This window comes from Equus quagga, chromosome 1 (genome assembly GCF_021613505.1).
Source record: "Equus quagga isolate Etosha38 chromosome 1, UCLA_HA_Equagga_1.0, whole genome shotgun sequence".
In the NCBI taxonomy this organism is placed as follows: Eukaryota; Metazoa; Chordata; class Mammalia; order Perissodactyla; family Equidae; genus Equus; species Equus quagga.
In genome coordinates this window covers 43,366,607-43,494,357 of record NC_060267.1, presented here as the reverse complement: position 1 = coordinate 43,494,357, position 127,751 = coordinate 43,366,607, and the positions used below count along the sequence as shown (strand labels likewise).

The window sequence follows — 127,751 nt, the reverse complement described above, 5'->3', positions numbered from 1 at the left end:
GTGGTTACCATTAGGTTTGTATATAAGTCTCAAAGATGAGATAGTCCATTTTCTGATTGCCTCTTATTTCCTTAATACTGATTCTATCCCTTTCTTCTTCCCCTTCTAACTCATTTTTGTCATATCTTATTCCATCTTGTGTTGTGAGTTTGTTTTGATGTTTTCCTTTTCTTCATCCTTGATGTAAGAATTAAGTGTTTACCAACCTGATTTGATAGAAAGCTGCCAATTTCTGGTTGTTGCACACCTATTCATCTCCTTGCTCAGGGCTTTGTAGCCCTTTTCCTGTTTTCTTTTTTTTCCTTTCAGGTATGAGGGCCTTCTTGAGGATTTCTTGTAGTGGGGGTCTTGTGGCAATGAACTCCCTTAACGCCCCTCCCCAGCTGAGTTGCTTGTCCAACCGGCCCCTCTCTCACCATGCTGCTCTCCTGGTGAATGTGGGGCTGGCATGCCAGGTGGGAACAGAGTGCCCCTCCCCAGCTAAGCTGCTTGTCTAACTGGCCTCTCTCTCACCATGCCACTCTCCCAGTGAATGTAGGGCTAGAGCACAGGGCTGGAGCACCAGGCAGGAACTGAGTGCCTCTCCCCAGCTGTGCCCCTGTTCTAGCTGTGGGTCTTCTCTCTTTATGGAGCTCCTGTCGAGCAGCTTCACCTTCTTCCAGGGGATCCAGCCTCACTTCCACCTTCAAGTGTATGGCTGCGTGGGTCTCCAAGACGTCTCCTGTGTTGTGTGTTGAATGTCCTTCTAGTTGTATCTTAGAAGGGAGAGTCTGAGGGAGGAGCTCACTCTGCCGTGATGCTGATGTCATTCAATATTTTTCCTCATAAAGAATGCACACATTATTTTTCAAGTACACTAGAATCATTTATGAAAATCTAGCATGTTGTAGGCCATAAAGCAAGTAGCCACAACTTACAGAGTAATAGTATATAGATCACCATGAAATTAAGTCAGAATCAATAACAAAAAGATTACAAAATCCTCCCCCAAACATTTTAAAATTTAAGAAATATGCATTTAAATAATTCAGAATGACAGAAGAAATCATAAGCAAACTTGGAAAAGACTTAGAACTCAAAGATGCAGAAAATACTAATTCTCACAACTTGTGGGATGCAGCCATTCTTCACTGCTTGTGCGTATGTTTTCCTCAGGGAAGATGTGGATGGGGCTTCCAGTGTGCTCTAGGCATTTTTCTTAAGCCATCTCATTTTTATTTTCTGTGTTATTTATGTTTATATATGAAATGGAGCCTAGTATCTATTACTTTGTAAAATTAAAAATAAATTTTTAAGGGCTAATTACTGATGTTAGTTTTTGATTTCAGTTGGAAGTTGTAAGACAATTATGTGACTGTTGTAGTTTTCCACTGAGAGTCAGGGTGGGTGAGTGCTCTCTTAGGACTCACTTCTAAAGAGTTCAGAAGCCTGGCCAGGGTGAGTGGGTAGGATTGTATTCTGGACATCTCCTTTCTCAACAGGATTCCTTGAGAAAATTGAGCCCTAATGGCCAAAGACATCCTTTGTATGTAAAGTTAACCTCTCTTATGTGTCTAGAACAGAGTGAGCTATGCACCATCTTTTGGAGGATTAAGAAAATAGTCACTCAAATAATTTTCTGCATTTTGTGGTTCAGAGGAGGAATCCAAGTTGAAGGGGGATGTGAGACACTACCCTGACAGTGGAGTAAATCCTACAGTGGTCCTTCTGGGCTTTATACCTGGGCTCAGCCCAGGGGATCCTCACTCTGGTGAAGAAGTAGGTGACCTACGATCAAGTGGAGCTATGTGAAGGCCCAGACCCTAGGCTGATGGAATGCATGCTTGAGAGATGCATCCTTGAGCTTGTGGAGATCAGAATTTGTCATCCCAAAATATGTCTCTTTGGCCTGCTTATTTTTAAAAACAAAAGACTCAAAAAGAAATTTTGACCTTTCCTCTAACCACCTAAAAGAATTTGAGATAGAAGGCCTGTTGCAGGAAGGAGATATCATCAGAGATAACTCTAGGTGTGGTAAACTGGGAGGACCCTTGTGGAGCCCATTTTTATCAAAGTTCTCTCTTGAGTCGCATTGTTGGTAGATGGCCCAGCAAACATTTTGCTTATCAAACATTTGCTTTCCATCTCCATGTCAATTGCCTTCCTCCCCTTTGAAGCCCAAAACCATTACCCTGACATCTTCCTTTATCTTTAACTAAAGATGATATTTAAGGTCCTGTCTTCAGTCATTTTGGTGAATTACTCAGATATCCTGGATTTCTCCCATGCATACATATTATTAAACTTTGTTTGATTTTCTGCTCTTATTCTGTCTCATGTTAATTTGATTCTTAGATCAGCCAGAAGAACCTAGAGGGGAGAGGAATAGTTCTTCCTCCCGTACAAGCTCATAGTTAAGATTTTTCCCTTGGCTTCAGGGCTACCCTGTGTCCTCCCTCAAAATCCTCTCCTTGATTTTGGAGCCAAGTGAAAACAATTCAGTTCTCTTGTATAAAAGAGGACTCTACAGGACAGACATAGTAAAGAATTGTCAGTGGACTAAAATTGGAGCAAGAAAACAGAAACTTAGACACAATTCTGAGGGTATCATCTTAAAAATAATAAACATTAGCAACAAGTTCTGATTGTATCACAAATAGCAGTTCTAACAACCACTAGCATCAGAAACACCTGGAATCCTTATTTAAAAAGCAGAGTCCTCATCTCTATGTCCGAATCTCTACAACAGAGCTTGTGAATATAATTAAAGTTAAAGAACCATTTTGTTGGGCATGTAGCAAAACCCTTTACCCAACCCATGTTACATCTTAATTATGAGGATCCAGAGTGGTTTCTTTGACACATGGAAGACCTCTTTCATTTGTGGATCCAGTAATCATAGTTTAAATTGTCAAAGAGAGGTTCCAAATATCCATGACACGTAGCCTTTAGGGGCTTCCTCTTTCCAATCTTCTGCTGGAGCTCCCCACTGGCAAAACCCAACTGGTAAACAAAACTCAAAGAACCTTATTTGCTGAAGGTCAGATTCCTGGGGACACAGAGTAGAGAAGGGTGCAGAATGGATCCTGGGAGCAGAAAGAATATATCCAGCCCAGATAAATATAGGAAATGTAGAAGATATTTATCTCTATAAACTTCTGTGACTGACTGACAGAAGAGTGAAGGTGGTACAAGACAAATGTCCTGCCTGCAAGAAACTTTTAGAATAGTCAATGATGACTAAATATAGATAGATCTCCGATATGACTAAAGAATAAATGCAAATGCCAAATGAGCAGTATTGAGTAGAAAGAATAAATAATAACCCCCAAGTTTCAATCGCATCATTAGCTTTGGTGTCTGGACAACCTATGTCCCAATAAAGGCCCTGAATTTTGGTAGCTGTGTAATGTTAGGCAAATTGCTCATTTTTATTGCTACAGAATCTTTAAAGCAGGGATAATAGTTACTTTAGTAGTTGTTGTGGATTAAATTAAAGGATGTCCATAGCACCTAGTAGGTATTTAATAAACATAGGCGAACAGAGGAAAGCTGGGGACACAGACAGAAATGGATGAGTTGGGAAATGGTCTTTTTAGTTCTGCAGGATCTTCAGAAAAAGGGAGACGATTATCCCACAGTTTTAGAATTCTTGTGGTAGGAAGTTTTCCTTTACAACAGCATAGATGGCTACTTCTGCTGAGTATGGCCATTTTTCACAGAATGCTGTTCAATTTCCCTGCTGGGCTTGACAGAAAGAATAGAGAATTTGCAGACTGACAGATTTGGTTTCAAATCCTATCTCCACCAGTGAGTAGTGGCAAATTGTTTTAAGTCCTCTGTGCCACAGTTTTCTCAGTTACAAAATGCAGTAATGCTAATGAGGATTATGAGATAATGTTGTTCAACTGCCAGAGAGGTGCTCAACTTTCTATCTGATCTGTCACTCATTTGTGTGTGTGTGTGGAGGATGATTCACCCTGAGCTAACATCTGTGCCAGTCTTCCTCTATTTTGTATGTGGGTCACTGCCACAGCATGGCAACTGACAAGTGGTGTAGGTCCATGTCCCAGATCTGAACCCATAAATCCTGGGCTGCTGAAGTGGAGTGCGCTGAAATTAACCATTAGGCCGTGGGGCCGGCCCCTGATCTGCCACTCTTATTAGTTGAGCTGGATTTAGGAAGCTCAGTTTCTTCCAGCCTTCTCCCCTAAAGCCTAAGCAGTTCCTATCTCCAGCAGCCAGCACTGTGGTTCTTTTCTGTGAATTTTATCATTGTTCCCTGGGCCTTCCTGGTCACGGAATTCTGGAGCAAGAGAGTCAAGAAGAGGAAGAAAAGAAGAAGAATCTGCATTCACTTCTCCTGCAGACATGCTCTAGTTCCTCGCTGGCTTTCACCCAGACCTATGTCTAAACTCCCCTGCCTTGGAAATGTGTAATGTTAAAAGGGAAGCCTTGCACCTCCCTTATAAAGTAAAAGGGGGAGCCTTGGGCACTCCATTTTGAGATTATGTGAGTAGGGCAGAACGTGTCTGTAGCAAGTTGAATGATGGTCCCCCAAGATATATCCATGTCCCGTGAACGTGACCTTATTTGTCAAAAGAGTCTTTGCAGATGTAATTAAATTAAAGATCTTGAGATGAGATCATTCTGGATTGTCTGGGTGGGTCCTAAATCCAATGACAAATGTCCTGAAAGAGACACACAGAGGATAGACACAGAGGGAAGACAAGGCCATATAAAGATGGAGGCAGAGACTGGAGTCATGGAGTTCACCAGAAGCTGGAAGTGACAAGGAAGGATTCTACCTTAGAGACTTCAGAGGGAGCACAACTCTGCTAGTACCTTGATTTCAGACTTATGGCCTCCAGAACCGTGAGAGAATAAATTCCTGTTTGTTTTTAGCCACCAAATTTGTGGTTATTTGTTCCAAGCAGCCCTAGGAATCAGTACAGTGTCCAATCAACACTAATTGTAAACAGTGAGTATATGTACTACGGCTCCTAATAGCTGCCATCCATTGAGAGTTGTGCTCAAGACAGCAGTTTCTGGGAGCTGCAAGTTGGCTCCTAATTATTCCTAACCTGTCCACCATCAGCAACCCTGGCTATGGCATAATAAAACTATATTTGCTTTTGTCACCTGTTCCTGCCTGGCACAGAGCTCTAAAAAACCCTGAGAATTTCCTGAGTGATAAGAGTGTGTTTTGTATGTTAATGAGATGACTCAGGATGAGAGCTGGTTGCCAGAAAAACCAACGATGGGATTAGAGGGTCAGAACTTTCAACCCTGCCCCTCCATCTCTGGGCAGAGGAGGAAGGCTGAAGATTGAGTTCAATCACCGATGGCTAAGGATTTAATCAATCATGCCTATGTAATGAGACCTCCACGTAGTGAAAAACCCACAACAGAGTTCGAGAGCTACTGAACTGGTGAACACATCAAAATGCTGGGAGGATGGCACAACTGGAGAGGGCACGGAATCTCTGTGCATCCCCCACCCCCACCCCGTTCCTTACGCTATGCCTTGTGGAGATGCAAATAACCCATAATCAATCTAAAAATCAAAATTGGGCTGAGTTTATTAGATGATCCAGTTTGAGGACCTTATCCTGGGAGAACTTTCCCACCAAGCCAGGAAGCTCTCCGAAGAAGAGGGGTGTACAGAGCGGTTGTATACCATCTTGGAACAAAGAGCATACATCACATGTGACAGGAATATCTCTTTTACTACAGTCATGAGATGCTTTTGTTGGGGCCCAGGGGAGGCCACGCCAAAATATCCCACAATGGCATATTAATTATTTTGAATTAACATTACTTGAAAAGGACAAAGGGCATTCTGATCCTTCTGTCTCTGTTCCCCTGAAAGCAGGAAATAAATCTGCCATGTGATAGGGCCTCTCCCTACATCCTTATCACCAGAGCAGGGGAATTCAGAGCCAAGAAGTCTGCAGAAACAAACTTTGTTCATTTACTGCCTCAAGCCCAAACTCTGTTTAAATTTCTCACTATTTATGTACCCCAAACCTAAGTTTCTTTGCCTGTCAGTTCTTTACAAATTTAGTTTCTTTGTATAAAAGATACATATATTACCTGCTTTGTTCATTCTCTGAGCATCATTTCTTTATGATCTCCAATACATGTGTATTAAACTGAATTTTTCTCCTGTTAATCTGGTCTTGTGTCAATTTTATTACTAGTCCAGCCGTAGGAACACAAGAAGGGAACAAAGGGGATTTTCCCCCTCCCTGACAGTTTTGGCGAGCCAGCCAGGAGAATCATGGGCTAGAAAACTGCTTTCTCCCTGAGGCTGCTGCAGATAAGAGATCCTGGGACCTCTGACACAGAAACTGGCAAAAAGGTAAGCCTGCTTATCATGGCAGCCTCCCAGATCTCTTTCTGAAAAGTCTAGCGGGAATGGTGAGTCTCTCTTTCTCCCTCTAAATTTAGATTAGTGGGAGAAAATATTTGTGAAAGTAGTCTCTTGGACTTTAGTGACTTTGGCATCTGGTAATGAGTACTCTTGGTTTTGTTGATCTTTCCTTTCAGGGAAAGTCTTTGCTTTCCTTTGACTCTCTGCCTGTCGCCTTGTTTGTCATAAGGAAGAACTATAGGGCAGGACAGCAGGTACAGTTCCTTGACAAGCCTGCTGTTTGAGCCAGCCTCACGGACTGGTGAGTTTTATAGTTCTCACCAGACTGGTGTCTATTTAGACAAACTTTGCTTCAGGTTCCCTATTTAAAAACTGGATGAGGTTTTTGCTTCCATCTTGTTCTGTGTCCTGAAAGCTTGGCTTTGTGGCCAATGAAAATATTTTCTCTGGCCTCCACCATCCAGAAGGTGCATTTACCAGGGTACACCTGGCAGCCAGTCGAAAGACTAGGATTCCAAGACTTGCAGTCACAAACAGCACTCTTTGTCCAGCTGTACCAGCTCTCAGGGGAGTTTGTCATAAAGGGTCCAGTCCATAAGGGCCTTTGTCATCTCAGCCTTGGTTGCTTGTTAGTGCTGGAAAAATCCCATTCCAGTAGTGCCTGCTATGTGTCACAGACTAGTGGGTCTGTGACTGGAGGTGTCCCATGCTCCTGTGGGAGACCAGAGACATTGTTTTCACTACACCATCCTTATTGCCTGTGCAACAAAGGTCTTTGCTTTCTAGACTATTTTCGAAGTGAACTTTTACTAAAAAAAAAAAAAAAAATTGACCCCTCATTGCCAGACTTTTGCCATCCTGATGTCCTTGTAACGTGGCATGGCAACAGTCTGCCCTAACTCAGAGAAATTAAGATGGGTAAACAATGGCTGTAAATTAAATAAACAGTCTTGGCTATGGGGAACCCAAGATGGCTGCTTGGTTCTTCCTGGCTCCTTGGCAAACCCCATTTTTCAGTTTTTACATTCTTTCATCTACTAAAGAAAAAACTATTTCTGTCCCTAGAGGCTTCCGAATTCCTCTCTCTGGGTCCTTTGAACACCAGCACCTGAACTTCATCCAATTGCCACTCAGTATCTAGTTGTCTATATGTTCTTGCTGTTGTATGTATGTTTTCCAGATAGGCTGAAGCCTTCCTTTGCCACGAAGCTGATGCCCTCACAATGGCAAAGAAAACTGTTGGAAAATGTTTTTCCCACTTAGGGTATACCTTTCACAGTCTCCAGTGATCGAGGCTTCCACTTCACTGGGCAAATTATACAAACCTTCACAAAAACCTTGCAAACTTCTTGGAATTATTACTGTTCATATCACCCTCAATCATTAGACAAAGCCAAGAGAGCCAATGGAAAAACTGGTCTTGTATCAATTTTATTACTAGTCCAGCCATAGAAACACAAGAAGGGAACAAAGGGGATTTTCCCCCTCCCTGACAGTTTTGGCGAGCCAGCCAGGAGAATCATGGGCTAGAAAACTGCGTTCTCCCTGAGGCTGCTGCAGATAAGAGATCCTGGGACCTCTGACACAGAAAGTGGCAAAAAGGTAAGCTAAACGAGATTCAATCAAAACGAGAATTAAGTCCATGGGACTAAATGAACTAATGAGGATAATTATCATTTTTATGAATTTTTATCTAAAATATTAGTTTTTTTAATCTTTTGTTTTTCCAGATTTAAGGAAATCTTTTTTTCTCTTAAGCTATCTATGACTTACAGCAATTTGGTGAATTATACCTTGGTAAGCAGAATAGAAACAGTTACTTTTACTCCCTGTCTGATCCCTCCAGAGTTCGGAAACTCTCCATGAGTATTCTCATTTTCATGACAATATATTTATTTGCATATAGTCTATAAGAATCTGTTCTCGCTGTAACAGGACACAATTGGAAACATTGGTTATATTACCAAGGCTTTGACTGGAATGTCATGTTTGAGAGAGACATACAGAAACTCAGATATGACTAAACAACTTTAAGGAATTAACGATGACTCTGTGAAGCCAATAAAGCCCCTTGGAAAAATAGCAGGTTACCTTACCTAGGGGCTTCCTGACAGCCTAACCAGGTGAGTAAAGAAAGTCACTTCCTGGAAGGTGCAAAGACCTTAAAATATGTTGGGAGCCTCAAGACAAGTGGAATTCACCCAAATCTATAGGTATTGCAGGTTGAATATTTGGCTTGGCTTCTTAGCATTCAGAAGCTATTAAAAGTTCAATCTGGAGATTCCTTATAAAACGTTCCAGCAAAACAAATTTAAAAGAGCCTATATGATCAATGGCTATTCTTGACGTACTTATGTAAATAACTAAGCCAAGTTTATTGAAATTAGAATTATTTTGCAAACAAATTAGTCTTAATTGACTATCTTTGATAAAATGAGAGTGATTTTAGGGAGAAAAAATATGTTTCAGTAGAAACTATAATACATACTTATGAATTTTAGATTCTAATGCTGTTAATTTTCCTTGAAGTTTTGTCATTTACTAAAAACTGGACTAGATTCTAAATTCTTCTAATTTCCTCAAATATTTGGCTATAACTCTCTAAACTAATGTTTCCAATTTTCCTCCCACTTTTGACTTGGAATCATTAAGAACTAAAGCTGCTCTCTTTCCCTGAAGCCCTACAAACTGAAGCTGAACAACTTGATATAAACTTAAGAGAGATTGCCACAATAACCCATGTTTAAACAACTTTCATGCCTGTTGCTGAGTAAGCCACTCAGGTTTACCTGAGCACCCAATGACATCATCAGAGACATTTCGACCTGCAAAGGGTGCTTCAACCCTGACATCTAGAAATGATATTGACTGGCTTCCCTCTAGGCTCAAAGACTGGTTTATAATCTGCTCCAATCATTAACCATTATTTTTTCTTTGTTTCCGTAGAAATTCCTCTTATTAAATACCTGAATTCTTGCACCTCAGGCCTAACTTTGGGAGCCAACCTGTAGCATTGCCTTCTGAAATAAGACATAACTGTTTTACTAAACTGACCTCTTTTCAATACTAAAAGATTGATTCAATGAAATAACGGAACAATCTACCAACTCAACTTTTAATATATGAAACTTCCAGGGAAAGTTTCACAGGAGGGAACAGTTGGGGCCCAGGCTGCGCCACCCCAAAATGTCCCACAATAGCATATTGATTATTTTGAATGAAAGTTACTCGAGAAGCAAAAGTGTCCTGTCTCTGTTCCGTTGAAAGCAGGAAATAAATCTCCCATGTGAAAGGAGCTCTCCCTGCATCCTTCTCCCCAGAGCTGGGGATTCAGGGCTGAGGAGCCTGCACAGGCAAACCTTGCTAATTTACTACCTCAAGCCAAAACTCTGCTTGATGTCCTCACTATTTACATACCCCCAACCTAGGTTTCTTTGTCTTGTCAATTCTTCACAAATTTACAATTTCTTTGTATAAAAGATATATATACTGCCCCCTTTGTTCACTCTCTTAGCATCACTTTTTATGATCTCCAAAGTGCATGTATTAAACTGGGTTTTCTTTCTGTTAATCTGGTCTTGTGTCAATTTTATTAGTAGTTCAGCAATAAGAACACACAAGGTGAGTGGTCAAGCACGTCAGTGGTCATGAGATAAGTTAAAGCAGGTCAGTAATTAATCCTTAGACTCTAGTAAGAAATGCTTATCCTTAAAGGAATGCTGATATGGGGGAGGAAACATACCTATCTTTAAGGGTATCATTCTTGGCTCTGGGATATTGTAAATGTTTCAAACAGAGGTACAATGTATGCTCAATGGGCCGTGTCAGGTCTTTCTGGAAAAACAAGGTCAGGCTGAATTAGTTTTAAACCAAATGGCTTCCTCATATATGCCAATATATCCCATTGCTTGTCATTTATTCATCACTCACTTCCAGTTGCCTGTTCCTGAGTTGTATCCTTTATAATAAATTGGTAAACCTAAGTGTTTTCCCAAGATCTGTGAGTTGTTCCAGCAAATTATCAATCCTGAAGAGGGGGTCGTGGGAACCCCTTTGTTATAGCTATTCAGTCAGAAGTATGGGTGGCCCTCTGGGACTTGCGACTGGCACCTGAAGTGGAGGCAGTCTTGTGGGACTGAGCCCTTAACCTGTAGAGTCTGTGCTAACTCTTGGAAGCTGGTGTCAGAATTGGATTGAATTGTTGGTCACCCAGTTGGTGTCAGAGAATTGGTTGCTGGTGTTGGGAAGAAAAACCTCACACATTGACATTTGTGGGAGTGTTTTTGTTTTTCTTTTACTGCTTTTTACAGAAGAACTGCATCAACTTTTCCAACATATAGATAAATTCTAGGTCCTAGTTTGGCTGGCCTTTCCTAATTTACTACAGAAGTATGCATTCCTTCTTCACTTTAGTTCATCTGCAGGCTTGGATTCTTCTCTCAGGAATTTGTCACTGGAGGGAAATGCTGCTCTATGTCCCTCCCCTGGAAAACCTGAGAGGCGGCAGTGCAAGAGTATGTGCTTTCTAGTTGATTGTTTCTGTGTTTTGACTTTTAATATTGAGGAGGGCAACTCCTTGTTAAAAACCTATGTGTGATTTTTTTTCAGGTGACCAGAGGCAATTAGAAAGGCTCTACCTGGCAGCCCTCACAGGGGAAGCTGGCCCCCACAAAGCAGATTTAGTGCACAACCTGTGCAGTGCAGTCTCTGGAGGGAGGGGCAGTCAAGGCGCCAGGCCAGTCATGCTCTTTGCACATTTGCATTCCTAGCCCCTATGCCTTCATTCCTGGGTCTCTTTATCTGAAGCCTTGGCCAGAGGTCCTCTTCAGGTGCCTCTGCAGAGACCTCCTTATCTGGAGGAGGAGGAGGAGGAAACCTTGAAGACACTTTTCCCTCTCTGACTCAGGACCCAATCCTTTTCCACTTCTAGTCCTTCTCTCACCTTCTCTCAACTCCAGAACCCATAAGACTGCCAGAGCCCTTGGTTTGGGGCTCCCTCAACAGGGAGGCGACCTCTACATCTGTGCTTATCCATCTGACCCTCCACCAGGGGGAAACTGGGACAGGGGAAGGCAGCATTTTCTCTGGTTTCAGACTCTTGCTTAAACCATCACAATAGGTGATTAGAGGCTTAACTGTCATTTTTGGCTTTTTGCTTTAACCGACTGCTCTGACAACGGACAGCTCAGCTCTCTCTCCCAGCCCAGCTGAGCTCCTGACAAGTCTCAGGCCCAATTCACCTTAAGCCGAAGGATAGTTAAAAATAAAATCAAGTAACCATAGTTTCATTTCAGAAAACATAAGTGAAGTGCCTGCCGTATTCTGGGCACTGTACCAGGCTCTGTGACATAGATATGAACAAACCATGGTCCCTGCCTTTGAGGAGTTCATGGTCTGAAGGGGCCTAGAAGGTCAACAGTTCATTTCAACAGAATGGTAAGTGCTGTGATGGAGGTAAGCACAAGTGCTTTGTGGGCACTAAGCACAGATGGGAAGGGGGAGGTCATGGAAGTCCTGCCAGAGGAGGTGATATCTGAGATGAATCTCAAAGCATCAGTGAAGCATGTGGGAAAGATCCCTAGGTAGTGGAATCAGCATAAGGAAAGCATCATTAATAGCAGCAGCCAAATCCTCAACCTATGTTATTGTTTACCTCCTATACATATAGTGCCATGGGAGGAGTTTTCTGTTTGGGTTTAGTTTTTTGTTTTTAGAACTACATGGCTTCCTTCTCCCTGGGGCACTCACAGACTTGGTGGTGGTGGCATATGGCAGGTACTCATGAAAATGAAGCCGATCATCTTGGACAACTTGGAGCACTGTGAAGATGGCATGTCTGGGGAGATTGTGTTTTCGGTGTGCACATGGCAGAGGAGTCTGGTCCTTCGGGGTAACCGTAGTGGGGTTTCTGGCTTACCGTCCCTCATGGCATAGGTGCCGGGCAACACGGCGCTGTGGTGTTTTACTGAAACAGTTCTCTGCTGTGACAGTCCAGGTATCATTTTTGTAGTTTCCTGGTTTTGTGGTCTTTAAGCTCAGTTTTTGTGCTTTTCCAGACCCTGGGTAAGCAACCTGGTAAGCTCCTTACTTTTTAACTAGTTTAAACAGACTATTTTTCCCTGCAACGGAGAATGTGACTGGTGAAGAGCTTAGAAGCAAACTGAGGAAGAAGCTTACAAGCAACAAGGCAGAATCAAGACAGAAAACTTCCTCTGGAGGGAACTGGAAGGCCTCCCTGAGGGGACTGGGCTGGGGGATGTGGGACCTCTTGCTCCCATGGTAACTGTGAGCCATGTGCCCAACTTGCTGATCAGACCTCACTTTCTCTTCCGTGTGGGACCTGCAAGTGTCCAACAGCAGCCTTTGTTCTGACATGTTCTTATCGGTTACCACAGGCCTCAGCGAAAGGAACCAAAGATGAGGACACAGGCCAGCCCAGGCACAATTCCCTCTATGCCCAGTTCCTCAGAAACCTCTTGGCAGTGTAGGGACACACTGTCCACCCTCTTGCTTTATTTAAACCAATGCATCAATGTACAGAATTTTTAAAATTTAAAGTGCTATAAAGGACACCTCATTCAACTTTCTTTAAGTCAAATTGAAACTGAGATCTGGAGAGGTTAAGAATAATAACTAATATGAATATAGTTTTCACTGTTCACAAAGCTTTCATTTATAAAACCTCCTTGGGTCCTCACAGCAACCCTGTGAGGTTAAGCGACCGGCCCAAAGGCTCTTCGTTTAGCTTGTGGCAAAGCGGAGCCTGAAAGCTATGTTTCTGAACGTGTGGTCCTCCCACCCAGAGCTCAGGGCTCTGCAGACTGGTCCTGGTCTGCAAACTCTGTGCTACCAATAGATGGAAAGGGCCAAGTTCAGAGAAATCGTTTAGAAACGTGTGGCAGCTGGACATTGCCACAACATTCAAGCATGTGATTTTGTGTTTTATAGAAATATCATTCTGAGATTGATTTGAAATAAAAAAACCCAAAAGTTCCTTCATCACAGACTGAGAAACCCTGCTCTATACTGCTTTTGTTCTTGAGCTGAACGAGTGACTGGGTGATCTGGGATCTCTAAAGAAACTGCAAAAGGCTCTTGTGCAATTCCCACTCTTACAAAACATCTCTCTTTTCAAAACCCATAAAATTTGATTTTTTTTCCAAACAAATATAGAACTGAAAGTGATAACTCATGCTTTTCTTAACAAATGTGAATAGTGACATGAGTCTGTCCAAATATTAGGACACAGCTAGGAGCATGTCATTGGTTTCTCTCCGTGAGCTCTATCTGCCCTGGAGTTGGTTATTACATTAAACAATCTGATGTTGGAATAATCTACACAATGTCAACTTGCAATTATTTAAAGGTGTAAGATACGGTGCATTTTAACTGGGACTGCTGTGTATGGTGCACGTGTATGAGTAAGCACATGCATTAATTTTATATTCTATGAAAGTACAGAAAAGAGTGGATGGCATTTTTAGCAAGCGTGGAAACAATATGCTGTCACTGCAAATACAAACCCATTCTCCACGAGAGTTCTAGACTGGAAATTCTCATATTTCTAGAACGGTCAACTTATCGCCGCTTAATGGAACAAGGTCATTTTCAGAGCACATCATCCAACAGCTGGTCTACCATCTGCTGACTGAATAAACATTTATAGGACTCAGGCACAAAAGGAGCAATTTCCCACATCATTTTTGCTTTTGTTCTTTTTTCGGTTGTAAAAACAAAAGCTATACGATCATTAAAAAGATGCTCTCAGAAAGACAGAGTACTCCACTTAGTGCAATAGCTAAGTTTCTGAAAAAGCTTTGCATGAGTTATTTTTTCCTTCTATAAGCGAATCTCATTTTGTACACATGGGGAACATTTCATTTTAAAGAAATTTTGTTTGGAATCTTTTGAAAACATAGTAGTCCCCAATTTTTATGGAAAAACATTTTTCTTAAAAATAATCTAGGTAAGGGGCTGGCCCCGTGGCCGAGTGGTTAAGTACGCGCGCTCCGCTGCAGGCGGCCCAGTGTTTCGTTAGTTCGAATCCTGGGCGCGGACATGGCACTGCTCATCAGACCACGCTGAGGCAGCGTCCCACATGCCACAACTAGAAGAACCCACAACGAAGAATACACAACTATGTACCGGGGGGCTTTGGGGAGAAAAAGGAAAAAATAAAATCTTAAAAAAAAAAAAATAATAATAATCTAGGTAATTCATGCACATGGTTAAAAAAATACAATTAGTGTTCTAACAAGAAGCAGTCACCTGACCTACGCTCCTCTTCCCCAGTCCGTGTCTCTGGGGTTGTCCCTTTTTACTATTCCTGCCTTTAGGTCTTCTGAAGGTTGTTGCCATGAATCGAAATGACATGCCTATACTATTGCTTCTTGTTTTACCAACTCAGACAGTATCTGACTTTCTGCTAGGATGGATTAAGAGTCAGCCCACCTACAGCCCTCTCTGTCTCCTTCTCTCACCTCCTTCCAACGTCAATGGTATCAGTGTCTCTATCGGTCATCTCTGTAACTAAAAAAATAATTCATTTCTTAGTCCTTTAGCCTAAGATAGAGTTAGAAGCTAATTCTCTTAGGGTCTCACTAGTCCCTCCAACTTTTTTCTAAAACTAGTTAAGTATTTTTTGGAATGTCCCTCAATTTGAGCTTGTCTGATGTTTCCTCACGATTAGTTTGAGTTATGCATTTTAGGGAAGAATATCACAGAGGTGAGAAGACCCTCTCAGGACATCATATCAGGGAGTATATGATATTAGTATGTCTTATTACTGGTGAAGTTAGGCTTAATCATCCAGTTAAGATGGTCTCTGAGGCTTCACTTTAAATTACTATTTTTATTTTGTAGTAATAAATATTTGAGGGGGAAATATTTTGAAACTATGCAAATATCCTGATTCTCTGTAAACTTTCACCCACTAATTTTAGCATTAATTGGTGGATCTTGCCTGTAACAATTATCATTCTGGTGTTCTAATAGTCATTTTCATTTTCCTTTATTTCTTCTACATTTATTAGTTGGATTCTCCTGTAAGAAAGAGCTGTCTCTTTTCTATCATTAACTTATATATTTAATCACTTATTTATATCAGTATGGAATCATGGATAGTTACTTTATTCTTGAGTTATAAACTAGTACTCATTATTTCTTCTGTTGCTAAGTTTCTCCCAGCTTTGACCACTGGGAGTTCTTTCAGGTTGGTTTTTGGGTCATTTTGACATGCCCCCAACTTTTTTTTTTTTAAAGATTTTATTTTTTCCTTTTTCTCCCCAAAGTCCCCCCGGTACATAGTTGTATATTCTTTGTTGTGGGTCCTTTCTAGTTGTGGCATATGGGATGCAGCCTTGGCATGGTCTGACTAGCAGTGCCATGTCCGTGCCAGGATTCGAACCAACGAAACACTGGGCTGCCTGCAGCAGAACCCACGAACTTAACCACTAGGCCACCGGGTCAGTCCCCAACTTTTTTTTTTGAACACTTTATTACTTTATGGCAACACAAGATGCTCCAGGCTTATTTTGTATTTTCCCTGCCCTAGTCTTGAAATCAACCACTTCTTCACAGAACCCTGGTTCTTTTCAAGAATGGTATTTAGAAACCACTATGTGGACACTAGTTGCGTTCATTGCTATTGGGGGTGTCGTTACTTCTTGGTCCTCTCAGTGAGTTAGCATATAGACACATATACATTTACCTATCTAGCTATCATCTATCTGTGTATCTATCTGTTTTAAAAATCAACATGACGCATAGTGATCCCTCTGATCCAATCCAGCTCTTCAAGATTGATTCTAGCATTTTGTCTTTGCTTAAGTAGAACTTCTTTCTCTGAATGAGAAACCTGTTGTTCATATCCAAAATATATTTACTTATTTACTCAACCTTAGTATACATTTAAAGTAGTTTCAGAATATCTAATCCACACTCTTCTGAGGAACAAATTGACCAGACTTCAATGTTTTATATAATCTTCTGTTTTTAACCTTACAGTATCCACTCAAAATACTGTTCTCCAAAGTTACTTAGGTCAGCTCCTTTCTCCACCACCCACTTCAGTGAAGTTCTGTCATTCTGTATAACACAGTTAGATTTATTTGTCACACTCCATATTCCATCTTGTCTTCCATTTACAACTGGTTGCTTTTTAAAAAACTGCTTACAGCAAAAGTCTTCCTTTGTGGTACCCAGTTCTAAGGTTTTGACAAATGTGTAAAGTCATCTATTTACCACCATAGCACCATACAGGAGAGTTACATCATCCCCACAATTTATTTGTTTTGTCCCTTTGCAGTCAAATCCTCCCACTACACAACTCTTGGCAGCTACTGATCTGGTTTCCATCCCTATAATTTTTCCTTTGCCAGAATATCATATAAATGAAATCATATAATAGTCTTTTGGGTCTGGCTTCTTTCACTTAGAAAATTGCATTTAAGATTCACTCATGTTGTCAAGTGAAACAATAGGTCATTATTTTTTATTGCTGAGTAACATTCCACTGTATGGATGCTCCATAATTCTTTTATCAATCTGCCTGTTGAAAAAAATCTCAGTTGTTTCCAGTTTTGGTCCTTATGAATAAAGCTGATAAAAACATCCAGGAACATGTATTTGTGTGAACATAGTTTATGTCTCACTTGGATGATTATATGGGATGGGATTGTTGGATCCTCTGGTAAATGTATGTTTAACCTTATAAAAAACTGCCAAGCCACTTTCCAAAGTTTCTGTACCGTTTGACATTTCTGCCAACAATGTGTGAGGGTTTCATTTCTTCTTCTGTATCCTCATCAGCACTTGTTAGATTTCTAATTTTAGCCATTTTAATGTGCATAGTATTATTTCATTGCAGCTTTAATTACATTTTACTAATGACTAGCAATGTTGAATATCTTTTTATGTGCTTTTCTTGCATATATATATCTCCTTTGATAAAGGGTCAAAAAGAAAGCCAAAACAGAGTGGCAATTTTCTAAATCTGTGCTATCCCACAGGAAACTGCAAACAAGAAGGTAAACACATGAGTGGTTTTAGAGCAGTTAAAAATAGGAAAGCATTTCATTTTGCCTTTATATATTTTATTTGCAGTACTTCTCATTTCTTTGTGAAGATCCAAATTTCTATCTGGTATCATCTATCTTCTGCCGGGAGAACTTCATTTAACATTTATTGTAGAGTAGATCTGCTGGTAATAAGCTCTTACACTCTTTTTTGGAGAAAGTCTTTATTTTTTCTTCCTTTTTCAAACACATTTTTGCTGAGTATAGCATTCTATTTTTCCCCTTTCAGCTCTTTACAGATGTCATTCCATTGTCTTTTAGTTTGCACAGTTTCATAAGAGGAGTTGGCTGTAATTCTCCATCTTTGCTCCTCTGTGTGCAGTGTATCCTTTTTCCCTGCTCTGGTTGCCTTCATAATTTTTTTTTCAAGTTTGAATATAATACACCTAGATATGGTTTTGGGTATTTATCCTGATTGGTGTTCTCTCAGATTACTGGATCTGTGGTTTGATGTCTGTCATTACTTTTGGTAAATTCACAGCCATTATTTTTTCAAATATTTTTTTCTGTTTCACTGTCTCTAATTTCTGGGATTGTGATTACATACATATGAGACCATTTGATATTATCCTGTAGCTCTTAGTAGCTCTCTTTTGTTTTAATAACTTCTTTTTCTCTTTGATTAATTTGCATATTTTCTTTAATTTTTAGAATTTCTTTGCGTAATTAATTTGTTTACTTTGCATAATATTCCTGGAGATAGTGTTATCTTCAAGGACACTGATTCTTTCATTAGCAGTCTGGAGTCTAGTGATGAGCCATTGATGGCATTCTTAATTCTGTTACTATAATTCTTATCTGTAGTATTTTCATTTGATTTTTTTCCTATAGTTTCCAACTCTAGCTGAATTGCCCATCTCAACTTGCACGTTGTCCATGTTTTCCTTCAGAGCTTTTAACATATTACTTACAGTTGTCTAAAATTCCCAATTAGATAGTTTCAAAATGTATGTCATGTCTGTATCTGGTTGTCTTTGGGAGTGTGAAGACTCTCTTGCTCTCACACTATCTTTTCCTTTCTTTGTAAAAAAAAATGTCTCCCAGTTTCTGGCATTCTACAGTGGTGCTTAACGGTTAGTAGTAACTAGTGATACGTGACTATTGAGCACTTTTAATGTGACTAGTTTGGATTGAGGTGTTCTGTAACTGTAAAATATGCACTTCTTTTAAAGACATAAAAATGAAAAATATTTAATAATTTTATTGATTTCATGCTGAAATGATAATACTTTGAAAATACTGGTTTACTTAAATATATTATTAAAATAATTTGCCTGTTTCTTTTTACTTTTTAAAAATGTGACTACTAGAACACTTAAATTACATACAAGAAAAGAGACCTAAATAAATGACAAGACCTATTGTGTTCATGGATTGGAAAACTTAACACAGTGAAGATGTCAATTCTCCCCAAATTGATATGTTGGTTTGATATAAATGATATCAAAATCCCATCAAGTTTTATTGTAGCTATAGACAAGCGTGTGCTAAAATTTGTAAGGAAAGGCAAAAGAACTATAATAGCTGAATGAGTTTACAAAAGAAGAATAAAGTGGGATGAAGCATTCTGCCTGATTTTAAGATTTACTATATAGCTACAATAATCAAGACTATGTGGCACTGGAGGAGGGATGGACACATAGATCAATGGCATAAATAGAGAACCCAGAAACAGAGTCACTCAGGTATAGTCAACCGATTTTGACAAAGTTGCAAAAACAATTCTGGTGATCTGTTGGTGGTCAAAAAATGCTGGGCCTGGCTTATCTTCTTTTGTTGGGTGGAGGGATCTCTGCTACCATGTTGTTCTGCCCTAACAAGTCTGTCTTCCTCTTTCCATCTTTCTGATTTCTCCTTTAATTGTTTCTTGTGTTATAGCATGAATTTATAGTTATTCGTAGAGGGGAAGATCAGGGAGAAATGAGTCTATGTCATCTTGTCTGGACCAGAAGTCCTCTGTGTACTATTTCTACAACAGCATATGAATCTATTATTTTTCAAAATAAAAGTTAGGAAATGTACATATATGGCTGACATTATATTTCCATTTGACTGCATTGAGTGTGTTCATTGAATGGTTAACGAAACTCATAGCTGAGCCTTTTGAAATCACTAGGGTGATTACTGCCTTCCCCTGCCTCCTTCCTCTGCTTTGCTTCTCACATCTCCTTCCAGTAGGATATTATGTTGTAGACCTAGAAATATCATGTCAGCACACTTTCTATTTTCTCTGCCATGCTGAGGTTTTCAAAACATTTACAAGTTCATTTCCTGCTTCTTCATGGCCTAACCCATAGGTAACCCACCTAACCCAGAGGTAACCCACCTAACCCATAGGTAACAGACCAGCCTTTTAGGATAGTGATATGAACCTTGCAGGTAGTATCTTTCTGCTTGAGGTCTGAAGAAGGAAGCGCTGGCTCAAAGTTTCCCTCTTATTTTGTTCCACATGTCAGTTTTTGAACAAGTATGAATCATATTTTGCAGTTTAAAACTTTGAGCATTTCTTGTTTCTTCAGAAAGAGAGTTTTGTCCTCTATAGTTTATTTTCATTGTTTTCTAAAGGATTACAGGAAAAGAGAATAGGGCAAAACTCCTTTTCTCATTTTTTTTAAGTTCTGATTCACTTTTTTTATACTGTATATCTAGTACTAAACAGATAAAACACACAGCTAATTGATTTAGTTGTGTTATTGCTTTAATATTTTTTAAGCCAGACTTGTGTGTTTTAAAGAGGAGTATATATCCAAAGGAATAAAAAAGTTGATTCTAGGGCCAGCCCTGGTTGCCTAGTGGTTAAGTTTGGCACGCTCTGCTTCAGCGGCCTGTGATCTGTTCCTGGGTGCGGACTTATGCCACTTGTCTATCATTGGCCATGCTGTGATGGTGACTAACATACAAAACAGAGGAAGATTGGCAACAGACGTTAGCTCAGGGGGAATCTTCCTCAGCAGAAAAAAAAAAAAATTGACTCCAGGATTTCCTGTCTTCTTAAATTTATTTCTTGTTTTTACAGAGTACTTCCTTTGGAACTTCTTTTACATAGAACTCACTGTTGATAAACTTTCTGAGCTCTTGCATGTATGAAAATAATTCTTTCTTTATAGGCATATTTCTTCAGAGGTGTGAAGCTATTGATAAATGTTCTTTCTACATTTAGTGTTTTTGGTGAAAAATCTAATGCCAATCTAATTCTTGCCACTTTGTATTTTTTTCTTTGTCTGAAAATTTTTAGAATGTTTCACAGTTTCACTACCTGTGTCTATGTGTGGGTCTGTTTTATTTTTAAATTCACCTCTGGGTGACATTTTTTTTCCCAATTCTGAATATTTCTCCTCCTATTTTTTGTCTATTGCCGCTGTTTTCCCCTTCTGGAACACTTCATTTATACAATATTGGAACATCTTGATCTGTCCTACATCTCTTATAAGTTATATATATCTATTCTTCATCTCTGTCCTGGAAACACTCTCAACTTTAATTTTGTCTTCATAACTCTCTCCTCAGCTGGGTTTGCTTTTCTCTTCAATTTATTTACTGCATTTAAAAAATTTCAATGCTTAAAATTTAAATTACCAAAATCACTGCATATCTTTTATTTAATAGATGCAATATCCACTCATATTTATCTTGGAATATTAGATACACATAGTTTAAAGCTCTTTCTATTTGCCTTATTAACTTCTGTTAATTCTCTTTTGAGATTGGTATCTCTCTTTCATTTCCCCCCAAATTAGCTGTTCTTGGTTCTTTGTATTTGAGATTTCTAATTAGCGTGTCTGCGAGTTCTATGTATGTTTTTCTTCATAGCCGGGATTGTGAGGATGGGCAGATAAGTTGCTACATGGGGAATGTCAGTAAATTTCTGGACCTGGAGCTCCCTGATTCTTTCTGAACATGATTAGATATCCAAATGCCTACAGGCGTGATTCCCATCTGGGAAGAGACGCCTTTGACATCTTCTGCTGGGAAGGAGAAGGCAGGGGCCAAAACAACTGGCTGCTACAACTGGATCCCAACTAGTAACTTTGACAGTTACACTAAGATTCTCTCTTGCCCCTTTGTCTACTCTCTCTGGGCTTGGAGCACCTCCAAGAACCTTTTCCATTAGTCCTCTTCCATGATTGTTTTGGGCTACTATTGCGTCATTTAGTCTGATCCCATCTTCTTTCTGTCTTTTAGGTGTTCCTCATAGTTTCTGGCCCACTCAAGTCATTCTTTCCTGTTTCCCAATATTTTATATAATTAGTTTTTCTGTCATTCTGGGGGTTTAAGGTGAGAGAGAGAGATTAGAACTTGTGTCAAATGTGGCATCGTAATCTAGTCTCATCATTGATATAATCAGAGCTGGAATTTCAATGTATTATTCTCCACACCTAAATTCTCCTTCAGGAGACTGCCTTTATAAAGTATCTCCAGCAAATATTGAACCTTAATCTAATAATCCTCTAGCTCTTGCTACCAGATTCCAGGAAATATGGAAAATAGAAGAACAAATGAAACACAGCCATAAGTAATCAATCAGCTAAATTCCATGTGTGACCTACCATGTAGGGAAAATGACAGTTTCTTCAACAAATAAATGTCATAGAAGAAAAAGTGTGTATGGGTAAACTAGTATATGCTAAAAGAGACTAGAGTGATATTTCAACCACATGCAACTGATGGACCTTTTTTATTTGAACAAACTAAATGAGAAAAAAAAACAACCAGAGAAATTTTTAATAAATATGGACTTGTCACTAGTTGATTAAGGAATTATCATTAATTTCATTTGGTGTGATAATGGCATTTTGGTTATGTTTTTAAAAACCCTTATCTGCTAGAGCGAGGGTGAGCAAACTACATCCCACCATCTATTTTTGTAAATAAAGTTTTATTGGGACACAGCACACCCGTTTGCTTAATTATTGTCCATGCTGGTTCATTCACTACAACAGCAGAGGTGAATAGTTGCAACAGAGACAGCCTGGCTCAGAAAGCCTAAAATATTTACTATCCTGCCCTTACAGAAAAAGTTTGTCAATCCTGTGTTAAAAAGATGTGTTGAGGTTTCAAAGGTGAAAGATATGATATTTGGAATTTCCTTTAAAATAATCTGGCAAAACAAACAAGGTTGGTGGAAGATAGATGAAACAAGGTTGGGAAAATATTGATCATTCTTGAAACTGGTAATGACTTTATGGGGATTCATGAGCTAGTCCCTCTGCTTTTGTTTACATTTGAAGAATTCTATAATCAATTGTTAAAAATAAGCCATCTTATGTATCCTTCGTGCCCATGGAAGTCCTGGGTTTGCAATCTTTTAGTTCTGATTTAAAAAGCAGGTAGAGAGAGAAGGGAAAAGTTGAAGGTTAGAGGATATTTGTTGAGAACTTCTGAGTAACTGACACTCTGCTTGGTGCTTGACAAATTTCTTTTAAAAAAAAATCTTTGTAACAACTCTTTGATGTGGATATTGTGACTCATGATTTACTGATGAAACACCAGAGGCTTGGAGACATTAACTAATTTATAGCTAGGAAACAGCAGTGCCGGAATTTGACCCTCACCTGGGTCTCATTCTTAGTCACTGTTATCACTGGGATCACATGTCCACATTGCTAAGTGGGCAAGCTGAGGCCACACGTCTATTTAAAGGTCAATAAATGTTTCACAATCATGTTGATTCTGTAATTGAAGACAAATCCTGGAGCCTTCAATTGAGAAGTTGTTTCATCAATGCCCCATTAACATTAAAGATGATTTTGAGTTTTTCTAGTCAGTGTTGGAGTTGCTATGTTTGCATGTTGTCAAGAATGCTGCTGGTTCCCACTTGCCATTTTACATTTCTCTCCTATAAGATTCAAAACTTGACAGAGACCATATTTCTATACCTCAAACACCAAATCCAGTTCCTGGAATAAGAGGAGATGCTCAATGTATGTTTACTGAATGAACGACCAAGAACTTTCACGTCACCATCTCATCCCCATGCAGAAAGTCTCCTTGTGCTGGACATCGAGGCAGAGACAGATTATAAACCTTCAGATTCCAAGTAAGGACTCTTGCTGCATGTTAAGTGCTCAATCTATAAATCAGGACATACTTTACTACTTTTTGATTTTCTGTTTTTCCAGGTGTTGGAGAAGACACAATATCTTTCTTAATCTCTGGAGGGGTTTCCACGGCAGTAGCCTTGGAGAGGAGCAATGTGTTTGGGGCAGTTGGTCTAGTTTGGAAGGTTAATGTCAGAAGTGTTATATGTGTATTCTTGCCTTTGTTGATTCTAGTCTACTCACCACCAGTTGACTTGTCATTTTCCTAGAGACTTCAAGCAAATGAGTCATGCTGGGATGACCTAAGAAGGGGCAGGAGATGGCTGCTGGATGGCAGGAGGAGATATTCGAAGAGTCTGAAGTACTGTGTCTTACAGGTAAACAGAATTTGACTTTCTCCCAGACCCAAGACAGCTGCAGGCCCTGCCTCTCACAGCAGAAGGCTAGACACAAAATCCCCTCGCGCAATACAGAAGGTTCTACCCCTGAGTGACAGTGCTAGGTTTGCCTTGCTTCAGTATGGGGAAATTAGTCAGATTTTCAGCGAGCACAAAATGATGGCTGGTGCATTCCAGGAAAATGGGTGGAATAGGTGGAAACACATACACACACTCAGTAAACCTCTAACTTTTATTTCTGCCTAATATATAGCATATTTTCTGCAAAAATTACGAGTTAAATATAATTTAATGGAGATAAGCTACTTAAAATACAATTGTGACAATTTAAAAAAATCTTATCATGAATACAGAATGAAAAAGAGCCAGTAAACACAACAAAACAAAAACAAAACAAATGAAATAAGAACAAAATCTCTTCAACTTCGACATGGTACATTCGTTCCTCTTCTTTCCTGGGTTGAAGCTCCCTGGAGCAACCGTTGAGATCAGATTCCAGAGTGAAAGGGAATTATCACACTGAGTGTGCACATCTGATTCACAGGAGCGAGTCTCCATTCCAGGCAGGGCAGCCAAGGCTAAGTGCAATGCATCTACGTCTTCCTCTGGTCCCCCGAGGTCTTAGGGAAACGATGCTTTTAGGACAGTTGAGGCCACTGCCTCAGTGCAGCTGTCCTTCATTTGCCTGAGTCCTTGGACCTCATTTATGTTTAAAAATGGGTGCTCTCCTGGTCTGTCGTGTCCAGTTGCAAGTATTCCAGAGTGCCCTTTTTGTAGCTGGCTATCCGAGTTGGTTTTCGGCTTCTTATCCCTGAGGCCTGTCTTTTCTGTAGAGAGTTGGCAATCATGTCCGAAAACTCTGCTTGCAGGCGTTGTTGATTCTCCCTGGAAAGAGAGTGGGGAGGGAAAATGGGACTTCTCAGCAATCCATACAGAGTATTCCTTGGCTCCAGTACAATCAGTTGATTTTACCAAATACTTATTGAATGCTTATTCTGTGCTCAACACAGGAGGTCCAGAGAATACAAAATGAGCCTTGCCTTTGATGAGCTTAAAGACCTGTCATCCCTGCTCTCTGTAGTTCTAGAAAAAGCAGAATATTTCAAGCAGAAAATTATATTTCAATTTCAAAGTGTAACAGGATGTGGCTAGAATTTGGAGGCGTGTTTAGGTTTACACGTGCCACTGCAGGGACTGAGAAAGAAGTCAGGACAATGCTAGGCCCCTGTAGCACAACCCTGAAAATTTGTTGGTCCCACACATTCCTAGGAGTGTATGCCTTGTGTGCGGAGGGCTCAGAATGGATGGAGGGCTTCAAGAGTTTGGAACCGATCTGGGGCACTCCTAGTAAGGGGCTTGTCACCTGTGCCCCAGAGAAGATCTGGGCTGTTCTGGCATCTCTACAGGCTGGCCATCTGTCTGGGTCCAGCATCTAGGAGTTTGCAAGACAGGGTTTCTCCACCATAGCAAAAGCCACAGCAACAGTCACACGACTGATTGCCGCAACAAATGTGCAACTGTTTGACCATCTAAGTCACCTTGAGGGGAACCGAAACCTGCTAGTTAGACCTGAAACCTTATCTTCCTCTTCTTAGGGAGAACACAAACCCCATGTGGAGACCCAGAACTGCAGTGGCCCTGCCTCCAGCATGCTCTACTCTTGTCGGAACCAGACGTGCAGAAGGTGAGCCCTCAACGACTTTCTGTTCTCCTGAGCATGCCTGGAACACCCAATTCTTAGCAGCCAGAGAAGAGAGGCTTCTAATCTTCTCATGTATGTAGTCCCTGGCCTTGTATTCAACACATCATTGCCACTAGCAAAGCACTTGCCAACAATTAAATTGACTATATGTAGCACATCTTACAAAGCCAAGACCTCCACTCCCCTGTCCTTTCCGGCCACACCCAGCATCTTACACAGTAGGAGGAGTTGGCAGGTTGTACTCCTGCTCCTTCACTCCGGTCAGCCAGTAGGTGGTCTCAGTTCCTCTTCCCTAGTGAGACAAGAAATGTGTGTATCATAGAGGCCAACAAGACAGTTCAATTCTAGCCCACTGTTCTGACAAGTATATGTTCCCAGGGGACATTTGACCTCCACGTTTCTCATCAGTGCCTGTATTTCAGTAAGCACATGTTCCCAACATGACTTACATTATCTCTAGACAGATCTTTACTTCCAAGTGCCTTTTTAAAAATAAGTCTCTTATTCACTAGACACATTTTTTCCAAGTAGAGTTTTCTTTTTTTCCAAAAGGTATTTCAAAATATCATTATAGCAACATCACAAGAATTCTAAATTAAGAAAAAATTCATCTACAATCCTGCTACACCCACAAATTCAACCAGCTTCCATCATCCACATTTTCTTCTAGCCCTTTGTGCCACAAAATTTTGCCTCAAAACTTTTGCCAGTTTCCCTATGTTAAGTATGTACATTATAAACACGTGGGCATCATAATAAACATTCATTAACTGACATTTGTTAGGCCCATCTGGAGTCTATAAAATCAATAGAAACTTATTGGAAATCCTGATTTTGCTAGAGCTTGTATTTGAAAAGGAGACTGGATGGTTATATATTTAAAAATCATTCATTTTAAAAAATAGTGGTTTGCTGGCTGTGTTTGGGTGACAGTAATCCATAAACCACTTCTATTTTGGGGGAATTGCTCTGTGCATAAAATGCACTTATGGAGGACTCTGAAAATGAGTGTGATGTTAGGATACTTCCACATAAAAAGAGGCTTTCCCAATTTCAATCACAGCGTAAAGGCTAGAAGTCCCGCAGCTACTGGAGACAGATAGTCTTATAGTCAATAGTTGGCTTCAGACCAATTGTGAAAAGATTGTAATGATCTTTGAAAAGCAGGCTGAGAGCTAATTGGAGACATTTGGTGGCTCCAGAGGGCAGCTGTTCTAAATATGAGGAACACATGGAGAGTCTAGAGTAGCGATTCTCAAACTTCAGTGTGCAACACAATCACTTCGAATACTTTTCGAAAATATAGATTCCTGATCTACACTCACAGAGAGTCTTACTCAGTAGGCCTGGTGGAGACTAGGCGTCTGCTTTTTAACAAGGACCCAGATGATGCTGAATCAGAAGTCGGAGGCTACATCTTGTGACTGTCTGGTTCAGAGCTTCAGAGCAGTAAAGTGAGTGGCAAGGGAGAATAGCAGCATCTTGCAGTAGGAGCAAGGAAGTAAGTGAGGAGATGGGGCTTTGACTTAAGTTAAATATGTCCTGGACCAGAGTGTAGCTTCTTGAGTTTGGAGGAGGAATTTTAGACAAAACTTGGATCTATGTGGAAGAAATGGTGGCAGCATTTTATAGCATCTTAGTCATAGTTCAAAATATCAAAAGGGCTCTTTGGAGTAAAGGAAAGTTCTGGCTTTACATTCTTTGGTGGTGGCTTCTCCTAGTGGATGATCATTGTGGGGAGTACAGAAAAGCCTTGTTCATCTCTGTGCTCCTCATCATTATTGACCATTGGATGTACAGTCTCAAAGACAGCGGCCCGCAGGTGTCACTGAGCGCTATTTCTGGGTAGTTTCTCTGTGGTTCCCTTACCTTTAAGTATGTTTCTCCTCTCACTTCATACAGGAACTGGCACTCAGTTCTCTTGAGGATGGAGATTGTGGAGCCGCTCACATGAATTCTCAAGGCTGGAAGTGGAAAATAGATTAATGAAAATCTCGTCCATTTTTAAATCTATCATATGGCCACATTTGTTTCCCCCTGATTCAGGACATTTATTATAGGTGTCCTTGACAGCTTACATATTTTAGTGAAAGAACACTTAAAAATACAATTGGGCAGATAAGAAATATGACCACACATGGGAAGAGGGTCTGGCAGTGTTTTACAGGGTCCTGAGTGAAGGGGCTCCCCAGGGTGTGCCCTATAAATTCTCATCCCAGCTCAGGGTGGTAGGCCCTGGGCATGGTTTTGCATTTAGTTTGTGGTACTGAGCTTGAGAGTTGGAATTTGGTTTTAGGTCCACGTATAAAAGTTCTAACGAGTAGCGTAAGTGTTGGTGGCAAGGTAGAGATTCAGTAGAGAGTTATAGGGTCCTGATTTTCTCACATTTTACTCTTTTGGGATACTGTTATCCTTGTGACAAACAGGTGGTGAGGCGTTCCCATTCCTAGGTGCATTGCTGTATAGCACCTTTTCCACTATGGGTGCCACAGACAATAACAATAGGAAGAATGATGACAACCCCAAATTGTATGACTACCACGGTCAGAGGATTGCTAAATGCTTAACAAATATCATCTCAACTCCCTCCAGAAACCCTTCCGGCAAGGTTGGTCAACACCCCATTCTCGATTTATATCTTCAACTTTCTAATGCCTAGAAAGATGAAGTAACTTTCACCCCAACTTATACAGACAACGATTAGCATAGTTATGATTTTGCCCCAAGTCTGTCTGATCCCAACCTTATCCTTTCCTTTGTATCATGATTCTCCAGTATAAACCAGTATCAGGTTGTCAGTAGACCACCAAAATACCATTCCACCACTTGTGTTTTGTAAGCTCCACTCGCTCTACCAATGTTTGCTTTCTCTCTTGTATAGATTTCTATGACTATCACTGTCATCAATACTTACTGAGCATCTGCCACATGTAGCACCTGGAGGCCCTACCTTGTCAGGCAAATGTGTTATAGGCTTTTGCATATAACAAATACTTATACTTTTCTTTACTAAAACTATCCTCAGGAAAACCAAATAAAAGAGGAACAGGAAAGTGAACTAGGGTGTATACTCCATATCTAGGACACTGAGTTTTCTTATAATTTACACGAATCTTTGCTAAATTTCATGACTACCCCAGGTAGAGCACTCCAGAATGCACTGCAAATGAACCCAAGCCAATAGAAACAGACTAAAACTTAGCAAAAAAGGAAGCATAAAATAGTGATCAGCAAATGGTAACAAGCAAAGCCAATTTAGCTAGGACAGACTGCCACAGGCTCACGCTCGGTCACTGTGAGGGGCTGTTCTTCATCTCACGGGCACGTTGTGTCTCCTCATTGTACATTTTAGCCTACAGTTCCCCTCTGCTGGAAGACACAATTTTTGTCCTCCAGCAGAAAAACAATCTCCCCTCTTACGGAGGCCAGTGGATTCCATCCTCGAGGCTGTGTTGACAGTATCTCCAAACAGGCAATAACGAGGCATCTTGATCCCCACGACCCCAGCCGCACAGGGACCTGAATGGACAGAAAGCAGGAAGTGAAGGTCACAGAAATCGCAGAGTGGAGTTAAGGCGGGGAAACCTCTTCTCAGGGTCACATGCTGAATGCTTCATTTCATGGAGAAGTGACTGAGGACATGAAAAGCGAGCTGTGACTTCCGCGTTTAATGAATGTATTCAACAAGGGGGTATCATTATTCAATCTCTGCTTTCAGAAAGCATTTTGCTTTAGGACAGAAAAGTACATTTACATTAAACAAGAACGCCTCCAGAGATCCAGGCTGCAAAGGGGGGAAATCCTTCTCAATATTTTAAAATAAGCTCTCAGGAAGGATAAAGATTATCTCATTGCTTGCTTACAGTGGCAAGCCACACAACCCTGAGCTCTGAACTGCTGAAGGGCACGGTGTACTCAAAGCTCTCCATGGCCCGAGTTCGTTTCATTTTATTTTTATTTTAGTCAGAGTAGCATTTCTGGGATTGGTGGCACAATGATGGAAGACTCAGCAGACAAGGCCTTGGCATAACCCTCTCTGAGTATTTCATGCACCATGTGAAGGCAGTGGGATGGGGGAACTGTGGCACAAGAACATTCTGAGAAGAACAAAAGCCAAAGCAAGACCATGCATCATAGCATATTAGGTCAAGAGGAATGGTTGTTCAATCAGGTATTTGGATGGAATGAATGAACACAAGGAGCTAAAGATTTTAGAAGTTAAAAATTAACTTGGAAACTGTAAAACTGGGTTTTGGATAGAGGTAATTCTCGATTTTCTAGTTGGCTTATTGGGCTTTGATCTATGTGAGTTTCTTTACAGGTTTCGCTTACAGATGCTCAGTGTTTACGAACATTGAGAACAACTCCAAATACTGGATCTTCCCCTGACTGCCGGGTCCTTCCTTGTTAGGTTTGGTGAAAACAATACATAACAAACAAAGAAATGAACGTCATCAAAATAAAAGCAGAAAAAAACCTATAGAAGGAAAGGAGCAATCAGAAGATCTCTTTCTGTGCCTCAGTTCCGGTAGGTCTAATTACAAGTGACTCTTCACTTCAAAAATGGAATGATAAACCTGGGAAGGGCCGGTAGTGGAAGATCCCTGAACACGTTATGTCATGTTTTCAACTATCAACATTGAACTGCAACCTTTTGATCTCTTAGGGCTAAACCCCTCCAGGGGTGTGTGCCTAATATCTATTGTCATTCCAGCCCAATGTGGTAGCACCCAGGCCCTCGCGGTGAGCTAAGGCATTGAGTAGATCACAGGAGACAACAGATTGGGCCAGGACCCAGAGCTCTGTTCTTCCTGACTTGGCTCAGCCCATCCTGCTGCTGCCCCTTCCTCCAGGCCTGGCAGTTTGCAATAGGTCACAAAAGAGACAGCATGCTGTTGCTGGCTAGGGAGGTGCCCAGGAAGTTCCCTCATGTGTCTCTGGAAACATCTATGACATCTGGCTGTACAAATGATTGGGGAAGGCCACAGCTATGTTCCTCGCTGTCAAAGGTGTGGCAGTTGTTTTTAACTTCTATTTACTGTCACTTTGAGAATCTCACTGATTCATTTCTCAAGCAATACTGATTTACTGTCAGGCTCTGCGCTTGGCCCCGTGGATACAGGATGACTTTTGCGAATGTAGCTATCTGGTCCTTGCCACAAAGACTGGAGTGATCGCTCAGGTTTTCTGTGCTTTGGGGTTTCTGTGAGGCTTGCAGGGCAGAAAAATGAGCAATGAAAAGAAATCATAGGGAGATGTGACTTAATTTAACATAAGGAAAGACTGTCTAACAATTACAACTACTCAATAATGGGGTGAGTTGGCTTTGAAAGTAGTGAGTTTTCATGGGATCCTGGGATTATTCTAAAAGTAGCTACATTATTACTTACCTTGGAACCTATAAAGATAATTTATGCCCTGTAAAGGTTTAATCTGGATGACTTCTGAGTTTCTCTCTAACTATATTTTTCTATAATATTTGTAACTCATCTTCTCAAATCTCTTGTTCAGGCTGTAACTTTCCTGGTCTTTGAAGAGATCCATGCACTTTCTGTACCTCTGAGGGGAGTCGGGGGGACATAAATGCCCTTTCATTATAGAAATTTGACTAGCTATTGTTTCTCCCTGTAGATAATCTAATCCATTTAAGATTCTATAACATTTTAGTGGGTAAAAATATAGAGAAGTTGAAGGTGAGGGAGAAGGAGTGAATGAAGAGGACACAAGTGAAATAGTAAATAAGGTAACTTAAATAGGTAGTCTGGAGCTTGTTACTTTAGTTTGTGGTTGGTGTTTATCATTCCAGGAGTTAAAGGTGCTGTTAAAGGCGTTGGTTCCTAGAACTCTCTAGGCAGTGGGTCTAATTACGTCAGGATGTGTAATAAGACCTTATATTTGGTAAACAGATTCAAGGGTAAATATCACGTGAAAACTGGTCACACTTGAAGACCCTTTATCCTTTCTGACTTAGTTGGTGCACAGAGGTACATATGGTTCCCATTTGCTACAGTGCTCAGCTCCATACCAGAGTGAACTCCAATGCGAATCCATATTGGGAGGTCCGGAAGGTGTTCCAGTTCAAAGGTCCCCATAAAGCTGAGGATATCCAAGGCCATCTTGGCAATGTCTACTGCATGCCGATTGCCATTTCTCTTAGGCAAACCACTAGCCACCATGTAGGCATCACCAATGGTTTCCACCTGTGGAAATAGTTTCTCATCAGTGAATCTGCCCCTTCAAAAGGCACAAGAAATTAAACAGAAGCAGTTAATCACATATCCAAAACAAAAGCTTTTGAGAGCTCAGTATGGGCATAGCCTTGTACATTTTTTCTGGGACCAGTTTAAGGTGGGTTTTTTGTTTTTTGTTTTTTGCTGAGGAAGATTAGCCCTGAGCCAACATCTGTTGCCCATCTTCCTCCACTTTATATGTGGGTCACCACCACAGCATGGCTGATGAGTGGTGCAGGTCTGCGCCTGGGATCCAAACCTATGAATCTGGGCTGCCAAAGTGGAGCGCACTGAACTTAACCACTATGCCATGGGGCAAGCCTCCTTCAGAGTTTTTATAGTCTAGTTAAATGGATGATAAAACAGCTGTAAAAGATTTTAACCATATGAAAGTACTTCATAATAATATAAATCATCCAGATGTGGTGACAACTCTATAAATGTTTAAATAATCTGAATGGTTTTATGTAATTTTAGGAATACTTTCAATTACCAGAAAAGTCATCTTTAACACTTATCATTTTTTATGTACTACTTGAGAAAAAATAATTGTAGGCTCCTCAAAGATGTAATACACATTCTTGTGGTATGGTGATTCCAAACACTTTGCTTGTAATAAGTAGCAGACTAATATTAGTCATATCCTATAAACATTATTCTTTGATAAATGTCTTTCTTTCAATTTTACTTATGAAAATAAATTTTTTGCACATTATGAAGTCATATGCATTGTTAACACTTGTTGGTTAGTTAACTTCTTTTTGCTGACTACCTCTAAATGCATAATCATTTTCTATCCAACAAGGACCACTGTTAAAATGGCTTTCTAACCTACACAGAGTGAGGATTGGGCTAAAACAAATCCTAAATGGGACGTCCTCTCTGGATAATAAACATCATGACAGACTGTTATATCAACGACCTCTAAGCTTTACTTAAGGATACAGTGTTTCAGGCATATTATGTATCTCTATAATCTTTACAATAACCCATTGAGTTAGGTATTATTATCATCCCACTTTACAGATATGTAAACTGAGACTTGAGGAAGTTGAATACATTTTACGAGGTCACACAGTTAGGTAGGGGCAAACTGGGATTTGAACGAAGAGCTCTAATTCTAAAGTTACTTGTTCCATATGCTCTGCTGCTTTTCCAGCATGAAAATACAGGAATTCAATTCCCCTTTACTCCTCTGACTCGGACACGATTAGTCTGGAACTGATCAGCACCGTAGTCAAGTCATAGATCCAGTTCTGAACTTACTGAATGCTCTCCCTGTTCTCTGTTAGTATTCTCTGAATGGTGCTATTTCAACAACGACAAGAAAAGATTCCTATTCTACTTATAACTCAGGTGACTTCTCTTATTTTGCAATCAGCCAAAATACTATCTATTTTTGAAGATAATTTGAGAGTATGACATTTTCTCTAGATTTAGTACCCCACATTCATTCTTGCTGAACTTTACGTTGTTCACTGCTTCTTAAAGTCACAGAATCATTTTGACTTCTGACCCTTCTTATTCTTCCACTTCCCCTCACTTTTCTCTCAGAGTCAGCCACCAATTCATTAAATCTTAAATTAGAGAAGACAAGACCTGGGTAATAACAGGAGCAACCAATTCCAGCTCTGCTGACCTGGGGCCATACGATCATTTCAGTCTGTTAGGTGAAGCGCTTACCTTGTACACGTCATGGTGATCAAGAATGTGGTCGAAACTCTTATAGACGTCATTGAGCATGTCCACCACTTCCATGGGGGTGCTGTATTTGCAGATGGTGGTGAAACCTACAATGTCACTGAAGTAGATTGTAACTTCCTCATACAGTTCAGGCTCCACAAAACCTTTCTCCTTCAGAGACTTCACCACTAGCCTAGATGAGGAAGGAAAATTAAAATACCTTCAACTTCAGTAAATTTTTTCTTCCCTTATATAAATCTTTGAAACAGCAGTAATTGTCCACCAGAAATTCTAAAATTTGGGGTTTCCAGTGAATTGGGTAGCTGGAAAACAAAGATAAACTGCACATGCTATACATATGAGCATGTTACATACATATACATATAATACATATATTTGAACTCAGAGGAATATAAGCAGGTTCAGCATTAACTTAGTACCTGATTGTTAATCTTAGAGCATATATATATACATAACTCTAATACCTACACAACCCTAATACATATATACACTTGCCCACTTTTTACCAGTCTATTGATAGTCTCTATTGATGCCCTTTGCCCTATAGGCTGGATACAGCTCTATATCTAGAAGCTGAGAAGGAGAGTTTGTGTCATTAATGCCAGAGCTGGCACCACTATAGCTATCAGATATGACTTTCTCATCAGAGCCAATATTTTCACCTCCTAGGCATATTTAACATGGTATTGTTTAATATCACTGTGAAGGAACAATGCATTTAAAAAATTAATTTTGATGTATTCTGAACCAGAATTTATTTGATATGTTTTGAACCAGATTTGGGTCCTTTAAAAAGCAAAGTCAATTATCATATAAAAAAATTAAAGTTATGCTAAAATTGCAGAAGTCAAATAGAAGCGACTTAGAACATCTTTGTTGCAGAGATACAAGGAGTAGTATATCAGACTCAGAATTAAGAGAGAAGAATCACAAGAAGGGACTCCATACTTCCTTTATGTGCCAAGTTGCGTTTTCATTGATAAAATGGGGTGGGGCTGACATGAGGCTGGATGCTCCCTGTCTGCCTTAGAGATCATTTTGTGAAGGACTTGAGTACGGAACCACTAGAATCCGAATCTGCAAGCTGGCAGGTGCCATAGAGGTCATGGAGAATAAAGCCCTTAGTTTTACAGATGAGAAAGCTGAGGCTTAAAAAGAATATATGACTTTCACAAAGTCCCACAGCCACGAAGGGCAGAGCCAGTACTAGAACTCAGTAACATCACCCCCTTCAGTCTTTTTATTGCACCACACTTCCTCCGCACCCCAGGCCCTGGAGATTCAGGGAGACGGAAAGATCTGGAGGTGTGCTGATCATATCAAAGGAAGAATGGCTGGCATTCTCCCAGAAAACAGCTAATCGACCACAAGGATATGCAATACTCATTTAGAGAAGCTCTAGAGCACCGAGGGAAGTCTTTCCAGTTGGCACAGTAGCAAAACTTGCAACCTTTGAAAAATGCCCTTTGGTGTGGCCACTTGGATCCTCGGGGACACTTCTGGGGTGGTTGCTCTTGACATGGCCAGTATAAGGGTGCAGATTATTTTAGAGGCTACATAGACATAATGATAAAATTGGATAGTTCACCACCTTTGCCCTTCATTTTACTGCTTATATCTGAAAAGTCATATGAGCTTGGAAAATAGTGCATTACCCAGGGAGAGAAACCAGTGTTGACAGATAAATGAAGGACTGTGACAAACATGGTGAGCTTTGATAAGAGGCTGTTGCCAAGACAAACAGATTAGTATACATGGTAGATGTCTTAGAAGGGTTTCCCACAAGAAGAAAACACTTCTATTTGAATCTGTCTCAAAGCCCAAAGGGCATTGTTTTTAAATAAGTGTGTAAACAGCATCTGGTTCCTACATGCAATCTTAAGTTTATTCACAATTGTGCTGTAAATATTTCTTTTTGATTCTTCTAGTTATTGTTCATGTACGCTTCAGTTTCGTTTTGCAAATATAAATACTTTTTACATAAATTATCAAAGTGAGTTGCATGGGAATTATGGTGTATTGTAACTGTTGGGGCCCAGGGCAGGCCACGCCAAAATATCCCACAATGGCATATTAATTATTTTGAATTGAAGTTACTTGAGAAGGACAAGGGCATTCTCACCCTCCTGTCTCTGTTCCTCTGAAAGCAGGAAAAATCTCCCATGTGACAGGGGCTCTCCCTTCATCCTTATCACCAGAGCTGGGGATTTAGGGATGAGAAGCCACATAAACAAACCTTGTTCATTTACTCCTCAAGCCTAAACTCTGCTTAAATTCCTCCCTAACTACAAACCCTGAACCTGAGCTTCCTTGTCTTGTCAATTCTTCACAAATTCACTGTTTCTTTCTGTAAAAGACACATATACTGCCTGCCTTGTTCACTCCCCAAGTACCATTTCCTTATGATCTCCAATACGTATATATTAAACTGTTTTTTTCTCCTGTTAATCCAGTCTTGTGTCAATTTTATTATTAGTCCAGCCATAGGAACACAAGAAGGGAAGAAAGGGGATTTTTCCCCACCCCGACACAGCTATGGAAAAGATTTGTGTTCTAAAAGCTTTGACAATCCAGTAAAAACTTTTACCATCTATTGGTCAAATTGGCACATTGAACCAAGGGTAAAAAATCTGAGATGGTAAACCAGCTGTTTCAAACCATTTGAGTGACATTACTTGTGAAGACCATTGATGATGACACCCTGGAAAGAAGACAGATGATCAGGATGTTGTTTTTATCACAACTCAGCATTAAAGGCCAGGCAAAGAATGATGCATTATATGACTAGCATTTATGGAGCTCCGAAAGAAATCGCATTCTCTGAAGTGAATATTAAGGGTTCCAGCCTATTCCCAGGGCAGTATTCCCAGGCTGCTCCTAGACACCCTGAGGGCACATGGGTTCTGCAGGAGGCTTTCTTCAGGCCTGGACAACCGGACAGAGCACATGCGTAACTCCTACCTCTTTACCCAGGCTTGTGGAAGACAAACAATTTCTTTATTTAGAAAACAGCTCATATGACCTCAAAACCATTCTTTTATTAATGCAGAGCTGGGTTCAAAATAAAATAATCATCAGCACAAGTTATAGATAAAAGTCATAATTACTGTATATAATAACAACCATGGACATTCCAGATACTGTGCTAAGTACCTTCTATCCTGCACACTATTTCAGGGGATCCTTAGAGCCAGCCTGTGAGGTAGGTGGGAAACTGAGGCTTGGAGCAGTTAGGGAACCTGCCCAAGATTGCACATCAGTAGTAGGTGGTGGAACCACAATTTGAAGTCAGGCCTAGCTGACCTCAATTTCCGTGATTTCACCCAATGCTAGACTGCCTAGCTTATTCTTAATCTAATAGGACAGTTTATTATACTTTAACGAGAAAAGAACATTACTTCTCACTTGTGCCAGTTGTGGGCCCATTGGCCCAAGCCTATTTCTTAGCTCTTCATTTCCTGCTTATTTTAACATTCCTTAGTTATTATCTGAGCACCAACACTCACAAAACTTTAAATCGTTTGAGGATTTTAACCTTCCTTCGTTTCCCTTCTGTCATGACTGTAACGTTGCTTCATGGAACAGAGGGCAGCCCACAGATGCCTCCATGATGAGACATCTGACGCGGGGCCTCCACCTCCTCCACTAAAGATGGCTCCTACTTCTTGTAATTTGGCTTCTACTTGGAGGTGGAAAGAAGAAAGCAAAGAAACTAACACTTAGTGCCTGAAAGTGCCTTATAGCTCATCGATTCCACAGGGAAATTTTAATTTCCATTTTGAGACTGAGGAGAGACAGGCAGTGACTTGCCTAAGCTCCCGGACTTAGTGAAAGTGACAAAGAGGTGTTGGAACCCAGGTCTCTCTGACTCCACAGTCCACGCTCCTTCAGTGGTACCACACAGCCACTTGAAAATAACCTCTTTCTTCCCGGTGTTTGGAATACAAACCAGACAAAGGCTTAGCAAGGTGCATGTATTTATAAACTGAATAATCTGTTAAAAACTGTGAAAAGGGAACAATACTAAATAGATACCAGGAAAAGCGGGGCTAGACAAATATGCGGAAGCTTTCAGTTTCAAGGTCTGAGGCTTGGCTGTGGAACCGTGGGAAACCACAGAAGCAGGGACATCTGCCTTACCTTGGGAGCAACATGAAGTTGAGTCTGTCGGCTCTGTCCCTCTCTGCTTTGTACAGCTGTGTCCTCTCCTCCACCAGATGCTCCAGGTTTCGGGAATATAGCTGTAGACGGCGGATCAAGGTGTCCATATAGCTTTCGTTTTTTTGGTCATGAAATAGTCTGTAGGTATTAACAGATAAAGAGCTCTTAAGCATTATTAAGGAAACATGAACATCCAACAAAACGATGGGCAAATACAGGGAACAGGTAATTAAGTGGCCAAGAAATACAGTAAAAAAAGTTTAAACTCAGGAAAAATCAAAGAAATAGAAATAAGATTTTTTTTAAAAAAAGGAAAGAAAAACAAATGTTAGAACAATGGTAATCATTGTAGGTAAGAAGGAGGAAAAATGTACACTATGAGCTTCATGGAGGGCAATGTGGTAGAAGGTCATAGACCTTAAGAATGCACATCCTGACCAGCCCGTCAATTCCACTTTCAAGAATTACACCAAGAAAACAATGTTGAATGGGTTGAAAGTTAACCACAAAGAAAGTCACAGCATTCTTTACAACAGCAACCATTTGAAAATAGCCTAAATGCATCACAAAAAGTAGTTAAGATATTATGATACAATGAAATATTAATATATCAGTAAATATGAATTAGAATGGTTAAATACACAGATGCTACCTCTATATTGTTCAGTGAGAAAAGTCAGTTTATGAAACAGCAAAAATTATCATCTCATTTTTAATTTTTGAAAACTGGTGGTCATCCATTGACAAACTGGTGATGTTTTTACTTTCTTGTTTGATTATTCATATTTTCTAAAATTTTAATAATAATTTGCAATAAAGGGGAAATTTTTTTTTAAAAAAGGCTCTGGAGGTGATAAATGGAAGTGTAAGAGACGGATCAAGAAAAGCAAAGCTGAGGGGCCGGCTCCGTGGCTGAGTGGTTAAGTTCGCGCACTCTGCTGCGGCGACCCAGGGTTCGGATCCTGGGCGCGGACATGGCACCGCTCCTCAGGCCACGTTGAGGTGGCGTCCCACATCCCACAACTAGAAGGACCTGCAACTAAGATATACAACTATGTACCAGGGGGGTTTGGGAAATAAAGCAGAAAAAAAAAAAAAAAGATTGGCAACAGTTGTTAGCCCAGGTGCCAATCTTTAAAAAAAAAAAAGTTATAAGAAAAGCAAAGCTGAGCCTTATGTGGTTTCTTCAGAACACAGAGCCAGGGTTCTAAAGCAGAAAACCTAACTCTGGATTATTTTATTAGACCAAGGAGACTTAGATAAGACGCCAGCTTTTTGCGACACTGGGAAGTGTGACAAGCCATGGTGCAGAGCTCAGTCAGAAGCACACTGAAATCCCGGAGAGTCGCTGTCGGGATCAAAGATAATATTCATAACTTATATGGCACAATTGCAGGAGCTGAACAAATCCTAGCATTTCCTTACTACAACAACAATTAAAAGTTACCACTTCGGCGCTCAAGGAGAAGATGGCCCACATCAGAATCCCCTGTGATGAGGAGGGACGTTTGTTAAAAGTTCAACACATGTCTGAGTCCTAACGCAGACCTATATGACTGGAAACTGCCAAGCTTGGGATTAAGAAATGGAATTTTTTTTAAGTTCCCCAGGGGATCCTCACTCGAAACCACTAGCACACAGTCTAGTTGGTAGGAAGGGTGAGGGAGCAGGTGGAAGGGATGGAGATGGATTATCTTACTCCATGATGAATTGATTCAATTAAAATAGTTTTCTCAACCTTGGCTGCATATTTTAATCACCTGAGGAGCTATTAACACTCCTGATGCCAGCCCGCACCCCCAATCAATTACATCAGGCTTTCCGGGGTAGGACTCAGGCATCAGCACTTTTAAAATCTCCCCAGGTGATCTCAATGTGCAGCCAAGTTGAGGAGCACCCTTTTAAAGGTGAGATATCGGGAGCCCCGTTTATCTTCCTGAGTCTACATTTCATCTGTTGCACGTACAATCTCACCTACTCTTAGTAACAGGTCTGCGAAGGAATGAAAAATGGGCAAGAATTAAATCGTTTAGTATTTCCTGCTCCTTTCCCACAAAGGACAGTTTGCATCGACCACATCAATGACCACACTTTCATCAACTTCACTCTACGTCATCTCCAGCCTTGGGCATTTTAGCTTCGTTAAGTATCCAAATCTTTGACTTAACGAGAACCACAGAAAGTTAGAGCTGGAAGGAATTGGAGAAATGATCTTGTTCAGCCCAATTTTACTAACAAGAAAATTGACAAGGTAAGCGTTTTGCCCCACGTTTCACAGCAAGCTATTATTAGATCCTATTCTAGAAGCTGGACCTCCTAATTCTTATTCCAGTCTTATTTTTCTCACTTTTCACTGCATCTAACTGAAAACATGGAAAAATCTAGAATTCAATCTTGCTTATTTTAATTTTTTAAGACAGGTGTTGTAGTCTGAATTTTTCATTAGAATAGGCGTTCTTATTCTTAGGTGCCATGGAATGTCAATTATTATTAGAAAAACCTGAAATTAGTGAGGAACAGTAAAAATTTCAGCAATACCCAAATATCTTGGCCAGCGTATTCTCAATTTTCTTGAAATCTGGTCTCTTTTCTGGATCTTCCTCCCAGCAGTTCTTTACAAGTAGATAGACCTGGAAGAAGGAAGGGGTGGGTTAGTTCAGGGGGCCTATTTTATCCTCTCTTCTATGATGGAAGTACTTGAGGCAGGGACTATTTTAAAACATTGCAACTCTGACGATGAAGACGAGCTCGCCCAGTGGTCTGCAGTGTGTCCTGGGCATCGCCACCTGTGCATCCTTGCCTTGCCCTTCCCTTGGGTCCTGAATTAATGAAAAGGTGATACCAATTTGGATGCGGCTGGGTTGATGGGAGAGACAACATTCTTTACAGACATTTGCAGGATGTATGTTGAGGAGGGCATAGGAGGGCTCGGTGAGTATGAGGGAAGTGACTCTAAATGAGAGTGAGGCTCTTTGGCAGCAGTTTTCAACCAATGCCAACAGCAGAATCACCTGGGGAGCATTTATAAAATTTCTTATGCCCGGGCCCCACCCCAGGAGACTCTGATTTAATTGGTTTGTGAAGGAGCCTTAGTAGGGTTCTCAGATTTAGCAAATAAAAATACTAGACACACAATTAAACTTGAATTTCAGATAAACAATAATTGCTTTAGCATAAGTAGTTCCCAAATATTGCAGAGCAAAGGACAATATGTACGAAGGGGCATTAGCCACCGTGCCCCTTTAAGACCATGTGTCCTGGAGGCTCCTTGTCTGGGCTATGCACCAGCACTCATGATGATAACAGTCCTGGGATTGGTCCACCCAGTTGTTTTCTCGTGGGATAGTTGGCACAAAGACCCTCAAGGTTTGAAGGAAAACAGATGCCCCTGGCGGGGGGAGCGGGTGGTCTCTGGTCCTTGGAATGCAGGTCATACAGGGACGACCCCCTTGGCAAGCATGCAGCCTTTCTTCCTCTGCCTACTTAAACAAACTTCTTTGGGGGGTAGTGGTGTGCAGATCTATGTACAGCCAGCTGCTCCTGGACTCTCCCTGTACGTAAGTCCCAGTAAATCTATGTCTCACCCATCATCTCTGGGTTGTTTCTTTGGTCTCTCAGCACAATACCCTGCTGCCCTAGCCCAGCCGTCCGTGTGGCCTTACAATATAATATATCTACTTTTAAGTTCCTCAGGTGATTATAATGCCCAACTGCAGTGGAGACGAGAAGTGAGGAAAGGGGATACAGAGGAAGGGGGAGACACGAGGAAGCCCATGGACCCATCATCTCATTTGCTACCACTTGTTTGCAGTTTTTGTTGGATCAAAAAGCTTGGTGAAAACTATTTGCTTTAAATAAAGTTTGTTCTTCACTCTGGCCAGAAACAGGATCACAAATGGTATAGATGCAGTCCCTGTCTGCGTTCTTTGCCTTAATGAGTCTCTGGAGAGAGGGACCAGACCACAGTGTAGCCTCTGCCTGTGTTCACCACTAGATGATGCTCCTGCCTTCTAGACAATCTGCTGACTGCCTTAGACAGGAATGGACAGAAGCAATCGACAAATGGGCTGACGGAGCACCACAGAGTGAGTCCCGTGTGCTCTTCTGGCATTGCCAAGCCATCTAGTTTCAGCCCCGTATTCTATTGGAACCAGCTACTAGATGTGAAATCTTATTCCTCATTTCCAGTTCCAGAATCATCCAACTACATGAGTGAATAGAGGAGGAGAATGCTTTGGTGAAAAAAATTTTAAACATGCATAGATATACTCAGACTAGAAAGGAGGGTTTGAGAAGGGACATGCTGATACGTGGGGAGGAGTCCAGAAAAATCCTAGGATCCAGAAAAGCAGGAGGAAAGAAGGAATGAGGAGAGAGCAAGAATGGGAGCAGCTGTAGCTCAGAACCTTGGGTCTCCCACGTGCCTTTAATGCTGACAGGGGAAGAGGAGGAGAGGTAAAGATGGGCCACCGGCCACCACAGAATCGCCCATAAACTCATCTGGCAGCGTGCTTACAAACTGAAGAGAAGTGTTTTTATCTTTATCCCACAAGGAACGAATATTTTCTTTTTTTAACTTTTTAGGACCATAAATGCTTTTTAAACTGCTTTAGTTACTATCCTCTGGAATTATAAAAGCTCAGATAAAATTCTAAAAAAAAATTAGAATTTTTTTCATAGGCCTTAAAGGTCTCTGTGAGGGATTATAAAAAACTTAAGCAAATGCAGAGAGAAAAGCTCCATTTCTTTCAGAGGAAGGATGAAGGAGTGAAAGGACATTTCTTTGTTGTTTCTGGATGTTGGCATATTTATTTTTTAATTAGTAGGTACTATTATAGGCCAATAAGTGTATCACAAGGACATCTTGCCCTTTTAGCTCCTAAAAATTGAGAATGTGATGTGTGCTTAACAAGCCAGCTCTTCCCTGGTTTGGGGGAGACAGACAGGACCTGGGGAGTGTGGCAGGCTGATGACGGCTCCTAAAGCTGATGTCCATGTCCTAAACCCTGGGACCTGTGAATGTGACCTTATTTGGAAAAAGGGTCTTTGCAGATGTGATTAAGTTAAGGACCTTGAGATGGGGAGATTATTCTGGATTATCTTGGTGGGCCCAAATGCAATCACACGTACCCTTATACAGGAGCGAGGTAGAGGGAGATTAGACAGACAGAAGACAAGAGAATGTGACCACGGAGACAGATATTGGAGTGTGTGACCATGAGCCAAGGTATATCATAGCCACCAGAAGCTTCTGGAAAAAGCAAGGAATGGAATCTCCCCTAGAGCCTCTGGAGGGAGCATGATCTTGCTGACAACTTATTTCAGACTTCTGGCCTCCAGAACTGTAAGCAAATACATTTCTGTTGTTTGAATCCACCAGGTTTGTGGCAATTTGTTACAGCAGCCCAAAGAAACTCATACAGGGAGGATGTGATATACTCACTTCCAACTCTTTTTCCTCTGCTGTTTCCAGGAACAGATCTGGGCGGAAGGGTTTTACTCCGTTGGAATTCTCCACTCTGAAAATCTTCTCTAATGGGATAAGAATAATTCAAATTACAAGAAACAACGCAGCGTGAAGAAATTTTAGTGGCGGCCAGATTCTGAATTGGTTCCCCTACCCTGGATGGGTACCCAGTGAGAGAGTTGCAGCGCCTAGGCCAGCTCTCAATAGATGGATGTTGCGTGAATAAATGAGCCCCAAGTGAAGAGGTCTTATACCCTCTTATACCCAGGAGGTTACCTTAAGTTAAGGCTACTAACCCCTTAAAACTCAACTCAGATTCCACTGCCTTCATGAGGCTTCATTTGAGCAAAACTCTAGCCCAGCCGGATACACCCTTTACTCACCCCCCACTCCCAGACAGTTAACAGCTGGCACACAATAAGTGCTCCATAAGTGAGGATTGGCTGAAAGGAATGAGACATTTCCCCCTGAGAGGACATCTAACAAAAACTGTAGCTCTTCTCTGAGTAAGAATCAAAATATGTTTGTTGTCCCACTGGGGTAATTTAGTTCAGGTGTTAAACAGACACATATCTCTTGTTGGAGTTAGAAGGAAAATGGAAAATTGTAAGGGAAGACTTTAATTAGCAATAATAGGGACAATAATGTCACCTGGTGGTGGTACATTCATTGTCTTAGGCTTTTCAGAGCACTCTAACGCTCACGCTGTCATTTAATTCTTCCCACACCCCTGTGAAATGTGTAGTGCAGGTATGCCATTCCTTTTGCAGACGAGGGGACTGAGATGTGGTCACAAACAGATTGGGGTCTTGGGGAGCCTAGAACTCGGGCTCCTCGAGGGGGCAGATGAAGGCGTCAGACTTACCATTCTGGTCCCGGCAGCTCGACGTGTAGAAGGTTTCTCTCCGCAGGATGATCTCCTGTGCGATGATCCCATAGCTGTACACATCCCCTTTCTGAGAGAAGCTGGCGCGGCGGAGGTGCTCCGGGGCTGTCCACAGGTCTGCACGTTCAGCATCGAGAGTAGAAAGTTAACGGGGTGAGCAGCCCATAGGTCTGCTTTTTTTCTTTAAGTCTCTACACCATGCACCCTAAATATGAGTAGCCTCTAATTTATGTGGTCCCAAACTGTTGAGGAGTTTAGGCTAATGCTGGTGATGGGTTAGAACACATGTACCTTTTAAGCTGGCTGTGTAATGTCAGGACTTGGGCAAGGTCAAATGGCAATAAAGCTGCTAGGATCATAGCCCTGATAACTTTCAAGATCTATCTAGGATAGTGCCTGCTGTACAGGAAGTGCTCAGAAAATATCTGCGGGATGAACGCAGTACAATATGAGAGGCTGACGATTTAATAACTTATGGGACATGGCATAAACCTATGAAAGCCTTTAGAAATATAAAACATATATTTATACATTTTTATATAATATAAATATATTTTAATATAATACACATATATCCATACATTTTAATGCAATATACAAATATATAAAATATAAAAAATATTTTATGCATATATATATTTATGAAAGAAAATAAAGACAGCACATTTGAACAGAGACTAACAATGATATTTCCCAGGTATGACGGACTGGCAGCCTCCAAGTCAGCTGTCACCCACAGCTGTGTTTTCTTTGGTTTCCACAGTATTCTTATGCACATATAATTTACTCACGTTTTACCACTGTGCCTGCTATTCCTAATGCTTTCCATCTAGTCTGCTTCACACAAGTGAAATGCTCCTGTGGCCTGTCTTTGGCTCCTACAGACACTCAGGTTTTGGATCCTATCATATACCCTATTAATAACAGGGGCATACAATTAATTTTCCTTCAACATCCCTTGGAACTTTTCCAGTATCACCTAGCTCTGTGTAAATATTTTGAGATTTCTATCTTTAGCAGCTGCAATTAAAAAATTAATAGATTCATGTTGTTAGGTACAGTGATATGCTTATGATGAGACATTTTTATCATTTGGTTTTCCATCCAAATGTTCATTGCCTTTTTGAATTTATGTCTCATGAATTTATGGGACTTTGATTCATAGACAATTGATTCCAATGTTTTGGGTTTGTAGGAAAGGTGAGAAAATCTACTTATGCTAAAATTTTGAGTAACTGACAGCACAGATAGGTAGGTATAACTGAACTCATGTTCAGGAGGTCAGGATTTGACCTGCAATTCATCTGATTTTGTGTGGTCATGAATCATCTAATGAAGGAGATTTGTTCCCCTAGACGATGAACCACGCTCGGCACACAGCAGGTCTTCAACAAGCACATACTGGATAGAGTCCAGTGTCATGCTATGCCTGGTGTGACTGAAGACATAGGGGCAGAATTGTAATTTTTCTTTTATTAAGGGAAAACTAAAGGGTTGCAAAGTAGAATCAGAAATAGAATTCAGTTTTGGCTTTAGGTAGAATTCTGAGGCATATATGAATTTCTGAGGCTGTTTAACTCTGAGTTATGGCAAAGTGGGTAAGTGTTCAACATGAAAAGCCCTTTATGCTTTACGAGTCATTTTTTCTTTGTGTTACTGTTTTGACCCTCATCACAATCCTGGAAGGGATAAGTAAGAATATATTGTATCGATAAGTGTTTTTTTCTTGTCATTATCGTTTCTTATCATTATCATAGATAAATGAGTGATGTCTAGAATTTGGAAATAGGTCTCCTGCCTTGTACTCTATCTTCTTGGGTGAATCTCTCAGCCTCCTTGAGCCTCCATTCTTTTATAAAGGAAGAGGATTAGACCAGATGATTTCTAACATCTCTTATTACTCTAACCTCTACTTTTTATCCCAGGTCTGCTTCCACAAGCAAACAAGTTCTTCATAGTTTCTCACTGATATCAAGAGACGGATAGATGAAGGAAAGCCACAGAGGAAATTTGTTCAACTCAAGAAGCACTTGTTGAAAAGCGACAAGGGTGAAGTGCTGGAAAACGAGCCAGCTGTTGCCTCTTGTGGCTGTTTATTTTCTGCAGTGTCATCATTTTCTGAGCGCCTCGTGTGGGCTTGTGAAAAAATTTTTTTTAAAAAAAGTGAGAAACTAGGACAAATTTCATTCATTACAGACCTTTTCTTGGAGGTAAAATGGAATTGCAGCCAAAATTAGTGATCTTCACCACCATTCTACTGTCCACCACACAGCTAGTGGATTTCAGACGCCCGTGGACTTCTATCTTACTGGAGTGCAGATATGACATACCCTGTAATTTTTCAGACAACAGGAAAACAAAGAGGTCTGACACTCTTCATCTGCTTATTTTAAAGAAAGAAATGACGTTTTGAAACCATTTCAGCAGAATCACATCATCAGATTTTAAATTTAGTTCCATTAATTTTACTTAAAAAATATTGTTAACGCTCTAATATTTGCCCAAGCACTGCGTCTAGTTTTGAAGTCTTTTTAAGTGACACAGTAAAAGACAATTGTCTAAAGACTCTAGTTGAGTAGTTGCATATAATATGAAACAAAGGGATGATTCCTTTTTTTTTTAAGTGTTTCTGCTTACCAGTTATTTGGTCTGTGACCTTGGGTATGTCTCTGGTCTTCTGCTACCTCAATTTAAAAATACGAAGAATAAAGCTTTGCCTTTCTGATGGCGGGGGCTAGGCTAGATTATTTCCTAAAATCTAATCCGTTTCATTCTATTTGGAAATAGAACCTTTCTTTCTGTTTTGAAATGGGAAGCCTGTTTTTGGCTGGTGTGCTTCCCCCTGGTGGGCAGAGGTGTCGTAGTAGAAACTGGTTTTCAGACTGGATCACAGGAGTGAAATGTGGCCAATAGGTGTCTTACAACATTTTTTCAAACTGATTCTGATACTATTTGACTTTCTGGTGATTTAAGACTGTATCACAGAGCTCACTCTCAGGACTTACTGTTCCTGCATTTATGAATGAGGCCCTGGTTCCTGGTATTCTCTTCCCTTTTCATGTCATGCCGGGGAATATACATGTCCAAATTTATTACTGCCTTGTGCAAGATGTTTGACTGTCCTTAATATTTTCTCTTAAAAAGTTGAAGTTCTAGTTGTCTTTCCTGCAATCTTATATGATTTTGATTTCCAGCAAGTCTATGAAAAATGTGTATCCCAAACCCAGAGTAGAAAATATATAATTAAAAAAAAAGCCAAATATATTGAACATGTATTTGTCCTGGGCCTTGTACTAAGACATACATTATTTCATAAAATCCTCACAACAACCCTATGAACATAGGTAGTATTATTATTACCACTTTACAGATGAAGAAACCAATGCACACAGAGTTTGAATAGCTTGCTAGCTCTGGTTTCCTATATTTAATTTTCATAAATTCTTTTGTTTTTGTAGGTCTCTTACCTTAGCAATATCATACAAGACAGAGATCTTAAACTCCCAATCCATGAACGTACCGTCAGGGTAGGAAATTGTGTCGTTTAAAACTTCCTGAACAGGAGAAAAAGGAAAGGAACAAGGTGAATTGCCTCAAGGATGGATACTCTGGAGAGACTATTACAGGCAAATAATGAGCTTCTAATCATGAGGCCTTAGGCTCAGGAACAAATTAGAACTCCATTGTCCTGGATTTCCTGAACATGTGTTTCTTTTCTCTCCTACTTTAGGAACATTCGGTGGCTTTCAGCACAAGAAGATGAGCAGGAGATATCCATGGTGTTCCAAATTCCAGGTTCTTCCCCCAGACCCGGGTAAAGGAATGGGCAGACACCTCCCTGGAGAGTGGGCTGGTGAGCCTGCTTCACAAGTGGTTGGGCTGCAGGTTCTGTCTCCTTAAAATCACACTAGTATTTTTAGACAAGGAATTGCTGTAAGGAAATTCATTCACTAGGCTTACGCTTTTACTCACTTGCTCAGTTGCATCCATTGGTTTAATAGCTCTGCGTGTTCTTTAAGTTTACTAAGTCCTTTGTCAATAGGACAGAGTTCTTGGATTTTGTGTATGAATTATATGACCTGGAATTTTGAACTCACTATTTTAACATGACAATGGTTCTATCAAGATACAGGGTTTTTACCTAAGCTAATAACTATTCTTCACAATAAAACCCTAACTAATAAACTAACAATCGTTTCTTGTTTGGGGAAAAAGCCCAATTTGACCTTTAGTTCTAACTGTACCAGTAATTTGCAACAAATGGTCCAAAGTCATTAATCATTTCAGATAAGGCTGGCTGGGCTGTGGGTACCAGGCCAAGTTAAGCAAGGGCAGTTATGCGCAGACAGACTCAAAGGAATTCTTTCCCTTAGCACCTGACATACTTTACATTTTTATTTATTTATTGGTTGTCTCTTCTCCTTATGAAAATGTAAACTCTGTGATTTTGTTTTTGAGGAAGATTCGCCCTGAGCTAACATCTGCTACCAATCCTCCTCTTTTTGCTGAGGAAACATCTGTGCTTATCTTCCTCTATTTTATACGTGGGACGCCTGCCTCAGCACGGCTTGATGAGCAGTGCTAGGTCCACACCCAGGATCCAAACCAGCGAACCCCAGGCCGCTGAAGCAGAATGTGCAAATTTAGCTGGTACACCACCGGGCCGGCCTTGATAATTTTTGTTCACTGCTGTATCTGCAACATCTAGTTCAGTGTCTGACATGGAATAGATGCTTAATAAATATTTGTTGCGTAAATGAATCGATTGTTCCTAAACAAGGTTAGCCAAGGTTACAGCATATTTATAAGATGGGAAACATATCGTCTTTACTCCGTCTAGGGAAAAACTTTATCATTTGTTTCCTCACAAAAGTGGGTTCTGATGGGATTTGCCGTGGTCTGAAGCCTAAAGGGATGGCACCAGGGAGGGGGCTGTAGTTTGCCTGGGCATAGCCTTTGCTTTGAGATTCATGGTAGAAAGGAGCAGATAAGCTTCCTGTGGGAGCTCGTGCTGCTGTCTGCTCCGAAGGTGAGTAAGCAACTCCAGAAGGGGGCCCAGGACCACTCAGATGTCTGAAGTTTCCCACCTTAGGGCAGAGAATCAAAAACACTATGGGCACGATGCCTACATGTTGACCGGGCACTTAGGGAGTAAAAGACCATGTGAAACCCTTTGACCAGGCTCTGTTATCTGTATTCTAAAATTTCTGTCTCACTGAAATTAAATGAATCAGAGTATGGTCTAGCCCTCATATGGAAAACATTTCTAATTTTGAAAGACTTGAAATCATTATTATTAAAAATGCTTTATCTGAATGATAAATTTTTTATTTAAATGATCATTTTTAGCATCAATTAGAATGATCATATGGTCCTTCCTCTATGACCTTTTGATATGATGCATTAGAGTAATATTTTTTCCATTCATGGAATTAACCATATCTGATTGAATTATGCTTTTTATGTACAACTGGCTTACAGTTACTAGTATTTTATTTATGATTTTTTCCATCAATATTCATAAATATAGTTAGCCTTTAATCATATTTTAGTATCAGCTTTATGCCAGCCTTACTGAATATTAGATGAATTTAGATGACGTTCATGTTTTTGTTTAACTTTAGAATAGTATTTATTTAGACAATGAGAGCTATTCATTGAAGTTTAGAAGAATTAGCCAAATCTGGTATTGTCTGAAATGGAAATTATGATTTCTTCTATTGTTATTGGCCTACTTAAGTTTTTACTGTTTGAGTCACATTTTCATGATTTTATTGCTTCCAAAATTTTACCTTTTTTTAGATTTTATAATTTAACAGTCATGAAGTATTCTTTCACAATCAAAAGCATCTTTTTCGTAGCTTTATTTTTTATTCCCATTTTTGTGTATTTTTATGTCTGTTTTAAAAATTTTAATTAGAAGCATGAGAGGCTTGTATGTTTTATAGTTTTTTCTTAAAAAACAAACAACTCGAGTGCATTGTAAAATTCTACCGATTTATAATGATTGAATTTTGAAAGTTTCCTTTTCTTAGTCCATAATTTTTCTTCTAAATTTTGCATTGAATACTTAGTTTATTATTATTATTATTATCATTTTAAAGAGAGAGTAGCATTTAGGGCTATGATTTTTTTTCTTTGAGAATAGATTTGAGTTTATGCCATACATTTTGAAAGTGACTATTCTTTATTTTTTATTGCAGCTTATTGAAAAATTAAACATTTCTAGGTGATTAGTTTAAATTTTTAAAATTGCTTTTAAATTTCATTGAATTATGAATATTTGGACCCCTTTGAAGCTGCTGCTGCCCCCAATCTTAGGATTTTGGCTTTGTTATGGGGTAGACATGGAGGTTATTAAGAGATACTGGGTCTGAAAATAGCCCAAAGGCAGGGGGACCACACCTCCTGGTTTGCTTGAGGCCAGATGCAGTTTATGTCTGATGTTTGAATGTAATTATTACAGCACCCCTTTTCACTCTTAAAGTATCCTGGTAAATTGTATGGTCACCTATACAAAGGTATTTAAAAGGATGAAAGCTCTCATAACACATGCCCGGCAACTGCTTCAGGTGAGCTTCAAATATTTCTATTCTCTTTGAAGCAACTGTCTTCAATTTCTTCCTGCTCCTGCTCTTTCCCCATTCAGTCTTGTTTCTGCTTGACACCTTACTTTGTTTCTAGTATATGAATGTTTCTTGTATATGCCTGCCCTTCTGAACTATTCAGATTTGATATTCCCAGCTTGACGCTTGGTTCTTCCCAAGAACTTGGTTCAGTCCTGTCCTACTTTTTCTTTCTGCTTTGAATTTGCTCAGCCAGAATATCTGACCCCATCTGGCAACTCCTGTGCATCCTCAATCCCTCAGAAGGGAGAGAAGGGTGGGAATTTAAACAGTCACAGCACCAGGACTTATGAACAAGTCTCCAAATGCTTATTTGGTGCCATCATAATGACCATCCATTTTTCTTTTAATACAAAAGCAAATATGCAAGTAAAATAAAATGAATTTAGATGTAATCACTCACTTTTCCACATCTGTTCTCTGTTTTTTCAAGTCTACATTCCTGAATAATTTTTGGCTTGTTTTTTTGTAAAAAGCTGTAATAGGATTGATTGACAAAAGCTGAGTGATCTAGTTGGGTGAGCATATGGACCCACCGACTTTTCCTAATAATTCTCTGATATTATTTCACTGGGTGAACATTTAAAATTTCTCCTAAATATATATTTTTTTCCATATGGTTGACCAGTTAAAAAATTGGAAATGATCATGCTTCCTTACCCGGAGGGATCCTCTCTCACAGTACTCAATCACTCCAAAGATCGTGGTATCAAGCTTCACTGTGCCGTAGAACTTGGTTAGGTTGTAATAGTCAATCTGAAGCAACTGAGATAACATGTTTATTTACAAAGCAAGTCAGCCAGAAAGGAGTGCCAGAGTGGAAATTTACATGCTAAAGAAACATGTCATGGTTTAGATCTTTGGGAAGATGTATCGCTCTTGACACATTGGAATGTCAGTACATTTCTTACTATACATTGTGTTATATCTTTCTTTTGTCAGCAAGGGGACTTGAAGACAAACCTTTGACTACTCTCAAATAGCATCAGGACCATTTTCTAGGACATGCTAGTAGATTTCCAACATGTTTTACACCATCAAATATCACTCTTCAACAACTGTTGGAAGAATTTTCAACAAGAAGTACAGTCACCCATTTCTTGGCCTGAGGGCCTCTCTGTCAGCACCCCCCAATAATGCTTTGCTCCACCAAGGACCTCGTTGCTTAGGGAAAGTGTAGTGAAGCTATTTGTCACTTAAGGGTTTCAAGTAAGGGACACATACCTTGTTCAATTCTATTTTCTGTTTCTCAGTGAAATTGCCATCATTGTGCTTGAGATCCTTTAAAATCACTCGCTGCAAAGATCAATTGAATTAAGGAGATAAGGTTGTAGCATGACCACTTATATACATAATATAATAATTTGTGTGTCTGTCTTCCAACTATACTGTAAGCTCTTGAGAACAGTGACAGTATTTTATTGATGTTTATATGCCTGGTGCCTAGTACTTGGAATATGGGAGGCTCAAGTTTGAATGTTTCTTTAAGAATTACTAAATGAAAAGGAAGGAAGGTAGGTAGGAAGGAAGAAGGGAAGGAAGGAAGGAAGGAAGGAAGGAAGGAAAGATGCAATCCCCTGCAATGAGCCAAAATATAATACTAGGGTTGCGTGGACAGCTCTGAACCTCTTTTGTTTTTCCTTTTCCTTCCTACACTCCACCCCTCTTAAAAATTCTATTTGTCCTTCAATTTTCCCAGGATTGTGAGTTTTGGAACCGCTGAAGCAGAGCCCTGCCCATTCCTGTGAAAGGCTCCAAGAACAGCCCCTTGGAGCAACCTGCACACCCACCCCGACCTTTGTACTGCCAACCTTGGAAGTTGGGGCAGTGATGAGTCAGAAGGCCCAGAACATACCCTGAGAGTTCAGAGAAGCAGGGGAGACTATAGTCACCTTTTTGTCGTATTTGCACTGTTGTAGTCTCTGAATTGTATCTCGTCTCTTGTCATCATCAATCTGGCACAAGAAAAGGCTAATTATTCCAGAAGCTCATATCTTGTCCCATCCACTGCCAGTCCAAAGCTGAGAGGCTCTGCCAGGCGAGCTATATCTGCTATTCACTCACAGGATGCTAGGCAGGCTCCCAGAGAAACTGTTATAACTGACTTGTTTCCCTCTGCCTACTGGCCTTTCCTCGCCAACAAAACTTTCTTTCCAGGTATCAATCACTCTCATGCTTAACTCTGGGTTCTCCCCCCTTCCACTTACTGTGCTACTTTTCCACCTTCTTATGGCCTACTTCAGCCAAGGATTTTCTTTGCTTCCTTCTCCCCCTGCCCTCCTCCTATTGGAAATCATTGTCTGTAGCTACATACAGATGGCCTTAGGGGAGCGTGTTGTGCATTTGGGTTGCAAACTCATGCCTAAAGGCCCAAGTAGCAATGTGAGGGAGGACACTGTGCCAGGGGTCTAAGGGGGGCAGCCCCAACAGCTCTAGTCCAGCCTAGAATGGCTAGATCATCTGACTTGTCAAAAGTAGTTGCTAATATGGATTTTTCTAAGCCATTCTGAGATTTTTATATTTGGCAATTAATTTTAAAATATAGTAAATATTGAACAACACACACACACATGTATACACACACACACACACATACACACACCCCTGCAGGCTAGACATGGCTCTTGGTCTGCCAGACTTTGGTCTAAAGGCAAAAAAAGTTAAGAACTATTGCATCTTTCAATTTGATTCTCATAAAAACCTGTGAGGTATTATAATATTTTTAAAAATTTACCTTTACAGGCATTTTGAAATGCTAATGAAATAAACTATATCAAGTCCCAAGTATGATGTTTGGCACAGTGCAGATTAATAAATGTCAGTTGTCTTCCCTTCTCCTTTTTCTCACTTTACAAACGATGTGCAAAAGAGTTAAATGACGCGAAATGTCACATAAGAATGTATTGGATCTCGTTGTGGTTTTGATTTGCATTTCCCTAATAATTAGTGATGTTGAACATCTTTTCACATGGCTGTTGGCCGTTTTATATCTTCTTTGGAAAAATACTTGTGACAACATGCATGGACCTTAAGGGTATTATGCTAAGAAAAATGAGTCAGATGGAGAAAGCCAAATATTGTATGATTTCACTCATATGTGGAATATAAAACGACAACAAATAAACACATAGATACAGAGAACAGATTGGTTACCAGAAGGGAAGGGGGAAGAGGGGAGGGTGAAAGGGGTAAAAGGGCACATGTATATGGTGACGGATGACAGCTAGACTTTTGGTGGTGAACACAATGTAATCTACACAGAAGTCAAAATATAATGATGTAAAACTGAAATTTATATAATGTTGTAAACCAATGTTACCTCAATAGAATTTTGAAAATCTTTGTCAAAGTAATATGTAAAAAATTTAAAAAATAAAGAGAGAAGAATGCATCAGAACCTGAGCTTACCTTCTTGTCTAGTACTCTTTTCCTGTCTCAGGACTGGATTAGGTCATTTAAACTGTCTGAACCTCTGTACCTTATCTGGGTATCCTAACTCATAGGGATCGTACTTGGGGACCACAGGAGACAAAGTTTGCGAAGGTTTCTTGCGAATGAAAGCATTTTATCCTCAAATGAGTTATCATCATCTTTATCACTGTTTTTTCTCTGCTAAGCTTCATCCCTTTGACTTTCCTGACTTCTCTTTTAGTCTAGAGGCTTTGGTTTGGGGACCCTCTCTGTTCTAATAAAGGGATGCTTGACTCTTTATCACCTCGTCCCTTAATCTTACTTCCTTATCTCCGCCTTCCGTGAGCATCCAGAACTCGAACCATTGCCTGGCTGGTTATGTGTCACTTTCCCTCTTGCTCACTTTGGCTGACCTTCCTGGGCTTTCTCTCTGTTCCACCTGATTCACAGCACCTGAAGACCCTTCCTTACAGCCAATTCCTGGCCCGCCTGCTCCCCAGCCTGTCTGAAACTCAGATTAACAATGATTCCCCATGCTTTGAATTACTTCGAAATTCTTTTCTTCAAGTTTACTGTTCCGAAGATCTATACCTTAGCCAAGTGAGTTGCTAATCTGATGAATTAACTCATAAAAATTCTGTAATGTCTGATGAGGGATAGATGAGTTATATTTCAAGGAATATTTACATTTTAAGAAAACACACAGAGACACAATGTTTTAGGCTCAACCCCAAAGAACAAGTATAGAATGTAGGGCTTATGAGGCAGTGAGGAAGACGTGTGAGGAGTGGAGCCACACTGGACTTGTGCAGAGGTAGACCACGTGGTCCATCCTGGTGTCATACCAGAGGCAGGGAGCACTCACTCCTTCTAAAAATCTCCTCTCGCCTTTCTAGGGTACTGCCAATTAGTCATTTAGGTCAACAAATTCTCCCTTTGGAAATCCAATAGTCTTATGGTCATTTACACCTTATTGTGAATGACCGTATGATGGATTTCATCCTGACACTTGACTGAGACAGATTGGTCTTTGTGAATACCATTTTTGTGTTTGAGGCTCAGAAAGCAACAGAAGAGTCACTTTAGAGCATTTCCGGAGGAAAGAAAAAACTAGTACATGTACAGCCATGAGAGGATCTGAGCCATTTGAGTGCAGCATGCAGAATTTGGAGTCGAGTGCCAAGAGCTGGTAGAGAAGCTCCAAGGATGAACCTGACCCACGCTGCAATTTTACTTTTGCTGAGATTAGACAGGAAGGCATCTCAAGTCACACTATCCTATCAGCTTGGCCCTACTCTGAAGGACCCCACTAATTCCTTCATGTGGAAGGTCTGGTTCTCATCTCCTCTTAGTATACCTTAGTATAAAAACTCTAATAAGAGGGGCTGGCCCCGTGGCCGAGTGGTTAAGTTCGCGCGCTCCGCTGCAGGCGGCCCAGTGTTTCGTTAGTTCGAATCCTGGGCGCGGACATGGCACTGCTCATCAGACCACGCTGAGGCAGCGTCCCACATGCCACAACTAGAAGAACCCACAACGAAGAATACACAACTATGTACCGGGGGGCTTTGGGGAGAAAAAGGAAAAAATAAAATCTTAAAAAAAAAAAAAAAAAAAAAAACTCTAATAAGAATATGGTGTATGGTAGGCATTAGGATCTTAGGCTTTACAGTTAGAAAGACTGGGTTCAAATTATGGCCATGTTCCTGAAATTCTAGCCCTGTTACCTCACAGGGCTTGGGGAAGATGAAATGGGTCAACGTATCTGGCACACAAGAAGTGCTCAGTGTTAGCTATGATTGTTTGTAGTACTCTTACTCACTAGCTCTGTGTGACCCTGCCCTGTGTCTTAACCCTTTGTCCTTCAGTTTCTTCATCAGCAAAGTTCAACTCATGAGTTCCTTGTGAGGAGTAGATGAGACAACATAGGTCCAGCATCGGCTACAGTGAATGGAAGTGAGTTGTTATCATTGCCTGCTGTTGCTATTTCCTGGCTGAGGGAGAATGTGGGCAAATATCAGCAGAGGCCTCTTTCTTCAGCAATGAGCTAGCTAAGTCATACGTACTTAGCACAGGCAGATTAATATCCAAAGTTTAGGGGAACTTAGATGCTCTACCCATTCCTAAATCCCTTCCACGACACATTCTCAATATGTGCATTCTCTTCTGTATCAGACGCAAAGAATGAGTAACACACCCTATCTCAGTCTCCATGGAAGTGTTCATTTGATCAACTGTCTGACATATAGGACAGTAGAGAATTAAGGGAAAAATGGGAAGCTGAGAATTAGAAAACATCTAAATCTTGGGTTCTGAAACAAATGTTCCCTACTTGGAATATTTCCTACCATGCCTCTAAAGTCTTGTCAGATACCTGGCACATTGCACCAGCTCTAGCCTTCTTGAACAGGTAAGGGACGCCTTACCTTCAGGCTAATATGGTTGGTCTCATTGGTCTCCAGAGGAAAGATCTTTTCAGGAGGAATGTGGGACCATTTTTTCTGACGAAGTTCATTTTCTTTTTTATATTTTCTGGGAAAGGAATAAAGCCAGTCAATAGGTTTTTATTAGTATTTATGCCATTCAGCTTCTGAACACTGGGGAAAATTTAGAACCCTAATATTTTCAGGCAGACATGTCACAAGTGAGGCTAGCCCAATGGTGTAACTCCATGTTCTTCAAATTGGCGAGTGCTGGCCATTAATGGACCAGTAAGGATTTCTGATGGCCTTTTCTATTCTTTTTTCCTTTTTGTTTCACATTCTCAGGTCCTTCACTAAGGCATTCCTTCACTATAATAAAGAATCTGAATTGATGACATGGAAAGAGTGAGGAAAGAAAGAGGAGAGAAAAAAATTTTGAATCTGATAACTTTGAAAGGCAAAAATGTTAATTTTTAAGCCTCCAGAAAATACACCAGATTCTTAAATAAGCCAGTTCCTCTTATGCATCCATGTCTTTAAAAAAATATGTATAAAGAAAATAGAAAGGCACAGAGAAAATATAACATGTATCCCAACATTAAAAATGTCAACATTTTCTAATCGTTTCCCCCAGATAGTATGAATGAAGTAGAATTCTTGGGTTGTAGGAGACGCGCACTTTCAAGTTTACAGATATTGCCAAATTGCTTTCCAAAGTGGTTGTACCAGTTTACCCTCCCATCACGAGAATTCCTGTTTCCTCTATATTCAATGTTTGGTACTGTTAAACTTTTTTTTTAACCTTTATGATGTATGTGAAGTGGTGTTTAATTTCTGCTTTGCACTTTATTTTCTAGATTACTAGACAGATTAAGTATCTTTTCAAATATTTTCTGTCTGGTTTATAGAATATGTAGAATTATATAGAGTTGTCTATTCATAATTTTGCCTGTTTTTTTATTGCTTTGTTTTTTCCTTATTAACTTACATGGATTCCTTGTGTGGTCTGCGAAACAAATCCTTTGTCCTTTTATGTGTTACAAATACCTCCTTCTAGTTTATTGTTTAACTTTGTTGTATAGAAAGTTTTGATTTTATTATGGCCATGTTTATATATTTTTTCTTCTATGACACTTTTTTTTTATCCTGACTGAGAAATACTTTCCTAACCTGTGATCATAAAGTAATTTTCTATTAATTTCTTCTGAGTTTTGAAGTTTGATTTTCATATTTAGGTCCTTAATCCATTTAAAACTCCATATGGAATGGACTCTATCTTGTATAAGGTTTCAAGTAGGGTTTTAATTTCATTTTTTTCCATGTTTAAAGCCTACCATCCCAACATCATTTCCCAACTGACTTGTACTGTCACTTCTATCATTTTCCAAGTTCTCGCGCTTGATTGCGTCTGATTCTAGAATCTATATGCTTTTCCATTGACGTATTTATCTGTCCCTGAGTTTGCCCTTGCTTGTAGTCATTTGACAAACTCCTACTCACCTTCTTAAGGTCATTCATGATGCTTTTCTTAATGTGCCCTAAGCAGAAATGATTATCCTCTTCCTGCGCTTCCATCTAACTCTGAGTATTCCTCTATTGAATACATATAAAAAATGTATTTTTTAATGTTATTGACCAATAATTGTGATTCTAAGACCTGGACACAAGTAGGATAACTATCAAGGCCTTGAAGGTTTCCAGGCTGTCATCTCTGTACCCCAGTAAACTCTTGGGACCAACAGAGCCAGCTGTCATTCATATTGAATTAGGGATGCCATAAATCATTTGCTACTTTTCTTGTATAGGCTATTGTAATGGAAAACTGCAAGAGTAACATCCGTCTTCCAGATGTCCCCATGAGCACGCTATTACTCTGGCCATTAGGAGGCCCTATCTCTGCCTTTCATGCTTAAAGAAAATGGAAAATGCCTGTTTCACCCGTTACTGTCTCTTGCCTCGTGATTTATCCCCATTTTAAGCTGACACCCATTTAGACTTGGTTTCTGAGGGACAACAGATGCATTTGTGACCTTGTTATTGACTGGCTTTACTCTCCCTAAATTTTGGTTTCTGCTCCCCCTCAACTAAATGGTCACCACACACTGTAGATCACCTCCTGTATTTCTGGGCAACATGGAGTTCCAGGAGCCTTCAGACTGAAGAGAATAACTTACTTCCTTTCCTGGGGAAAACTTCCACTGACATGCAATGGGCTGGACTCTCTCATTATGAAAAAGTATAGTGACACAGACTAAAGCATGTGATACATAGAGAAAAGTGTTCTCTGGTAGTTAAGAAACGGGAGTGATCCTGATAATACAAAAGGATAGAAAGTTTCAGGGGTTTAACATACAGAGATTAGGATGTAGTATGGTATTCACTCATTTATTTATATATTCAACAAATATTTCTGAGTATACACTGTGTCTCTGGCACTGTGCTAGGCACTTCATATGTCCAAGTTGAGTAGAATAATTATGCATCCGATGGTCAGAAGGTCTGAGTTCTAGTTTTGTCCCTACACACTACCTAGTGAAATGATTCCAGACAAGCCATTTGGCTTTCTAGGCCTCTCTTTCCCCATGCTAAAATAGGAGGCTTGGAGTAGATGCTTTCTAAAGTCTCTTCCAGTTTGAACATTATGCAATATTGAGACTTTGAAATTTCCCACAAAATATAAATAAAACAGCAAAAATAGCTATTTCCACTTATAAAAAGCTTATTAAATGGTAGTCACTATACATACCTTATTTCAACTCCTTACAACAGTTCAGATGAGGATACTGAGGCTAAGGAACATGTTTAAGTTGTTAAATAATACATTTAAGACCACAGGACTGGTAAATCGCAGAACTGGGATTTGAGTTCAGGTGTCTCTGACTCTGAAGCTCTAATCTATCCACTCAGCAATATTCTGCTCTTGATAGAGTCTTTGATTAAGAATGCCATCCTGATCTTAGATCTGTCTGGAGACCTCTTTGTGAGCATACATTATCATCAGTGGACATCAGACCTCCCCCTCTCTCCTTTCCTCCCTATCTGAGATGAGCACAGCAGGACAGAGGGGGTGGTAGGTACCTCAGCACCAGGAGAGCAATGAGCAGGAGCAAGATGATAGTTCCTGCAAGAGTGAAGACTGCAATCATCAGGATCTGAGGTCCTGTGGCAGAAAAGACAGTGAAAAATGCATTAGTACGGATCTTTGAAAGGAGAATAAAAACATTTCAATTACTCTAATTGCATAATATAATTTGAGGAAGGGCAAAGGGAGAGCCCTTTTTAAAAAATATTTATCTTTTATTAATCTCTTCCTTGGGAATATAGGTCCTGTGTCCTGGGTTTCTGAAGAAAAATGTCTGGAATTAAACCACCCAGGAGAAATGATTTAATTTCAGCAATCCTTATAGTCTATAAATCTCATTTCCTTCTTATGGGAATCTCCAAATGTCACAAGAGCATAAAATAGCTTGCAGCGCACAGAAAATTTTGGTGGCGGAAGACTACCTGGTGTCCTTGAGACAAATACACCTAAGGAGGACTCACAGAAGAAGACAGAAACAACTATTTCTTGATACAGAGCACAAATTGAAAGAAAAGTAAGTATATATGGACTATTAAATGACAGAGTTGCCCGCTGGTCCTTCCCAAGCTCTGCTGGGTCACTGAGGGAAGTCAATGGAGACTGTAAGGAATTTCATTTATTAGAAAACTAGTACGTGGGTGGAGTTGTGTAGATGAAGTAATCTGAGACACTCACAGAAGAGTAAGTGGAATCCAGGAAAACGTGGATCCAACCCAAGGAAACATTGAAGCAGAGTCTGAGTATGCAGAGGAATAAGCCTAGATTGAGAAGGACAACGACAATAATAAAAGTGTACAAGAAAGTCATGGTTCATATAGGCCACAGAGAGTCCCTGTTAGAATAGGAAGTTAGTTGGTTCAAGAAGAAAAAATGGAATGGATTCCAAGCAACAGACAGAGTGTGTAAGAGGCTGGAAGATAACCGAAATATGGTGAGGAAGACATGTTTCTTCTTGCAGCAAAAATAAAAGAGACCCCATCAGAAACTCTAGGGAAAATTGTTTGAGGAAGCCATAGTGTAAAAATGAAACAAAGTGAGGCCGACTGGTAGTATAGTTAAGTTTGTACACTCTGCTTCTGTGGCCTGAGGTTCATGGGTTCAGATCCCAGGTGCCACTACATACCACTCATTAAGCTATGCTGTGGTGGCGTCCTACTTACAAAATAGAGGAAGATTGGCAAAAGATGTTAACTCAGGGCCAATCTTCCTCCCAAAAATAAAAAAGAAAAAGAAAAAAATAGAAATGAAACAAAGTAAAATTTGGCCTGATTTTGAGAATTTGGAATTTTGTTTTTAAAGGCCGTCTTTTTGTGTGTGTGTATGGCACAAAGGGGAGACATTGGAGCTACATAGAAAGAAATATCATTACTGCATGCTATTTGGCTTTACGTAAATAGTAATAATAATGAAAATATTCACTATTTTCAACTTACAGAATCAACTTATAGGTAAATGACAGAGGGCTTCATTATGGTTCCCAAAGAAATATTATCAACCCTGACAAATTAAAGAAAAATACAACAGAATTTAGGATGTGGGAAGGAGGTAGAAGAAAGGATAGTGACACTAACATCTTCATCTTACAAAGTTGGGAAGCAAGAAGTTTTATGTATAGCTGACTGAACAACTCATGCATATTAATTAAAATGACAAAGGCATCCAATAAATGTATTGAGGAAAAAGTGCCCAAATGTTAAAATACACAAATAAGTCCATATTAAAAATTTCTTTTGTGCCATTAGACTTATCTTATGTCACACATATTTTTAAACTGTTTTCATTTCATCACATTATGTCCTTCTAATGAACTAACCATTTTTTTCTGAGGGAGAGGGTTGAGCTCAGGGTTAATACTGCAGGAACTTTCTCTAAGGGCTGACTTTGAAGGATTTACGCTTTCCTAACATACAACTTTGCCTCTGCTTGTTATCTTGTTTTCTGCTAAGGGGAAACTTTTAACAGTGACAATGTGAGTGCTGGATTTCTATTCTCATCAGGGCACAAATAAATTAATACCTTAGAGTTGGATTTGCATTATGGACACATTTGACTGGTGAAGTCTGTTCATTACTATAATCACCATTTCTATTACCACCACCACCATTGCCGCTACCATCACTCTCATACCCCAACCTCATGCAAAAACAAAAGGGAGCATGAGAAATACAATTTCAACAGTGCAGGTGATTCTACTCACCAGTACTAAAATTACACATCCCCTAGACTAGAGTATGCATGGGAGGGAGTATGGGGACCTCCTATCTGCTGGGTCCTCAGCCCACCTCGATTCCTATCTGCTTCCCACAATGTGGACATCTCAGTGCATTAAATATAATTATAATATTTAAATATACTATATACTATTTAAATATAGAATTTTTATTTTAACCTACTTTTTAATTTGCTTTGTTAGATAAGTCACAGTATCACATTAGTTCTAAGGTTAAGCTGCTGCCGCCTTTTCATGGATGTTGTGGCTATCACATTCTATTTAACTTGATCTACAATGAATGTAGATTGAGTTTATAACCCCAAGGTCATAGGACATGATAGTTGGAAAAAATACCTTGGGATCAGTTAACAAATCTAATTTAACAGAGGAAGATACTCATACTTAGGGAAGAGAAATAAAGTGACTGAAATTAACACTGCATAGATTAATGCTGACTAGGAACATAACCATCATTATCTCATATTGTGTGTCCATCTGTCTGTCCTTCCTTCCAAGGCAGTGTTTTGGGGCAAGGAGATATAAATAAAGAATGGACACTACACTTACATAATGTATGGTATTAAAAGATGTGTAAACAAATTAGTGTGATATAAGTACTACGCTGGAAGTCTGGCAGGATAAGGGCAAGATCAATAATCTCCTGAGATGTTAAGAAAAAGCTTAGGAAAGGTGAGATTCAAGTTAAATATTGGGGATGAGCAGTTGTTTACCTGTTGTACAGAGCAGTGATAAATTTTAGTAGAGGGCGTAGCATCAATAAAGACACAGGGGTATGAAGTTGCAAGACACTTTCTTTAAGGGAGTAGAAGGAAGTGGAGAGAGTGGGCAAGAGATTTCAAGTAAGATGAAAAATAAGGCTGGAGACATAGGAAGACAGCAGACATTTTGTGCTATAAGTCGTCATTTGGACTTCATTCTGTAGGTAAAGTGGAGCTGCCAATTGAAGTGTCAGAAGCAATTCAGTAACATGACTGAATTCGTGCCGCCATTCTGGTGGCCGTGTTGGTTGGATTGGAAGTGGACAGGAGGCAGGACTGAGGCAGGAAGTCAGTTGGATGTTATCGTAACCCAGAAGGCAGATGATGAAGGCTTGGGTGAGGAACAGGAACCAAATCTGCGCTGTCCATTCCTGGGTCCCAGATGCTTAGAACATGCCTGGCATTGAGTCTTTACGGAATGAATGAAAAGATATTTCATTCATGCATGGTGTAATGTCCAGATGAAACATTCTGCTGCTTAGTTGGCAGTTGCGTACACAGATAAAAAGACCAGGCATGAATATCTTATTTGTGTACCATTTGGAAGATTGAGTTAATTTATTTGTAAAGTTTAAAACTAAACGTAGTAACAAGTAATGAAAAGCTCTGGCTAACTGAATTTTCTGGTTAACTGAGGATGAAGTGAATTTGCCCAGGATGATGCACTGTCCCTGTCGTACATAATATGAATTCTGGATGTGATTTCTTTTCGGTAAATAATGAGAACTCTCTCAAAAATTTCTTTTTGAGTAGTTTATCACTTTACAAATCACAGACCTTCTATTCCATTACAAAATATCTAAAACCTCTTAAAGAAATACATTAAAAAAATCTAAACACAACGTCATCACTGAAAGTGATAATTAAGGAGAAAGAAAAACAATTTCAATTCAAAAAGTCATGAAAAGAAGTAGGGAGTTGCAGAAACCCATGAGAAAAGAGATATATTTCAGAAGTCAAGTTTGATTCAAAACCTACGAAGCTTGAAGATGGTTCTAGAGACAATAAAAAAAACTTGCTAAAGAAAAGAAATCAACTTTAAAAAGCAAGATAACAGTAAATCTGAAGTCAGCTCAGGATTGATTATTATTTAGAAAAATGGGCTCTCAACTTCCCACCTCCCTCTTTGCTTTAGCCAATGGTTCATACCTATTGGATTAAAACACAGGGATCATTTTCAACCAAATTTGACTCATGGAACTGAAGAGGACTAGAAACATAGCTATGGCTTTAACACAAGCAAACCCACTGAACCAGAACTGTTCTCTTTAAGTCACATCAACCTTTCAGACCGTTTCTGGCTGTGGGGGGGGGGGGGGCGGGGGGGGGGGGGGCTGGGATAGAACTATTTCTAGTTTATAATTTTTTAATATTTTAAAATATTTAAAAAATGGTAAATTAATACAGTAATTATGGAAAATTTGGAAAATTAAGAGAAATATAAAAAAGCAAGAAAATTCTTCTAGGATCCTATTACGCAAAGCCTATCACTGTTAACATTTTAGGATATTTTTTAGGACATCTTATTTCTATAAATTATTTTAAAAAGTTAGAGTCTCATCAAATAAAAAGCTGTATTTTTCTGTTACTTTACATCGTAAGTTTTCACGTCATTTAAAATTTTTTGTAAATAAGTATTTCTAATTGGTTGCATGATACTCCAATTATGAATATATCATAATTTTCTAAGTCATTTCACTAATGGTATTACCACTTTTTTTCATCTTTAGGTGTAAATATTTGTCCAAATTTAAACTTTTTTCCTAAAAATAGATTACTAATCTGAATTACTTTTCATTGTGATAAGCCTTGGCCAAGTCAGTCATGGACAGACTGTCCTGAGACCTGCTTGCCCAGGAGATACCTGGCTGGCCCTGTCTAGTGATGGCCAACGTTAGATAGTTGCATTGCAACTTGTACAGGTGAAGGCCTGGTCCTGTTAGGGCTTTTCATGACATGATAGGACCTCATCTTAAGTAGGTGAGTAACCATCCTTATAAACCAAGAAATATGTCCTATGAGAGAATGGGGGAGACTTTAGAGGCCCTTCTCACCGACCACCTCTCAGCCTACTGTCATCGAGTATTCTTTGCTGAAATACCTACTCTTTGAGTTTATTCCAGTAAAATGTAAATGGAATAAGAATATATGTCTCTGTGTTCATTTTGCCCACTGTCAAACCTGGCTTTCTATAGGATAGTTTATGTCAAATGGTAGCTAGGACACATAGTAAAGATCGGTAGAGCTAAATTAGAACAAGAATATTTTCAGTGTTTAATCGGAATTATAATATCATTCATTGTGCAGGGAAGTAGAGTCTAGACTTACAACCCTGGCAAATCTAACTCAGACAATAAACAAAACAAAACAAAGCAAAAAACACAGGCTAACTGAATAAACTACAGAATTTGCTCTCTTTACGAGAAAAACCATTTCAGGACAAGAAAATTCACTAAGGATACTTACCCTGGCCTGGAATATCATTAGGAAGCTTATGGTTCTTCCACATGAATGTGGGGCTCATATCTACTGGTTTAGTTCCATTTATGTGGGTGTCATAGGTCAAAAGAACCTTGTACTGTGCCAGGGCATGGAAAAGAAGGATGAACAAAAAAAGACATTTTAGAACGACTTCCGACGAGATCGACTGTCCTGCCCGATGACATTTGTATTTCATAGTAACACTTCTCAGTGAAACAAGGTAATTGTTAACCAGCCAGGAGCTTGTTAGGATCCACTTATTGGTTTACAGCATGAACACGGATTTAAGGTCCATGTGGGTCAATTCGTTTTCTGTTTCTTCATGACCCTACGAGCAACCCTGCCCAACATAGATTCTTTGGGTCGTTAGAGAACTAGTTTGTCTTTCGTTTTACAAGTGTTAAAACAGAGGCCAAGAGAAATTAGATAGCCAGCTCCACATCACATGACAGTGAGCACCAGTGTTTGCCACAATATTAAGTTGCTGTTGAAAATGATGTCTTGAGAAAATGCACGTCAGATAAAATCCATTATCCATTTTGATACTTGTCAAGGGGCACCGAGATAATTCTACATTTCCTAAATTCTGTCAATTTCATAATTTTTGAATCTCTTCTATCCTTTTGCTCTCATGCGCTTTCTTAAACGCAATGCTAATTAGGTTTGTAAAATAAAAGGTTTCTTTTTCAAGTAATCTGCCAATGGGAATATTACTATATCCTTAAATCACTGCTGCATATATTGAATCAGCTTTGTAAGAGACATCTGAAAATGACCATCCTTCTAAATTCGCCACCATTCCCTCAGAACATTCTGTACAAAATTTTTACATTCTCAAAAGGGTACTCACCTTGAAAGCAGAATGTACAATTATATATAGTGAGGATAGGAAATATTCTATGTATTTGGGTATGGTACATTAAATCTCTATTGAGACCTACTCTGGGTATGGAATAATGTATCTATAGCTTTATATTTTGAGGATTAACCCCTGATCTCCCCATATATACATATTACATAGCACTATTGATGTCATTAAATAATTGAAATATTCAACTAGATTTGCCTTCAGAGAGAGTAAGTGCACAGAACAACATTTTTCATTTTGAAGAGGAGATATGAGGCTGACAGGATCTCACAATATATATCCATCTCTCTCCAAGGGAGGCAAAGGCATCATCCCAGGTGCAAATAACTTAGAGAGGAGCGATCTTTGTAGCTACTACCAGTCACCGATTCAGCGGATCTTATTTTAAGGTCTTCACATGGAATGTATGCAAAATATAGCATTATATTAAAGGTTCAAGATAGTAACTAAAAACTATGGATTACTTTTCGGAAATGCTGCCCTTGAATTTCTGGTTTAACTTTCTCAATCTGGGCATCTTTTCTCTAGTTTGCCACATTTTCCATTACAAATATCTTTCACCAAGCTAGGTCAATATGTACACGCAATATACGACTTAAGTATGTCATAATGCTCACATTGAAAAATTACATGACAAAATGAATACTTTTTCTCTTAGATTCCTAGTTATGTCAGGACACAATGTCTTAAAGAAAAAGCTTTCTACTGACCATTTGGTTTGCTGGAACAGTGGCTTTCTTAATTGGCGATGGGCACAATTTGGGGTGACATAAAGACAGGTGTTTTGTTTTTATATTAAATGATAATCAGCCATGAACTGTGTGCCAGATGAGAAGCTAAGCACTGGAGACATGGAGAGGTAATACCCACTCCCTTTAAAGAACCTACTATGTACGTGAGGAGAAAAGACATATTTAAAAGCATGACATTACAGGACTGTTTATATGTGCCAGAGGGATTACACAATTGAAGATTTTCATGAGAGGTCAGATGGAGAGAATAGGAAATGTTTCATTTACTTTTTTTTTTTTTTGAAAGATTAGCTCTGAACTAACATCCACTGCCAATCCTCCTCTTTTTGCAGAGGAAGACTGGCCCTGAGCTAACATCTGTGCCCATCTTGCTCCACTTTATGTGGGACACCTGCTACAGCATGGCTTGCTAAGCGGTGCATAGGCCTGCACTCGGGATCTGAATCAGCAAACCCCGGGCAGCCAAAGCGGAATGTGTGAAATTAACTGCTGTGCCACCAGGCTGGCCCAAGTTTCATTTAAATTTTTAGCTGTGGAAATGCATAAACAATTCTTAGGCGAGAACTGTCATCCCCTCATTGGTATCCCATCAATAGTCTAGTCTTTATATCAATGTATTCTGGGTGAGTATTTTTTATACAGTAAATAGAGTGGATGTTCTGAATAAGAAGTTCTATGGGACAAAATGCTTAAGGAGTACTACCCTAAGTGGGGCATAATCGTGAATCTGAAATAAGCCACCTTCTAGATTCTAAACATAACTTCTCTAATGCCTTTACTATTGCTTGCTTTCCAAGTTATCCCTCCTCACTCAGTCACTTCACCCCAAAGTTCCTGAGAAGAAATAAGACATACTTTGTTGGTCTCCACAGAGGTATACAGAAGCATCATAGTATTGTCAATGTCCCCACAGTCATCCAAAGTCACAGGACCCATATACCCTAGGACAAAATCAGGAAGAATTAGAGGCCATTATTGACTTTTTGACTGAAAGACCAGTTAGATCATGACAAAAGACATAAAATACGTTCAAATTGCTCTATGTTACTGAAAAATTGTTGACTGATCTGAGGGCATGATGAATGATCTGATCAGAGGGCATCTGGATGGTTCTGGCTCTGAGATCTCTGGGGGGTATTTTTATGAGAAATGTTATTTAGTTGAAAGGAAAAATCTTTTTCATTGCATTTAGGATGGCCCTAAATGTAACCAGTCAATAGAGTCCTTCTGATTATTAGTGCCAAATTTTTGCTAAGAATATTTACCAAACTAATAGCACAGTGTGTAGGTTGCTGCACACTCTAATTTGGACTTTAAGAAGATCAAAATCCCTTCACTATCACTTATTGGCTTAAGATGTGGAGAAAATTACTTGAACTCTCTGAATCTCAGTTTTCTCATCTATGAAATAATAGCAGTATAGGATGAACCCGTGAAATGGCTGTTTATGTAAAAAAAAAAGGATCAAATATCAGCAATTTCACATGGTTCAACATAATAGCTAATATTATTTTGTGTTTACTATACCAGGCTCTGTGCTAAGGGCTTTATATTCATTTATCATTTTATTCTTCCTGACTCTGATACAGAAACTATTATTATCTCCATTTTATTGGTGAAAAACTGAGGTCAGAGATATTAAATAACTTGCTCCAGTTTGTACATCTAGTAGGTGGCTAAATTAGGACATGAACACATGTCTTCTGGCTCTAAGTCTATGTTAGTGGCTGTTAAGATGCTTGACTATTATCATGGATGTGATAAAATTAATTAAGAATGCATATAGAAAGATTCTGGGAAGGTGGGAAAACAGGAAGCACTGGAAATCTGTCTCCTCACATAGATGACAATTGGACTGGCAGAATCTGTCTGATGCAACTGTTTTGTAACTCTGAAGTCTATTGAAGGCTTGAAACTTCCAGGGGAAGGTTTAGATGGTAAATTGTGATTAATTTCAGTCCATTTCAGCAGTTAGCACAGTAGGAGCCACCCATTCCCACCCACCCCTCAGAGTTATGGCAGACAGCTGTGCACATGATCCTGGCGCAGCTTGCACACAACTTGTGGGAGCCAGGGTGAGCAAAAAAAGAAGATGGCAGCATAGGAAGACTCCGAATTCACCTCCTCTCACAGACACAACAAATTTACAACCTTTAACTGAAAACTGGATAAAAAGAACCCCCACAACTAGGGACAGTCCTGACTGAGGTGGAAAAGGAAGAAATTCCTTTCTGGAGAGAAAAAAACCACTTTTGCAAACCATGGCAGTTCATGGCTGGCCAGGAGCAATCCTAAGGTACTCAGCCTTCCCTAGAAAAGTGGAGGAACTGAGCAGGGGAGTGTTACCACTATAAGCATCCTTTGGACTCAGTACAACCGAGACAAGTGTCATAATATCTGGCTTTTCTGGTTACTAACAACAATGGGAATAGCCTCATAAAAGCTGTCAGACATAAGAGGAAAAAAGCTGTCTCATAAATAGCCCCCACACAAATTCACTCATTTCAGAAAGCAACCTAAAATCACCAGAAAGAAAAGTGCACAGTCCTTTGGTGAAAAGAAACTCACCTGATAGGCTCTGGGTGCATCTCAGTGATAGGTGAGACATCTCCAGGGACTGAGACATTGGCAGCAGCCATTACTGTGACCTAGTACAGGCATGCTGACACAGATGCTGGCAAACGCCATTGGAGTTCTTCCCCTGGGCTGTTAGCTCAGGGTCTGCCCCACCCAATAGAGCACTGATTTAATCCAGCTCAGTAAGGGCAGGCAGCCTGCCCTATGGACTGGCCTTACCCAACAGCAAGCCCTTGGGCAACTTGTGACCCTGTATAGTCTGGGTGCCTGGATCCTCTGGAGCCAGGCGAGTGAGTCTGCTTCTGCATGGCAGGGCATGTACAAGGAGCAGGTGGAGTGTGTGGGGCATTGGTAGAGAGTGTGGGGCCTCTGCAGTGGGGCAACCAGGTCTGCTTCAATGAGTCAGGGTACATGCACAGGGGAGGACTGTGTTGATGTGCATGCGGCCCTGTAGGTGGTGGGGCTTGTCATCTGCAGAAGACTTGTGCTTCTTAAACAGCCACATAGGGGATGAGACCCATCTTCCAAAGCCTGAAACAATTGGAGCTCCCATGCCTGGGGCCAGCTCCACTCAGCTGAAATCCTAAGAAAGCTGACAAAAGCAATTGTAAGCCCATGAGCCTAGCAACCAGCCATGTTGGGGGCTTACTCACTTGATGGAAAAACTGCAACAGGAAAGTGATGTTAGACCTTGTAGCCAATTGTGCTGGGGCTCCCCACACCCAATAAAGTGACTGAAGCATCCATAGCAGCCATACACAGCTGAACCAGCCAAGGGGACAGACTAGCCTCCCTGGGCACCTGCAGCAAGAGCAACCCTGCCACAACAGAAGGACACATGTAGCCCATACAAGGGTCACTCCTAGAACACATGGAACTGGTGATGAGAGGGAAGCACACTACTGGGCCTCATAAGATCAGCTTTTCAAGATCAGGAGACGTACTTGACTCACCTAATACATAGATATAAGCACAGAAAGAGAGGCAAAATGAGGAGGCAAAGGAATACATTCCAAGTAAGGGAAAAGGACAAAACCCCAGAAAAAGAATTAAATGCAACAGAAATAAACAATCTGCCTGACAAAGAGTTCAAGCAAAAAGTCATAAGGATGCTCAGTGATCTTGGGAGAAGAATGGATGAACTCAGTGAGAAAGTCAACACAGAACTGGAAAATATAAAAAAGAACTAATCAGAAATGAAGGATACGATACTGGAAATGAAAAATTCACTAGGGAGACTCAATAGCAGAGTAGATGATACAGAAGAATGGATCAGTGAGCTGGACAAAACTCTAGAGGAAATCACTCAAGCTGAACAGCTAAAAGAAAAAAAAAATTAAAAAGAACAAGAACAGTCTAAGGGACCTCTGGGACAACATCAAGCACACTAACATTCATATTATGGGTGTCCCAGAAAGAGAAGAGAGACAAGGGCTGAGAATCAAGTTGAAGAAATAATAGCTGAAAACATTCCAAACCTAAGGAAGGAAACAGACACCCAGGTACAAGAAGCATAGAGAACACCAAACAAGATAAACCCAAACAGGCCCACACCAAGAGACATTACAATTAAAATGTCAAGAATTAAAGATAGAGAGAATCCTAAAAGCCACAAGAGAAAGGAAACAAATTACATGCAAAGGAAACCCCATAAGGCTGTCAGCTGACTTCTCAGCAGAAACCTTACAGGCTAGAAGGGAATGGCATGATACATTTAAAGTGCTGAAAGAAGAAAACCTGCTGCCCAGAATACTCTACCCATTCAGAATGGAAGGAGAAATAAAGAGTTTCCAAGACAAGCAAAAATTAAAGGAGTTTATCACCAAGAAACCCGTCTTACAAGAAATGCTAAATGGACTTATTTAAGTGGGAAAGAAAAGACCACAAATAGGAATAAGAAAATTATCAAAAAAAAGCAATAAAATCACTGGTAAAGGCAAAAATACAGTAGAGGTAGCTGATCAACCACCTATGAAGATAATATGAAGGTCAAAAGACAAAAGTACTAAAATTACCTATTTCCATGATAAGAGGGTAACAGATACACACACACACACACACACACACACACACAAAGAGGTTGGATATGATATTGAAAATATAAAATGTGGGAGGAGGGGAGTAAAAGAGTAGAGATTTTAGAAAGATGTCAAACTAAAGAGACCATCAACTTAATATAGACTGTTATATAGGTAGGTTATTATATATGAACCTCATGGTAATCACAAATCCGAAACCTATAATATATACACAAAAAATTAAAGAAAGGAACCCAAACATAATACTAAAGAAAGCCATCAAACCAGAAGGGAAGAGAGCAAGAGAAGAAAGGAACAGAAGAACTACTAAAACACACAGAAAAAAAGTAACAAAATGGCAATAAGTACATACTTATCAATAGCTACTTTAAATGTCAATGGACTAAATGATCCAATCAAAAGTCATAGGGTGGCAAATTGTATAAAAATAAAGACCCATATATATGCTGCATACAAGAGACACACTTCAGACCTAAAGACACTCACAAACTGAAAGTGGAGGGATGGAAATAGATATTCCATGCAAATGGCAATGAAAAGAACGTTGGGGCAGCAATACTTACAGCAGACAAAATAGACTTTAAAACAAAAACTATAACAAGAGGCAAAGAAGGTCACTACATAATGATAAAGGGAACAATCCAACAAGAGGATAAAACACTTGTAGATATCTATGTACCCAACATAGGAGCACCTAAAAATATAAAGCAACTGTTCACAGACATAAAAGGAGAAATGGACAGTAACACAATAATAGTGGGGGACTTTAACACTCCGCTTACACCAATGGATAGATCATCCAAACAGAAAATCAATAAGGAAACATTGCCCTTAAAGGACACATTAGACCAGATGGACTTAGTAGATATATACAGAACATTCCATTCAAAAACTGCAGAATACACATTCTTTTCAAATGCACATGGATCATTCTCCAGGATTGGTCACATATTAGGCCACCAAAAAGCCTCAATAAATTTAAGCAGATTGAAATAACACCAAGCATCTTTTCTGGCCACAATGGTATGAAACTAGAAATCCACTACAGGAAGAAAATCAGAAAAGTTATAAAAATGTGGAGATTAAACAAAATGCTAATGAACAACGATTGGGTCAATGAAGAAATCAAAGGAGAAATCAAAAAAATACCTGAAAACAAATGAAAATGAAAATATGACATGCCAAAATCTATGAGATACTGCAAAAGCAGTTCTAAGAGGGAAGTTTATAGCACTACAGGCCTACCTCAACAAAAAAGAAAAATCTCAAATAAACATTCTAACAGTGCCCCTAATAGAACTGGAAAAAGAAGAACAGACAAAACCCAAAATCAGTAGAAGGAAGGAAATAATAAAAATCAGAGCAGAAATAAATGAAATAGAGAGTAAAAAAAACAGAAAATAGACAGAAATCAATGAAATCAACAGCTGATTCTTTGAAAAGATAAACAAAATTGACAAACCTTTAGTTAGACTCACCGAAAAGAGAGAGAAGGGTCAAATCAATAAAACAAGAAATAAAAGAGAGAAATCACATCAGACACCTCAGAAATACAAAAGATTATCAGAGAATACTACAAAAAGCTATACACCAACATATCAGATAATCTAGAAGAAATGGATAAATTCTTAGAATTACACAAACTTCCAAAACTGAATCAAGAAGAAATAGAGGATTCACCATTGGTCAACAGACTGATTACCAGTAAGGAGATCAAAATAGTAATCAAAACCTCCCCAAAATAGAAGTCCAGGATCAGATGGCTTCCCTGGTGGATTCTACCAAACATTCAAAGAAGACTTAATACCTATCCTTCTCAAACTCTTCCAAAAAATTGAAGAGGAGAAGAAGCTTCCTAACTCATTCTACAAAACCAACATTACTCTGATACCAAAACCAGACAAGGACAACACAAAAGAAGAAAATTACAGGACAATATCACTGATGAACACTGATGCAAAAAGCCTCAACAAAATACTAGAAAATCAAATACAACAATACATTTAAAAGATCACACACCATGATCAGCTAGGATTTATTCCAGGGATGCAGGAATGTTTCAACATCTGCAAATCAATCAATGTGATACACCAAATAACAAAATGAAGAATAAAAATCACATGATCATCTCAATAAATGCAGAGAAAGCCTTTGACAAGATACAGCATCCATTTATGATAAAAACTCTGAATAAAATGGGTATAGAAGGAAAGTATCTTATCATAATAAAGCCCATATATGACAAACCCACAGCAAATATCATTCTCAATGGAGCAAAACTGAAAGCTATCCCTCTAAGAACAGGAACCAGACAAGGATGCCCACTTTCACTTCTCTTATTTAACATAGTATTGGAAGTCCTAGCCAGAGCAATCAGGCAAGAAAAAGAAATAAATAGGATCCAAATTAGAAAGGAAGAAGTGAAACTGTCACTATTTGCAGATGACATGATTTTATATACAGAAAACCCTAAAGCATCCATGAAAAAACTTTTAGAAATAATAAATGAATATGGTAAAGTTGCAGGATATAAAATGAGCATACAAAAATCAGTTGCATTTCTATACACTATCAACGAAATAGCAGAAAGAGAAATTAAGAATACAATCCTATTTACAATTGCAACAAAAAGAATAAAATGCCTGGGAGTGAACTTAACCAAAGAGGTGAAAGATCTGTACATTGAAAACTATAAAACATTGTTGAAATAAATTGAAGAAGACACAAAGAAATGGAAAGATATTCTATGCTCTTGGATTGGAAGAATTAAAATAGTTAAAATGCCCATACTTCCTAAAGCAACCTACAGATTCAATGCAATCCCTATCAAATTCCATCAACAATTCTTCACAGAAATAGAACAAAGGATCTTCAAATTTATACAGAACAACAAAAGACCCCGAATAGCCAAAGGAATCTTGAGAAAAAAGAAAGTCACCGCACATGCCCAGGGGAAGGCAGAGGCTCAGAAAAGACCTGAGAAGACCTTAAATTTACACCTCAGGCAGGCTGATCCTCAGCAGAGACACAGCCTACAACAATAAAAACAAAAACAAAATCTAGCAAACCCTGCGGAATGGGGAATTCTCTCCATTCCCCATGTGATTTCTGGAAATACTACATTAGATTCAAACACCCAGTTTTCAACAAAAAATCACAAGGCATACAGAGAAACAGGAAAGTATGGTCCATTCAGAAAAAATAGAATAAAATAAACCAACAGAGACTGTCCCTGAAAAAGACCTGATGGTGGATCAAGTTGACAAAAGCTTTAAAACAACTGTCTTAAAGATGCTCAAAGAACTAAAGGAAGACATGGATAAAGTCAAGAAAATTACATATGAACAAAATGGAAATATCAATAAAGAGACAGAAAATCTTAAAAAGGAACCAAAAAGAAATTCTAGAATTGAAAGGTACAATAACAAAATGAAAAAATTCACTAGAGGGATTCAAATGCAGATTGAGCAGGCAGAAGAAAGAATCAGCAAACTTGAAGTTAGGACAATGGAAAATATGTCTGAGAAACAGAAAGAGCAAAAGATTAAAGAAAAGTGAACAGAGCCTAAAGACCTGTGGGACACCATCAAGTAGACCAAGGAAGCACTGTGGAAGTCCCAGAGGACAAGAGAGGGAGAGGTAGAGAAAATATTTGAAGAAATAATGGCCAAAAAAGTCCTGAATTTGATGAAATACATGAATATAAACATCCAAGAAGCTCAATAAACTCCAAGTAGGATGAATTAAATAGATTTCCACTGAGACACATAATAATCAAAATGTCAAAAGACAAAGACAAAGAATTTTGAAAACAGCAAGAGGAAAGTGATTTGTCACCTACAAGAGGTACTCAATAAGATTATGAGCAGATTTCTCATTAGAAACTTTGAAAGCTGGAAGACAGTGGGCTGATTATTCAAAATGCTAAAAGAAAAAAACTGCCAACCAAGAATCCTTTGTCTGAAAAAGCTGTTCTTCAAAAGTGAGGGGAAAGTAAGACATCCCAAGGTAAACAAGAACAGAAGTAGTTTGTTACCACTAGACCTGCCTTGCAAGAAATGCTCAAGGGAGTCCTGCCTGTTGAAATGAAAGGACACTAGACAGTAACTTGAAGCCATATGAAGAAATAAAGATCTCAGTAAAGGTAAATATGTGGGCAATTATAAAGTCTATTTTATAATTATAAAATTTATAAAATATTTTATAAAATCATAAGATCATTTTAACAATGGTACATAACTCCACTTTTTGTTTTCTGCATGATTTAAGAGATTGATACAGTAAAAAATTATTAGCCTAAAAGCTAGTATCATTATAACTTTGGTTTGGAACTCCACATTTTGTTTTTGAACATCTTGTACATTGTGTGTCCAAAAACTTAAACTAATGTATAAGATATAATTTCATAACATCAACATCTGAAAGGGGTGGGGATGGAGCTATGAAAGGAGCATGTTTTTGTATGTTGTTGAAGTTAAGATGGTAAAAATTAAATTGTGTTATAACTTTAGGATGTTAACTGTAATCCCCACAGTAACCACAAAGAAAATAGCTAAAGAATATACACAAAAAAATGAGAAAAATTTTAACATTTCACTACCGATAAATCAATTAACCCCCCCAAAGAGACTGCAATGTAGGAAATCAGGGACAACAAAGCTATAAGGCATATAGAAAACAAATAGCAAAGCGACAGAACTAAATCATTCCTTAACAGTAATTACTTTAAATGTAAATGGATTAAATTCTCGAAGCAAAGATATAGATTGGAAAATTGGATTAAAAGATAGGACCTAACTATATGATGTCTACAAGAGACTTAGATTAGATCTAAAGATACAAATAGATTGAAAGTGAAAAGACGGAAAAGGGTATTCCATGCAAATAGTAACTAAAAGAGAGTAGGAGAGGCTAATACTACTAATATCAGACAAAGTAGACTTTAAATAAAAAAAGGTGACAAGAGACATAGAAGGACATTATATATTAATAAAAGTTTCAATACAGCAAAAAGATATTACCGTTGTAAACAACTGCACACTTAAAAACAGACAACCAAAATATATAAAGCAAAAATTAACATAATTTATTGGAGAAATTGACAGTTCTGCAAAAATAATTGGGAGATTTCAATAGTCCATTTCAATAATGGATATAATAACCAGACAGAAGACAGGTAAGGAAATAGAGGGCTTGAACAACATGATAAACCAACTAGATCTAACAGACAAATACAGAACATTCTACACAAAAACAAGAAATTACACATTTTTCTCAAGTGCACATAGGACATTTTCCAGGATAGACTGTGTTTTAGGCCACAAATTAGTTTCAATAGATTTAAAAACACAGATAACATACAAAGTGTCTTCTCTGATCACAACAAATGAAGTTAGAAGTCAATGATAGAAGAAAAACTGGAAAATTCAGGAGTTAGTGGAAATTAAACATTTAAAACAACCAATGGATCAAAGAATAAAACACGAGAGAAATTAAAAAATACTTAGAGATGAAACAAAATGAGAATACAACATACCAAAACTTATGAAACATAGTGAAAGCACTGCTAAGGAAAAAGTTTATAGCTACAAACAGTTATGTTAAAAAACAAGAAAGATCTGTGGGCTGGCCCTGTGTCCTAGTGGTTACGTTTGTGCACTCCACTTCGGTGGCCTAGGGTTCACTGGTTCGGATCCCGGATGCAGACCTAGCACAACGAGTCAAGTCATGCTGAGGTGGTGTCCCACATAACAGAGCCAGATTGACCTACAACTAGACTATACAACTATGTACTGGAGAGATTTGGGGAGGAGAAGAAGAAGAAGAAAAAGACGATTGGCAACAGGTATTAGCTCAGGTGCCAATCTTAAAAAAACACAAAAACAAAAACAAGAAAGATCTCAAAGCAACAACTTTACTTTACAACTTAAAGAACTAGAAAAAGAAGAATTAAACCCAAAGCTAGCAGAAGGAAGGAACGAACAAAGAGCAGAGGTAAATGAAATAAAGAACAGAAAAACAGTACAGAAAATCAATAAAACCAAAAGTTGATTCTTTGAAAAGATCAACAAAATTGATAAACTTTTAAGTAGATGGCCTAAGAAAAGAAACACCCAAATTACTAAAATCAGTGAATGAAAGTGGGGATATTACAACCACTTCTACAGATAGAAAAAGGATTATAAGGGTGTACAATGAGAAATTCTATACCAAAAAACTGAATAACCTATATGAAATGGACAAACTCCTAGAAAAACAAAACTTACCAATACTAAACTACGAAGAAATAGAAAATCTGAATAGACCTATTACTAGTAAGGAGATAGAATCAGTAATCTAAAACTCTACCAGAAAAAAAACAACAACCCTGGATCCAATGGCTTTACCAGTGAAGTCTACCAAACATTTAATGAATAAATAACACCAATCCTTCTCAAACTTTTCCAGAAAGCTGAAGAGGAGGAAACACTCTCAAACTCATTCTATAAGGTCAGAATTTCTCTGATACCAAAGCCAGACCATGAGACTACAAGAAAAGAAAACTACATACCAATATGCCTTATGAACATCAATGCAAATGTCCCCAACAAAGTACTAGCAAACTGAATTTAGCAGCATATTAAAAGGAATATACGCCATGACCAAGTGAGATTTATTCCTGGAATGCAAGGATGGTTCAACATATGAAAATTAATATAATATACCATATTAACAGAATGAAAGAAGAAAAACACATGATCATCTCAGGTGATGCAGAAAAACTTTTTACAAAATTCAATAGCACTCTTTCACAATAAAACACTCAATGAACTAGGACTAGAAGGAAACTGCCTCAACATAATAAAAGCTGTATGTGAAAAACCCATAGCAAACTTGATGCCCAATGGTAAAAGACTGAAAATTTTTCCTCTAGGATCAGGAACTAGGCCAGGATGCCCAATATCACCACTTCTATTCAAGACAGTACTGGAAGACCTAGCCAGAGTAACTGGACAAGGGGAAAAGGCATCCACATTAGAAAGGAAGAAGCAAAATTATCTCTGTTCACAGATGATATGACCTTATATGTAGAAAACTTTCTAGATTCTGCAAAAAAATTGTTAGGACTAATAAGTTATTAGTAACAATAAATGAGCTCAGCAAAGTATCAGGATACAAAGTCAACACTAAAAAATCAGTTGCATTTCTATACACTAGCAATGAACAATCAGAAAAGGAAATTAAAAATATAATTCCATTCAAAATAGCATCAAAAAGAGTAAAATACTTAGGAATTGGCAGCAGTCTGGGCTCATGGGTTCAGATCCCAGGCGTGAATACACACCACTTGTCAGCCATGCTATGGTGATGACCCAGATATAAAGTAGAGGAAGACTGGCTCAGGGCTAATCTTCCTCAAGCAAAAAAAGATGTTGGCTAAGGGCCAACATCTCAACAGAAATAAAAAGAGTAAAATACTGAGGAATTAACCTAACCAAGGAGGTGAGAGACTTGTATAATAAAAACTATAAAATATTTCTGAAAAACATTAAAGAAGATATAAATAAATGGAAACACATGCCATGTTTACATATTGGAAGACTTACTATTGTTACTAAATCAATACTACCCAAAGCAATCCAATGCAGTCCCTATCAAAATCCCAACGATGTTTTTGCAGAAATAAAAAAACCCACTCTAAAATTCATATGAAGTCTCAAGGGACTCTATATAGCCAAAACACCCTGAAAAAGAACAAAGCTAGAGGACCCACATTTCTTGATTTCAAAACTTATTAAAAATCTATTTAATAAGATTAAAAATCTTATTAAAAATCTAATCAAAACAGTACGGTACTGGCAGAAAGTCAGACATACAGATCAATGGAATAGAATAGAGTGTCTAGAAATAAACCCTTGAATAAATGGTCAAATGAGTTTTGACAAGAGTGCCAAGGCTATTTTTCAAATGGGAAACAGACAGTTTTTCAACAAATGGTGATGAGAAAACTGGATATCCATATGCAAAAGAATGAAGTTGGACCCTTACCTAATACGATATACAAAAGTTAACTCAAAATACATCCATAACTTAAACGTAAGGCGTAAAACTATAAAAGCTCAGAAGAAAACACAAAGCAAAAGCTTCATGACATTGGATTTGGCAATGATTTCTTGGATATGACACAAAAGACATAGGCAACAAATGGAAAAATAGACAAATAGCACTTCATGAAAATTAAACAATTTTGTGCAACAAAGATATTGCCAACAGAGTGAAAAGGGAGAATGGGAGAAAATATTTGCAAGTCATATAATCTGATAAGGGCTTAATATCCAGAATACACAGAGAACTCCTAAAACTCAACAACAGCAACAAAAAACAACCTAATTCAAAAATAAGCAAAGGTCTTGAACAGAAATTTTTTGAAGAAGATATACAAATGGCCAAGAAGCACATGAAAATGTGCTCAGTGTTAGGGAAATGCAAATCAAAATTACAGTGAGATATCACTTCACACCCATTAGGACGGCTAATATCAAAAAAAGTGTTGGCAAGAATGTGGAGAAATTGGAACGCTTGTGCACTGTTGGTAGGAATGTAAAATGATACAGCCACTGGGGAAAACAGCGTGATGGTTCCTCAAAAAATTAAAAATAGAATTTCCATGTGATCTGGCAATTCCACTTCGGGGTATGTTCTCAAATGAATTGAAAGCAAGGTCTCAAAGTGATATTTATACACTCATGTTCATAGCAGCATTATTCACAGTAGCTAACACATGGAAGCAACTCAAGTGTCCATTGACAGTCAAATGCATGAGCAAAACGTGGTACATACATACAATAGAATATTATTCAGCCTTAAAAAGCAAAGAAATTGTGACATATGCGACAACATGGATGGTCCTTGAGGAGATTATGCTAAGTGAAATAAAGCAAACATAAACAGAAAAATAATCTATGATTTTGCTTAGAGTAGTCAAAATCACAAAGACGAAAAGTAGAACCGTGGTTGCCAGGGGCTAGAGGGAGAAGAGAATGGAGAGTCACTGTTTAATAGGTATAGAACTTCAGTTCTACAAGGTGAAAAGTGCTCTGGAGGTAGATGGCAGTGATGGTTGCACACTGGTAAGAATGTACTTAGTGACACTAGACTATACACTTAAAAATAGTTAAGATACAAATTTTATGTTATGTGTATTTTACCGCAGTAAAAATATTGAGAAAAAAAGAGTGCACACAAAGTGGCTGGCAGAACTTGGGACAAAGGGGACGATCAATAAATGATTATCCTTCCCTCCCTCCCTCCTGCTTCTTCAGGAGGAGGAAGAGATCTCTTCCTATCATTGTCATACAGCACAGACATTGGTGCAGCCCTCAGGCTTCAGTGCTAGGCGCCTGCTGCCCTCTGAAGCCAAGGGAAGACTCACTCTGCAGGAGGATAGAGGTTTTCGAGAGTAAAGATTTAAGGCAAGTTAAAGTCAACTATCAATTGTCTTTTACTTAATATACATTAGATCTACAAGGAAATTTATTTGAAGTATCTGGATGCGATGTGGGAAACGAAAGAGGAGAGTTTCAAGAGGGGCTTGTGTCAAGGGGAATGTTGACCCATGTAGTTCAGAGGGACACGTAGTGGGAACACTTGTAGGTATTGTTATGAGAGGTTTTGGTAGTTAGAGGGGTGACATGGGTCCCAGATCCCTGAAGGCTAGAAAGGGAGATGTGGAAGGACCAAAATCAAACTGCAGATATTTCTCTTCTTGCTTGTCTCCAACCACAGGCAGGACATCACTGCCCAAAATGCCCTGTGGTGGCTTGTTCATAAATACAGGACACAGGCAACATGCTTTTTCTTTGATATCCAAAGATTCTCAAGGTCTAAAGCATAAACTGGGGTTCAGTTAATAATAGCATCCCCAAAGTGTATGCATTGATATTTGCCTCCAATGTTTTTTAAGATTGGCACCTGAGCTAACATCTATTGCCAATCTCTTTTTTTTCTTCTTCTTCTCCCCAAAGCCCCCACATAGTTGTATATTCTAGTTGTAGGCCCTTCTGGCTCTGCTGTATGGGACACCACCTCAGCGTGGCCTGACTAGCAGTGCTAGGTCTGTGCCAGGATCCGAACCAGTGAAACCCTGGGCCACTGAAGCAGAGTGTGCAAACTCAACCACTCGGCCACGGGGCAGCCCCGTTTGCTTCCAGTTAAGTTAAAATGTATTTAGCTGTTGATTTTTCTACTGCCACACCCTCTCTTTGCTTCCTTCCTAAAGTCCATCCACAACGCTCACGTTTCTCCGGCTTTCTGTAAAATGTGCCAGGTTTGTTGATGTTGTTTGTTCTTAGGAGACCGGTACCTTCAAAAGTGAGGTTCCTGAAAGCATGAGCAAATTTAGGGGTGGTAACATCTTCTCCACTTTCAAGAAATATCTTCAGCATGTGTCCAAAAAGCAAGACTCCATCCAGGTAGGCGAGAGAAAAGTCATTTTTTGCCTGAATGAGAAAGGAAAATCTTAAAATGAGTTCCAAAAAAGAGATTCTGATCTTGAACCTAAAGCAAAACATTTTTGGGGTCAGCAGGGTAACTGGAAAGATAAGGGAATATTAGAGGAATTGTAGAGTGTTAAAGGAGACTTTTGGAAAATATTTCTTGGGTCAGGGTCCTTTATCATCCCCCTGTACACTTCTGCTTTCTCTCCAGATCAATAAACTGAGAACACTGCCTTTAGGGAAGTAACTAAAAGCGGTTGGACTTCCTTCCTATGAGGATAAACCATATAATTTCAACCAGGAAGGACATACAGCATTTTCATAATATTCACAATTTTCATAAACAGCCCGTGCCTTTCAGCAGCCTGAATGGGGCAGGACGAGTTTTGATCGGATGATACTGTTGAACCTGCTTCGAAGACAGTTCTGATTGGGTGTTACTTCAGGCCACAGATGTCTGCCCTGGGGAACGTAGAGGATATATATGAAGCTTACCAGTGAGAAATCCTTAAAGAAAGAGCCATTTGAGGTGGAATTTTCAGGAGGCAGTGTCAGAACAAGGACGTTTTTCATGTAGTCAGGGGCTGTGACATTGTCCGTGAAGTAGTGGTTACTGTAATAAAAAGCACAAGTTCCTCATGAAAAGTACGTTCCTCCAAAAACAGAGATGGAGCTTCTACAATTCACACAAACCATAAGATCAGCCTCGAAATAGTTTAAAACACTTTTTCTCCAGTAACCTGTAAACTTTCCACTTTCCCTGGACAGGCTTATTTTCTTCCACACCTGCTAAGATGAGTAAGAGAACTTAGCCGGCTTTGGTTAACATACACAAATGCAAAGGAAGATCAGAATACAGATGCTTCTTTGAGCGAGACTTTTTGGGGCTCTGGATATGTGAGCTAATGCTTGCTTTCAAAGCTTAATGACCCTTGGTTTCTACCTGAAAACTTTCTTTTCTTCAAATGTTCATAAGAATTTAGAGATATCGGGGTATGACAGAGAGAAATTTTATGAGTTAAATTTACTTTCCAGATGATGAAACACAAGCATGAAAAGGCCAAACATTTTCTCTAACACTGTAAGCTTCTTGACATTAGCTTATTGATCCTTGGCTCCTCAACTCCTAGACAATATTTGGCACATTGTGGACTCTCAATACTGTCTCGGATTGTGCTGCAAACATATGCTTTCTAAGCTTCCTAATCACCTGAATGTTTTAATATACAGAGAATCTAACATGTCTGAACTACTACAACGAGGCTGACCATCATTTAATACTCAAACAGTAGGTGAAACCTTCTATGTACTGAGAACTGTGTTGAATGTTTTGCTCATATTATCACATCCAATCCTAAAAACACCCCTCTAAAGTGGACATTTTTATTCTCGTTTTACAAATGAGAAGATTTCATCTCAAGATACTAAGTAATACCCAAGAGTCAAATGAACCAAAAGTGTCAAGTGGAATTTGAAACCAAGTTATATCTAGTTCCAAATGAATCTCATGATCTTCCCAAAACATAGCCAGGTGTCCTTTGGGAATAATGACAAAGAAATGTCAACACTTTGGCAATTGATGGAGGATTTGCTAAAAGTAAAATTATACCAAACCGGCTACATTGAGGACTCCTTCCAGAGGGCAAAGCAGCTATTGAAAGCAGTTATCAATGTGATTGCAGGAATGAAGTATTGCTAATTTTGCCTTCTTTCCTGTATTCTGAAACTAAAATGCTAAGTGGATTCATTAAATTATCTTCATGACCAATTAGTGATCAAATAGGACTGTGGTTCCTATGCTTTATTTGCTTTAACACTGTGAAAAGTAAATGACTAGGCGAATATGGGAAAGATGAAGTGCAGCAATAGCTTCAGGTCTGAGTACAGACAGGTAATGATTAATGATCCAGGCAGATAAGTGAAGTCATGTGATCTAGCTTGATGGGGGCAAGGGGCGCAGGTGAAACAGTGACATCTTATTTAAGCTTAGTCTGGCTCAAATATTACCTAGCCCTCGTTTGTTAAAAGGGGCTCCAGCCATATTAGAAGATGAGTGGTAAAAATAGAGGGTGTGATAAAAAGTAGTTTCTGCTCTCAAGAATTTTCTCTCCTTAGTCTCAGAGAAATACAGAGGAAAATATCACCACCCAGTGGCTATGCCACAGAGAGCAAAGAATAATTGTGTAAATCAAATTCAATTATCTGGAACTTTCCTCTTACCAAAGACAGCTGAGGGAAAAATAATCTAGGACCAAAGGGCATTAGCAATTGAAGGCAAAGATATGGCCCACATTCTCAGAAATAATATTGTGTTATTAGCTGATTTATCACTGCTGGAAAAAGACCTTAAAATCAGGGTGGAGACCAGGATCTTGTGTTGATTGACCAGGCCTCGTGGATACAAGGACATGTGGATTTAATGGGGTTTTCATAAAACTTTTGTATTTAGACACGATAGTGATGTCAAAGGTATACATCTCTGCTAAGGCTACAATTGCTTAAATAAGAATGCCAGTGTGATGAAGAAGGAATAAAACATTGGTTAAAATGGTATCGTTATACTGAACCCATTAAGAGGCTGTGCAGAGCAAGAGAAAAGAGAATGTGTCTTCTGGAAATCCTTGGAGTATTTCCTTTCTAAAAGGAGGAGAGGTCTTCTAAATATTGTACCTACTTGAATAGATCCACTAGAATAATGACAATGTCTTCAGCCACTGCCCGGTCACCCTTGAGGGAGTGGATGACATCTGGTCTACCACACATGAGAATCACTGGAGGAGAGAGAACAAGACAAGGAGAGAAATACACAATGGTCTACACACAAACAGGGAGGGAACCAGGGACCTGAACTGAACCCAATATGTCCATGCTACATTTATTTTTTAAGACTGACATCAATTCCTCAAATTACCCCCCTCTTTTTTTTCATTTACAGTCATAGAGTCAGAATAGAACTGCATGGGATCTTAAAAAGAATCATCTAGTCCATTCCCTTAATTGTATAGACTTAAGGAGGTTGAACCCACGATGTCAAAGGGTTAAAGAACTAGTAAATGACAGAGATAGCTCTAATATTCAAGTTTATAAGTCCTAGTTCAGTGCTCATTCCACTACACCAGGCTGGAATAGATACAAAAACTATTTTCATTGATACGTGAATTGCACCTCACCATTTGTAAAGTAGTTGAAAAGATATAGTATAAGTTAATGCGAGAATTTAAGCAACTTTCCTTGGGTTTTGTTTCTAGCTTCTTAACTCAGAACTCAGTCTCATTGATTTCAGTGGTAGCGTCCAAGCTGAGTCTACAAGGTCTACTCCTCATTGCAACCAGATTTCCCAAATGCATGCCTGTATGTGTACGAGGAGTTGGGGGACACTTCTTTAGATCCTTTTTAAAACTATGTTGTCCAGTTGAATTGTAAACTCTCCAGTGACATGAATAATTTTATACTTTTTTCCCATATCTTGGTCAATGCTTTACAAATAGTAGCTTGTTAATACGGCAAATGCTTAATAATGACAGTAGGTGGTGATTTGAGCGCTACCAGGATATCCTGCCAAGCAACGTCTTCCCTTGTAGGAAATTCCCCCAGTTGATTTCTTTGCTCCTGATATGATCTTATTTGTAAAGAGAATTCTGTGGAAAGTGAAACAAATCATCTAATAACTTAGTGACGATGATTTTATCCCATCAGATTTCACACTTGGCCTGTAACTGGGAGATCACTGGGCAGGTGATTTACAGAGAGATCAAATGAAAGCGAGACAATCTTTGCTTACCTTGTTATTTTGCTTAAGGCCAGATATCAATAAATATATCCGCTTGGTCACCAGGGGATCAGAGTTCAGAATGTGTGAGGATTAGTCACAAATCCAATAATATATTGGATTGAGGTAAACTGGATTTTAACATTACCATTTCTTTCATGATGTTAATATAATTTCTGAACACTACTTTTCTAATTTTTATCAGAGGATAAGGTTTTAATCAACAAAAGGAACAATAAAATGGAGTTGCATGCAACTACGGATCTCCCAAAATAGACTAAACATATAGAGGTAACAGTGATAGCTCTGTCAAAATAAATAAGGAGGTAGTAGTTGTGAAGAAGAAGCTGGTAAAAAATTATCTTCATGTCTTCTTACCATTGCTTTTCCTTTTGTGGTTCGATAAGATACCCTGAAACTGGTCATCTCCTCTCAACACATCCTTGAAGATAAGTTCCTGAGAAAAATAGGAAACTCCAGCCTCCAGAGCATTGAGGTACCTAGAACAGAAAAAAGAGAAACTCTAAGAAAGCAGTTTAGTTTGTGCGTGGCCTTCCATGCCATTTGCTTTGCTTCCATGCCATTGTTTTCAGATCTGGCCTGGGTTTGTTCATCTAAAATTCTTTTCTGCTATTAACACAACAGACAATACACACCATGATACCAATGGTTAGGATTGTGGACGTCTAATTTAGTGAAAGCATAGGGGAAGTTTTAGGGAATCTTCATGTATATATATAAACAGTAGACATTTGGTGAGTCCCTCATAATGGCTTCCTACTGCTTGCACATGGAAGGTTCCACTCTGCTCTATAAACCAGCCCCATTATCACAGGTAAGTTAACACCTTTGAACGTATAGTGCAAAAATTCAGAGTTGGTAGGAATAATTTCTCTTCTTGTGTGAAATGGACTTTTGTGTGTCCTAAGTTCACCCCAAAATTTCTAGGATGAGGCCTTAGGGTTGATTCTTACAGTCCCCAAGATGTGCATTCCTGGTGGTACCCTCTCTTAGTCTTCTGCATGCTTACGCGGAGAGAGACTGCAGAACTAAGCAGCATCCTGGAGGGACTGACAGTGACCCAATGAAAGGATTCTCTCTGCCACCTTTGCTGGAGTTGAGTGAACCTTGCTATTTTATTTTAGCAAGGATACCCAATATCCTGTTCTCTCCCCACCCCCAGCACCTTATTCCTCTGAAAAGCTGTGAGAGAAATTATTTCTAATTGTAGGTATAGTCAGAATGCACATTCTCTGGTATAGTATCTTGCACAGTAATGTGAAAGCATTAACTTCTGGTTTTCATTTTCCTTATCTGTAAATTGGGGATCATAGTACTTGTTCTCTTTTCTTCAGAGGGCTTACTGTGGAGAAACAATAAAACTAACATGAAAGTACTTTTAAAATTAGAAAGAGTTTTGCAAATGCAATATATGCTGATGATATTGATGATACGCTCTCTCCTTTAGCCCCTTTGCTTTCATTTGTGTGTAAGAATGTGGGCTAGTGTGTATTCCCAATGCTGTTACAGATGGAGGGTGCATCTGATAATAACCAGCTAGCCTGCCATAAGTCTATGGCTTCTCTTCAAGGCAATTGCCACAAAATGTTAATGATCCTGCTTACCAGAAACAGTCCTCAGACTCGGAACCATTCTTGAAAACATATGCAGTGCTCCAGGAAAAAGTTTTGAATGGTAAATTATTGGCCTTCCAAAAATTAACCAAGAAATACATCAACTTCCTAGCTGGAGACATCAGCCTGATTAAAGTTTCTTTGTAGTCACATGACAATCCAAAACTTCCAGCTGAGATCATTGGATAGTTCAAATCTGTGTCAAGGCTATGCCAAGAGGTGAGAAAGAAACCAATATCGGGATTAATTTAAGCAGCACCAATAAGATCCCTCTTTACCCTGCTTCAGCATGTGAGTATAAAACGTAGGAATGAAATAGTGTCATTCAAGCAGGTTTCTGACCTTATAGGTAGCCCTTAAAACATTTATCAAGCATAAGCTGTGTTTCAAGCACATTCTGGGTGTTTTCATGCATACGTGGTTTGGTTACTTTGATTTTATTCTAAAATGAGTTGTCATTTGGGTTGTTATCACATCTAAGCTGGGACACATGGACTTTGGGGAGTAGGGCTAAGAAAATAGAGGATGGACCACTGTAACTACCACAATTGTGGTAAAGCCCAAAAGATCCCCTCTACACCTTCCCCACCATGCATTGCCTTGTTTCCGGCTCTTCTATAAACTCTCTTTGAGACAGACATCAGCTGATGATTTTAGAATTTTCCTTCCCCTGCTCAGTACATGAAGCTTCTTGTGGTTCCTTAAACCTATCAAGCGTTATTCTCCATCAGGGCCTTGATGAATGTAAATAATTTTTTATCAGCTTCTTCCTCACAAGTACTACCTCCTTATTTATTTTGACAAATCTACCACCACAGACCTATCACTATTACGTATGTTTCGTATATTTTAGGAGATCTGTAGTTGCATGCAACTCCATTATATTGTTATATAAATAACAAATTAAAGTACTTTGCACAGTGCCCTTATCAGCTTAGGAAAGAAAGCTTCCAATATATTCTAGAATAAAAATATTTCTTTGGCTTTGGGAAAATTGTCCTCCTCCCTCTCATTCATTTCACTCAGTGTAATTCTCATCACCACAAAACACTTTGTTCTGCCAGATCACACCTTCCTCCATCAAAATCCCTCCCACGTGCCTTTCTTTCACTGTTCAGTCTTCCCCTGAATCAAAGATCACCCTTTGTCTGCACAGAGAAAACTATGCTGAAGGATCCCTTGCAATGGATTTGGAGAGTAAACATTAGACTTCCGAAATTTCTGTTGGAAAGTCTACATCCAGCACCTCCCACCCAGACGTACAACAGACTCAGAGATGTTCAGGCTACTGTGTATCATAGACACACCATGGAAGCACTTTGTGAGCTCATCTTCCATACCAAAATGCAGACAAATATGGAATCTTACTTTCCCTCAGGAAAACTTTCCTTGATACCCAAGGCCAGGTTATTATTTGGGTGAGTCTCTGTTTAGTATCTGTCACCTGTAGAATGCAAGCTCCGTGAAGGCAGGGATAAAGCCTGGCTTGCTCTCCTCAGTATCTCCAGTTTGTCTGGTTCATATGTAGGCGCTCAGTATGTATTTGATGAAGGAAGAAAAGCAACACCCTCTTCCAGCTTCAGCGCTCCATTGAAAAGTTTCACAGATGTCCTGCTTGTCTCAAGCTGCCCATGTTCACAGTCAAATTTATCTTTTATTTTTATTTCTCAAAACTTCTCTCTATTCCGTTTCCCATTTCTTTTAGTGATTTGAGATCTCAAAGCCTTCTTGACTACTTTCTAATCCTCATCCCAATATCCAATCAGTTATCAAATGCTATGGATTCTACCTTTAAACATCTTCAAAAGCTGTCCTCCTTTGCCAGGTCAACTGCTTTCATGCTACTTCAGGCCTCCTCTCTGCTCTGCTGAATTTCCTGTCATCAGTCTCCCCTTGTGTGCTCCAGTCCTTCCTACACTCTCTTGTCCATTATTCTTCTGAAAGTTGAGCTGCATTGTATGGCACTTCCCTGCTCAATTAGAGTGGTTTCTGATGCAAATCTAATTAAACACATTTCCCTTACCTTGAACTCATGACCTCCCAAATATGACCCTACTTAATTTTTCCAGTTTTATTTCTATTATTCCCCTATACCTCTCTAGTACTCCAGACTCACAAATTTTCTACACTTCCCTGCTTCTTTGCTTTTGCACATAATTCTTCCTGTGCCTGGCTAGGAGGCTTATTGCCTCATCTCTGCCCATTAAGATTTTACCCATTCTTCAACACTCAATGCATATATCATCTTCACAAAGTCTTCTTGAAACTTAACTCTCCCAACCAGAGGTGATTGTTTACTCTACACATCCCACAGCATCTTGTCTGTACTTCTCTGATGGAACCCGTCCCACTCTGCCTTGTCTTGGTCACCAGTGTCCTTGCTACCTTCTCTATTTTGTAGGACAGGGACTGTGTTTTACTTAATTCTCTCTACTTTGACAAAACCAAAATGCTTCTTTGCACATGGAAGGTCCTCACAAATGGCGATCAATTTTCCTAATCCTCCTTTCCCCTGGGCACCCTCGACAGCAATATCAACAAGTGGTCAGATAAAATGACAATTGGGAATGAGTGCAAGGAAGAGTAAGATTCCATATTTGTCTGCATTTTGGTATGGAAGATGAGCTCACAAAGTGCTTCCATGGTGTGTCTATAATACGCAGTAGCCTGAACATCTGAGTCTGTTGTACGTCTGAGTGGGAGGTGCTGGACGTAGACTTTACAACAGAAATTTCGGAGTCTAATCTTTACTCTCCAAAGTCTATTGCAAGGGATCCTTCAGCATAGTTTTCTCTGTGCAGATGAAGGGTGATCTTTAATTCAGGGGAAGATTGAACAGTGAAAGAAAGGTACGTGGGAGGGATTTTGATTGGGCAAGGTGTGATCTGAGAGAGCAAAGTGTTTTGTGGTGATGAGAATTACACTGAGTGAAATGAATGGAAGGGATGAGGACAATTTTCCCAAAGCCAGAGAGATATTTTCACTCTGGAATATATTGGAAGCTTTATTTACCAAGCTGATAAGGGTACTGTGCAAAGTACTTTAATATGTTATTTATATAATCCTCAATAATACTATGCAATAGGTGCCTTGTTCCTTTCCCTGTTCTTTGAGCTCCAGGGATAGAACCGAGTCCTGATAAGGCCCTAGGGGCTGCTCTTCCCTTTGTGTTTCCGTACACTGTGCCCAGACCTGTGTGAAGATCTCCTTTATTAAACCTTTCAAATTATCCAAGTTCACTGTCTTCGCTGTTTCCTATCAGGACTCTGACTGTTTACCTGTACCATGTTGCCTCCCAAGCTCTGATGTTAGTAACTGAACCTGAACAGCTACAGTCATTCACCCCACACTGAGCAAAGGTAGAGTTATCTGGATGAGGGAATGACAGTTAGAGAGAGGCAGCAAAATACTAGGCCTCACTCCCCTGACTGTGTTGCCCCGACCAGATGCTGTTTGATAAATCATTTAAACAGTGACATCATGTCCTGACTTCAAATCACAGTGGCATTAAGATAACAAGAAACCAAACTACTTACTACATCTGGAAGGTGGAATATGTACATGAGGGCCCCATGAGGGCACAGCCCATTCGTTTTTCCCTCTGTAGGAGAAAAAAAAAACCAAAACTAGTCTTATTTAATCCCTAAAAGTAAAAACATGAATCAATGAACAGGAAAGAAGTGGCAAAGGAAGGCTCCCAGAAGGTTAGAAAATGGGCCTCTTGAGACATTAGCATGTAGAGCAGAAAGGAGCAGCATATGGTGCCTTGGGCTGGACAAGGGCCAGCTAAGGGGTAAAAAGGACTGAGCAAGAGGAAACGCTGCAGGAGGCGGGGAAATGTACTCCACTGAAGGCGAGCTGACTGACCCTGGACCTCCTCTTTCCCAAGAGGAAGATGTTGAGTTGGGGAGGAAGGACTGGCTGACTGTAACATTAGCAATATCTGTAGGCCAGATTGTGGGGAGACTAGATTTGGAGGTGTTTGGAGGGAGAGGGCAAGTTTCAGAGGGAACAAAATGCAGTGTGAGCTGTTTTGTGATTATAGGTCTTGTTTTCTACTATTTCTCAAGAGGAATGTGCTTAGGAACATCCCATCCCTGGTTTTAGAGAACCAGGTTATATCTCCGTCTCTAGAGGTAGAAGGAAGAAGCACACACTCCTAGAAGGGTAAAGTGGAGTTTGTTAAACTCCTCTTGCTCACTCCTCACCCTTGCAAGATTGAGAATGACCGCTGTAATTAGCCGCTCTTCCTGACATGAGTGTGGCCTTTGTGGTTGGCGTGATGTTACTGATTAAAGCTTTGGAGACATGACTCTATGGCTCTACCAGTGCTCTGCTTCCCAGAGAGCCTTTTCTTAGGTTTCTGTAGTCTCGCACACCTACTTGCCTCTAGAGAGCTTGAAATGCTCTTTAGCTCCATAAAGCTCTGGCTGGGTTTGGGAGTAGAGAGGAGAGACTAGGCAAGAATCTGTCTCTTCCCATTTCTACCCTTTGACATTATAGTTACGACTTTAAAGTTAGGTTTCAGATTCAGCCTTTAAGCAATTAACCTGTGACCACATAGATGGTAATGACTTGAAACAGAGATCTCTGGTTTGGGGCTTTGGAATATATTTTTTAACCAGACACCTCATGTATTTCTTGAGGGACATAAAGGCAAACCAATTAATACCAACATTTAAATTTTAGAAAAGTTTTTAAAATGATTTAAAACAAAATAATCCCCCTTCATGCAACTGAAAATGTACAGGAAGGACACAGCTAAAGTTTTCTCTGCTTTCCTGGATTCCTGGAGGGCCTTGTCGTTTGGGATACACATGAGTATCAAGGCAGGGTACCCTGTCTCCAAAGCATTCAGCTGCGTGGCTGAGATGACGTGAGAGATGCTCATGGACAGTGTCTAAGTTTCACCCTGGGTTCTTCCTGTGCCAAGAGGGTGTGAGCTGTACCTATAAAGGCAGATGCTTACTGAAATTATCCTGAGCAGGTCAAGGCCTTCACAGGTGCTGCTCCGACAGTCGCTTGACTTATAAATCAAACCATTCGAATAGATAAAGGTAGCATTCACAGTCACATTTATGCCTGTTATCCAGAAACGAGGGAAAAGAGAAAAGTAATGTTATTTTTTAGTAGTTTATAGAAGTCCTGGGATTTATCTTTTGCCAAGTGATCCTACAAAAAAAAATATATCTATTATATTACCAAGTTTAGGAATATTTGAGTTCTGGGTTTTTATATTAGTCCTGTCACTTCTTTCCCTTCTCTATCTCTGTCAACAGCTTTATTGAAGTATAATTTACCCACCATAAAAATCCCCCATTTTAAGTGTACAATTCAATGATTTTTGGTAAATATATGTATTTGTGCAACCATCCCACAATCCAGTTGTAGGGCATTTTATGTTCACGACTCTCTTCATCCTCTTTTCTCAATTCTAGACTCAGCGAGTTTCCTATATGAGTCTTGGGAATGTTAGGAAAGCAAAGACATAGGCATTAAGATATTTGTTCTTTCATGTCCCCAAGGTGCTGGTTCTGTTTGTTGCCAGCGTGCACGCTGACACCTTTGTGGTCTGCCCCCAAAGCCAAAGTGAACCGTGCCCATTCTGGCTCAGGGTCTTTGGATAATGGAGAACACTCACCTTCAGACAAAGGCAAGAGCGTTGATGGTTATATCCCTGGGTACTGCTAGGCACCACATTTTGGAAGGGAAATGAAGAGACAGTAAAACCATTTGACTAAGCTCTGTCTTTTACATTTTAATCTCCTTCCAATAAAAAATATTCAGGACAAAAGTCTTATTCCTAAGCAGAGACATACATAATTTTGCCAAACCCTTAGAAAGGAAGTCTGGAAACCTCAGTTGCTAGTCTGGCAGCCTGAGAGACTTTCTGTGTGTTCTTGCACAAGCCATTTTAATTTCTCTAACTTGGTTCACTCACCTCTAAAATGAGATTAAAACCAGGTTTGTCAAATGTAATACTTTTAAATATCTTTAAAAGGGTAAAGCATGTGAACAACAGAAGTTATGGTTCTTCTGAACATCCCAATAAGAACATTTGCAAAGATAGAAAACAGAAGAGTCTTTGCATTTCTACAGCCACCTCAGAGATGTGTCTACCAACTAGAGAGCATTTTATCTCCTGCTTTTTTTTTTGGTTAGTTCAAGAACACTTATTCTGATACTTTGTCCAGCAAGAGGTGTAAATAAGAGATGGCAGTACTTTGTTTAGTAGGACTAGCCAAATAGGAGAGGTCAATGTAATAAGGCTAGTCAGAGAAAATTAATGGAAGAGGTGGGGTCAGTGATGGGTTTAGTAGCAATTAATACTTGAGTGTAGCCATGCACCAGCCGTAGTACCAAGCACATTATATCCCTTATCTTATTGAATTCCAATACCAATAGGGAGATTATAGGGTATAGGAGCCAGGAGAATAGCATGAGTGAGGCTGTTGTGGACCTGGAGGAATGAGAGAGTGCAAGTGACGAGCAGCAGAAAATAGGGCTGGAGACTATCTTGGAGGGCAGCAAGAGGAAGTGAAGTGGAGGCCAGGGCACAGTCCCAGGGTGAGAACAGGGTTTCAGGAAGAAGACCACACTTGTAGCCAACAATGTACAAACTAGCTCCTTTCCCTCGACCTCCTGTCCCTATGAGGGCTGTGTTTCCCCTACCACCATGAGGGACACTGAAGATGATCCACATAAAAATCCTAGGGTCCATGCAGCCCATGAAGGGCACAGGAAAACCCAAGTGTAAATCCTGCACAGGGCTGGGAGAAGGGGAACCAGCTTCTATTGAGTGTGATCTTAGACAAGTGGCTTCACCTCTGGGGTCTCAGTTCCTTGGCCATTTATTGATAGGATCAAACTGGGTGATCTCTGTTATTATATGCCTAGCACTGGGCTATGGATTTTTGCATTCATTATTTCACTTCATCTTCCCTTGAACCCATGAAGTTAATTAATATTTTACCTTCCTAATTTAAAAAGGAGAAAATGGAGGTCTAGAGAGGTAGATTAACTTGCTTAGGGTTCCACGGTTGGCAAGAAGTGGAGCTGGGTTTTGAACCTAGGGTAGTCTGATTCTAGAATCTGATATGCTATAGAACAGCAATTCTTGAAGTGTGGGCTATAGACTCCTGAGGTACCTTGAGACCTCAGGAGGTCCAGGAGGTCAAAACTATTCTCAATATTATATTAAGAAATTCTTTGCTTTTTCCACTATCTTTCTCTCACAAGCATATAGTGGAGTTTTTCAGAGGCTACGTAATATATATTACTGCAATAGATTAAATGCAGAAGCAGATATGAAAATCTAGCCATTTTCTATAATGTCTGACATTAAAGATTTGCAAAAATGTAAATCAATACCACTTTTCTCATCTACTGTTATTTTTGGTTTGATAAATATAGATTTTCTTTAATAAAAGCCTTTATTTGTCAACAGATAAAGTGTTTATAATTATTATTTTAAATGAATCAATAAGCAAATATTTAAAACATTTCTCAGTGTTAATTTCCAAAACAGTAAATGTTGATAAATGTAACTTCATAAACAAAACTCTTCAGGGCCCACAATTGTTTTTAAGAGTGCAAAGAGGTCTTGAGATCAAAAGTTGGAGAGCCACGTCTGCAGAACATACTGTTACAGGCTGCTGCTTCTCAACATTTTATGCTTATGTGAACAGTTTTTGATTTTGTTTTTTAATTTGGTGGGGGGATATCCTTTCCCTTTTGTCTCTCCAAATCCCAAGTGATTTCTCAAGAAAATACTGAAAACTTTTCAGACAATGGAATGACTTCCAATCAAAGCTTAACTTTTAAAATAAGCAGCTCCCCCAAGTCGTGTTTCTCATGCCTGTCCTGCCTGTGCTCCCCGCCCCACCCTGATACCTCAGTCCTGGGAGGATGAGCGGAATGCTACAGAATATAGAATGATCTCAGAGCTCTCTCTCTCTTATGTAAGGCTTTGAGGATGGAATTGGGCCAAAGTGAATCTGGATATAGGTGCTGGAGTCTAGGAAAGGAACCCACTCAGTACACGAGAGCGTGGGGATGGTATGGACCGGGTGCACTTAGCCATGGGACATACATCTTTGAGGAGCTGATGTTGTAAGACTGAATGAATCTCTTTTCCTCATGTTTTCCACCAAATCTTATCTATTCTTCAAAACCCAAAAATGTTTCCTAGGTAGTAGGAAAAAATATTGATCTCCTCCATCTGCACATCACCCACAACATTTGACCTCTTAATTTTCTTCAATTTAGCACTTAGGTATATTGTCTTAGATTTTTTCCCAAATAATAATGCTCAAGATGTTCAGAGTATGAACTTATATTTCCCTCACAACCTGCACTTCTTGAGTTTATTGTACATGAGCATCCATCCAACAAAATGCATCCCCAAATGCAAAAATCTGGGCGTCATTGTTTATTCTTTCTTCCCTCAAAATTCCCTGCTCATTTAATCCATTCAACAACTTCACCATTAATGACTCTATTTTACAAATGAGATGAGTGAAACTTAGAATAAATAACTCACTCAATGTCACTCAATTTAGTAAACAATGGAGCAGAAATTCAAATTCAGGTTATATGAATTCAGAGATCAAAATCTTACCAATACACTACACTGTTTATTTTATACACCTGATAACTTGTTCTTCTAACAGCAGCGACAGCACAGCAACAACCACAACATTAACATCCTTAACAAGGAAAACAGTGACAGCAATAAAAACAACTGCCATTTATTGAGTTCTTACTATGTTTCAGTCAGTATATTAGGTACTTTCTATGTATTTCCTCATTTAATTCACATCATATCCACATGAAGTAATTATTATCTACTGTGATGTTATAGGTGAGGGAACTGAAGCTCAGAAAAGTAACTTGCTGGAGGTCACTGCTCATTATAATGGTTGGATAAAAGGCTGGAATATGAACCAAGATCTGTCTGATTCCAAATCTCTGCTTCTACCACAATGTTCCATTGCCTTATTTTAATGAAAAAGCGTATTCATGGTGGGCAAAGATCTTAGAATGGCAATATGATACACTCTTTGGAATCAGATAGATAGGAGTTTGAATCTCATTTCAAACAGACAATCTTTATGACTTCAGGAAAGTTATTAAACCTCCACTGTGAAACAGTGTCAACAATGCCAATCTTACAGAGCTGTAGTGATTAAAGAGATTATATATCTTACTTAGCACATAACAGGTACTCAATAAACAAGGAAACCAAGGCTCAGAGACACTGTGGGAAATAGCTCACTCAGGGTCACAAAGAGAGAAAGTTCTAGGGCAGGGACTCCAATCCAGGTCCCCAGACTTTAAATCAAATATTCTTTCCACTATAGCACACTGCCTCGGTAAATAAGGGGGTTTTATTAAATGACCTCCTGGTTCCACTGCAGCTCTAGATCAGATCCACCTATTTACATCTGAGTCCAGTCTCAGATTAAAGAAATGTGTATCGCACAGAAGAAAGTAACTACACATATGTGATGTATCATACCTGATGCTATTATTACCACAGAATTTTAAACAGAGAAAATTAAGATATATGCTCCTTAGAACCATAAGGAACCATCAAGAGGTGTAAAATAGTCATTGCCTCAGTAATTCTACTTCTGGCAATCTAGTCTCAAAGAATGAACAAACAAACTATATGCATAAAGCTGTTTTTTGTAGTATTTTTTAAAAGATCATGAGAAATTTAAAACAAGGGAGCATCCTACGATAGGGAATTATTAGATGATTTGGGAGGATACCTACTCCAAGGAGTATTATATATCTATTCACACTATGCTATGAAGATTATTTGGCTATAGGAAAGTCACTTGTAGAATAATGTGAAGTGAAATCCAAAGAATAGAAAATTGTTTCTATGCCACAGTGATCCCAACCATGTTCTTAAAAACAGGAAACTGAGAAGCATGTGAAAAGACACTGAAAACATGCAGGTGGCTGGAAATTCACAGCAGTGATTTTTTTTCCTTATTCTACATATTTTATCTAATGCTATAAAATTTTATTTTAATAAGTAAAAGATACAATGAACAACTGTAACACTGAATTTGACTGCAAATTTTTTATATTGACTGTGTCTCAATAATAATAGCCACCAGAGATGTGAGGAGTGAACAGATGGATTAAAAATCTCCAAGAAAGATTCAGGGTCTGGATGAATTTTACTCTCTTAATTCGAGCTTCTTGACTGATAAGCCTGTAAAATCTCAGGTCCAGACCAAATCTTGCCTCTGAGCAGCTGCAGAAGGAAACATGGTACCTCCCAGAAACTGAGCAAGAAATCCAGTTTTATCTGGGGCATTTCACTGCCATGAACACATGGGATTCCCTGGATCGGGGCAGTGAACTCACTGCTATAGGGCTCAAATCCTTCTCTCTTAGGATCTACTGCCTTGAAATAGAAAGAGGTTGTGGGACAGACCCATAGAGAAGGTTGGGTGATCAGGCAAAGACTACAAGGTCTTCGCTTAGCAACACTTTGACCCTAAAGGTGGTAACAGGGAGGAGGAGGATTCTGTTACTATATTCTTACCAGCTTCATGCAGGCGCCATCTCACTATATTTATCCCCTCATTCACTGCTTCTTTCAAGTTATCCAGGGACTCTTGGAAGGCCGAGTTGTTCATCATCAGGACACTGATCTCGTAGTAGCCATCGTTGCAGTTCTGACTCACCTGGGAGATGATGCCTCGATAGAAGAGCAGTGACCACAAAGCCAGGCCCAACAGTGGTGTCTTCATGACCTTGCTTACCTCAGAACCATACTCCTTGTGCTCGCTTGCTTTATGCTGGGCTTTTAGGGAGGCAGGAACTCCAGCTGGACAGCCTCTAGCTGAGTCGCTTGGTCCACTCTTCCCCACGCTCCTTTCTGGTCATGCCTCACTGGTCACGTGGACCATAGAATACAGCCTGCCTGCCAGCAATTAACAGCTACATTATGGTAGGAGATAAACCAAAGTTCACTTTATGTGTTTGCTCACGGAAAGGTAGGAGTTATAAACATGGAGATTACCTGGGCCTCACCCAATACAAATACATCAATTTGTGACATTACTGGAAAGAGGGAAAAGAGGAAGAGGGCAGCATAGCATATACATAAAAGGCTTTGTAAACTGGAAAATAAAGGTCAAAGGGCTTAAGAAAAGCACAGATACAATGGACTGTTAAGTGTTTATGTTATAGCTGCACATTGAAACCAAATCCTTATCTAGGAGGAGCTGTGTTTCAATCACCCAATCAGCAAGTATTTATTGAGACTTGACTATGTGTTGGGCATTGGCAAGGCACTGGACATAAAGCCAAGAATGATATAGATACAGTAATGTCCTCATGGAACATGCATTCTAGTGGGGAAGATAAACATGAAACAAAAAATTATGACAACTAAACTCAACAATGAAAAGAAACGCAGAGTGCCGTGGAAGCACATGGCAGATTAACCTATTCTAGAAAGTTAAGGAAGCATCACTGAGAAAGCGCCCTTTAAGATGAACCCAAAAGGATGAACAGGAGTTAGGTGAATGGAAAGAGGGAGGGCATGTGAGGCAGGGGGACAGCTTGTGCAGAGGCCCAGAGGTGGGAAGTGGCACGGATGTTTGAGGAACTGAAAGAGATGCAGCATGGTTGGAGTGGAGAGAGCTAGAAATCAAGTGGCAATAAAAGATGTCAGAGGAGTATGCAAGGGCAGACCATGGGGTTTCCTAAGCCATTAAGGACTTGGAACTTTACCCTAACAGTCAAGAAAGGAACAGGATCAGAGGAATTTTTTAAAGATCATTTAGGCTGCCATGGAAGGAATGACCTGAAGAGAGGCAGGAATGGGGACATGGAGCAAATTAGGAAGTTGTTCTGTGGTCCAAGTGAGAGGCAAAGGAGGCCTAGATGAAGGTAGTGGCAGTGGAGATGGGTTCAAGAGATATCTAAAAGGTGAAATGTACAAGACATTATATTTTACTTGATTTAGGGAATTAGAGAGGGGGGGAGTCATGGGTGACCCCTGATGTGCTCAGCTTGGAGGAAAGGAAAGCTGTTTATTAAGCTCTGGAATTCTGGTAGAGGAGTAGGTTTGAAGGAGAAGACCACAACTTCTGTTTTTGGACACACTGATTTTAAAGAGACTGTGCAGGTGTGAGAACAGTGCCCAAATAGTTTTTGGAAAAGAACCTGGATTTAGATGAGGGTTTGGAAATAGAGTCAGAGGCATAGTATGATTGATGAAATAATGTCATTTTTTACATCATTGACTTGATGGCCACTTATGGCAAAATTTATGTTTAAAGTTAAAGTGAGAGATATTAATAAGATGGAAGACTAGGAGGTCCCAGCCCTTACCCCTCCACAGAAACAACAAGTTAACAATCACCCACTGATAAAAATATCTCTGCTTCAGAGTATAATGAAGAATCTGCAACAACTCAGTGGAGCAAAAATCTAAGATGACCACATAGAAAACCATAGGAAGAATTTTTTGTGTGTCACTCCATCCCCCATTCTAGCACAGCTCCACACCAAGAGGGATCTGCTTAACAATGACCTCCGTTTGTGGGGGAAAGGAGAGCAGGAGGACACCAGGGGCTCTCACCACTGCTACAGACATCTGCAGCTTTTGCCACCAAGGATCTCTACAGTCTTTGCCAAAGTTGAGTCTAGCTGACAGAGCTGCCTGGAGTCCATGCTGCTTTGCTTCCTTGGAGAAGGAGCTGCTGCCCTACTTCCCTTGGGGCTTGAGTCACTGCATCTTCTGTCTCAGTGTCACTATGCCTACTCCCCAGATCCCAACACCAAGAGTAATCTACTTGGTCAAGGCTTCTCCTTTGGGGTAAAAAGAAAGCAGGAAGAGCCCAGCAGCCTTTGCCATTGAGGACTACAGCAGCTCTTGCTGCTGCCATAGACACCTGTAGTCTTGGTGCCAAGGATGCCTGTAGTCTTTGCCAATGCTGACTCAGCTGACAGAGCTGCCTGAAGTGCATACCACTGTGCTCCTCCACAGCCAAAGCCACTGCATCCCACCCAGCCAGCACCCTTGCTTCCACTTGAGGGGAAGGTTTTCCCACTAAAGTCAATCCATAAAGTCTGGAAGAGGTGACTGCTCCTTCAAATGTACAGACATCAATGCAAGGTATGAGGAACATGAAAAATCAAGGAAACATGACATCACTAAAAGAGCACACTAAATTTCCAGTGACTGATCCCAAAGAAAGAGAGATCTATAAACTCCCTTCAAAAATTCAAAATAATTGTTTTAAAGAAGCTCACAAGTTACAAGAGAACATAGACAACTCAATGACATTAGAAAAACAATACATGAACAAAAAGAGAAGTTCGACAAACAGATAGAGTTAAGAAAAAGAACCAAATAAAAATAGTGGACCTAGGAATACAATGAATAAAATGAAAAATGAAACAGAGAGCTTCAACAGCAGACTTGCTCAAACAGAGAATCTGTGAACTTGAAGATAGGTCATTTGAAATTATCCAAAGGAGAAAAAAGAAAATAGGATGAAAAAGAGTGAAGCAAGCCTACAGAATTTGTAGGGTACCATCAAGGAACTAATATATGCATTATGGGAATCCCAGAAGAGAAGAGAGAGAGAGAGGAGCAGAAAGCTTATTTAGAGAAATAATGGCTGAAAACTTTCCAAATCTTGGGAAGGAAATGGACATCTAGATTCATGAAGCTCAAAAGTTTCTAAACAGGATCTACCCAAAGAAGACTACACTGAGACAAATTATAATCAAATTGTCAAAAGTCAAGGAGAAAGAGAATTTTGAAAGCAGTAGGAGAAAAATGACTAGTCACATGTAAGGGACCCATATAAGACTGTCAGCAGATTTCTCACCACAAATCTTGCAGGCTAGGAGACAGTGAAATGATACAGTCAAAGCACTGGAAGAAAAAACTCTGCCAACCAAGAATACTATACTTGGAAAATTATCCTTTAAAAATAAAACAGAGAAAAAAGTCTTTCCCAGACAAACAAAAACTAAGATAACGCATCATTAGACCTCCCTTCCACAAATGCTTAAGGGAATTCTTCAAACTGAAATGAAAACATGCTAAACAGTAATACAAAAGTATATGAAAGCATGAATCTCACCGGTAAAGATAACTATATAGACAAATACAAAATAAAGTAACACTGCAATGGTGGTGCATAAGTTACATTTAACCCTAATTACAAGTTAAAAGATAAAAATGTGTTAATGGGTACACAATATAAAAAGAAGCACTCTATGAGAACAAAAAGTGTGAGATTAGGGGAGTAAAAGTATAAAATGTTTGTATACAGTTGAAGTTAAGTTGTTATCAACTTAAAATAAATGGGTATAACTAAAAGATATTTTATGCAAGCCTTGAGCTAACCACAAAGAAAAAACTATAACAGATACAAAAAATAAATAAATAAGCCAAAAAAATCACTATAAAAAAGTCATCAAGCAGCAAAGGAAGGCAGCAAAAGAAGAAGAGAGAGACAAAACAAGAGCAAAATACACAGAAACAATTACCAAAATGGTAATAGTAAATGTTTATATAATAGTTACTTTAAATGTAAATGGATTAAACTCACCAATCAAAGGAATAGAGTGGCTGAATGGATCAAAAAACCCCACAAGGTCTAGTGATATGTTGTCTACAAGAGATTAACTTTACATTTAAAGATACACATAAGCTGAAAGTGGAAGGATAAAAAAAGTTATTCCATGAAAATGGTAACCAAAAGAAAGCAAAGGTGGCTATGCTTGTATCAAACAAATAGACTTTAAGTCAAAAATGGTCACAAGAGACAAAGAAATACATTATATAATAATAAAAGTAGTCAACTCAACAGAAAAATATAAAAATTATAAACATATATGCACCCAACATGAGAGTACCTAAATATATAAAGCAAATACTGCATAAAAGTAGGGGACTTCAATACTCCACTTACAATAATAGACAGAACATCCAGACAGAAAATCAATAAAGAAACACTTGATTTGAACAACACTATAGACCAAATGGATCTAACAGACGTATATAGAAGTTTTCATCCAACAGCAGAAGAACACTTATTTTTCTCAAGTACAAAAAGTCCATTCTCCAGGACATATCACACATTATGTCACAAAACAAGCCTTAATTTTAAGGAGATCAAAATCATCCCAAATGTCTTTTCCAACCACAATGAAATAAAACTAGAAATCAGTAACAGCAAGAAAACTGAAAAATTCACAAACGTGGAAACTAAAAAACACACTCTTGAACAACCGGGGGATCAAAGTGGACATCAAAAGAGAATTTAAAAAGTATCTTGAGACAAACAAAAGATACCAAAACTTATGGGATGGAGCAAAAGCAGTACCAAGAGAGTTTATAGTGATAAACATCTACATTAAAAAAGAAAAAAGATCTCAAATAAACAATGTAACTTTGTACCTCAAGAAATAAGAAAGAGAAGAAAAACTAAACCAAAATTTAGCAAATGGCAGGAAATACTAAAGATTAAAGCAGAAATAAGTCAAATAGGGAATAGAAAATACCAACAAAACTAAGAATTGTTTTTTGAAAAGATAAACAAAATTGACAAACCCCTAGCTAGTCTAACTAGAAACGAGAAAAAAAAGAGAAGACACAAATAAATAAAATCAGAAATGAAAGAGTGGACATTACAATGGATGTCTCAAAAATAGAAAGAATCATAAGAGATATTATAAAAAAATTATACACTAAAAAACTGGATAACCTAGAAGAATTGGATAAATTTCTAGAAACAAACAATCTACCAAAACTGAATGAAGAAAAATGAGAAAGCCTGAACAGACCAATAACAAACAAAGAGATTGAATCAGTACTCAAAAACTTCAACAACGAAGCCTAGGACCAGATGTCTTCATGGGTGAATTCTATCAAACATTCAAAGAAGAATTAATACCAAATCTTTTTAAACTCTTTCAAAAAAAATAGGAAGAGGGAACACCTTCAAACTCATTTTATGAGGCCAGCCTTACCGGAATACCAAAGTCAGACAGAGAGATCAAAAAAAGAAAACTACAGGCCAATATCCCTGATAAACATAGATGGAAAAATCGTCTATAAAATACTAGCAAACTGAATTCAACAGCACAGTAAAAGGGTCATACACCATGATCAAATGGAATCTATCTCTCAGATGCACGGATAGATCAACATATTCAAATCAATGTGATATACCACATTAACAAAATGAAAGAAAAAAAAACCCACATGATCTCAATAGATGCAGAAAAAGCATTTAACAATGTTCAACACCTAAATTCTCAACGAAACAGGTATAGAAGGAACTTTACACCATAAAGGCCATCTATGAAATCCCACAGCTAACATCATAATCAATTGGGAAAAACTGAAAGCTTTCCCTCAAAGATCTGGTAGAAAGCAAAGATGCTTACTCCTGCCACTTCTTTTCAACATAGTACTGGAAATCCTAGCCAGAGCAATTATGAAAGAAAAAGAAAGAAAATGCATCTGTAAAAGGAAAATTTCCTTGTGTTTCTTCTTTACTCTCACACTACTACCATACTTCACTTCACTTCAGACACCATATGTGTGGGTTTTCCACACATCAAGCAATTCTCTGACACAAGGAGGGTGTCCTACAATCTATCTCAATTCTGGCACTATCTACCTGGAGATAGTGTCAGATGCTATAGGTTAAGGGCTCAGTCCCACAAGTCTGCCACCCCCAACTTCAGCTGCCAATGGTAAGTCCCAACTTGTCACCTGTACTCCTGCCCAACCGCCTATAAATTGGGGTTCTCATAACCCCTTCCTTGGGTTTGATAATTTGCTGGAATGATTCACAGAACTCAAGGAAAACTTATCTTTACCAATTTATTATATAATGAAGGATATAATAAAGAGTAAAGATGAACAGCCAGATGAAAAGATTCATAGGAAGAGGTCTGGAAGGGTCCAGAGGGCAGAAGCTCCTGTCCCCATGGAGTCAGGTACACCACCCTCTCAGCCTGTAGATGTGTTTACCAACACAGAAGCTCTCTTAACCCCATACTTTTGGGATTTTTATGGAGGCTTCAGCACATGGGCATTAACTCAATCTCCCGTCCCACTCCCCTTCCCAGAGAATGGGGGTTGGGACAGAAAGTCCCAAGCTTCTAAGGATGGTTTGGTCTTTCTGGTGACTGGTTCCTGTCCTGAAGCTATTCTGGAGCCACAAACAGTTGTCTCATTAGGACAAAAGGCAGTCCTATCACTCAGGAAATTCCAAGGGATTTAGCTCTGTGTCAGGAACTAGGGTCAAAGAGCAAATGTTAGAACAGAATATGCTCCTAGTGTTCTTATCACTCAGGAAATTATAAGAATTTTGAGAGCTTTGTGCTAGGAACCAGGGCACAAAGACCTGTATATATGTTTTTCTCTATTATTTCACAGCATCCAAATCAGAAAGGAAGAAGTAAAATGAGCTCTGTTTGTAGATGACATGATCATATTTCTAGAAATGCCAAAGACGCAACAAAAAAACTGTTAGAACTAAAAAAAGAGTTCAGTAAAGTTGCAGGATACAAAATAAACATACAAAATCAGTTGCATTTCTATACACAAACAATGAACTATCTGAAAAGAAAATTAAGAAATAATCCCATTCACAATAGCAACGAAAAGAATGAAATACTTAGGAATAAACATAACGAAAGAGGTGAAAAATTTGTACATTGAAATTATAAAACATTAATGAAGGGTCGGCCCGGTGGCACAGCGGTTAAGTGCACACGTTCCACTTTGGTGGCCCAGGGTTCGCTGGTTTGGATCCCGGGTGCAGACATGGCACCACTTGTCAAGCCATGCTGTGGTAGGCGTCCCACATATAAAGTAGAGGAAGATGGGCACAGATGTTAGCTCAGGGCCAGTCTTCCTCAGGAAAAAAGAGGAGGATTGGCAGATGTTAGCTCAGGGCTAATCTTCCTCGAAAAAATAAAAAAAGTAAAACTTTGATGAAGGAAATTAAAGAAGATACGGATAAATGGAAAGATAGGCCATGTTCATAGATTGAAAGAATTGATCTTGTCGTAATGTCCATACCACCCAAAGTGATCTACAGATTTAATGCAATCCCTATCAAGATCCCAAAGGCATTCTTTAAAGAAATAGAAAAACAATCCTAAAATTCATATGGAACCCAAAAAGACTATGAATAGCCAAAGCAATCTTGAGAAAGAACAAAGCTGGAGGCATCACACTTTCTGAATTCAAAATATATTACAAAGCTACAATTATCAAAACAATGTGGTATTGATATCTATAAAATATATTTATAGACAAATGGAACAGAATAGATAGCCCAGAAATAAATCCATGCATTTACAGTCAATTGATCTTTGACAAGGGTGCCAAGAACATACAGTGGGACAAGCATATCTCTTCAATAAATAGTGTTGGGAAATTAGATTTCCACATGCAGAAGAATGAAATTGGACCCTTATCTCACACTATATTTAAAAAACCCCAACAACTCAAAATTGATTAAAGACTTAAATGTAAGACCCCAAATTGTAAAACTACTAGAAGAAAACAAAGGGAAAAAACTCCTTGACATTGCTGTGGACAATGATTTTTTGGATGTGACACCAAAAGCACAAGCCACAAAAGCAAAAATAGACAAGTGAGATTGCATCATGCTAGAAAGCTTCTGCGTAGGTAAGGAAACAACAGAGTGAAAAGGCAACCTACAGAATGCGAGAAAATATTTGCAAACCATATTATCTGATAAAGCGTTACTATCCAAAATATAAGGAACTCTATAACTCAATAGCAAAAATAAGAATAATAATAATAACGATTAAAACATGGGCAAAGGACCTGAACATACAATTCTCAAAAGAAGACATAAAAATGGCCAAGAGGTATATGAAAAGGTGCTCAACATCACTAATATCAGGGAAATGAAAAGCAAAATTAATGTGTGATATTACTTCGCATCTGTTAGAATGGGTATAATTAAAAATTCAAAAGATAATTGTTGGCAAGGACGTGAAGAAAAGCAAACCCTTGCACACTGTTGGTAGGGATGGAAATTGGTACAGCCATTATAAAAAACAGTATAGAGGCTTCTCAAAAATTAAAAATAGAAATACTTTATGATCCAGCAATCCTACTTTTGGGTATACAGTCATGCATTGCTTAATGACAGTGATGTCTTCTGAAAAATGTGTTCGGTGATTTTGTCCTTGTATAAACATCATAGAGTATACTTACACAAACCCAAATGGTATAGCCTATGACATACCTAGGCTTATGGGACTGCTGTTGTACATGTGGCCTGTCACTGACCAAAACATTGTTATGCGGTGCATACTGTATACCCAAAGGAAATGAAATCAGTATCTGGAAGAGATATCTGCACTCCCATGTTCATTGCAGCATTAATGACAATAGCTAAGATACAGAAACAACCTAAATGTTCATCGATGAGTGAATTGATAAAGAAAATGTGGCGTATAGATATATATATCTATATATATATAGATATATATATAGTGGAATGTTATTCAGCCATGAGAAAGAAGGAAATCTTGCCATTTGCAACAACATGGATGAACTTAGAGGAGACATTATGCTGAAAGAAATAAGCCAGACACAGAAACACAAATATATGACCTCACTTATATGTGGACTCTAAAATAGTCAACCTCATAAAAGCAGAGAGTAGAATGGTTTGACAGCGGCTGAGGGGAGAGGGAAATGAGCTGTTGGTTAGGGAATACAAAGTTCCTGTTATGCAAGATGGATAAGTTCTGGAGATCTAACGTATACTAATATGACTATTGTTAACAATATTGTATTGTATACTTGAAATGTGCTAAGAGGGTAAATCATGGGTGTTCTCACCACAAAATAAAAAGAAGGAAAATGATAATTATGTGAGGTGATAGATATGTTAATTAGCTTGATTCACCATGTAGACGTATATCAAAACATCAGGTTTTAAACCTTAAATACATACAATATTTATTTGTCAATTATACCTCCATAAAGCTGGGGGTAAAATCTTAAAATTTTGAAAAAGAAGTGTTAATTAGCACTAAACATTTTCCTAGAAGTAATTTTATTTGCTGTTTAAAACTCACCAAATATAATATGTGAATTGCTGATAAATTCAATCAAAGTGGTGGTGACGCTCCAAAAAATTTATTAACTCTGAGCTGTAGCACTTTTCAGGTAACTTGAGTGGTCCTTTACTGACCTTCTATGTGACAACTGATGACACTTTAGTACTGGGAGTTGACTCCTCCCTTGCAGGGCCTACAAGGAGGATGAACGTTCTCAGGACACGACTTGTAGAGATCCTGTGAGTGCTTATGGGAAGTCTGCCTCCAGACCTCCTGGAACAGGACAGGAGTTACCTGGTATTAATACTCTGGTTCCCTTGGCTTAGCCTCCCTGATTCTACTAGTCATCACAGGTAAAAGAAGAAATGCGTTTTGGGTACTCAATGAACCAAACATCAACGGAAGGGATTAGTAGAACTGAATGGTACAGTACTGTGATTATCATCATTTTATAGTAGGCCAGGACCTGAAGAATAGGCTGGTTCTAGAAATCTTCTCAGTTACTGAAAACAACCAGAAGTTATGCTTCTCTTACCAGAGGCAGAGGGAAGAGAGAGAGTGATAACCAGAAGGGGAAGTAGGGTTATGGGAGGACTTTTAAGGGTAAAATTTAGTTATTTAAATGTTGATAAGAAGGAGCTAATGGAGAGGAAGAGGTGGCAAATGTGGGAGAGGAGACGCAATTAAGTGAGGATGGCTCCAAGAAAATGGGTGGCAACAGGATTCCAAGCACAGTGGAAGGGAACAACTCTTTCTTATAAAAGGAAGAAAGTGTTGTAGGATGGTTGTAGATACATGTATATTTCTAGACTTTTGGGCTAGAAGATGAGGTAGTTTGTGTATGATTGTTTAAATTTATTTTCTGAATAAGGAACTGAGTCATCTGCTGAGAATGAAAGAAGAGCTGGGGGTCAGAGGTTTGAGGAGAGGGGAGAGACGTGACAAGTTACTGTGATGAGTCAGAGAAGGGACTGGTAAGAGACACATCATAAGGTTGTTTGCAGGATGAGTGGTGAGATCAGTAGATTAGTGACTGAATTTACTGTGGCCCTGCTCATTCCAGTTTTATGATTTTCTCCAGCAATGTTCAGCTGCTCAAGAGCAAGTACAGGAAAGTGAATGATTGGGCTTATTCAGGTATGGAGTTTTTCCAGGAGGGTACAATGAAAGGACAAACGGGTAAAAAAACAAAAAAAGGGAAGAGTCAAAAGAGTGGAGAGATGGGCTACAGAATCTAAGTTGAATAAGAATGGAAGTAAATACAGGAGGGGAGTGGGAGAAAGGCATAAAGAACGCTTGAAGGAATGGAAGTCCAAGTCAGGTAGAGAAGGTCGACATACAGGTGAATAGGGGACAACTGAGACAGACAAGCATTGGAAGGGTAGTGTTTGAATTAGAGGGTGGATTTTCTGCATTTCTGATTTGAGCAGTTCAGGGTGGCTGAGAGAGGGGGAAGGAATATGTCTGTGAACCAAGGAGCTCAAGGAGCTCGTAGTCCAATCTGTTGGGCAGGTCACCTATTGGATATTAAAATCAACCGGATTGATAGCAGGCCCTTGCTGGAGAGGGAGATTCATTCACGTAACAATAAATGAGGGAGAATAACCAGGACTTGAGCAATTGACAGTGGTTGACGAAAAGAAATAGAGAGTGTCATGGCTAGATGGTATATATCTCAAAGGAACAGAAGCTTTTTGTTTGTTTTTTTTGAGTAAGATTAGCCCTGAGCTAACATCTGCTGCCAATCCTCCTCTTTTTGCTGAGGAAGACTGGCTCTGAGCTAACATCTGTGCCCATCTTCCTCTACTTTGTATGTGGGATGCCGCCTCGGCATGGCTTGCGAAGCAGTGCCATGTCCGCACCCGGAATCCGAACCGGCAAGCCCTGGGCCGCCAAAGCAGAACATGCGCATTTAACCGCTGTGCCACTGGGCCAGCCCCCAAAAGTTGTTTTAAAAAAAAAAAATTAAAATGATGAAGTAGATCATGCATATAAAGATGTATCTGCAATGAATGGATAGAAATTAAAAGAATAAGAAAATGAACACTCGAGTACCTACATTATAGCCTAAGATATAAAATATTACTAGGGCCTTTGCACCTCTGTGTACCCCATCCCTAAGACATCATCCTTCCTACTCCAAACATAGCCGGGAGGTGTAGGGAACAGTCTAAGAAGAGATAGAGGATATGGAGGCATTTGCAGATCATGGCATAGCAGTATGGAGATGAGAAAATGCTGAACAAGGGCCCATGTTCTAGATAATGGTCGATGTGGAATAGGGTGGGTACAATTCTGCTGTTTCCTGGAGGGAGGCCGTCACAGGATTCAGCTCTGATCCAGAAGGAAGGTTCTGGGGTTGTTTTATGGGGTAGGGTAGGTGGTGGTGAGTGACCGATAGTGGTCAGGACAGGGTGTTCCCTGGAGACTTTTAGTGGATGTCAGGAAGAATGGAACATCAGGCTGTAGAGAGGGACATGGCCATTGCAAGGGTGGTTAACCGTGCTAGAGGTAATGATTTTGTATGTCGCATATTTGGTCCAAGCTGGGACTCACACTTGGTTTTCTAACTTAACTTGTTGCCGTTCCCACTTTCTCCAGTAGGAAGAAAGAGCAGACTGTTTCTGTTTTTTAAAAATTTAGTCTGGAAATTGCAAATATGAAGGAAGGCCATGTCAGGGTGGGGATGAGGTAGATAACTGCCAGGTGCTTTTAATTCATATTTTAAGACAGGAGGTAGACGCAGTTCTGGGAATCCTCTGATTATGGCATATAACCAGGAAAAGATTTTCAGATGTGAGGGACCAAGAAAACAGTCCTTCCCGGACACATTTATTTGTCTTCTTTATGTTGTAAAACTCCTAGCATGTAGATCATAATGAAAAGGAGGAGAGTTCTGCTGGGAGAGTTTCAAGGGTCAGAAGCAGATAATGAAACATCTGAGTTGGCAGATTTATGAGACACACTCTTCAATAGAACATGAAACCTCTAAAGATAGGAGAAAAGAAGGGACATTACTCCGCATGGGAAGGGACAGCTGAACAAGGCATCTGCATGTGCCACTCCGTTTCTGGCAACACTTGGGGTCTCTTTTGTATGCTTCCTACTAAGAGCCCTTTCTCACTTCAGGCCTGGAGGCACACACCTCGGCTCCACACTCTCAGTTGTCCTCAGCTTCTTTAGTCTCCTGATCTCAGTGGAGATGCAAAAATGAGTTTTCCGAAAAGAACTTTACCAACTAATGGAACTAAAACATGAAAGTGTTTTTTACTAAGCACAAAGATAGAGACCCCGATCCGAATTTATGGAGGAAAAATGGCTACAGTAAAGTATTTCTCACCAGATTAACTGAAATACACACTGAATGCCTGCGGCCAGTGGACACATGTACTTCCACTCCCTCCAGTTGTCATTTGTTTACCAATGGTCCTTTGTGTTTGTGCCCAAATTTATTTATTAAATTATATCCTTAATTGTGTGTTATGTCATCTGATAAAATACATATAAAAACCACTGGAAATCTTAAACAAAGGCAAGACTTAAACTAAGAAAATCGTTGTGGCAAGACTGCTATGAAACACTGGGGAAAACACAAAAAAATTCTTTTTAAATTCTGCCCTTAGAGAGCTTGTCAATTGCCTTAAAATATCAAACACTAAAAATAGTACAAGATGCGCTAGGGCCGTGGTTTACTCAGGAAAGCTGATTCACAGCTCCAGTCAGGGGACTCGTGCTCAAACAAAATTCCTTGACCTGACATCAAACAATTGGGGAATAATGAACGTGAGCATGTTTTGAGATAAAATAAATATTGTAAGGTATAAATACATAATTTTCAATGATTCCTGCTTTAGCTGATTTGTTTCTCCTGTGAAGGAAATACTGGTCCTATTCACCTAGGGTAACATAATGCCAGGTGCAGTCAGGTAACTAAAAGGCTACATGGTTTTGCTGAGCACTCAGATGGGTTTGGATATGCAAACCTTCTGAGTCAGGCGTAGAGAAATGCAAATTGCTTTATATAATAAAATGAGGAAAATTTGAAGTTCCCAGGACCAATCCAGGAAGAAAGGAGTGAGGAGGAGAGACAGAAGGAGGAACCAATAAGATGGCAAGAGGCTGGGAGCTACACAGAAAGAAATGGCCAGTGAGAAAGGCCTAGCGGGATGGAGGCCAAAGACTTTTAAGAACACGGATGCATAAAAGAAACATGAGGTTGCTTGTATTTTCCTGAGGAAGCGATGCCTTACTTCATCCATACGACAGATATTTATTGAGCACCCTCTAATTGTTCTCAGCATTCGAGTTATAGCATGAATGAATAAATTTCTGCCTTCATGATAATTGTATTCTAGTGGGCATTTAAAACTGGTAAAACTGGTTAACCCTTCCCAAACCTTCCGTCAAGTCTATGCCATATACAACTTGCCTGATTTGTGGGAATTATGGGAAAGTGCTCAGATCTGTGTCTAGGTTGTTGGGGTAAGCACAGGAATGGGGTGGCTAAATGATTCGCAGCAGCAGGAGTCTGAAATCAAAGATGAACACGGTAGCTCAAGACTTCAGGGTTTGATGAAATATTAGAGAGAGCTTTGGGACCTTCTACAAGTATACAATGAGATTCAAAGTAATCTTATCTAGATCACAAGCTAGGGTGACCCCACTGACCCCCAAATCACTACTGCAGACCACGGCTGTAAATCAATCTAGCACCAGTGCTGGGGGCTTCAGGCTGACAAGCTTGTTTCTTTTCCTTACGATGCCTGTTTCCTGGAGTCTTCCCCACCCCTACTCTAAAAGAAACTCTGGTTAATCCCTGAGCAATGTCTTCCTCTCCCTCCTTCGTGAGCCCATTTTGTACAGTATTCCTATGTGCTCGGGAAGAGCTGGCATAGGTGACTGTTACATACTTGCCAGGGGTGGATGGAATTCTGTTAAATTTCCTAGTGACTCTTGGAGCAGCTCCTCTGGCCAGGTGGCTGTGTTGATATACTACAGGCAGTGTGTGTTGGAGACAGTAGTCATGTGTCTCAGCTGTAACAAAGTTCTCTGTGGTCTGGAAATAGCTTTATTTGTTTTCTCTGACCTCAAACGCAGCAGAAGAAAACAGGCACAGTCCATTCCCTTGGCTGCCAAAGAGTGGTTAGTTGGGCTGATATTTCAGTCTTGACAAACCCTCTATCTTCCTGTAGAGAAGCCAGATATTACTCTTGTTTGTTTTTTTTTCCCCCTTGGAGAGGCTGAAAGATGACTTCCCCATAGGTATATAAATTAAAATGATGGCTTGGGAAGAAAGGAAAGAAGACAGTGATCAGCTCCCTGCAATGTAAACTCCTTGTGAACAGAGTCATTGTCACTGTTGTTTATCGATGCACCCTGCGAAGCTGGTTGGAAAGGGAGGGCAAGCATTTAAAGAACAGAATGATATACCTTGTGATAAAGAGACCCTTGTATGAGTTCTAGGATACAGTTTGATATTCTTAAACAAAAAACAAAAAGCCAGAAAACTTGGAGCTGGATTTGAATCCTGTTTCAGCTGTTTGCTGAGCATATGAACTTGGGCAGGTTAACTACCTAAAGTTGTTGATTTTCAGTTTTTTCACTTCTACAATAAATTTAATTTCTCTTCTAGCCAATAAGCCTGAGCTGTAACCCTTGTTGGAGTTTGGACGTGGGTAGGTGTGCCAGACGATTGGTGGGATTTGCCCAGACGGCATCCACTTACCTGGGGTTGAAGAGCCACATTGAAGGTATTTATTCCCAGGGAAACAGCCCAGCATTGAACTGTAAAGCTTCATTGCCATATTAATCAAATGTCTCCACTCTGGCCCATACACGCATGTCTTAGTTCAAGGGAGAAAAAGACCTGGAATGAACTGCTGGAAGAACAACCTGATAAAGCACTCAGTAGGATGTTATGTCATGGACATCATTGCATAGGGGGCCTCTAACAGGGTCCATCACAGAAAGGTGAGGGATGTTGTTCCCTACTTGGTCAAAGATTGGCACCCTGCTCTGGCACTTTGAAGGTCCTCCATGGTGGTGTCAGGGCCTGCTGGAGCTGTGGCAGCACCCAGTAGGGGACTTCAGTATATTAGCAAATAGCACCTGCCATGGGACAGAACCCGTTGGAGATCCTCATGCTCAGTGGGTCCCTAGTAGTACCCAGGATAAATAGGCTTATTGGGCAATATTCAAGACACACCTAGAAACATCTAGAACTACTCACAGGAGCAACAACAAGTGAAAATTAAGTTATGATCATTGCTGTGAACTTCAAAAATTCCAGTGTGGGGAAGTTTGTGTTAATTAAGTTAGAAAGTAGTAAGTTCCTGTCAGATAGTAGGTGCTCAAAAACTGTTAGTTATTGTTATTCCTTGATGCCATTCTCTAAATAGCAGAATTGATTACTCCTTCCTTTGTGCCAGTTTCATGCACAGTCAGTATGCATTCTCTAACTGTAATTGAAATTTTATTTAATTGAAATTAATTGAAAAATTTAAGTACATGCCAACTTTATGCTAGAAAAGAATGATAGTGGGAAGAAATTTCAGTTGTAGTCAAGAAATGGTGATATGGCTAGATGTGATTAAAAAATTATCCTTAAAACAAATATTTGGAATCTACCACAGGAACAAAAGTTTAAACTACATTTATTTAGATACAGTTCTTTATTGTGTGAAGTATATTTATAGTGAACCAGAAGGATGTATTTGAAAGAAAGAATAGAAGTTCTGAATTGTAGATATTCCTTTTAGTATTATGTATGAGATTAGGAAAACTTAATTTGCTGAATGCTTAAAACTTGGCAAAATTATTTGAAAGATGAACAGACTCCTGATGGAATAAGATTAGATTTAAAGTGATAAGAAGATCAAGGGAGAGAAAAGTCCTCTTAATCCCTCAAGACTGCAAAAATCGGTTGCCCAAAAAAACGTTATATCAAATGTATTAAATGGAACAACATTCCACACATATCATTTTCCTTTTAAAAATTGAAAAGAGTTTTATAGTTTTGCTATTGGAATAACATATTGATTTTGACTTTGCAGTTATCTTTCTGTATTTTGGAGCCAAGACTTTTTTCTTTCAGGTCTCAAACGTCTTTTTAGGGTTTTAAACTCTCAGAGATCTAGACAGTGATGGAATGACCTTGATAAGTAAAGATGTAAAATAGACAGTGAGAAAGAAGCCAGGCCCATTTATAGCTGGCACCTACAACATCCCTGTGAAATAAAAAGTGAGAGTATTTAAATTAAGGCGTTTTCCAGAGAAGCGGAAGCTAAGAGTCAACAAAACAAAGTACAAAGCTGTAAATTTGTCAGGAAAGAAAATATAATTATGCTAAAGATGTGAATGTGGAAGCTAGTGAGAATTCTTAGCAAAACTTTATAGAGAGAAAGCTTTAAGGGTAGATTGAAGCGTAAACACGAGATTAGCAGGAATGATAATGATGCAGGAAGTTTGGATCTTATCATGAGAAAATAGAGGGAGTTGGATCAAGAAGTTTCTGGTGTCAATCTTCATGTGTATTATCTATTGCTGTATAACTGCCACTCAGGGCGTGTGGTGCTGCTGATGGAGACTCGAATTTAACTTTAAAAAAGGAGGAAGAGCTGACAGCAGCTGAGAGACAAGTTTCAAAATCGCCCTGTTCCAGTTGAAGGGTTCCTGAAATAATATACTCAGACAAAGAGAGAAAAATTCCTAAACGGAACACTTAAAGAGCCTGGTGAAGAAGATTGCTGAGAGGGTGGAGAGGGCTGAGACCTAGCATGGAAGCTCAGGAAAGATGGATAGAGGAAAAGGATGATAACGTGGAGGTCTGAGCCGAGGATAGAGGGCTCGACTTCATCAAACCAGCTATGCCTCCTGCGCTGCTCAGTGCTCACATAACCACATTTACAGGCATCAATGTCTGTATGTGAGGCAGGCAACAAACAAAGAAGATATTTATAGTTAAAGTGAAAATTACTGGGTTTGAAGATAAGAGCCTGGAAAAATCATAAAAGTGTCACTAAAGTGGAAGTGGGAGGAAGCTCAAATGCCATAAGAATTAACATCTGCCATTTGTTGAGCACCTTCTGGACACTCGGCCCTCTAACAGTTCTCTTTATAGAGCCACTATTTCGTTTGCTCTCCCCAATTGTACTTTGGAGAGTTTTATTATCTCCATTTCACAGCGGAAGGAAACTCTTTGAGTCCAAGATCACATGGGGGGTAAGTGGTGGAGCCTGAATTTGGATCGGTTTTGCTGATCCAGAAGCAAATCTCTTTCTATTCTGAGTCTATTAACACAGACCGGGGGCTGGGAGCTGGTGAGGTGGGCACAGGGTGAGTCATCTGGAGGGCAAGAAATTAGACCAACTTAGATAACAAAAATAGCTTATGGAAAGAGAATGAGGAAATTTGGAGGGAAATAAGAAAATGTGACATATAAAGGTATAAAAGAACTGTACAAGGATAAAAGACATAAGAGAGCAAAACAGGTGAAGAGAAAACAGCAAAAACTTGAGAGTGCTTAATTTATAAGTATATAATTCTGCACCACACAAGCCATCTTGTTTAGCTAGCTTTTATGAAAAGGAAATTATAAAAATGGAGTGTCCCAGTAGCTGCTGTGGCGGGGGCGGGGGGTGGGGGGAGTAATTTTACCTCTACTTTTCTGAGTTCTTAGCTGAGACACCTGTAATAAAAGACAGATTAACAAAAGATAAGTGAGAGAGAATGGTTTTTAGGAAGGACCAATGGGCCCTTAGAAGAGTATATTGGGGATATGATAGTTTTGACAAATTTGTCTGGGTGTGGTATCTGCTTCTAGTTTCCTCTCCTGTGAGAAGAGTCAGTCTTCCTTGGTTGATGAATCTTCCTGGGAGGGGATTTATGACAATTGAATTCCTTTTGGAGGATCTGTCTTCAGGCAGATAAGGCGAGTTCAGAGAAATCCTCTCCTTGCATTTGCTGTTTTTCAAGTGTCCATGGCTGAAAATACTTAACACACCAAAGCAGCATTTTGGGGGAGGCATGATCTGCTACGCATCACTGTCTACACTTTCTTCCTGGGAGAGCTCATCCATGGCTTTCTATAATCTCTACATGATGCTTGAACCTAAGTTTACACCTTGAACCCTGATGTCTTCCTGAACTCCAGATTCAAAAACCCAACTCTTGATGTTTCTTTGGGGATGTGGAAGGGAAGTCTCAAACAGAGCATGTCTAGAACAGAACTATGGGTTGCATCCCTCTGTTGTACCTTGCTCCTCTTCTAGTCTTCACTCTCCTGGGAAAAGGAATCCTCATCCACCCTATTATTCAATCCCAATCCTAGGAGTGGTTCTTGATTCTGTTCTTTCCCTCATCTTCCACATCCAATAGGGAGGCAACTCCTATCAGCTCTCCTGCTATAACATTTCTAAAAACGGTCCACTCTTTCTGTCTCCATTATTGCCAATCTAGTCCAAACCATCATCTCTTGCCTCAGATACTGTCAGAGCCTCCTAACTGGTCTCCTTGCTTCAGATTCTGTCCTCTTACAATTCACTTCCTACACAACAGCCAATAGATTTTTTAAAAATACTAAATTGGATTATGTACTACTCCTTCCTAAAACTCTCAGTGGCTTGCCATTATATTTATTATAATAATGATAATAAACACATAACAGTATTTACCAAAGACATAATTTAAGTGCTTTATACAAATGGACTCAATCATAGTTCAAATCTATGATGAGTTTCATTATTATCCCTTTTTTTCATATGGGGAAACTGAGGCAAGAATGGTTAAATAATTTGAGGTCATACACAAGTTCAGTGTTGGTTCTGGGATTCCAATTTGAGCAATCTGGCTCTAGAGTCTACATTCTTAAGCAGTACACTGTACTGTCTCTCAGTAGAACCTGAATTCATAACTTTACATCAGCAATTCTTTTTTTTAGTTTATTTTTTATTTATTTACTTTTTAAAATTTATTTTATTGTAGTAACATTGGATTATAACATTAGATAGCTTTCAGATGTACATCATAACATATTTCAAATTCTGTGTAGATTATATCATGTTCACCACCCCAAAACTAATTACAGTCCATCACCTCACATGTGAGCCTAATCACTTCTTTTGTCCTCTCGCCTCCCCTTTCCCCCATGGTAACCACCAATCCAATCTACGTTGCTATGTGTTTGTTGGTTGTTGTTTCTATCATCTATTTATGAGTGAGATCATATGGTATTTGACTTTCTCCCTCTGACTTATTTCACTCAGCATAATACCCTCAAGGTCCATCCATGTTGTCACAAATGGCCAGATTTCATCATTTATTATGGCTGAGTAGTATTCCATTGTGTATAAATACCACATCTTCTTTATCCATTTGTCCCTTGATGGGGACTTAGGTTGCTTCCAAGTCTTGGCTATTGTGAATAATGCTGCAATGAACATAGGGGTGCAGGTATCTTTATGCCTTTGCATTTTCAAGTTCTTTGGATAACTACCCAGCAGTGGGATAGCTGGATCATATGGTAGATCTATCCTTAATTTTATGAGGATACTCCATACTGCTTTCCATAGTGGCTGCACAAGTTTGCACTGCCACCAGCAGTGTAAAAGCGTTCCCTTCTCACCACATCCTCTCCAACATTTGTTGTTTCCTGTCTTGTTAATTATAGCCATTTTGACTGGAGTGAGGTGATACCTCGTTGTAGTTTTGATTTGCATTTCCCTGATAGCTAATGACATTGAGCATCTTTTCATATGCCTGTTGGACATCTGTATATTTTCCTTGGAGAAATCTCTGTTCAGATCTTTTGCCCATTTTTTAATTGAATTGTTGGTTTTTTTGTTGTTGAGCTGTATGAGTTCTTTGTATATTTTGGATATTAGCCCCTTATCAGATATATGGTTTGCAAATATCTTCTCCCAGTTGTTAGGTTGTCTTTTCATTTTGTTAATGGTTTCCTTTGCTGTGCCGAAGCTCTTTAGTTTGATGTAGCCCCATTTGTTCATTTTTTCTTTTGTTTCCTTTGCCCAGTCAGACATGGTACTTGAAAATATGCTGCTAAGACCAATGTCAAAGAGCATACTGCCTATTTATTTCCTAGAAGTTTCATGGTTTCGGGTCTTACATTCAAGTTTTCAATCCATTTTGAGTTGATTTTTTTGCATGGTGTAAGATAATGGTCTACTTTCATTCTTTTGCATGTGGCTGTCCAGTTTTCCCAACACCATTTATTGAAGAGACTCTCATTTCTCCATCATGTGCTCTTGGCTCCCTTGTTGAATATTAGCTGTGTGGGTTTATTTCTGGGCTCTCAATTCTGTTCCATTGATCTGTATGTCTGTTTTTGTGCCAGTACCATGCTGTTTTGGTTACTATGGCTTTGTAGTATATTTTGAAATTCCGGAGTGTGATACCTCCAGCTTTGTTTTTTTCCTCAGGAATCCTTTGGCTATTTAGGATCTTTTGTTGTTTCATATAAATTTTAGGATTCTTTGTTCTATTTCTGTGAAAAGTGTTGTTGGAACTTTGATAGGGATTGCACTGAATCTGTAGATTGCTTTAGGAAGTATGGACATTTTAACGATGTTAATTCTTCCAATCCAAGAGCATGGAATATCTTTCCATTTCTTTGTGTCTTCTTCGATTTCTTTCAACAATCTTTTATAGTTTTCAGTGTACAGATCTTTCATCTCTTTGGTTAAGTTTATTCCTAGATATTTTATTCTTTGTGTTGCAGTTGTAAATGGGATTGTATTCTTAATTTCTCTTTCTGCTACTTCGTTGTTGGTGTATAGAAATACAACTGATTTTTGTACGTTGATTTTGTATTCTGTGAATTGACTGGATTCCTTTATTGTTTCTAAACGTTTTTTGGTGGATTCTTTAGGGTTTTCTAGATATAAAATCATGACGTCTGCAAAAAGTGACAGTTTCACTTCTTCTTTTCCAATGTGGATTCCTTTTATTTCTTTTTCTTGCCTGATGGCTCTGGCTAGGACTTCCAATACTATGTTAAATAAGAGTGGTGTCAGTGGGCATCCTTGTCTGGTTCCTGTTCTTAGAGGGATAGCTTTCAGTTTTTCTCCATTGAGAATGATATTTGCTGTGGGTTTGTCATATATGGCCTTTATTATGTTGAGGTATTTTCCTTCTATCCCCATTTTATTTAGAGTTTTTATCATAAATGGATGCTATATCTTGTCAAATGCTTTCTCTGCATCTATTGAGATGATCATGTGATTTTTATTCTTCATTTTGTTAATGTGATGTATCACGTCGATAGATTTGTGGGTGTTGAACCATCCCTGCATCCCTGGAATAAAACCCACTTGATCATGATGTATGATCTTTTTAATGTATTGTTGTATTCAATTTGCTAGTATTTTGTTGAGGATTTTTGCATCAATGTTCATCAGTGATATTGGCCTGTAATTTTCTTTTTTTGCCTTGTCCTTATCTGGTTTTGGTATCAGGATAATGTTGGCTTCATAGAATGAGTTAGGAAGCCTCCCCTCCTCTTCAGTTTTTTTGGAAGAGTTTGAGAAGGATAGGTATTAAGTCTTCTTGGAATGTTTGGTAGAATTCACCAGGGAAGCCATCTGGTCCTGAGCTTTTATTTTTTGTGAGGTTTTAGATTACTGTTTTGATCTCCTCACTGGTGATTGGTCTATTCAAATTCTCTACTTCTTCTTGGTCCAGTTTTGGAAGATTGTTTGTTTCTAAGAATTTATCCGTTTTTTCTAGATTATCCAATTTGTTAGCATATAGCTTTCCATACTATTCTCTTATTATCTTTTGTATTTCTGAGGTGTCCGTTGTAATCTCTCCTCTTTCATTTCTGATTTTATTTATTTGAGCCTTCTCTATTTTTTTCTTGGTGAGTCTAGCTAAGGGTTTGTCAATTTTGTTTATCTTTTCAAAGAACCAGCTCTTGGTTTCATTAATTTTTTTCTATTGTTTTTTTAGTCTCTATTTCATTTATTTCTGCTCTGCCTTTTATTATTTCCTTCCTTTGGCTGATTTTGGGCTTTGTTTGTTGCTCTTTTTCCAGTACCTTTAGATGCACTTTTAGATTGTCTATTTGGAATTTTTCTTCTTTGCTGAGGTAGGCCTGAATTGCTATAAACTTCCCCCTTAGAACTGCTTTTGCTGTATCCCACAGATTTTGGCATGCCGTATTTTCATTTTCATTTGCCTCCAGGAATTTTTTGATTTCTCCTTTGATTTCTTCATTGACGCAATCGTTGTTCATTAGCATTTTGTTTAATCACATTTTTTGGCTTTTCTGGTTTTCTTCCTGTCGCTGATTTCTCATTTCATACCTTTGTGGTCAGAAAAGATGCATGGTATTATTTCGATCTTCTTAAATTTATTGAGACTTGTTTTGTGGCCTAATATGTGATCAATCCTGGAGAATGATCCATGTGCATTTGAAAAGAATGTGTTTTCCATCAGCAATACTTAAACTTTTTGATCTCAGTGCCTCTTCTTAAAAATTACTGAGGAACCCAAGAGCTTTTGTTTATGTTGGCCTTAACTATTGATATTTACTATGTAAAATATAGCAAACTTAAAATAATATAGATTGAAAGTAAACATTTCCTGTATAATATAGACAATTTAAAAATGTTTAATTCATTTTAAATAATAACATTAAGTGCATTACATATTAACGTAAATATATTTTTATTAAAATAACTATTTTCTAAAACAAAAAAACGTTGACAGGAAGAATAGCATTGTTTTACATTTTTGCAACTCTCCTTGATAACTTTGTAATAAAAGACAGCTATATTCTTATATCTACTTCTGCATCCAATGTTTTAATTTATTATTTTGGTTGAAGTATATGAAGAAAACCTGGTCTAACACAGATATGCAGCTTAAAAAAGGGAGAGCTATTTTAACAGCTTTTTCAGACATTGTCAGATTTTCTTTGCTTCTATACCCAAATTTGACAAGTGGTAGTTCTTCAAGGTTAGTTGCAATTTGAAATATGGAACCATATTAAGGAACTTTCACACTCTGATATACTGAAAAGCTATTGGGCTGTCTTGCACTTTGAATGAGTCTTTCCCACATGCATGATTTCTAACATCAGGCATTGGTTAATTTGGAAAATAGTGTTTCATTGACTTATGCAGATCTTTCAAATGTTAACACGTTTCATTATATAATATCAAAATATCCCATTTGTTATATCATCCTTGATCTCATTAGAAAAGACTTCAAGTATCAAGAAGATGTCAGGCTCATGGTAGCAAATTCAAGTTTTCCCAAGTTTTAATTTTCACCTGTAAGCTTGAATTTTATCATTGGTAACAAACACTGCCAGCTGTATTTCTTGAATTGAAACTTGGTTTACTTTTTGAGAAAATGTCTGCCAGACGTCCATGTCTGAATAATCATAATTTGTCTTTCAAGTAAAAATGGTTTCCATAAAGAGGTGACTAGTTCAGTTTGCAACTCAGCCAATCATTCAAATGATATGTGATGGGTGAAGAATATAATGACTACTAGTATAGTTCAGGGCCACTCTTTGACTTGTGCTGAGGTTACAGTAGTTTTACCCACTATTGCTTTTAAACTGTTAACACTAATGTCAACAAAGAGAAAAAAGCAAATAATATTTTAGCACTCTTATGAAAAAGAGTTTGACTTTGCTGACCCTCTAAAGTGCCTTGGGGACCCTCACCCAAGGGATCTGTGGACCACTCTCTGAGAACCACTACTCTGCATGATAATTACCTTCCACATTACAGGTCTCATCTCCTATCTCTGCCTTGCTTACAAAGTTCCACTGACTTAAAGGCATTTGCATCAGCTGTTCCCTCTGCCTGCAACTCACTGCCTCTTGGTGTCTTCATTGTTATCAGATTTCAGCTCAAATGTCACCTCCCAGAGGCATTTCTTTTGATCACCCAGTTTAAAGAACATCTCTTTCCCCAGTCATTCTCTGTTATCCTGCCTTATTTTCTTTATAAAATTTATCACCGTTTGATATTATCTTGTTTACTAATTAATTTGCCTTCTCCATTAGAATTTAAGCTCTATGATTTCAAGGAACTGAACTGTCTTACTCATGTATGTATTTTCATATCCTAAAACAGTGCAGTCGAAATTCAATACATATTTATTGAATAAATGGATTTTTATAGTATCTTGAGGAATTAACAGAAAAGGTGGAGGTGGCAGTATTTTGAAAAGTACATGGTCTTATGAGGTGGTTTATTATAGTTTTCAGTATTAATGTCTTGATGACCATTATCCCCTGACAATTTTTTCCCACTTTTTAAATGTTATTATAATCAGACTTTAATATTCTCTCCACACCAAAATAGAACTTATATTCTTCTGTTTTCTCCTTCTTATTACACTTGGATGAAGTGCGAAATATTTTAGGATATAGGCAAAGAAGTTAGAAAGGAGCTTGCTATAATCCTCCTTATTTGTAAAAAAAAGAAAAAAAGGAATTTCTTCTATAGTGTCTTTAGAGAATAGTGTAAAGGTTAAAATCTATGAATGCGATCAATTTGGAGATATTTGACATCTTTAACGTATTGAGTCTTCTTATTCAGGAACATGGTAAGTCCTTTTATTAATGTATCTAAATGAAGTTTTCTAGTGTTTACATAAATGAATTATGCATTATATATTAGAATTGTTCATAACTACTATATATTGATATGTATACATGTTTGTTGTTATGGTAAGTAAACTATAAGTTGTATTTTTAAAATCTCTTACTGTTTGTGGATAGAAATTTAAAATTTTTTAGGTTGATCTTACATCTGGCAACCTTACTTAACTGTTTTATTACATGCTAATAATTTATAGCTAGATTAAAAAAGTTTTCTGTAAATGAAAACTTATCACTTACTAAATGAGTTTTTTCTATTCTCTTTTTATTGTATTGTTTTGAATAGGAGTGGGGATGTTGTGCCTCTTAGTTTGCCTAGGTGGGGAGGTAAGAAGGTTTTTATGTTCTTATTTCCTTCCTTTCTTATCTACTGTTTTCACCTAACAGTATATATCCTGTTATGTTGGTTATTTTAAAGGTAATGCTTTTTGACATTTCACCATTAAGTATGATATTCACTGTAGGGATTTAGTTTTTATTTTGCTTTATTTTATTTTTATCATGGTAGTGATATTTCCTTGTATTTTTAGTTTTTTAAGTTTTTAATTATAAAACAATGCTTTGTTTTAATTAATTGATAAAATGTTTAATTTTATCATTTCTGTATATATTGAGATGATCAAATGCTTTTTCTACTTTTATTTATTTATTTTGGTCAGGAAGATTGGCCCTGAGCTAACATCTGTGCCAATTTTTCCCTATTTTATATGTGGGACGCTGCCACAGCATGGCCTGATGAGTGGTGAGTAGGTCTGTGCCCAGGATCTGAACCCATGAACCCAGAGCCACTGAAGCAGAGCGCACTAACTTAACCACTATGGCACTGGGCCGGACACTCTACTTTTATTTATTTATTTATTTTTTAAGGAAGTTTATCCCTGAGCTAACATCTGCCACCAATCCTCCTCTTTTTGCTGAGGAAGATTGGCCCTGAGCTAACATCTGTGCCCATCTTCCTCTACTTTATATGTGGGATGCCTGCCACAGCATGACTTGATAAGCAGTGCATAGGTCTGTGCCTGGGATCTGAACCTGCACACCCCAGGATGCCGAAATAGAGTGTGCAAACTTAACTGCTATGCCCCTAGGCTGGCCCCTACTTTTATTTTTTAATAAGCAAATTATATCAGCATAATTTATTACATTGAACGGTTCCTGAATAGTTGCATTCCTGGAATAAACTCCATTTGGTCATGATGTGGTTATTTTCTTATTTAGGTTTGATATGCTAATGTTTCATTTGCATTTTTGCGTCTATGTTTTGAGTGATATTGGTCTGTAATTTACTTTTACAATATGAGAAAGCACTGCCTTTGTCAGGTTTTGGTGTCAAGGTTGTACTAATCTCATAACATGGGTTGGAGAGTATTGTTTCTTTTTCTCTGCTTTGGAAGAGTTTGTATAAGATTAGAATCATCTGTTCCTGAATGGTTAGGGAGGGTATGATTTTTCTGAACAAACAGAAATGTAAAAATCACAAAGAAAGCTAGTTTTCTCCTCCTGCATTAGAATTATGAACTTCCATTCGTCACTTTCTTTCTTAGCTACTGACATCACTTAATGGTAAAAATCCTAGGACTATTTCCATGTCTGTACATAGAGACCTTCTTCATTCCTATTTTTTAATACCTGCAAAGTATTTCATCTGTAGATTTTTTAATGTTTATGTAAGCAGTCTTTTATAAACATGGATTTTTTCCCAGCCTTTGGCTATTACAAACATTGCTACAATGAGTAACCTTGTACATATATTACTTTACAGCTGCATAGGTTCATCTGAGAAATAGATTCCCAAAAGGGGGATGTTTGGGTTAAAGAGTAAACGCGGGCTACAGTTTTAGTGGATACTGCTAGATTGCCCTCTTTGAACTTTCACGTGAGGCACTCCTACCTGTAACGTGTGAGAATACCTGGTTCTTTACAGTCCTTCATGCAAAACATGTTCAAAACGTGTTGTTAAACTTTTAGACTGTTGGTTATTTAGTATATGAGAAATAACATTTCAGTGGAATTGTAGTTACATTGCTCTTATTAAGAATTATAATAAGAATCTTTCTATAAGTTTAAAGACAATTTTCACTAACTATACAATTTTAGGGCGACAGTACTTTGAAGGTATATTCTGTGGTCTTCTGGTTTCCAGTGTTCCTGTTAAAGAGTCATCTGTGTAAGCATGATTCCTTTGTATTTTCTTTCTAGCTGTTTTAAAAGTCTTCTTTTTGTCTTTTGGATTCTGCAGTTCTACCACAAAGTTTCTAGGTTGATATTTATTTTTATTTATTCTACTTGGGATTCACTGATGATCCTGATTATGAGCATTGGCTTCTTTCATAGTTTCTCAATAGTGCCGACTACTAGTTCTTCAAATATTGTCCCATTATCATTCTCTCTGTTCTTTCCTTTTGAAAGTTCTATTAGACAGAGGTATACCCTCTCACATTAACTTCTGTATTCTTAATATCTTTCTCATATTGTTTTATTTTTCCCTATCTGTGCTGCATTCTGGATAATTTCTTCAGATTTATCTTCCAACTCTCCAACTTTTTCAGTGAAGTCAAAGAAGGTGCTTAAACTGTTCATTAAGAGTTTAAATTTAGGAGCTATATTCTTCTTTTCTTTGAGGAAGATTAGCTCTGAGCTAACATCCATGCCAATCTTCCTCTGCTTTATATGTGGGATGCCTGCCACAGCATGGCTTGATAAGTGGTGCATAGGTCTACGCCCGGAATCCAAACTGGTGAACCCCAGGCTGCTGAAGCAGAGCATACAAACTTAACTGCTATAACACTGGGCCAGCCCAGGAGCTGTATTTTTAATTTCTGTAAGTTTTACCTTTTCTTCTAGTCTACTAAACAAGCTTTAGTAGTTTATTTTTTCTTCATCATGTTTTCAAACCTCTCTTTTATTTTTTTTAACATTATAAATTCACTTATCACATAATCTGTAACTGGTGAACCCAATATCTGCATACTTTGTGGCCTGATTCTGGCATTTGTTTCTTCTGACACTTGTTTATGTGTTTTTTTGGGGTGTGTGTGTGGTTAGTGATTTTCTATTGGTATCTCACTTCTGGGGGGAAATTTATCTCTGTAACTTTTTTGAGGCTTATATGTAAGGTGTGTTAACCTAGGCATTATTTTGTATTTGTTTGTGTCAGGGGTCTTAGTGGCACTATTAAGCTGGAACATTTTAAAAAATTGTTCTTACTTTATTTTCTTTAATTAGACTTTTGGTTTTGAGATAATTGAAGATTTTGTGGGGGATCAGAATTTGCCACCCCAAAATGTGCCTCTTTGGCTTCATTAATGAATTAATTAATTAATTTGAGGAAGATTAGCCCTGAGCTAATATCTGCTGTCAATCCTCCTCTTTTTTACAGAGGAAGACTGGCCCTGAGCTAACATCTGTGCCCATCTTCCTCTACTTTATATGTGGGATGCCTGCCACAGCATAGCTTGCCAAGAGGTGCAATGTCCGCACCCAGGATCCGAACCAGCGAACCCCAGGCTGCCAAAGTGGAACATGCACACTTAACCATTGCACCACCAGGCCAGCCCCTGGCTTGATTATTTTTAAGAACAAAGACTCTGAAAGAAACTTTGACCTTCCCTCTAACTGCGTAAAAGAATTTAAGATAGAAGGCCTGTTTCAGGAAGGAGCTAATATTATAACTATAGTATAGTATAAACTAGATGTGGTAGGCAGGAAGACACTAGCAAGCCCACTTTTATCAAAGTTCTCTTTCAGGTCTCATTGTCTATAGATGGCCCAGCAAACTTTGTTTATCAAACATTTGCTTCTCCGTCTCCATGTAAACTGCCTTCTTCCTCTTTGAAGTCCCAAACTACTACCCCTAACATTTTCCTTTGTCCTCAGCTGAAGATGGTATTTAAGGTAATGGCTTCCACCATTTTGGGGAGTTACTCAATTTTCTTGGGTTTCTCCCATCAAACTTTGTTTGATTTTCTCCTGTTATTCTGTCTCATGTCAACTTAGTTCTTAGACCAGCCAGATGGGCCTAGAGGAGAGACGAATAGTTCTTCCTCCCCTACAATTCACATGCAGTTGTAAGACACAATATAGAGAGATCCCAAGATATATAACCTTTCTATCACAACAAGGATACCTTATGTTACCTTTTTATAGCCATACCCACTTCCCTCCTGCCACCCAACCCCCACCCCATGCTAACCTCCAGAAAGCATTAATATGTTCTCAATTTCTACATATTTTCTATTTCAAGCATGTTACGTAAGTGGAAATATACAGTGTGTAATCTGCTGGGATTGGCTTTTTTTTTCACTGAGCATAATTCTCTGAAGATTCCTCCAGGTCATCATGTACATTAGTAGTTTATTCTTTTTTGTTGCGGAGTAGTATTCCATGGTATAGAGGTACCATTGTTTAACCATTTTTCCATTTAAGGACATCTGGGTTGTTCCAATGTTGGACTAACAAATAAAGCTTCTGTGAACAATAGGGTACAGGTTTTCATGTGGATATAAATTTTCATTTTTCTGAGATAAATGCCAATGAGTACAATTGCTGGGCGGCATGGAAGTTTCATATTTAGTTTTTTAAGAAATTGCTAAGCTGTTTCTAGAGTGCCTGTACCATTTTACATTCTCAGCAACAATGTATTAGTGATCCAGTTTCTCTGCATCCTCACCAGCATTTGGTGTTGTCACTATTTTCAATTTTAGCCATTCTAACTAGTGTGTAGTGATAGCTCATTGTGGTTTTAATTTCCATCTCCCTAATAGCTATTGCTGTTGAACATTTTTATGTGCATATTTGCTATTTGCATATCTTCTTTGGTGAAATAATTGTTTGTACCTTTTGACTATGATTT

General features: G+C 39.0%; 1 protein-coding gene across 1 annotated transcript; it reads right to left on the bottom strand.

The window, feature by feature from the left end:
- Positions 1 to 24,109: 24,109 nt before the first annotated feature.
- On the bottom strand, positions 24,110 to 97,987 carry GUCY2C (guanylate cyclase 2C). The gene is made up of 27 exons (XM_046676087.1): positions 97,709 to 97,987; positions 92,111 to 92,223; positions 90,678 to 90,742; positions 87,133 to 87,348; positions 85,886 to 86,007; positions 84,413 to 84,509; positions 82,234 to 82,351; positions 81,606 to 81,741; positions 67,503 to 67,588; positions 65,013 to 65,124; positions 59,552 to 59,633; positions 56,477 to 56,582; positions 52,535 to 52,597; positions 51,867 to 51,938; positions 51,303 to 51,407; positions 47,484 to 47,570; positions 46,215 to 46,347; positions 43,996 to 44,133; positions 43,107 to 43,195; positions 40,202 to 40,293; positions 37,643 to 37,801; positions 33,482 to 33,674; positions 31,594 to 31,768; positions 28,989 to 29,087; positions 27,438 to 27,532; positions 25,784 to 25,860; positions 24,110 to 24,751 (listed from the first exon to the last, which is right to left on the bottom strand). The coding sequence occupies exons 1-27, from the start codon at positions 97,914 to 97,916 to the stop codon at positions 24,577 to 24,579; spliced, it is 3,213 nt and encodes a 1,070-aa protein (XP_046532043.1). The 5' UTR covers positions 97,917 to 97,987; the 3' UTR covers positions 24,110 to 24,576.
- Positions 97,988 to 127,751: the final 29,764 nt, after the last annotated feature.

Excerpts from the sequence above, each read along its gene's own strand:
- GUCY2C (XM_046676087.1), bottom strand. The coding sequence starts at position 97,916 with ATGAAGACACCACTGTTGGGCCTGGCTTTGTGGTCACTGCTCTTCTAT. Across the intron at positions 46,348-47,483 it reads TCTTGTATGATATTGCTAAG|GGTATGTCATATCTGCACTC; the intron begins GTAAGAGACCTA and ends GAAAAATTACAG. Across the intron at positions 24,752-25,783 it reads CTGCCAACTCCTCCTACTGT|GGAGAATCAACAACGCCTGC; the intron begins GTAAGATGCTGG and ends CTCTCTTTCCAG.